The 121896-nt window shown below is 46.4% G+C and overlaps 9 protein-coding genes across 12 annotated transcripts in view; 3 read left to right on the forward strand and 6 right to left on the reverse strand.

Moving 5' to 3' along the window:
* The window catches only part of EEF1G (eukaryotic translation elongation factor 1 gamma), a 14409-nt gene extending 4543 nt beyond the window's left edge, over positions 1–9866 (reverse strand). The window contains exons 1-7 of the mRNA XM_053368597.1: positions 9741–9866; positions 7832–7990; positions 6496–6559; positions 5766–5908; positions 4548–4691; positions 2400–2529; positions 566–752 (exon numbers count right to left, since the gene is read on the reverse strand). Coding sequence (XP_053224572.1) covers positions 566–752; positions 2400–2529; positions 4548–4691; positions 5766–5908; positions 6496–6559; positions 7832–7990; positions 9741–9755 — 842 coding nt within the window. The 5' untranslated portion in view covers positions 9756–9866. The remainder of the gene's footprint in view (positions 1–565; positions 753–2399; positions 2530–4547; positions 4692–5765; positions 5909–6495; positions 6560–7831; positions 7991–9740) is intronic.
* A 1543-nt stretch (positions 9867–11409) lies between these two features.
* On the forward strand, positions 11410–33665 carry NAALADL1 (N-acetylated alpha-linked acidic dipeptidase like 1). Its single transcript, XM_053369182.1, has 19 exons — positions 11410–12056; positions 13555–13727; positions 14793–14914; positions 16102–16224; positions 16794–16983; positions 18198–18291; positions 19315–19422; positions 21073–21158; positions 22079–22198; positions 23661–23746; positions 24719–24782; positions 26089–26156; positions 26532–26626; positions 27226–27316; positions 28144–28225; positions 29327–29500; positions 30534–30624; positions 32251–32343; positions 33264–33665. Exons 1-19 carry the CDS (start codon positions 11842–11844, stop codon positions 33433–33435), a joined length of 2247 nt encoding a protein of 748 aa, XP_053225157.1. The 5' UTR covers positions 11410–11841; the 3' UTR covers positions 33436–33665.
* Positions 33666–39758: 6093 nt separating this feature from the next.
* Positions 39759–46128, reverse strand: LOC128404142 (uncharacterized). Its single transcript, XM_053369533.1, has 3 exons — positions 45759–46128; positions 43306–43488; positions 39759–40116 (listed from the first exon to the last, which is right to left on the reverse strand). Exons 1-3 carry the CDS (start codon positions 46083–46085, stop codon positions 40003–40005), a joined length of 624 nt encoding a protein of 207 aa, XP_053225508.1. The 5' UTR covers positions 46086–46128; the 3' UTR covers positions 39759–40002.
* Positions 46129–54342: 8214 nt separating this feature from the next.
* Positions 54343–60549, reverse strand: LOC128404110 (uncharacterized). Its single transcript, XM_053369436.1, has 3 exons — positions 60092–60549; positions 57755–57910; positions 54343–54758 (listed from the first exon to the last, which is right to left on the reverse strand). The coding sequence occupies exons 1-3, from the start codon at positions 60506–60508 to the stop codon at positions 54582–54584; spliced, it is 750 nt and encodes a 249-aa protein (XP_053225411.1). The 5' UTR covers positions 60509–60549; the 3' UTR covers positions 54343–54581.
* Positions 60550–73576: 13027 nt separating this feature from the next.
* Positions 73577–82270, reverse strand: LOC128403969 (cystatin-like). Its single transcript, XM_053369183.1, has 3 exons — positions 81986–82270; positions 79447–79575; positions 73577–73970 (listed from the first exon to the last, which is right to left on the reverse strand). The coding sequence occupies exons 1-3, from the start codon at positions 82253–82255 to the stop codon at positions 73881–73883; spliced, it is 489 nt and encodes a 162-aa protein (XP_053225158.1). The 5' UTR covers positions 82256–82270; the 3' UTR covers positions 73577–73880.
* A 1754-nt stretch (positions 82271–84024) lies between these two features.
* On the reverse strand, positions 84025–89973 carry SSR2 (signal sequence receptor subunit 2). 2 transcript variants are annotated; one of them, XM_053368923.1, is made up of 6 exons: positions 89907–89973; positions 88094–88248; positions 86846–86944; positions 86011–86119; positions 85589–85666; positions 84025–84543 (listed from the first exon to the last, which is right to left on the reverse strand). In XM_053368923.1, the coding sequence occupies exons 2-6, from the start codon at positions 88246–88248 to the stop codon at positions 84433–84435; spliced, it is 552 nt and encodes a 183-aa protein (XP_053224898.1). In that variant the 5' UTR covers positions 89907–89973; the 3' UTR covers positions 84025–84432. The 2 variants fall into 2 exon arrangements, with proteins under 2 accessions (XP_053224898.1, XP_053224897.1); XM_053368922.1 differs by having other exon boundaries at positions 88094–88283; positions 89907–89967.
* Positions 89974–91446: 1473 nt separating this feature from the next.
* TSACC (TSSK6 activating cochaperone) lies at positions 91447–98002 on the reverse strand. 3 transcript variants are annotated; one of them, XM_053368529.1, is made up of 6 exons: positions 97766–97991; positions 94578–94661; positions 94404–94471; positions 93343–93372; positions 92422–92580; positions 91447–92009 (listed from the first exon to the last, which is right to left on the reverse strand). In XM_053368529.1, the coding sequence occupies exons 1-6, from the start codon at positions 97837–97839 to the stop codon at positions 91783–91785; spliced, it is 642 nt and encodes a 213-aa protein (XP_053224504.1). In that variant the 5' UTR covers positions 97840–97991; the 3' UTR covers positions 91447–91782. The 3 variants fall into 3 exon arrangements, with proteins under 3 accessions (XP_053224504.1, XP_053224506.1, XP_053224505.1); XM_053368531.1 differs by lacking the exon at positions 92422–92580 and having other exon boundaries at positions 97766–98002; XM_053368530.1 differs by lacking the exon at positions 94578–94661 and having other exon boundaries at positions 94404–94472; positions 97766–97972.
* A 196-nt stretch (positions 98003–98198) lies between these two features.
* Positions 98199–110229, forward strand: CCT3 (chaperonin containing TCP1 subunit 3). Its single transcript, XM_053368528.1, has 14 exons — positions 98199–98328; positions 100916–100977; positions 101620–101670; positions 101799–101861; positions 102463–102559; positions 103327–103444; positions 104017–104203; positions 104727–104876; positions 105458–105590; positions 105687–105768; positions 106486–106666; positions 107532–107777; positions 108172–108303; positions 109834–110229. The coding sequence occupies exons 1-14, from the start codon at positions 98298–98300 to the stop codon at positions 109939–109941; spliced, it is 1641 nt and encodes a 546-aa protein (XP_053224503.1). The 5' UTR covers positions 98199–98297; the 3' UTR covers positions 109942–110229.
* A 2187-nt stretch (positions 110230–112416) lies between these two features.
* On the forward strand, positions 112417–121643 carry GLMP (glycosylated lysosomal membrane protein). The gene is made up of 7 exons (XM_053368888.1): positions 112417–112539; positions 116016–116273; positions 116509–116706; positions 117773–117991; positions 118974–119251; positions 119794–119943; positions 120893–121643. Exons 1-7 carry the CDS (start codon positions 112450–112452, stop codon positions 120966–120968), a joined length of 1269 nt encoding a protein of 422 aa, XP_053224863.1. The 5' UTR covers positions 112417–112449; the 3' UTR covers positions 120969–121643.
* Positions 121644–121896: the final 253 nt, after the last annotated feature.

Consider the following 121896-nt stretch of genomic DNA (forward strand, 5'->3'; position numbering starts at 1 on the left):
AAGTGGCCTCCAAGCTTGTACAACACACACACACCCCAATTCTCTGGCACTAGGGCTGAGCGATATATCAATATAGCATGCAAAAATGGTTTGAAGTACACATCATGAGAACTGTTTCATAATATTTCAGCTGGCAAAATATCACAAATCACAATGTGTGTAACGGCTAGGCGATATCTGGCTTTCAACATCAGGACAACTCACCAGCTAAACATTGCAATGTTATCACAAGCTAACCCTCTCAATATCACCTGCTAAACTTTGCAATAGGAGTCTAAAACAGATAAATGACAATATTATCAATCATTACACACCAGTAGTCAAGCCCCAAAGTAGTAGCAGTTGCCAGGACACTGTCCTGTTCGCCTCTGCATGGTTCCTTCCTTGTTTCAGATATTGTGATATATCAATATATAACAATGTTTAGCTGGTGATATATCGCAATACTGAAAACCAGTTATCGCCCAGTCCTATCTGGCACATGGACTTTTTCTAGCTATCCAGAAACAGAGGATTGTCCCAAGCCTTTCCCAATCCATCACTGCCACCCTGAGCAGGGCCTCACCTTTTGGGGAGGTGAGCAAAGGGGTCTTTGGATTTGGGCTCGGAGGCCAAGGCCTCATCACACTCGTCCATCTCCTCCTCGGGCTCGGGCTTCTTCTCCTCTTTCTTCTCCAACTTCTTGTCCTCCTTGGGCTGCTTCTCCTTCTTGGGCACCTCCTTCTTGGGCTGGTTCTCGGCAAACTTCTTGGCTGCACAGAGAGGGAATAAGGAGGAAAATGGTGTGTGGGTTGGGCAATGTCATATGTTGACCCCAGCCAATCTTCTGGGAGTATGGGAAATGCAGTCCCAACATTTGGAGAGCCACAGGTTGGCCACACCCACGCCAAGCTACTTACTTCAAGAAGGGACTACTGCATTGCGCTCAGTGTGGGGCTTCCCGCACACTTGATATGGAAAAGCTGCAGCTGGAATGCATGATTGCTGACAGGGGTGAGACCCTGTCTGCTTGCACCTGGGCTCAAGGGACCTGCACTCATTGCCAGTATGCTACTGGGCCAAGGTGTTACTATTAGTATATGAAGCCCTGAACAACTTGGGACCGGTTTACCTGCGAGAGCACCTTACCCATATATGCCCACTCAGCCACCTGGATCTGCAAAACTGACACTGTTACGGGGGACACATAATGCCCATTTTGCACCCACAATTTGGAACTCCCTGCCTATTAACATCAGTCAGGCTTCTTTGAACTTTTTTCGGAAAGCAGCTAAATGCAGTCATACCTTGGAAGTCTTGGCTCCCGAACAAATCAGCTCCCAAACGATCAAAACCTGGAAGTGAGTGTTCTGGTTTCTGAATGTTCTTCAAACCCTTCCCCTATCTGATGGGGCTTCCACAGCTTCCAATTGGCTGCAGGTCTGGTTTCCAAACGTTTTGGAAGTTGGACTTCCTGAATGGATTCCGTTCGATTTCCAAGGTACGACTGTACCTTTTTGCTTAGGCAAACCTGCCTAGATACTTAGGTATCTGATGTTTCACACTTACTGAAGATTTTAATTTTCAAATGCTTTAAATAGCTGTTTCTAACTGTTTCTACTGATAATTTTATTGCTTTATTATTTTCATGAACTGCTCTTTGGGGGGGGGGGTTTCCCTTAGCCATCAAGTGTTATAAAATTTTTAGGAAATAAATAAATAAAAATAAGCCAGCACATTGGTACGTACAAATGGCAACTCTGTTGTTAATTCCAAGCAATTTCTTTGGGTAGGCCGGTCATAAATTTGTGGCTGCCAAGCCAAACAGCACCAAGTTTTTCAAAAACACCTTCTAGTTTTCTACTCTGCTCAAGACTTATTTTAATCTATTTCAGCAAGCAGATTTCATTAATTCCTAAGGCCGCAGAGGTGCCAAGTCAGCAGATCTGAAAAAGCATAAGGATGGAAGGTGGATTAATGGTTTAAGAAGCCAAGCTGGGTTGATTCGTCTAAGATCAGGTAGCTGAATCTGTAGATAACACTGGTGAGCTTTTTAAGAACAGTCACTTGTGATTAAGCATATGCTGCTGCCAGCAGAGAAACACAGTAAGGCAGACCATGCCCCTTCCTTGGGAGCAGAGTAAAGAGGGTCTTAGTTTCTGAACCACCCCACTTTCCAGAAGGAGGACAGATGGTATAGGGGAGAGATGTCATCTTTCTGCACCTGTGTCTCATTTCTATAGCACAAGGAACAGAACCAGAGAGGGCGAGGACTGCTCAATACAGGGCACCAGTTCTCACAGAGCACATTTCTTTAAATTTATAAATCACCACTTTTTAGCAAGGACAATTCACAAACTATTTAAAGGCATTTTTAAAAACAAAATATGAATTTAAGTAGAGGCCTCTAGTTCCCTTACCATCAAACTGTGCCATCTTCTCGCACAGCTTCACCTCTCCCAAGACAGCCTTGAACTGAGGCTGGTTTATGCAGGTCACAAACCAGCGGTTGACGTTTTCGTACGGCTGGCGGAAGGACGGCTCCAAAACCTGAAGACAGCAAGGGGAACCAGATTGAGCGGCACATGCTCATCTCCCCCACTGTTTGGTCTGGGCTAGGCAGGTTGGCTAAGACCGTGACTTCTGGATTAAACACGAATGGTCTGCAGCTTGTGTGAATAAACCGTAGGCTTCACATGACAACAAGGAGGATCAGACATCACCCAGCCCAACCCTGTGTTCAATGAAAGATGCAACTACACGCAGCGGTTCTCAACCTGTGGGTCCCCAGATGTTGTTGGACTACAACTCCCATCATCCCTGAGCTCTGGCCCTGCTAGCTAGGGGTGATGGGAGTTGTAGTCCAACAACATCTGGGGACTCACAGGTTGAGAAAGGCTGAACTACAGCATCCCTTACTTGTGGCCTCAGCCTTAGCTTAAACACCTCCAACAGAGAGGCCCCCCCCCCGAGGCAGACTCTGTCCCACTGCTGTAGCTTTCCCCAACCTGCAGGTGACATCTGCTGCCCTGCCATTTCCCCCAACCTGTTCCAGTTCTGCCCTCTGGAGCAACAGAGAGACAGTTCTTCAGCTAAATGGAGATGGCTACCATGTCTCCCCTTCATTTCCATCAGTTTAAAGAAGGTTAAAAGCTTTCACTTTTAAACCAGGGTGGATAAAAATCAATGTTTTTTAAATTTAAAAAAAATCAGATGGTTAAAATTTAAATTGGATTTTTAAAATAAAATGCTTTTGGAGGAAAAATCTTTCTAAAGATAGCTTTCTATTTAAGTTACATTATAGTCCAAAGGCTATTCATCAGGAAATAAGGATTTGTTTTAAGTTTTTCATGTGTGCTAAAACTCAGTCTAAGTTTTTTTTAAAATTGTTTAACCACATCAGTTAACAAACATGGATACATATGCTATAATGTTATTGTTTTAGTTAAATAAATTATTTAAATTGTTATTAAGGAAATGATTTGTTTTCTCCTTCCAATAAAGTACAGCAGAAAAGTTGTTGAAATATAAACAGTTAACTTATTAAACCGCACAATAATTTCATAATTATCTATCTATGTATTTCTAATAGTATAACCAAATCAGTAATTTTTGATATAACTGTAAAGCTACTCTGAAAATTTATTTTTCCAAAAATGAAACCTTCATCTGGTTGTAAATATTAAGATTATACCAGCAAGAATGAGTCTTTCTGTTTAAAAAAAAATTATATTAAGTCTTACTGACTAGTGATTTAAATCAAATCCACTCTGTTTTATACTAACCAGTTGCCCACTGCAGCCAACCTTGGGGAATTTGGCAGTCTGAGCCATGGTTTGGTTCAACTCAATCATGGTCAAACCACTGGTTGTGATCCCAACTTGTTTGGACAAACCATTGTTTTGGATAAAACAGGGACTTCTTGACAGTTTAAATGTGGAAGTGAAAGCCCTCCCCCTCATGGCCATGCCAGAGAAAAGGGATGGTGGCAGAGAACGTGAGCCTCCCCACACCTAACAGAAGTAGGAGTATGAAGGGAGATGTTTTACATATTGCGTAAGGCTCTTCGAGCAACTCTGGAGCATAATCTGGGTTTTTCTTCTCTTGACATTTGAGTTCCATCACAGCAGACCCAACAGCCTGCTCCTTCCATGTTTTTCTACACTCTTTTCTATCCAAACTGCTCTTAACAGCCTCGTTTAAAGAACGCAACCTACCAAACGGTGAGGATAGGACACTTCACCCCCCGCAATCAGGTCTCGACCCGCCTCAGCTCTGCACTGCTTCTTCCGTGGTTACCCCTGGTTCAGAAGAGGTGCTGTTTCCAACCCTGCCGCCAGAGGACTCCTTGCCCTGGGCAACCCAGAGGGCAGAACTGCTAATCCGGCCCTCACAAGCTTCAATTACTCTCCGGAGTTGAAACTGGCCAGAGATGTGGAATCTTGCTGCCCCTCCCCAATACCTACTAGGAGCAAATAGCACATAGGTTTACCGTGCCAGGATATATGTTCACCACCATGCCCAGATGCTTCTGTCCCGTGCTCCTCAGCCAGCTCTCAGAAACTCACCTGCTTATAAAGCCAGAGAAGTGTGCAGACAATCGTGATGTCAGCCAGTGTGATACATTCCCCCACCAGGAACGTCCTGGTCTTCAAATGGGCATCGAGGAGGGCCAGAATCCGCTTCACTTCCTCCTTGGCATACTCTGTAGCCTGGAGAGAGAGGGGGATGCACAATTTAGAAAGAAATCCTGAAGGGACAGCAGAATCTGCTGCAGCCAAAACAACCCTGAATAAAAGATTGAGTTAGGGGACTCAGGAGACAGCAAAAAGGATAAAAACCCCAGGAAAATAAGACAGCCACCCCCGCTATACAAAAATCCACTGCAAAGTGCATTTAACATGAATCAATTAAATATGCAACTTTGAAATAAGATGGGGAGTGCATCTTCTATTTTTAAGTGCCTGTCTTGTCCCTCCAGCTCTACATGAACAAAGAACACCTGCCTAGTGTTCAAGGACATGCACAGCACATGTAAGACCCCCGAGTTCAATCCACAGCATCTCCAGTTTAAAAGACCTCTCAAGCAGAGGAGTCTAGCTTGCTACTATGCATGACAGCTAAATGGGGCCTCAGGATTCAGGGGCAGTTTACCACCACTGAGTACCAGTTGTCAAGGGGAGGAGAAACAGCAGCAGGCTACTTGTGGTATTCAAAGAAGCCATCTGGCCTGCAGAACGTGTTGTGGCTAGAGAAATGGATACGTCAACAGGGCCTGTTGAGACACAGCCAACCTTCTGTGGCCCATGTCAATGGGTAGGTGGGGCATGCTGCCTGCCAATCACATGACAGTGCAAACTGGGGTTGCAAAGCAAGAATCGAGGGCACAGTCTAAGTTGGCTCTGCTGTAAGAATTCAGCATTTTTTCTCCCCAATGTAGTACTTCTTCTTGTCACATCTGACACTTCCTTTGCAGCTGTGGCTTGAACTTTTTTGTTGCCTGACATAATATGACACCTGGCACAGGAAAGGTAGGGGTGGTCCAGGAGAACTACCCTTATAGCTGGGAAATAACTGGCCAGAAACCTCACAGAACTAGAGCAAGGGGAACCTGCAGGGGCCCTTGAGGTGCTGTTGGGATGCCAGTTTCCAGAAGCCCCAGCAGCCAGGGATGATGGGAGTTGTTGTCCAGCAAAACCTGCGGGGCCAGAGCCTTCCCAACGCAGCACCAGGTGAGCCAATGGCCTGACTGTGCACAGGCAGCTTCACCTACGTCCGGCACTCACCTGTTTGTTGTAATGCATGATGCCCAGCGTGGGGAAGACCCACGTGCTGGCAGGAGGGACAATGTCGCTGTCCGCAAAGCTCACCCACTGGATGACCTGGGCAGCTGCCTCCTTGGTGGCTCCTCGCAGCTCCTCGTTACTGACTGGAGGAGGAAAGCAACTGTTACTGCAAGGGCAAAGACCCGTCTCCCCACCCCACAGCTACCTCTATCTTATCCATCAGACTTCTGCCTTTCTGTGCATTTCCCCCAAGGCAAAGACTAAAACTACAAATAGTGATAAAAAAATGAAACTATAATAGCCAGGATAAAGTAAATCAGAAACAAAACAACCAGAGGAGTTTTAAACTCAGCTTCCGAAAGTCAACAAAAGAAGTTGACCTGTCTGCAAAAGGATGACCTGGGGGAAGGAGGGTAAGAGAGGAGGGTCATAATGGCCTCTAGGCTGCTGTATTCAGAATCTCATCTGTAGTTCTTAAGAAAGTAGGTGAGGCATTTGGAAGAGTGAGCAAGTGCAAAACTCAAGACAGCGAGGGAAGGTGGCATAACAAGAACTGGCAGTTGCCCCAGGCCACCCACAGCTCCCTTGCACCTGCCACTAGCAGTCAACCAACCGCAAACCTTCTGCCTTGCACAGGAGCCCCCAACCAAGGAATTTTTTGTTCAATGCCCACAAACCCTGCTCTCACTTTCTGTTAAGTTATCAGAAGCAGACAGAGGTGACAGGTTACCGTAGTGTGCAATGGCATTGCTCTCAAACACGCAGAATCCATCGTCCCCTTCAAAGGCTGGAACCTATGGAAGAAAAACAGCCTCTCTCAAGCCACTGGCTGGTCAAATGCAAAGGTCCCATTTGAAGCACCCACAACGCTAGGAAGACAGCTAGCACCCCCCTGCCAAGACCAATTCAACCCCACTCTTGGATGCTTGCAAAACAGCATAAAATTACAGCTTGAAATTTGACATCACTACTGCATGTAGAAATCAATGCACAGCACTCCAAAAGTGGTACAATGGCAATACCAAATTCGGATTGTACAAATGGCCCTGTCTGTAACCAAAAGTCAAGAGGTGGGGCTACCTTGCTGCAGGTGCGAGGCTGAATACTTTCCTATTACAAAAACACAACTCCTTGCATCTAAGAAAACAAGCATGTTTGGGAGAGTTCAGCCCAACCTTTTCAACACGCAGTTTCTCCCAGCCCCGTGAGACTTTCAGGATTGTGACTCCTCACCCAGAACGGAGTGGCAGTTCTTGAGGATCGGGCCAAACAAACATTTGGGTGTAACAATATGCTCTACACGACTATATAAACACTGTAGTAAATGTATTTACCATATTGGCCCGAATATAAGCTGCACCTAAATATAAGCCACACCTTTAAAATTTGGCGGCTTGGGGGAGGCAGACGGGCGGTGTTGGCCTGCACTCCCAACGGCCATCGTGGGCAGCTGTTTCAGCAGCGATATCGTATGGTCACGAATATAAGCTCCACTTTAACTTTTCAGTCAGAATTTGAAAAAAAAAGTGTTGCTTATATTCAGGCCAATACAGTATATAAATGCTACACTTGCCGAGTTGTCATACGTAAGGAGGAATTTCCTGCAGACCAAGTGCCCACAGGACACAATGTGTTTCTCAGGCCCACAGTAATTTGTAGTAACTTTTGCCAACTTATTTACAGAATATACATGTTAAGAACATAACGAAGAGCTTGTTGGGTCCATCTGGCCCAGCATCCTGTTCTTATAATGGCCAACCAGATGCCTCTTACGGGAAGCCCACAAGCAGTTCCTGAGTACAAGAGCCCTCCCCCCTCCTGTGGTTTCCTGCAACTGGTATTCAGAAGCATTGCTGTCTCTGATTGTGGAGGCAGTTCTGATGTGGGAATGCTGATGTTTTTACCAGGCATATCTAGAAAACCTTTTCCACTATGCAGTCATCTCCTGGCAAACTGGGAACAAGCCAAGGTGACCCCAGGCGGCTCATAGGCAGCTCCCCTTTCACCAACTCTCAGCAAGGAGAGGCAGCTGGAAGACATCAGCCCAAGTGGGGCCAGTCACTCACCTTCCCAGCTGGGAACTTTTTCAGGAACTCCGGGGTCTTGTTGGTCTGCCCAAAGTGGAACTGTGGTGGGGTGGAGAGGACCTTGATCTTGGCGCCACTGTACTGGGCAGCTATGAGGGCTTTGAACGCCCGCCAGTTCTCGGGGTAGGTGTAAAGAGTCTACAAAAGAAAGGATCAGTGTAAGACACAATGCAGAACAGAGCTTTGAAATGCAAGAGAAGATTCCTATCACAGTACACCAGCTCCTGCTCTCTGGAAACGCCTCCCCCCAATATATATTTTCAAGTGGTGCTATTTTAGAACCAGAGATTTAATGGCTTACAGTTGACCGTACGAGATCTTACGGTTGTAGTATCCTACACTGCCATCATACCTCATCATTTCCTGCCTTGAGTCACTGCAACTCTGACACTGCAGTACTGTAGGAAATCTTGAGCTTGCCACACCCGCAGCATAATGCTATCTCATCACTATGAACTAGAAACCTCAGCAGCCTTCTATTCTTGTATGCACCCTCCCCACTGCCCATATAAACTACTTCCTAGACACTCACTCCACCACAGAGCCACACCCACCAATGAGCAGCCTCCAGGGTCTCCAAAAGGTTGCACTGCAGCCTGCTTTTCCATCAGCCTAGTCTCCCCCTCACAAAAACCCACTCCAACTCTACACAAAGCAGCCTTACAAAGTCAAGTTACTGCTCTATCTAACTCTGCTACACTGACTGGCAGCTAATCCCCAGGATCTTATCCAGGGGTCTTTCCCAGCCATACCTGAAGGTGCTGAGGATTGAACCTGCAACTTTTTGTATGCAAAGATGCTCTACCCCTGAACTACGCCCCTTAACTCAGCGCCAAGCAGGCTACCCACCTTCTCCTGTATCCCGCTCTGCACTCAAGACTTCCGACCCACAAGCCCCCACTCCCATTTCACAAGCCATTTCCCACCGCTCCCCAGCAGTGCAGCAAGGCACCAGGCCCACCTCTCCTCTGACACACCTATTCAAGGCCTCAGACCAGATCTAGATTTAATCCAGCTTTCTTTTCCCACCACCAGACAGCCAGAAGCAACAGTCTCTCTTCTTCAGCATAGACTGCTGCTAATCATGGAGGTTTCACTGCTCCACTATGGCTAAGAATCACTGAGCTATTTCTCTTTAGGTTGTCTAAGAGTCCCACTAGTTTACATTTCTCAGCAGCAGCCAGGGATGATCCCAGGAAATGCCAGAAAACCAACAGTCCCCATCCTACTTGTTCACTCTCCAAATTGCCTGCTATTCTGCAGTAGACTGCCCCTACACAGAGAATCAATGGCATGCAGAACATGCCCCCACCATGATTCCAGCACACACCAAGTCCCTTTAATACTCCTGCACCCCATAAATAAGAAACAGCATGGGAACATTACTAATGCCTTTACAAACACAACAGGGGCATCAATTTATGGGGAAGGGCTGCAGCTTAGTGTAAGAGAATCTGCCTTGCATGCAGATCAATCCCCAGCATCTCCAGTTAGGGCTAGGAAAGACCAGACTGAAACGCTGGAGGGCCACTGCTGCCAGTCAGTGTAAGCAATACTGAGTTAGATAGACCAATGGCTTTCCCACGGCGAGGTTCATAAATCCCCCATGTGGCTCCCTGGCACAGTCTAGCCACCCCAATGAGGCAGCCTGAACCGAATGACATTAGAATTGGGGAGGGGAGGAAAGAAAGTATCCCTGACACTCCCACCTCGGCCCTTCCTGCCCCTCTCCTCCTACCCCAACCGCCTCTCCCCAGCAATAGCCCCCCCAAAACAACTGGCTAGGGTCATTTTTTTCTATGTGCCCCACTCCCGGCGCCCAAATGCTACCCCCAAAGTCGGATGCAAACGGATTGCGAGGGGCCCCCAGGTGTAAACGCGAGCTCACCCCGGCCGCCGCCATCTTAGCGAGGAAAGGAAAAGGAGGAGCGTCGCGCGAGGCGGCCGTAAAGCGAGTCGGAACGCGGCCTATCCAGCGAGCGCGACGACAAGGCCACGCACGCCCCGCCCCCTCTCTCTTATAGTGCGTCACTGGAGAGGGGCGGGGCCTCCTGGTGACAATGCTGGAGGGGGCGGACGGCGCCACGTGGGAGGGGGCGGCGACAGCTAGAGCACAGAGATAAGAAAAATGGAAGATACTTCACTGGTTGGATAGGTTATTTCGTGGTTCCCATTCTTGAAAGTGAGAGTTGCCTTATCGAAATTCATGTGGGGAAATCCAATATGTTGACGTGGTTGTGATTTAGTAATTGAGCATATCTGCACTCAAACGGACGGTATAATAATAATCAGTGTTTACTTAACAGAATGGAAGATGGCAGGGTGCCCAGGGATATGTTCTACAGGGAGCTGGCTTCAGGCACCCGGCCAGCTGACAGACCATCTCTGTATTACAAAGATGTCTGCAGATGTGACATGAAGGGTGGAAACATCAATCCCGCCATCTGGGAATCCCTTGCAGACGACCGCAGTGCCTGGAGATGGACATTCGTCGTGCATCTATAGCAGTGACCAGAGGAGGAATGATGGCTGGGAGGAGCGCAGAGAGAAGGAATTCCACAATGCATCTGCAGCAGCACAAGCGGACGCCTTCGTCTGCCCCAGCTGCAACAAAACATCTCTCTCCTTTATCAGTCTCTACATCCACAGCAGGCGCTGCAACCTTCCAATGGTTTGACTCCACCCACAAAGACACACTCCTCCATTGTCTCCCAGGACAGATGGATGCCAGCCACAAGGGTTGGTTAATGTTTCTAAATTTGCATCTATGCCTGTGCAAATATTTTGTACATCTTTGTCCTTCCTCCCCCCTTTTTAGTGATGCTGGAATGGCCACCCTAACAGGTAAGGGGAGCTGAACTCACATACCACCTTGTGCAGAAAGGAGGAATCTGCCTCCAGCATTCCTCTAAGTCAGACTTTTATATTTCTTTCTCCCCATCTCTTCAAATGCAAAAAAGAAAGAAAGAAAGGCTATTTAAGATGCTTACCTGGAGGACCTGAGCAACTGACTCTGGATCTTATTGGTCAGAAAGATGCAAGGGTCACTCTTCTCAGGAGAGGGGAGAGAGTCATTTAAAAACCTTTTAAAAGCTGAGCTGCCCTACACTAGAGCTGATCATCTTTGCTGCTTACTTGTGGGCAAACTGGAATGACTATAGCATGGGTAGGCAAACTAAGGCCCAGGGGCTGGATGCGGCCCAAACGCCTTCTAAATCCGGCCCATGGACCGTCCAGGAATCAGCATGTTTTTACATGAGTAGAATGTGTGCTTTTATTTAAAATGCATTTCTGGGTTATTTGTGGGGCATAGGAATTCATTCATTTTCCCCCCCTTCAGAATATAGTCTGCCCCCCCAAGGTCTGAGGTACAGTGGACCGACCCCCTGCTGAAAAAGTTTGCTGACCCCTGGACTATAGTGTCTAGGCTATGATTAGTCCAATTTTAGAGCCACAGAGCTCTACTTGTTTGAATTCTGTTTTTACCCACCTGCTTTTTCTCTACCTCTTTTTTTTAAAAATAAAGTTTATTAATTTGGCACGTGTGTGATTGCCAGCCTCAGGGTTTTAGAATCCTTATGTGCTTAGAGGCTTGGAGTTCATGCTTCTGGAAGTTAGGATCAGGATTGTTAGAGACCAGCAAGGTCTCTTGAGATGCGGATGAGAATCGGGGAGCTTAGGCTGCCTTTGCACTTTGAGTAAATAACTGGGAAACACAGGAAGTGTTGGTCTTAGAGTTCCTGGGTTTTAGGAAGTTTAGTGTGGGTTTGCCAGGGAACAATTCTTTATAACCCAGCTGTTCAAAGGGCGCTCTGGCTCGGAGAAAATACCCTATCGCCCCATCATCAAACAGGGACAAAGACCTAGCAGAGCACTGGCCAAAGTGTCAAGAGGCAGCTCAGGAGGAATGGAATTCTCAACAGGGGCTTGGCTCTGTCCTTGAGGCCACACAGCCGCCAGTTTCATTCCTCCACTGGTGCTGGGGAGGCATGGCTGGGTGTGGAATGCGCTGGCAGTACATTCTTGGGGCTGTGCTCTCCGGAGCCCTGCTGCTTACCGCTGGGATCTTGTTAGGGCACTATGCGATCTACAAAGAACCCCAAACCCCGGAGTGGCTTCACAGCCTCTCTAGAGACCTGGACCCAGCTCTGCTCGAAGACTTCATGAACCAGGTGGAAGCCGCACGCATTGGACAGAACCTCAAGTAAGGCTGGCGGAGGAAGAGGCAATGTTTTAAAGTTCTCTCTTTGTTCTGGGAGAAATGGGATTTCTTCCCAGGTCAAAGAGTCTAATGGAATGCCTGTACCTATGCATTCTCTCTAAAGATAGATAGATAGATAGATAGATAGATAGATAGATAGATAGATAGATGTATTATGGCTTCTGTGGATTAGAGTCCACTTCACCATCTGAGGGGTGAAGTGTGCCAGGGTGCCAGTCTTAAATGGGGCATTCTGGGATCCAAACAGAAAGATGTCCTACTTAAAACAGGACAGTTGCGGGGTATGGAATGGGAGCTAAAACAAATTAAGCTGAGGTGTGTACATGCTCACATAGCACATGGTTATAATCAGCTACTGAATAGGAGTTCAGAGGGCTTGCAAACATAGGGGAACATAGGGGAACATCAGGTGAAGGCATCCCCACATATGTCTGGATTTTCCCAGACATTACCAGGATTTCAAAGGCAGAAATGACATCCAGGGGTAATTTCTAAAATGTGGCGCTTTGTCCTGGATCTTAGGCAAGTCAATTGAAAAATCACAGGTGGTTTTTTTTTTTTTTTTGCGCTTTTGTGAAAAAAGCTCAACGATTTTGGGGGTTTCCTAAATAAAGCTCAACCATTTTGCTGGTTTCCTTTAGGAAAGCTCAAAAATTTGGAGGTCTTCCTAAAAAAACACTCAACAACTTTCAGGGTGTCCTGGTTTTTACTTTTTGAAATATGGCAGCCCTATCTAGGGTGTGTGCAGCAAGGGCAACTTGAAATATAGTAGGGGAAATGACCTTACTGTGTCACTTCAAACTGCTAATGTGTACATTCCCTGCCCTGATTGGCTCGCTGGAGGAGTCTTAGACCCCTTGGCAAACTACAGTTCCCAGGATTCGTTGGGGGAAATTAAATGCTTTCAAGGTGCTTCAAATGCACTTTGTGTAGATGGAGCTGGCAACTGTATTGTGTGACGTGAGTGAGCATAGAATCAAAAAATTGAGGAGCTGGAAGAGTCATCTAGTCCAACCCCCTTAAATGCAGGAATCACAGCTGAAGAATCCCTGACATATGGCCAATGATGCACAATCAGGAATAAAATAAGGAGAAACTTCTTGTTTCAAAAGCTGTGGGGGAAGGAAGCTGTGGTTTTGGGAAGGACAAATTACAGTGGTACCTCGGGTTAAGTACTTAATTCGTTCCTGAGGTCCATTCTTAACCTGAAACTGTTCTTAACCTGAAGCACCACTTTAGCTAATGGGGCCTCCCGCTGCCGCCATGCCGCTGAAGCACGATTTCTGTTCTTATCCTGAAGCAAAGTTCTTAACCTGAAGCACTATTCCTGGGTTAGCAGCGTCTGTAACCTGAAGCATATGTAACCTGAAGCGTATGTAACCCGAGGTACCACTGTATATGCCAGATTCCAAAATTTGCCCAAACTCCAAAGACCTACCCCACCGCCAAGTCTGTTCCCCATTACTCCCTCTTGCATTAGGGATCTGTCTTCCAAGCCCCACATGGCTACCACGAAGGGGGACGAAGAACTGGTGCAGCTGATTCTGAAAGCCTGGCGAGACCCCCAAACTGGCCTGGACAGCGCCACGGAGGGCCAGTACGAGGTGTTCCTCTCCTTCCCTGACCCTGAGAAACCCAACTCTGTGGCTGTGGGTGAGTGCTAGGTAACGTAGTGTCATGCGAAATTTATGTTAGGCCCATTATCAGCGAGGCCCGCGCCACGTACGCAAGGATGCAACCTGACCACCAAACTGGTAAGAACTGGTCAGAGAGGAACCAAACTGCTCACTGTCAAAGTGAACAGCAACTCCAGTTAAGGTACAAGGAGGGTTCCAATTTGTGCAGTTAAAAAAATGGGTTGGGTAAATGTTTTCAAGGGTTGTGGTTGGATAAGAGATGGTGGCAGGCTGGGGTGGCAGGAGGCAGTTGGGAAGAAAACAACCAGCTAAGATGATGTATATTTCCTGTATCGTGTGTGGCCTAATGGGAATGCTCTCTTGGACTAAGCAGGGTGTCAGGCTTCGGGAAATTGGGCTTCCTCCCCCATGGCAGTAAATAAGCAGATCAAATGAAGGGAAATTCATACCAGTTAGTTTCTTTAATAAACACGGCGACAGACAACAGAAAGCGTCTCCCTAGAATGGCGGTGCTCCCAATTAAGGCTCCCCCCCCCCGTCCCTATTAATCTGCGTCACTCCTATGTCTTGTAATCTGAGCTTGCACTTTCTGTTCTAACACTCTTTGAGCTCCCCATGTCTTTGGGGATGGGGGTGGGGGGAGGTGGATGCTGTCCAGAGACTGTGAATCTGTTAACCCTCTCTCTTCCAGTGTTTCTTCACCTAGCTGTCCCCCATCCAGTATTTCCCAGCTTCTGCCTTCTGAACTATGCCCTTCTGCAAACCACTGTTCCAAATCTATACTGTCCTCCTGCTCCTGGGAAGATTTAGGGTCAGGGGGAGGGGGCGGCTCCCACCATCTCTCCTCAGTGCAGTCCTCCTCAGCACGGTCCCTGACACAGGGTAAAAACCAAAGCCAGCCAATGAGTTTTCAGAGCTTATGTTTGGAATTGGGGAATGAAGACAAATTTGTGGGCCATAACCTGGACACCAGGAAAAGATGTGGGAATGAGGGAAGGTTGAGAGCGGAAACCACTGAAGGGAGAGGGTAGGGACACCTGCTACGGATGCTCTGATTAGACCCTCTTCTTCTTCATACCAGTGATGGAAAATGGCAGCCAAGCCTTTATCTCCCAGGAGACAGAGAAGAATCTGACTGCGGACCAGGCTGACAGAGACGTTGTGAAGCCTTATGCAGCTTACGCACCTCCAGGGAACCCCAAGGTGCAAAGCAAGGGCGTGGCCTTTTATCCTCCCTTATCTCTGATATCTTTATCTTATCTTCTGCTTGGAGTTTGCCCTCTCGATGGGCCAATCAAAGACACCACATGATCCTCAGGGGGCCTTGCCCTCCTAGGTGCGTTTTGTCTCCAACAGAAAGAGGCTTCACACAGACTAGATACCTTTGGAGCACATTCAAAGTACATTTTCCACCTCAAAGAATTCTGGGCCTTGTAGTTTGTTCAGGGTTGTTGGGAATTATGACTATGCGAGGGGGAAACTACAGCGCCCAGAATTCTTTGAGGGAAAGGACGTGCTTGGAATGTGCTTTATGGTGCCAGAGGGAGATCCCAAATCTTCAGTCACACTTTAAATGTCTGTGATGACAGTTCTGTCTCTTTGTGTAGCAGCATCAAAGGATGATTTCAAGGTGTAAACCCCTCATATCTCATATCCTCTCCTTTCCAGAGATGGAAAGTGTGAGTTGGCAGCTAAGATATCCACCTTTTTCAGTGTGTGAAATGTGTGTGACGCTGCCCAGACAATCTGGAGTAGCCGTGGTGTGGGGCATTGCCTTGTCTGAGCAAGCAGGGATTTGAAGAAGAATTACAAAATGAGACTATTGTGGTGTTGTATGGTCTCCATTTATGTGCTTCATTAAAAAAAAATTATGTGCTTCATTAAAAAAAAGCTTGCAGCATAGGCTCCTAACAGCACAGGCCTCTATGTGGTGAGGTCACCTTATTGATGATAATGATGATGATAATGACGACTTACCTGCCCTTCACCCTAAGATCCCAGGGCAGGTGACATCAATTTAAAAAACAGTATTAAAAACAATTTAAAACAACTTACAATCACAGAAGCAAGGTGCGTCCTAGAAATATGCACCTTAAGTGTCAAAGAAAGAGGCACATATTCAACATTTTCCGGAACCTTCCAGGCACACCTCTGTGGGGAGGGAGTTCATCACTTTAGGGACCACTACAGAGAAGTCCCTCTCTGTGACTCTTACTTCCAAAATGTCCTTTTGTGTAATCTATCTTGTTATGATGCCTGCAAAAGTATATTCCGCTTTCTGTCTTTGTTCTGTGATTCTTTATCGTTTTTCTTGTTCGCGTGGCATGTTTTTGAAAACTCAATAAGCACTTAAAAACAACAACCCTCTCTTTTTTAAAAAACCATTCCAGGGGAAACTGGTCTATGCCAATCAAGGAAAAATGAGTGACTACGAATACCTGGTCCAACAGGGCATTGATCTCAATGGCACCATAGCCATAACTCGCTACGGGGGTGCTGGCCGTGCAGACAAGGTAAACTGGGAGCTGTTCCTGTTCCCAACCTTCAGCTTTTGTGGGACATTTTGAAAGAGCAACCCTCAAATCCAAAGTAGGGCTATACCTTTCTTAGGTCAACCAAGATGCTGCAGAATAATTAGGAAGTTTTTGAGCTTCCCTTCCTCAGGCAAGATGTTCTGCAAAGTTGGGGATGGGGAGGGAAAATGCTGGAGGATGTTATTATTTATTCTTTTTTTAAAACAACAACAGCCCTGCCCTTCACCATCGGGTCTCCGAACATGCTGCAGCAATTTAAAATTCAGTATCTAAAACAGTTGAAAGCAAATTACAATCACAGTCCAACTCCTGGAATGTTGGAATCTCAGCTCAATAATCTCTGACATATGGCCAGCCAACCTCTCTTTTCAAGGCTTCCAGTGATGGAGAGTTTCTTGAACAGCTTTTACCACCAGAAAGTTATTCCAAATGCTTAGCTGGAATTTCCTTTCTGACCGTTTGAATCCATGGGTTGGGTCTTCTGCTGACATCTGGGCCTCTCGGGTCCCTGATGCCCAAACACATCTGTCTGGATCTTGCCTTGACAGGCCATCAACGGCGCCAAATTTGGCGTGGTTGGGGTGGTGGTGTACACCGATCCTGGGGACATCAATGACGGCAAGGCTTCAGCAACAGAGACGTACCCCTATTCGTGGTACCTGCCCCCCTCGGGCGTGGAGAGGGGTTCCTACAACAGCCACTTTGGAGACCTGCTAACTCCTTATTACCCAGCCAAAGGTGAGGAGGTTGGGGTGGAGCAGCAAACACGATTTTAATGTATACGCAAGAATCCGTGTTTGGGGTGGGGTGGGGGAGTGGAGAGAGAACCAAGAGCCCACATGACAAGCTGTTGCGTTCCAAAAGCAAGGAAGGATTGGACCCTGATTAATAGAATACATACGAGGCTTGACCAGCAAGACTCTGGGAGGAAGTGCCAATAATAATTTGTCCACCTCTTGGCCCAGGTCGTTTTATTCACAAAAGAACTTTTTACACAGTGTTCGTAAGAACCAATCAGATTTCCTCTGAGCATTTCAAAAAACCCCACGTGGGATCAGATCAGAAGAAATCCTTTTAACTACAAAAGACTACTTTGAGCATGCATACATATCTGAGAGTAAATAAAACAGGACTAAAGGAGGAATGCATTCAGCAAAACCCCGGAGGTCATAAACAGCCAGGAAAGGAAGGAAGGATGGCAAGGGAAGAGTATTTACCATCTCCTTGTGAACTCTCTTCCTGGCCCTTAAGATCTACCTAAAGTTTAACAAACTACATCAAAGCTACCTTCTATCTTTTTGACCCAGGATGCCTGGTGAAGCAACTGGCCTGTGTATTTAGAATGCTTATACGTGCCTGTCAGGCATAGAGAAAGCAAATGGCAGAGGTGCAGAGACTTGTGGGATTTGATCAGAAATTATTGTCAATGAATCAAGCCCAATCAACGCAATGCTTTCATTGCGGACACAATGGCTTGCTCCATATTTCATAATTCCTCATAGCATAGTAATCCAACCAGACCCAGCAGGGAAACAGCTTTTAAGCTCTCCGCCTTGCTTGGTGGGGCAAGGCCCTGCTCATCCGCAGGCTCTGTGAAGCTAGAGATGCTCGTGCGAAAGTTTGCAGGAACTTAGCCCCACAAGATATTGTGAGAACACCCCAGAGCCGACACACGGAGCAGGCTTTGCCCTACAAGCAAGCTTAAAAGTTATTTACATGCACTGGGTAACCCCAAGTAGACCCGTTGCAAAAAGAGCTTTTAAGCTCTCCTCCTTCCCTGAGCTAACTTGTGCAAGTAGAAATAATGGACGAGCCCTAAGATGCGGTTGATCGATCATGCTGTACATAGAAGGCTCCTGCCTGATGTCAACAGCCCCAGTGTGGAGTGTGGGAGGGTCCTAACATCGTTGGAAACAATCCCATCTTTCTTACCTTCTCCTCCCCGCTTGCAGGTTTCACCTACAGGATTCCAGAGGACCAGATCACAGGGATCCCTCCCATCCCCACCCAGCCCATTGGTTTTGAGGATGCCAAGACGCTTATCTGGTGGGTGGTAGCTGTGGAGGAGGAGGTGCATAAAGGAGAGCGATGATGGGAAAGGAAGGCCAGGGTGTGCAAGGGGAGGGGTGTGTGTGGAAGCTCAGACTTGGAGGGAAGAGCGTAAAATGAAATCCCACACAGATCAGAAGATGCTTAGAAATCTAGGTTTTGAGATTTTAAAATTCACACTTCAGAATTCAGTTTAGGGACAGTTTGGGAGGGAGGGGGGGCTATGAACCTCGAATCTTGTTGGCTGATCTTTAGGGAGGGAAAGGTTATGTTCCAGTATATCATCCCCCCCCTCCAAACCCCTCCTCTCATATTCAAGTAAGCTGCCATCTGCACATGTGCAATGGCTGTCTTGAATGTATACACCTCAACTTAACGGCAAAGTGAATGCAGCTTACGTTTTCAAATCAGATAGAAGCTGGTTTCGGGGGGAATGCATCCGACAGGAGCATTTCTTAAGAAATTGCGACTAACATAATTTGTTCCCCATATACACCCATCCGACCGCCTTGATCTGCGGAACTGGCACTGTTCAACATGCCACATAATACCCATTCTGCATTTGTAAGAAATTATTCTTTCAGTGTGGTAGCCCCTACACTTTGGAACTCCCTGCCTATTGATATTGGGCAGGTGCTTTCACTGTATTCTTTCTGGTGCCTGCTAAGAACATTTTTGTTTACACAAGCCTGCCCAGATGTTTAGAAAGCTGATGCGAGTTGTAATCTGTTTTCAGTCTATTGCCATTTTAACTTTTCGAAAGCCTTGAATTATTGTTACTTTTCTCATTGATAATTTTATTGTTTTAGCTTTTTTTCGTAAACCGCCTTGAGGTTTCTAAAGCAATGCAGTCAGTCAGTCAGTCAACACCAGCAGTGGGAGCACACTAGAACCAGAATAAGTGGAAAGGCACACCCAACCAACAAAATAGAACAGATGTGAGCTGAGGGCTAGGTCTTCTGGGATGGCAACGGAGAAAGGGCAGCACTCAGTCTTCACCATCCCCACTTGCACTTGCAGTAACCTGGCTGGCAACCCTGTGGCAGAGGCAGCTTGGCAGGGAGCACTGGGCTGTGTCTACCATCTTGGACCAGGATTCAGACAAGACGGGCTGTTCTCCAATGCCAGGTGAGGGATGAACAAATAGGCCAGTCTCAGTTTCTCTCTCCCCCACCCAGTATTCAGTTCAGCTTCTCCTATACGCAATTTTGAATGCAGTTTCACTTGACATCAGTAATTTTCACTAATATATGGATTTGATTGCACACGTTATCCTAGTGTACACAGTCTGCCCCCCCCCCCGTACATTTTTGGTTAGCCGGATAACTTCAGTGCAACATTCAGAGAAGAGCAGACTTCGAAGGAAAGCTGTGCTTTGGTTCCTGCATTGTTCTGAGACTGTGAATGAGGATAAAAGGTAAAGGGACCCCTGACCATTAGGTCCAGTCGTGACCGACTCTGGGGTTGCGGCGCTCATCTCGCTTTATTGGCCGAGGGAGCCGGCGTACAGCTTCCGGGTCATGTGGCCAGCATGACTAAGCCGCTTCTGGCAAAACCAGAGCAGTGCATGGAAACGCTGTTTACCTTCCCGTCAGAGCAGTACCTGTTTATCTACTTGCACTTTTTGGGGTGCTTTCAAACTGCTAGGTTGGCAGGAGCAGGGACCGAGCAATGGGAGCTCACCCCATCGCAGGGATTCGAACTGCCGACCTTCTGATCAACAAGTCCTGGGCTCTGTGGTTTAACCCACAGTGCCACCCGCGTTCCTGTGAATGAGGATAGGTTCCTATTAAAATGCAAACTGAACCACGTTATCCCCTGTACCTCCATGAAGTATCCATGGAGGGTTGTAGACAATGCAAGGGAGGTTCGTCATTCTATATCTTTATGCGGCAGGTGGAAATGTTCCTCTTCAACCAGGCCGATTAATATTATTCAGCCTTTTAAATGTGTTTGTGGGATGAAGGGGTTATTTGTTTTGTTTTTCTTTTAACTATTCATTTGTGCTTTTACCTTGCATTTTTATCTTGTCACTGCCCTGAGATCAGAGATTTAGAATTGTAGGGTTGGAAGGGATGCCAGGGGTCATATATTACAACCTGCTGCAGGTAAAAAGGTAAAAGGTAAAGGACCCCTGGACGCTTAAGTCCAGTCAAAGGCAACTATGGGGTTGTGGCGCTCATCTGGCTTTGAGGCTGAGGGAGCCGGTGTTTGTCCACAGACAGCTTTCCGGGTCATGTGGCCAGCATGACTAAACTGCTTCTGGTGCAATGGGACACCGTGAAGGATACCAGAGCGCACAGAAACACTGTTTACCTTCCTGCCACAGTGGTACCTATTTATCTACTTGCACTGGCATGCTTTCAAACTGCTAAGTTGATAAGTGCTGGGACAGAGCAACGGGAGCTCACCCCGTTGCAGGGATTCGAACCCCCGACCTTCTGGTCAGCAAGCCCAAGAGGCTCAGTGGTTTAGACCACAGTGCCACCTGCTGCAATGCAGGAATCTCAGCTAAAGCATCCATGACAGATGACCATCCAACCTCTGCTGAAAAACTCTCCAAGGAAGTCCACAACCTCCTAACTTAGGTCCATTAATTTCAATGGGTTTATTCTGAGTCGGACTTGGTTGGAGACAACCCAGGAGGCCTCTCCTCTCTATCCTGCTGCTGCAAAGCGGGAAGCTCCAGTGATGTGAGAAGCCCAGAGCCAAATCACCCATATAAATGATTTCATTGTGTAATTGGGCGATTGAACCTGTCTCTCTTTTGTTTCCTAGTGAGGTCCAGGTCAATGTCCATAACTATAGAAGGATCAACACGTCTTCTAATGTGATGGGACTGATAAGAGGAAGTGTGGAGCCTGGTGAGTTGCCCTGGGCAAACAGATGCCTGGGGGGGCATGGGGGCACAGAGGGAGGCAGGAGCATCCTTCTGGTGGTGATGGGTCACTCCTAGGGCAACCAAAAGGGGAAGGAGTGACTCACCTATGAGGAAACGTTGAGGCATTTGGGACTTTCCAGTGAAGAGGAAGAGGCAAGGTGATAGAAGTTTATAAAAACTACACAAGCCTTGGAGAAAGTGGGAAGAGAAAATGTGGTCTCCCTCTCAGAGCTCTAGAACTCACAGGCATCTAGTGAAGCTAGAAGACTCAGGGATAAATAAACGAAAGCCTTTCTCCATACAGAACGTGGTTAAACGCCGTGCTTTTCTTCTGGGGGTACTCACAGGCCCAAGTGTGTGGCACTGATAAAGATATAAGGTAAAGGTAAAGGGACCCCTGACCATTAGGTCCAGTCGTGACCGACTCTGGGGTTGCAGCGCTTATCTCGCTTTACTGGCCGAGGGAGCCGGCGTACAGCTTCCAGGTCATGTGGCCAGCATGACTAAGCCACTTCTGGCGAACCAGAGCAGCACACAGAAACGCCGTTTTACCTTCCCGCCGGAGTGGTACCTATTTATCTACTTGCACTTTGAGGTGCTTTCGAACTGCTAGATTGGCAGGAGCAGGGACCGAGCAACGGGAGCTCACCCCGTTGCGGGGATTCGAACCGCTGGCCTTCTGATCGGCAAATCCTAGGCTCTGTGGTTTAACCCACAGCGCCACCCGTGTCTCTGATAAAGATATACTCTAATCTAATATTCTTAGCTCCCACCTAGTTAGTCCCCCTGTCCCCTAGGGGGCACTCCTGCCCACTTTGGGAGCCGCAGATCCATCCCTTTTCAGGCTCCCGTCCAACATGTGCCCTTCCATTTTTGTCGAGTTCCTACTCTTTCCTCTGCTAGACCGATACGTCCTTTATGGTAACCACCGGGACAGCTGGGTGCATGGCGCTATCGACCCCAGCAGTGGAACAGCTGTCATGCTGGAGATCAGCCGAGTGCTGGGGAAGATGGTGAAAGAAGGTGAGCTTAGGGCGGGGGCTGGGATTTTATTTTCTTTGGTGGGATGTGAAACATGGCAACTCCAGGGGAAGGTCTGGTAGGTCCGGGCAGAGATGAAGATGCAATCCACATCAGCCAGTGAGTGGGCAGAAGTAGGTGGAGATTCCTATGTTTGCAAGCTAGGCAGCATCCCAGCTAGTCATTTTATTTATTCCATGTATATCCTACCTTTTTCTCCAAGGGGCTCCATGTGGCGCACATGATTCCCCGCTCCTCATTTAATCCTCACAACAACCCTGTGAGGTAGGTTAGGCTGGGAGGTGTGGGATGGGTTTTAATAGGTAGGAGAGGATATATTAACTGCTCTCTATCTCTCCAGGCACCCACGTGTGTGGGTTTCAAAATCCCATCCTTGGCAGCAAAATTTAAAGCGTAGGATTTAGGCTGTAAAACCTTGCTTTGAGCAAATCCAGCTATGAAGTAAGCTGGCTCTCCCTTTCTTACCCCACTTAAGATTCAGGCAACAACTTGGGAAGTAAGTTTAAAAATATAATTTACATATAGTCTTGCATTAGTTCACAGCAAAGGCAGCAGTAAAAACTATGCAGGCAAAATACTTACCGTATATTTACAGGGCCTAAACCTTGAGCAAATGGAGGGATGTTTGCATCCAATGCTGGTAAAAGGAAGAGAGTGAGAGAAACAGGAAATACCAATGTACTCCTTCCTCTCAAGGAGAGGAGGGGAAATGACATCACATGGAGCCCTCTCTGTCAATTCTATTTCTATGGTCTTGGGTATCTGCCTATCAGCAGTACAGCTCTGTGGTATTCACCTCTTCTCATGCTAACTAGCAAGAATGTTGTTAAGTTGTGGGCGAACATAGCAGACGACACAGCGATTTCTCCAGAGCAGCTCTTTACTTGTAAGCTGGACAGAACTGAACAGCAACAGCTCAGCCGGCCTGCTTTTATAGGCAGCTGGCTGTCAACATTGTAGCAACAACAACCCAGGGTTTTCCGCCTAAAATAACTGACGTGGACCTGAGTGAAAACTATCTACAGTATCCCCCTGCTGGCCCAGGGTGAGAACTTCAGTACATAACAAATGTGTGTATCTGTTAGGTTTGGCTGCTATCTCCCACAGGAGGCAGGAACTGGCCCAATGTCACTCAGTGGGCTTCATGGCCAAGTGGGGATTTGAACCCAGGTCCTAGCCTGACACTCTAGACACGACACCATGCAGACTCTCAGAAGGAGAAGCAGGCTCTGCAAAAGCAGCCAAGGAGAGCAAGGAGCAGGACTGGCCAGGGGTGTGTGTTTTGGAGAGAGTCTCAACTGAGAGCTAAAAAGAGAGACCCATAGGGCTGCATTCAGCCTGTGGGTCTGAGGTGCCTCACCTCTGCTCTAGAGGTGCTCCACCTGTCTCCGATTTGCGCATTCTCATTCAAGTGTCTAGGAATAATGTGTCTGTTTCTTCTCAGGGAAGTGGCGCCCACGAAGGTCCATTATTTTTGGTAGCTGGGGTGCTGAAGAGTTTGGTCTCATTGGTTCTACAGAGTATACAGAGGTAAGAGGAAAGGATGTTGAATGGATGGATGGAGTAGGTGAGAGAGAGACCGAAGAACAGGTGGTTCTGCACTGTGCATTTAATAAAAAGAATAATAATTTTATTATTTGTACCCCACCCATCTGGCTGGGTTGCCCTAGCCACATTCAAAACACAATCCTACCAATTTAAGCAGTCATGGTTTCTCCCAAAGAATCCTGGGAAATGTAGCTTGTTTATAGTGCTGATGTTAGGATACCATTGTTCCCTTACAGAGCCAGAGTTGCCAGAGTAGTTTAACAATCAACCCCTCTCCCTAAGTAACTCGGGAAACTGTAGCTCTCTGAGGGGAATACAGGTCTCCTTTCAGCAACCTTAACAAACTACACTTCCCAGGAGTCTTTGGGGGAAGCGGTATCTTCTTAAAGTGGCTTGATTCTGCTTTAAATATATAGTGCAGATGGGGCTGAGTAGAGGTTGGAAAGGGATCATAGCTTGGTTGGGTGTTTTGTTGTTTACATTTGTGTTCGGGGGCTTATGTACTTCAGTTCCCAAAACGTCTGACCTCAGAGTCAGGAATCGGGCTGATGCAAAGCAACCGCCTTTTATTCTTACTATAGGAATGGGGGAAAGGCAGACTGAAATCTGCCGGGTGACTTGTAGCTGACTCCCAATAGTTTAATGCCACTATAACAAAAAGAAAACAAACACCCACACATTTCCCGCAACTGCCCCTTCCCTCTGGCAAATTAGGCTGCTGAAAGGAAGCTTGGGGTTGAAACCAGGAGTGGATTTGGGGGTGAAAGGATCTGGTGCCGAAAACAAATCCCTGATAGGAGCAGAGAGCCTCTCTCTTTCGTAACTCCAAGCGCTCGTGACGACTTTGTGGTGCAGGGGTCCTCAACATGCACCATGGGGATTGTCAAGGGGTGGGCTGGAGACCTCACACTTCCGCAGAAGTTTCTTTGCTTATCACATCTCTCCGCTGCACAGGAATTTTATAGCAAGCTGCAACAGCGCAGCGTGGCCTACATCAATGTGGACATTGCAGTCTTTGGTAAGCTCACCTCACCTTTCCACACTTTCAAGCTGCACTTGACTGACTTATAAATTTGTTGTAGTTATAATGCCTGGGAGAGTGTGGTCTGAGAGGAGGGTCCTTGATGCAGCCCCCTGGCTGAAAAGAAGCAGGTTTGGGTCTTGTCAGTGCCTGGATGGGGGACCCTGGATGTGAAAATCCAACCTCATTTATTTTTTGAGGGATTTGGGTATGTTTAGCCTGGAGAAGAGAAAAGAGAAGAGTAGAGAGAAGAGTGAGAGGTGATATCAGAGCCATCTTCAAATACCTGAAGGGCTGTCCCATGGAAGATGGAACATCTGCTGCTCTGGAGGGGAGGGCCCAGACTGATGGATTCAAACAACAAGAAAGGAGATTCCAGCTAAACATTAGGAAGCGTTTTCTGAGGGTTAGAGCTGTTCAACAGAGACATGGACTCCCTTGGAAGGTGGTAGACTCCCCTTCACTGGAGGTTTCCTCATTTTTCCTCATTTTGTTCTCTCATTCCAGATACAATGGTTCTGGCAGATAACATTGATGTTCGTTCTAGTGTACTGATGTCAAGGAGTCTATAAAAAGACTTAAGAGGGAAAGAGAGAGGGCACTGGGGAGGAAATCAATGCAAAAATGTATATGCTAAACTGTTTGCAAGAGGCTCAGATAAGGGGCTGTAGATTATGCTTGTTTTCCAACACGATAATAAGAACATTTGGATCTTTTTTTTAATGGTGCTTCTGAAGGGAAAGAGTAAAACATGAACTCTGTTTTCACAGTGCATGACTGCGGTATGAAGGAGCAAAATGGCTCAACTTGATATCCAAACTGCATTTCTTAAGGATTTTAGGTTGAGATGCTGCTGATTTACCAACGGTTATATACTGAGATTGCCATCTCAGCAAATTCCATCATCTTCTTAAGCCAGTCTTAATTTGTTGCGACTTCTTCTTTCCATTTTCACTTGTAGGCTATTCTTGCCGCCGTCATAGAGTTTTAGGGCCACAAAAGCTCTGGTCCAACTATACCCAACAGAAAGGCCTGTGCTATCAGATTTTCAATGTCTGATAGTCGTTTACACCTCCATCATTCCCTGCCCGCCCTTGTCTCTTGGCCCCCTCCCAGGTATTCCCCCCCCCCCCGAGGACATCCTACCCACTTTGGGAACCAATGGTCTACACACTGGCAAAAAAACTGAACGTACCCCTATCACACAAGGCACAGGAGCCTTACCAGGCAACAAAGGGGGAACCCTCCATGTGCCCTGGGGTCAGGAGAGCTCCCCGTAATGCTTCTCTTTCTCCTTTGGCAGCCAACGCCACCTTGAGGGCTCAAGGGACGCCACCTGCGCAGAGTGTCATCTTTGCAGCTGCCCAGCAGGTACCGGTAACTTGAAGAGAATGGAAAGTCAACTCCAAAATAGCAGTCTCTGTGTAGGAGACACGTTCTCGGTTTATTTTTCAGGGAAACAAAGGCTATTGGGGGCCACTGGCCTTACATTTGCAAAACCGAAGGAACCATCATGAGCGCCACACTCATTTTATTAGGGGGAAAGGGACGGCAGCGGTCAGTCACACCTGAAGCAGCTTGCAAATCAAAATAATGAAGCCAATCCAGCTTTGCAGCCTGAAAGGGGTCTTGGGCTTCAGAGCATCCTTGCAAAAGTGGGACCCCTAAAGGCCACCCTCCTTCCTAAGATGGGTTGTCATGAAATCTGCTCTGCTTCTGATGGGGGGGGGGCTCGTTTCCCTCTAGGTGAAAACCGCAGCTGCAGATTCTTCCCTGTCAGTCTATGAGAACTGGAAGCAACACTTCAGCCGAAACAGTTCAGTCTATGGCGTCATCCCCAGGTAAAATGATGCTGTGAATGTTTCCCTTTCTTAACAGCCCGTGGACCCCCTCACATTCACAGAGTTCCTCTAACCGGTGCCTAGACCAGGTGTGTGGATGGGAACCCCTGGCTCTCCAGAAGTGGCTGAACTACAACTCCCATCATCCCTGCCCATTGGCCATGCTTGCTGGGAGCTGTACTTTTTCTCCTTTGTCAATCTAATGTATATATACTAATATTTATTTACAAAGGTGGTCCATTTTAGTGTATCATTTTCACACAAAAAATTACATGGGTTGTACCCAACTAAGTTCTACTCAGCTTACTGATATAATAGACTTAAATTCGTCAAGCCCATTGATTTTGAGTAGGACTTCACTGGGGACAACTCACGGTTAGGGTGTGTATATGATATATTCTCTGGTATTTTAAAAAAATGAATATATATATATATATATATATATATATATATATATATATATGCATTGCTGTTTATGCATATAAACCTGACCAACCTGCAGTGGGGAGGGATTTGTGGGTTTGTTTCTGAGGGTTCTGTGTTCGAGTCTCTGCTTCAAGAGATGCTTCCCCGACTTACTGTCTTCCTCCTCCATTCAGCTTAGGGTCTCTGGGTGCTGGAAGCGATTATGCCTCTTTCATTCATTACCTGGGCATCACATCCATGGATATTGCTTACACCTACGACCGGGTAAATTGTAGCCCTGCGCTAGTTGGAATGGCCAATGGTCAAGGGGCAAAGGGAGCTGGGAGATCCAGCAACAGCCCTAGGGGCACAGATTTCCCCTCTCGCTGATCAGTTTTTAAAATTTATTGATTCAAAGTATTTTTCTCCTGCTGTTCAAGAGGATCTTCTTGTAAAGCAGCAACTGCAGTTAATCAACTTAATCAACAAACAGTAACAATGCAAAAATAAATAAATCGCAATGGAACGCTTTACATTTTAAAACACCCCAAACCTTTTTTTAAAAAACCAGTGCATAAATAACAGCAGTCAGCTGGTACAATCTATAAACCAGAATAAACACTGTCCAATAAATACTTCTCATCTATCAGATTTGCCCAGTGAGGCTGCAGCAATGGACCCATTTATTTAATCAAAACATCAAACCTATTATATATTGTGGAAATTTGTTGGCTTGTCTGTTCGCTATGATTTTAGACACTTCTTAAGCTATCACAACCAAATTTTATGTGATTGTTTCCGAGATCAAGGAGCAGCTTTTCATCAATGTTTGGATGCCATTTTGAATCAAGATGGCGGACTGAAACTTTCAATACTGCTCTGATTTTATCCAAATTTTCTATGATGGTTCCTGAGATTAAGGAGCGGGATTTCCTCTATGGTTCGAAACCACTGGACGCCATCTTGGATCAAGAAGGCTAGCTAAGGCTTTCAAAACTGCCCTGACTTTAACCACAGATTTGAAAACTGAGCTGATTTCTCAGATTTCCTAATCAATGCTGGGGGCTCCTGCTAACCACATGACTTGACCTTCCCTTCTTTCCTTTGCCTAGAGCAAGACTTCGGCCCGCATCTATCCAGCTTATCACACAGCCTTTGACACTTTTCACTATGCAGAGAAATTCATTGACCCAGGTGAGGGGTGGAGCATAGAGAGTCAGCGAGAGAGTAAATCAGGGTGCTGGGAATTGTAGCTCGGGGTGGGGGCAAACCACAGTTCCCAGGATTCCTTGAGGAAAGTCCTGTGCTGTAAAGGTATGTTGTCTATGCAGCCTAGAACTTCTCAGGTTGCCTTTGCTTCTCTCTTGGACTGCTGGGGTAATGGTTGGCAGCCATGAGAGCTACTTCATGTTTATCTGTTGCCTTAGCTGAATTTAAAGTACAGTGGTACCTTGGTAGTCGAACTAATCCATTCCGGCAGTCTGTTTGACTCCCGAAACCATTCAGAAACCAAATCAGCTTTTGATTGGCTGCAGGAACTTCTGGCACTCAATCGGAAGCTGTGGAAGCCATATCAGACGTTTGGCTTCCGAAAAACGTTCGCAAACCGGAACACTCACTTCTGGGTTTGCAGCGTTCGGGAGCTGATTTGTTCCGTTCGATTACCAAGGCACCACTGTATTCAATTCCAACATGCTTAGGAGCATAATGTTTGCACCTTAATGGGTCAATAGCTGACCAGAATATACTATCTGTTTCTGTGGAGAGCAGGAGCCTGTCCTGCTTTTGCAAAACAGCATAAATGTTGTTTGACAGTGAGGAAGCAGGACCGAAGATTTGGAGATATGCTTCAGAAGTCCAGACGATGGGGAGCCCGGAAAAATTAATAATTAAAATTTGGATTACAATTTGGTCTTTTTTATTTTAGTTTTTTGTTTTTAATTAGATTATGATGTGGACATGTTGATTGGCTGTCTTTATTGGAAAATCAATAAAAATGATTTTTTAAAAGTTGTTTGATGGTGGAACGGTCTCCTTTGGGAGGTGGTGGACTCTCCTTCCTTGGAGAGGTTTCTAAGCAGAAGTTGGGTGGCCGTCTGTCATAGATGCTTTAGCTGAGATTCCTGCATTGCAAGGGGGTTGGACTAGATGATCCTTGGGGTCCCTTCCAACTCTAAGGTTTTATGAGAGAGAAATCCCTGGGACTGTACTAGCTAAATCCACTAAGGTTGGGCACAGGCCAGTTTGCGTTGCTGCTGCTGCTGCATCTGGGGAAATTCTCCTGCCCCTTCCCAGGGTTCACCAGCCACCAGACTGTGGCACGGACAGCTGGCAACGTGCTGATGCGCCTGGCGGATGCCTTGATCCTGCCGCTCAACGTGAGTGACTATGGCGAGACGCTGCAACAGATGTACAGTGTTACCAAAGAGGCGTTCCAGGCAGACCTGACCCATCACAACATCTCGCTTGGTGAGACGGGTGGGAATGTGTAGGACTGCAGGCTGGGTTAGTGGGTAGGTGGGCAGGTGGCCTCTGCAGGTAGGATCGCCAGGTGCAAAAGAGAATAAGGGGCCAGACAACCTTTCCTCCCCTTCATTAGGTGCTGGGTGTGTTGCAATTATGGGTCATTAATTCAGATAAGGACTGGGGTTTACCCATGTGGGGTAATTAATAAAAGAATTGGGTGGATCCCTAGATCAGGCATAGGCATACTTGGCCCTCCAGATGTTTTGGGACTACATCTCCCATCATCCCTAACTAACAGGACCAGTGGTCAGGGATGATAGGAATTGTAGTCTCAAAACATCTGGAGGGCCGAGTTTGCCTATGCCTCCCCTAGGTCCAAAGTGTGGGGCTAAGCGCACTCTTCAGCATGAGACTGATCCCCAGCAGCAGACTTTTAAGGCCATAAGTAAGCAGCAGTGTGAAGCATGAGGGATATAGGCTGTTAGTCCTTTTAGATATCTTGCTTAGTCCACTTACAGTGCTTCCCCTCTCTGCCCCTCTTGCAATGAACAGACCACACCATTAGTAAGTTGAAATGCTTTACTTACAAAGCTCCAAAGGGTCAGATTCATGTGTTGTTCCATCCAGCAGCATGAAGAACACAGGTAGAAATATTGAGATGTGAAATACCTCTAAGCACACAGTCTGAGCTTGTAAAGGACAAGCTCAGGCACATCCTGTCTCCTTGGTGAGTTCACATGGTGAAAGGAGAGCGAACAAAGGAGGAAACTTAACTCCCTTCCTTCCAGGTGAGGGCTTACAGTTCTGTGTTCTTAACCCCTTCATGCATTAACAAGCCTCAAGCTTGCTAGTTATATTTGACTGCAATTTCCCACAGTTTATAGGGCTGAAGTTTAGCCGCTAAACTGAACACCACTGCTTAGGAACAATAGACTGCAAATGGAACTATGGGCTTATCTACTCAGGGCAGAAGCTAAACTTGACCCTTAGCTAAATCCTTAAAGGCACTGATCTGTTTTGCTCTTTTGCCCTTCAGATCCACTCTGGGCCGCAATAGACCATTTCCAGGCCGCTGCTGCTGGTCTTAACCAGCGCATAGCAAACCTGAGGGAGGAAGCAAACCCCAGGTGAGAGTCTCCTCTTGTGGGGAACTTTGTACTATACATGCATATAGAAGTATTTGAATATGGCAGATTTCTATAGTAATCTAGAGTGTACAAGTTGTCTCAAAACCACCAATCTGAATAACCCAGTGATGCTGCCCTCTGGCCAGTCAGTGAGAGATGTTATGGGGCAGGGGCTTATTGGTAGTGTCTCCGCATTTGTGAAATTTGTGCTCCAGGAAATGTGATTCACCTTTTGAGATTTTTTTATGTGCGTTTGATTTAGTTGCTGTGATCCGATTACTCATTCTTAGGGGAATATTAATTTGGTGTTTCATATATTTTTGTAAACAAAACAAAACTAATGTTTGCAACAACTCTGTAAGGTAGGCTAGTATTGTTATTTTATTTGCATGTTTATGAAAATATTTATAGACTGTTATTTTATAAAGAATATAAAAGTGGTTTACAACAAAAATACACAAAACTATATAGTAAACACCATATGAAAAGTTTTTGAAGAGACATCAATTAACCATTGGGGATGGATGTCTTCTTAATTGTCTGCATAGGCCTGGCAGATTAGAAGAGTTTTCAGCAGGCATTTAAAAGTTGGTACAAAAGGTGCCTGCTGAATGTCTAGTGGCAGAGAGTTCCACAGGACTGAGCCAATGACACTAAAGGCTCAGTTTCTTGTTGTTGTCAAATGAGCCTCACCAACTTGGGGAATGACCAGCGACGCCCCTGCAGATGATCTCTGTGACTGAGCTGGGACAGAAGGATCAGGCGGTTGCTGAGGAACCCTTGACCTTAGTCACTCTGGGCTTTGTATTATTATTATTATTATTATTATTATTATTATTATTATTATTATTATTAATTTATTTATTCCCCGCCCATCTGGCTGGGTCTCCCCAGCCATGCTGGGTGGCTTCCAACAAAATATTAAAATACAGTGGTCTGTTAAATATTAAAAGCTTCCCTGAACAGGGCTGCCTTCAGATGTCTTCTAAAAGTCTGGTAGTTGTTGTTCTCTTTGACATCTGGTGGGAGGGCGTTCCACAGGGTGGGTGCCACTACCGAGAAGGCCCTCTGCCTGGTTCCCTGTAACATGGCTTCTCGCAGTGAGGGAACTGCCAGAAGGCCCTCGGCGCTGGACCTCAATGTCCGGGCAGAACAATGGGGGTGGAGACGCTCCTTCTGTAAGTCAATACAAGGACCTTTATCCTGGCTTGGTGGTAGGTGAGCAGCCAATGCAGCTGTTTTAACAAGGATGCCATGTGCTCCCATCAGGTCAGGGTCTTCCATCAGCAGTCTGGTTGCTGCATTCTGCACCATCTGGAACTTCCAAACCAGTCCCAAGGGCAGCCCCACACAGAGCACATTGCAGTAGTCCTGCCTCAATGGATGGATTACAGTGCATCAGGCTATCCCTGTCCAGGAACAGCTGTAGCTGGCAAACCAAACAAAGTTGGTAAACAGCACTCTGGGGTAGTGCTTGTTCCTGAGCAAACTTGGCTTTCACATAGCAAACCAGCTCTGTGAAATTTTGCTGTGGGGCTGACACATTCTACGGTTGGTCCCAAGACGGCTCTGAGCCCAGCCCTCTTTCTCCCTCCTCTTTCTCCCCCCCCCCCCATTTCCTGAAAGCCCCCTGGACGTGCGGATGGTGAATGACCAGCTGATGTTGTTAGAAAGGGCCTTCCTGAACCCCAGAGCCTTTCCGGAAAAGTATTACTACAGGTAAGCAATACCAATAGACCATCTTTCTGGCTTTTGATGTGCAATTCTCTTGTGGAATTCACTGCCACAAGATGGCAGTGATGCATAAGCATTGAGATTTTGTGTTTTTGCTTGCTTGCTTATTTTGTTTTAAAAAAGGATGGGCTAACTGGGGTCTCCAGTGTCAGATAAAGTGGACTTAACAATGTCAGGCAAGGACCAAAGAGCAGGAGAGGACTTGCTCATGGCTTCCTGGAGCAGTGGTGGGAAACTTGTAGCTCCCTGCACTTCAAAAGCCCTTTGCAAGCGCTCAGTTACTATCTGTGGCAAGAGCAGTCTGCCCTCACCCTCCTGGTCACCTGCTGGGTGGGTGGGGGAGAGAGAGAGAGAGAAGGGGCTGGCTCCAACCAGTTTTTGTCCCGCCTCCTATTGGCTGCAGTCCCACCCACCACCGGCATGCTACCTCTGATTGTTGCTCCCAAGGCGGTTTACATAAAGCCATGCAATAAAAACCATATTAAAATTAAATTCAGAAATCAGCTAACTTGTTATGGGAAAATGCATACCCGTCTGAGAAACCGTTTCTATCCAAATGCGATTTTGGTTTTAAACACAGTGTAAGGTGGTCTTTATGTGAGTATATTGTATTCAATTATGGGGTATCAGAGTTTTTAGGGGCTAACCAGGCTGGGATAGCAGGCTTGTGGGTTTTTGAATATCTGATGTAGATTTTTTCCAATTTCGTTGTTCTGTATGGGACAATGACAATAAAGATTACCGTATCATATCATATCGTAGACCTGGCAGGATAGAAGAGTTTTCAGCAGGTGTTTTAAAAGTTGGCACAGAAGGCGGCTGCTGAATGTCTAGTGGCAGAGAGTTCCACAGGGCTGGACCAATGACTCTAAAGCCTCAGTTTCTTGTTGCTTTTCCTCATCCAGCCACGTCATCATGGCCTCTCGGTCATCTTCTCTGGCCACCTTCCCAGGACTTGCTGATGCCTACGATAACGCCAAGGAGGACGGCCGGTGGGGTGAGGTTCACAAGCAGCTCACCATTGTAATCCAAGCGATAGAGAATGCCGCCTCCATCCTGGAGCCTGTGGCTGAATAACAGGGATGATAAAATACAAATAGTAAGAGAAGCAGTGTGATCTATTCCTCACTGACTTGCTTCTTCCACCCTGTTTTTAAAGTGGTTTTGTGGGTCATGGGTTTGTCTTATCATTGTTTTGTTTTTCTTCCATGCCTGTAAGCTACTCAGGGGATGTTGGGAATGGGGTAGCTTGAAAATTGTACCAATAAATAAAGAAATGCTTTGCATTTGCATAACACTTTGAACAATGTTGTAATTGGTTCACTTACATAGTCTCTGCAATCCTTACGACAGGGGGGGCTTTATAGCTCAAAAACAGCACTTTGAATTGGACCCGGAAACTAATTGGCAGCCAGTGCAGTTGGGCCCGGATCCATGTAATATGCTCAAACTGTCTTGCCCCGGTGAGCGATCTGGCCGCTGAATTCTGCACCAGCTGAAGTTTCAGAACTGTCTTCAGAGGCGGCCCCGTGTATATATAACATGTTACAGTAATCTAACCAGGGCTGGATTTAGGTTTGATGAGGCCCTAAGCTACTGAAGGTAATGGGGCCCTTTATATGTCCAGCTGTCCTTTGTCAACAACCAATTGTCGCTTTTTTGTCTTGAATATATGCTGTATAGTAATTTATGGACCTAATAGGTATCTCAAGCCATTTACACACACACACAAATGTATTTTATCAAAGTAATTGTTGAACTGAAATACAATTAAGAAGAAGTATATTAATAGTGAAACACAATTAAGAAGTATATATACTTTATCTCATATTTTGGAAATGTACATCCAGTTTTATTTCTTTTAAATTTTTTGGGCCCCCCCCAAGAGAGCTTAGGGGGGGTCCATCCAGGGGTCCTTTACGTGTTTTTTTTTTTGTGGTAAAGGCCTATTTATCAATCAGGGAAAGCCTGTCAGAACAAAATTGCTTTGGATTGTTTCTGGAAAGGGATGCTCTTCCACAGACCGGGGCAGCCACCCAGAAGGCCCTGCTCTGAATCATTACACTGGGGCGAACAGACAAAGCTGCAAATCACCCCTCTCCTCTCATCAGATCAATCATCTGATGAACACAGAGGAGGCGACAACCCTGCCACTCTGCTCCCCATTGCTGGATCTGTGGCTGGAGAGGGCAAAGTGCCCTCTGTGTATATAGAGTTTGTGGGGTACCCCCATCCACACACCTTTGACTGCACCCAGCACTGGCATGCAGCCCCTGGAGAGTTAACCAAAGGTGAGAAGGGTGGGGCAGATTGATTAGCTGCCTTTGCCTTACAATAAACCTGTGAGGTCGGCTTGAATTATTATCCTGCTGAGGAGGGAGAAAACAACAGCCTGCCTAACTTGGAGTTTTGCAGTGGATGGCTCATTCTTAGCCACTACGCATTAGCTGTAGGATTTGGGGGGAAATAGGAAGCCAGAAGTGTCCAGCATCCCCAACCGGAGGGCAGCTGTGTGCACACATCCAGAGACTGGGCAATGCTAGCAATAAATAAATAAATAAATAAATAAATAAATAAATAAATAAATACCCTGCCCTCCCCAGCCAGAGCCAGGCTCAGGGCAGCTAACGACAGTAAAATTACAGTAAAAACATAATGGGGGACGGGACCAATTTAAAATACAGGTTAAAATGCAATTTAAAATGCAGCCTCATCAAAACCATAAGGGGAGGGAAACATAAGGGTCAGACGGAGTCCGAACCGAAGGCCAGGCAGAACAGCTCTGTCTTGCGGGCCCTGCGGAAAGATGTCAAGTCCCACAGGGCCCTAGTCTCTTGTGACAGAGCGTTCCACCAAGTCGGGGCCAGTACTGAAAAGGCCCTGGCCCTAGTTGTGACCAATAGAATAGAATTGTAGAGGTGAAAAAGGGCCCAAAGCGTTGTCTAGTCCAACCCCCTGCAATGCAGGAATCTCAACTAGTCCCCAGAAGCTGGTGCTACTTGGAAGCTTTGATCTCGGGGTTTTCCCCCCCAACTCACCCTGCCCCTCATCCAGCAAGAGCTCCTCTCTGCTCCCCTCGCTTCATCCCCCAACCCTGTGTCCTCTTCCTAGCCAGCTCCCTGGCCCACCCAGTCCCCTGCCTCTGGCCACACAGCTCCTGCCAAGGTCAGTAACTGCCATAAGTGCAAAACACAGGGGAAGTCAAGTGCTATTAAAAATGATCATGGAAGAACATCAACATCCAAGTCACCGGAATGGAAATGAGGTTGATGATAACAATCTTGTTTTTATAGACTTTTAAACAATTGATAGAAAGGTCCCGTTCTGAAAGGGTCAGTTTATCAGGGTTTTAGTTGGCAAGGAATTTGTACAGGGTGTTATTCAAATACTTCAGAAGTACCTGCTTAGCAAACATCTCAGGGACCAGGTGAGAGCTCAGGTGATCTCGAGAGATGGGCCAGCTTTGTATTGTTATTTTTTAATGTCCCAATAAACTAATAATATTGGCACCTTTTGGTTTGTGAGCTCCTGAAAAGGTGATTGCTTTATTAAGTGGCAGCTTCGCTGAGATGGCAGATCTGTAACCTGGACCTCACCTTTCATCATCCAGCTGATTTCATCTCTCTGTGGGGCTTGGGGAAAGTGCGTCAAACTTCATTTTGAATCCTCACCAATTCTCAACCATGAAACTCACTGGTTGACCTTGGGCCAGTCACTTTCTCTAAGCCTAACCTGCTTGCAAGGTTGTCGTTGTGGAGATTAAATGAGGAGGGGGAGAATCATGCAACTCACCTGGAGATCTTTAGAGGAAAAGGTGTGATATAAACAATAGGTAAATAAAGTTGTGCAAATATGTTCTAACAGGCGTAACCACAGATTGCCAATAAGGCGAGATAACAGCTAGATAAGCTGATTTTTAAAAGGGCAAACCTGTTGCAATCTTCTTGCAACTTCCAGTCTCTTTGAGGGAAGGATCCATGGCCTTGCTGTGTGCCAACTTCTGTGTAAATATTTTGCACTTTGCGCAATGTTCAGACCACCCATGGCATTGATGGGCAACGTGACTCTCCTGATATGCGCATATCAGAAAATAAAGTGAGGTCGCTGGGATACGTTTCAGATGATGGCTTCCTTCCAAGTCTATGACTTCTTGTTCATCTTGTGGTCTGATACCCACAATAGGCATAAAAGGTAAAGGTAAAGGGACTCCTGACCATTAGGTCCAGTCGTGACTGACTCTGGGATTGTGGGGCTCATCTCACTTTATTGGCCGAGGGAGCCAGCATACAGCTTCCGGGTCATGTGGCCAGCATGACTAAGCCGCTTCTGGTGAAACCAGAGCAGCGCACGGAAACACTGTTTACCTTCCCGCCGGAGTGGTACCTATTTATCTACTTGCACTTTGATGTGCTTTCGAACTGCTAGGTGGGTAGGAGCTGGGACCAAGCAACAGGAGCTCACCCCGTCACGGAGATTCGAACCGCCGACCTTCTGATCAGCAAGTCCTAGGCTCTGTGGTTTAACCTACAGCGCCACCCGCGTCCCCTTCAATAGGCATGTCTACTTAAAAGAGATGGTTCATCTAGGAATCTCAGATAGACTACCTCTGGACCTGGAGGTTCCATAAGAAGATAAGAAGAGCCCTGCTGGATCAGGCCAATGGCCCTATTGCAGCATCACAGTGGCCGACCAGATGCTGGTGGGAAAACAGAAAGTAGGACCTGAACACAAGATCCCTCTCCCCTCCTGTGACTTCTAGAAACTGGTATTCAAAAGCATTGCTGCCTCTGAGGCAGAGCCGAGCCATCATGACTAGTTGCCATCAATAACCCTCTCCACCATGAATTTGTCCAGTCCTCCAAGTTGTGGCCATCACTGCCTCCTGTGGCAGTGAGTTCCATAGTTTAATTTCAGTGGGTCTTTGCTGGGGAAGCAGAAGTTGAATACAAGCCAAAGTGGGGCACCTGAAAGCTGCACCTTCTTTTTCTTGTTAGTCTTTCAAGCCGTTGTCTCACTTTTATGCACAAAGCCTCATGAGCTCACAATGAAATTAATTCTGTGTTGTGTGAAACAAGAGGCCTGAAGGAGGGATGGTGGAGAAATTTGGTTCAGTTCACATTTTAATGCAAACCTGCTTAATTCACACTTCCTGAAGCAGGACATAAAGCCCCCAAAAGACAACCATTTTGAAATTCATACTTCTCCAAATTTTGCAATGCAGCTTTCTAACAAAAAATATGTAAGAAAAGGTATGTGCTTAGAGGAAAGTGGGCATGATAAGGCATAAAGGTATAGGTAAAGGGACCCCTGACCATTAGGTCCAGTCGTGACCAACTCTGGGGTTGCGGTGCTCATCTCACTTTATTGGCCGAGGGAGCCGGCGTACAGATTCCAGGTCATGTGGCCAGCATGACTAAGCCGCTTCTGGTGAACCAGAGCAGCGCACAGAAACGCCATTTATCTTCCCTCCAGAGAGGTACCTATTTATCTACTTGCACTTTGATGTGCTTTCGAACTGCTAGGTTGGCAGGAGCAGGGACTGAGCAACGGGAGCTCACCCCGTCACGGGGATTCGAACCGCCGACCTTCTGATCGGCAAGTCCTAGGCTCTGTGGTTTAACCCACAGCGCCACCCACGTCTCAATATGATAAGGCATACATTAGTGAAAAGAACATACAAAAAAGCATGTTGCATTTAGGGAAATGAATTGCAAAAATATTTAAACAGGTGAAATGTGTACTTAATTGTGGATGAATTTCTGTGAGAACTTTTTTTTTTTTAGCACCTCAAATCCCAGGCAGGAATGTGGCAAAACGAACTGAAGATTTGTCAGGAAAATGAGAAACTCAGAAAAACCAAAATGGACAGGTTCATCCAACACTAAACATGAATTAGAAAGATCTGGTTTTCAAGGCTGCCTTTTCCTTTGGAGTAGACAGATAGGTGTGTCACCTGAGATTTTTGTCGAAATAGTGCCAATCATTGCTATGACTTAGTTTGTTGGCCTAAACTACTGAAAAGTGAGACCGTATTATTTCCTCATCAAACAAAGGAGCACAATAGTGACTGTATGGTTTGCTGCATATTCAGGTTCAAGTAGAGACTTGAAATCCACCCCCCCCAAGTATTTATGACTCTATCCATGTGATACCCCCTTCCTTCCTTCCTTCCTTCCTTCCTTCCTTCCTTCCTTCCTTCACAGCTGCTTAAAGCAGTTAATATTTCCTTCCTTCTGGCACATGGGGGTGGAGGAAGCTATTTTAAGATGCTCCCAGGAAGTGGCTGCAGGTCATAACAAGCTGCCCCTACCTGGGGAACAAGATGGCTGCCCCTGTCCAATGTCCTTGTAAGGATATGAGGGAGATTGTGAGAGATAAAGATGGCTGCCCCGTGCCCTGATACAGCCATCAGGCAGCCCTTCTTTTCTCTGTATGATTTCCCAGGAAGGGGCTGCACATTATAAAACAGCAGTATGTTGTTGTTGTTGTTGTTGTTCACCCATGAGGGAGGTATCAGCTGCTCTAAGCAGGCCGTAAAATGTGGGGGGAAAAGAGGCAGCCCTCAGCCAACCTTGTAAGTACAGAACAGATCCTGCATGGGTCAGTTTGCCAGTTACTCAGCTTAAGCCACAAATCCACATTCTGGGCGGTGCATGGGGTTGGTGTCTGTGTGTGAATGCAATGGGCACATTCACTCCAGACTGTGGACAAAACCAGACTCCTCCATACAGTGGATGCTTGCCCGCCCCACCCCACTTGTGTGGCATCCCATTGGGGAATCTAGTTGGTCCCTATGAGAACATGATGCTGCACTAGGTGTGCCCCCTTTGGCCTGATCCAGCAGGCTCTTCTTATGTCCTTATGCATCTCCCCCAGCTTCCCTTTCCTCCCTTCAGCTACACCGTCATGATGACTTTCAGTTCATCCACTGGGTCCAGGTCTGGTCAATGCCAAAAACAGGGCAGAGGCAGTGGAAGAACTTCCACAGCTGCTCATGTGGCAGAGCCAGGCTGCTCCACTTGTGACACCTTTGGCAGAATATTTCACCGTGTTGGGACTGTACTACTTCAGCATCCCACCCAGTGGTCCTGCCTCGGAAAAGTCCCCTGTGCCGACAGCCCCTTGCACATATGAAATCTATCATGTCAGGGAGGTGGAGTTGAGCAGGTGTTTTTTTTTCCTCTGCCCTCATCAGCTTCCTTCCTTTTAGAGGGGGAAATATTCAACAGTCCGATTTCTCCACACGGATTCTGCTGATTGTGTGGCAGGGCTCCTAGCTACAAGGCAGGGAGATTTCTTAGCTGTGATTATAGAGGGGCATCCCTTCCAACTCTATGATTCCATGAAGACACAGGTGTTTAAATTGGACAAACAGACAGAGCTGTCAAGTCACATGGCAATGCTTGTGCAAGTTAATTTTATTCTCCTATTTCAGAACAGTGGAAAACAGAGGCGGGGGGGGGGAGAGATCTATCAGAGTGTCTACGGGGAGTAGGGGACTGTGCTGGATTTGGACACCAGGTTTGCTTCTAAGTGATTATGTTGCAGCCGTGGAAGGAAAGGAGTGGACCAGTTGGGGGGGGATTTCTCCTTCCCCCACCCCACAATTGGCTGGCGGCAGCATCTGGGAAGGAGGCAGAGGCTTCAATCTTCACTTTCTTCAACAATTTTCACTTCTCTGCAGCGATGACCAACGACATGGTGTCGTTTCCCTTCGCCTTGTCCACCAACATACATTGAAAATGTGCATTTCTGGATCTGAAAGCAGAAGGAGAAGAAGTCAGAAACAAAAGGAAAAAAGATGTCAGTCCGGGAAGGCCTGTTTTTATTCATTTCAATATGCCTCCACTCTTCTCTTGAAGACAAGCCCTATCAGGGCTCTCCCTGAGAACATGGCAGAAAGGGTTGCCTAGATTTGGGCTCCCTTGGGAGATGAAGGACTCCCCTTCGTTGGAGTTTTGAAAGCAGAGGTCAGATGGCCACTTGTCAGGGATTCTTCAGTTGTGATTCCTGCATTGCAGGGAGTTGGACTAGATGACCCTTGGGGAACCCTTCCAACTCTATGATTCATGACTACACACAGCAAACACAGGCAGGGATCCTGGGTGCAGCATTTGGTACTTGGGAAATATGTACTCTGGTTTTTAAAAGAAATGTTCCGGATTATATATGTTTAAGAGTTGCAAAAAGCAAACAGATGAAACAAACCCAGCAGTGTGAATATTTGCAGAGCACTGGGCGGTCGAGTCCCAGGAATCAGAGGGAGGGGAGGAGATCATTCTCCAGCCATGTCTCAAGGGTCCTTAACCCTCTCAACAAATTGTCAGATCAATAAAGCTGACCTGGGCCAGCCTTAACATTAGGAAGAGGGAGCTGGGCTCCAGCAACAGCTGGTTTTTTCAGGGTAACCGTTGAGTAGCATTTGGTCAGTTATAATTCTGTATTAAGCAGAGCGTTTGCCACCAGGAAGAGGTGCTTTGGGTGAGTTTCCAGTCTCAGATTTTCAAAAAATTCTCAGCCTAACCTTCCTCTCAAGGTTGTTGTGAAGATAAAATGAGGAGCAGCAGAAACATGTGTGCCACTTTGAGCTGCTTGGAGGAAAAGGTGAGATAAAGAATGCAAGGAATGTAATATTTAAAAACCAAAAACAACATGGGGGGAGGAGTGGAAGACTGCCACATGCCAGACCATTTCAGCCTATATAAGGCTTCAGCTGGTTCATGGAGGAGAAGGCTACTGATAGCTACTAGCCAGAATGGCTCTGCTCTGCCTCTGTGGTGGGAGCAGCAATGCTTCTGAATACGAACTGCTGGAATTTGCTCTTGTCTTGCTTGTGGGTTTCCCTATTGGGGAATCTGGTTGGCCTCTGTGAGAACAGGATGCTGGACTAGGTGGGCCACTGGCTTGATTCAGCAGGCTCTACTGCATGGGTAGGCAAACTAAGGCCAAGGGGCCGGATCTGGCCCAATCGCCTTCTAAATCCGGCCCATGGACAGTCCAGGAATCAACGTGTTTTTACACGAGTAGAATGTGTCCTTTTATTTAAAATACATGTCTGGGTTATTTGTGGGGCCTGCCTGGTGTTTTTACATGAGTAGAATGTGTGCTTTTATTTAAAATGCATCTCTGGGTTATTTGTGGGGCATAGGAATTCATTCATTTTCCCCCCCAAAAAAATATATAGTCCAGCCCCCCACAAGGTCTGAGGGACAGTGGACTGGCCCCCTGCTGAAAAAGTTTGCTGACCCCTGCTCTACTGCCTGCAGAGGTTAACATCTTTATTGTCCTTCCCTTAGCCTCTTGGACCTGTCCAGGGTCCTGAATCATAGCTGATCTGTGACTGTACGCTGCTGGGCTTTCCTGGCAATCAACTGCCTGCAGAGGCAGAAAAAATAAGGGTCTCTGGGAACTCAAAAACCTGATGAAGAAGCCTCATCCCAAATTGGTAGCCATTAGCTACAATGGCTGTTTTCCCTCCTCTGAACATCAGCTGCTAGGAATCATGGGACAGTGCTGTGGTGCTCAGGTCTTCCTGCCTTGTTGGCTCCCCAGAAGAAACATCCAGTTGGCCACTGTAGGAATAGGCTGCTGGCCTAGATGGGGCCCCTTTGGCAGAGCATAACCACTGTGACTTGTAGCCACTGACAGCCTGTTCCTCCACAAATTCGTCTAATCCTCTTTTAGAGCCTTCCAAGTTGGTGGCCATCATCGAGACTAATGTGGGAGGGAGTTCCCCAGTTTAACAAGTGTTTTCTTCTCTCTGTCCCAAATCTTTCAACATTCAGCTTCATGGTGATTTCCATGAGTTCTAGTGTTAGGAGAGAGGGAGAGAAGCTTTTTTCTCTATCCACTCTCTTCCCCCAGAGAATTCTGGGAATTGTAGTTTCCTTTTCACAGAGGCACCCATTTCCAGCACCCTTAATGAACTACAGTTCCTGTGACACTTGGGGGAGGGGAAGGCAAGTTGTGCTCTTTCAATGCGCATCAAATACACTTCGAATATACAGTGGTACCTCGGGTTAAGAACTTCCGGAGGTCCGGTCTTAACCTGAAACTGTTCTTAACCTGAGGTACCACTTTAGCTAATGGGGCCTCCTGCTGACACCGCTGCGTAATTTCTGTTCTCATCCTGAGGTAAAATTCTTAACCCGAGGTACTATTTCTGGGTTAGCGTCTGTAACCTGAAGCGTCTGTAACCCGAGGTACCACTGTACAGAGTGCATCTGCCCAAAATCGAGTCAAAGTCTCATAATAACTTCAATGAAACATAGAACACGGCAACAGACTCTGTGTTTTGAAGTTCGCAAGCAATTATGGTCCACCTCCCCTGACTTTGCGGGCTGGTTTCATTGGCATTGTTTGTAGGAGAATGCTTCCTGTTTAGAGCTTGCCAGATGGTTGTCCTTCAAAACCATGGATGGTGGAGTGGAAACGCTGTGGTGGAAATGGGAACTTATACAACAATGCAGTCTGGACAGGGAATGGATATGGTGAAAGGGGAACAACGGTGGGAAGGATAGATCCAGATTTTACACACATGCAAGATGAAGAGAAAGAAATAATACAGAGACAACAAGTAATGATTTAAGGTGGGGAGGCAAAGGGTTGGGTAACCTCATTTGTTTTTTGTTTTTAAGGGAATAAGAAAATATACAAGCCAGAATTGATAAATAGACAGCTGAGAGGAAGGGGGGAAATTAAATTTTAAAATGTGGAATTTAAGGTTAAATATAAGTAATGGAATGTGAATTGGAAAGAAATATGCAATATAAAGCAGTAAATAGGGGAAAGAAGCGAGACATCTACAAAGAAGAGTGGGAAGGCAATGGGAAAATTACATTTGATGTAATTTAACACTGACATGTTAAAAACTTGGAAAACTAATAAAAATCATTCGAAGATAAGAAAAGAAAAAGAAATGTGGAACAAAACTGGTTGTTCTCTCACCTCCTCATCTTCATCGGACAGAGGATGGCAGTCTGACAGATCTTCTGCTGACGACTCCTCACCCATGTAGTCATAATGCCTGATGCGGCCGCGTGGCAACGGTCTAAGAAGCTCCTCGTCATCCCTCGTGCAATTGGTCTTCACCATATACACTGTGAATTCCATTATGAACCCAGGGGCGTCCTGAAGCCAAGAAGGAGAGACATTTCATTATTACTTTTTTAAAAATTCTTCTTTATTGATTTAAAATATCATCTTACATATATATTACAGACAGTTACATCAAAATTAAACATATAATAGAATTAAAAATATAATAGAAAAAAGATGAATAAAATAAAAATAAAAAGCAAAAAAGAGTTAACAATCAGAAATAAATATTGGTTACAACATCCTGTCTTTTCTAATAAAGTCTTCTGAAAGAAACTTCCAGTCGTTCTCGTTGTACTTTTTTCTATTGTCTTAATTTTATCGCACAGTTTGTTTTATAACTTTTCCTGCATATTCATCTAGTACATTTATTCCATTTGTTTATTATATACAAGTATCATTCAGTTCTGCTAGCATAACGTCATTATTACAATATAATTTTATCTATTCTTTGAATAGTCTCCATTCTCTGAATATTTTTTGATTTGGGGCTCCTCTGACTTTTCCGGTCAACTTTGCTAATTGAAAGTACTCTAGCACGAGTGATTGCCAATCTATTATTGTAGGTGTTGTTTCACATTTCCAACTTCCAAGAAGGAGAGACGTTTCAAGCCTTCCTGTTCTCAATGTGAAATGTTGCGTTAAGCCAGGGCTAGTTCAACCGAATCCCAGTAGCTGCTTCAAAGGTGAGGGCCCAAGCCTGAGAACATACATAAGTGAGGAAGGGCTCCTCAAAGCACATGCAAAGCTTTTCTTTTGCCTTAATGTTGTCTCACCAGGCTCTTCACAACAGCCTTCACCTTTCAGCCTGTGGCTTATGGGGGCCAGGTAAGAAGATGTAGGTTCTCAGGCACGGTCCCCTCAAGAGGCCCTTCCCTTTTAGAAACTCAGAGCAAGGCCTTCCCCCTCCCCATCCCACCCCCAGTTCCTGGGCCTGTTCCTCTGTGGCCCACCAGCCTAGTGGGTAGAGGCAGGAGAGATTTTTGCACAAGTTCCTCAAATCCTATGGAGAGAAAACCAAATCTGAAGGTTGCAATTAAGAAAAACAAAACAAAAAACTCACCTGATGTTCTCAGATGGCGGGGGGATGGGGAACGATTCCTGGAGCTGCCCCATCATGGTTCTCCATTATTAAGCCCACCCATGAAATTGCAGTTCCCTTTCCACAGAACTGGGACCATTGCATCATCATCTATCTATCTATCTATCTATCTATCTATCTATCTATCTATCTATCATCTATCTATCTATCATCTATCTATCTATCTATCTATCTATCATCTACCATATCTATCTATGATCTGATATGTCATTTGCACAAAAGTAATATATATTTTTTAAATCACTCCAAATACCTGTAAAAATATTTCTAAAACTAATGTTGTTGTTTTCTTTTTTGTTAATTGGTATTTGAGCAAGCAGAAGGAGGAGACCAGGGCAGGGCAGGTGCATCAGAACTAGAGAGAGACCTACCAAGGAATCAAAAAAGAGGAGCGGTGAATTTCGGTGGCCCTCGAGATGTTTTTGGACACCAGCAGATTCAGTAGCCAGAATGGCTAATGGTCATCAATGCTGGGCATTTAGCAACATCTGCAGATGTTCTGGGACTGGGAGCTGAAGGGAACCCCATGAACCCCAGAACATACACAAGTCAGACCAGCTATATTCCCAGCTGAAGGTAGCCTCAGTGGCCGGAATTGCCTTTTACCAGCTGTGACTGTGGTCCAGCTACAACCATTTCTGGACCAGGAAGGCCTGACAGTAGTTCATGCACTGGTGACTTTGAGACTGGATTACTGCAATGCACTCTGTGTGGGGCACCTCTTCCGCTTGATCCAGAAGTTAGTGCAGAATACTGCAGCACGATTGCTGACAGGAGTGAGGCCCTGTCACCACGACGCTGGTGCTCAGATATTTGCACTAGTTGCTGATTTTTCAACTGTTAATGGTGTGAATGGGGTCGGTTTACTGGCGAGATCGCCTTACCCCATATGTGCCCACTTGGCTGCTTCAGTTGGTGCCACATAGTGCTCATTCCCCATCTGTAAGAAATTGATATTTTAGAGTGGCAGCACCTACACTATGGAACTCCCTGCCTCTTGATCTCAAGCTGCATTCTCTTTGCTGCATTCTTTCCGGCGCATGCTAAAAGCATTTTTTGTTTAGGCAAGCCTGTCCAGATATAGAACATTGAAGTGTATTTTAATTTGGACAAACTTTTTTTTTTTTGCGGGAAGGGGAGCAAGAAAAAAGAGCGACACCCCCCCCCTCCCTGGGGCATCCCAGCCACCTGCTCCTCTTACCTTGATTTTAAACTCTGCATCCTCGTATAGCTTATAGAAATGTTTGGGGTTCTGTGCATTAAAGTAATCTGTAATTTTTCTCTTGAAGTAATCCCTGAGAAATTGAGAATGCTCTTCATCTTTCAAGCTAAGCCGATCGTGTTTTGCCCTTTCCTCGTACTCTTCCTCCGATGTGAGCGGCCGTGCTGCTGCCCCTCGACAACAGTGCCACTGTCCTCCATCCCCTGATTCCGGCTGATTCTCTTCTTCCTGTGCCCCCCATGCCGGCTGACCCAAGAGCAGGACTCCCAAGAGGAGCAGCGGCAAACACAGCCAGGATCTGGTCATTGTGGCAAGGAAAGGCTGGGAACTCAGAGGCTACCCGGCTGAAGGCAAGGAGCCTACAGATATAAGGATGGAGGAGGCTCCGCCCCCTAGTGGCTCCGCCCACCCCAACTGGATGGACCCCACCTCCTCCAAGACACATTGCCAGATCAGAGAGAAGAAAAGTGAGTTGAGTCTGAGAACCCAACACAGGCTTCTGACCTCAGCCCCAGCCTCTGCGAGGTCCCTTTCGCTCCTCTGATGCAAATATCTCTCATAACAAGCTACTGTCTACTAATCAAAACAGGCACTAGGAGATTTATTTCTTTGGCCCTCTGTTCTCCCCAGTGAGGCCTCCAGGATGCTACAGTCTACTTCCCTGGGATGCCGTGAGGCGAGGGGGCGTCCCGAGGATGAACACCCAGAAGAGGGTCTTGAAGCTGGATTTTTATTTTATTTTATTTCGAATATTTCATTCTTTTCACCAGTGCTTTTTTTCTGTGGAGGACGCAGGGGTAAACATTTTGTGAATCTTTGTAATTTTGTCCATTTACTGTATTTATTTTTCCTGATTTGTACTATAAAATAGTGATTTTCTGGAGTCAAAATGAGAGCAACCCTAAACATTTTTTTAAAAGAAAAAAAGCACTGGTTTTCACTGACTTCTACAAGAAGGAACAGTCAATACTCAACAATAGACAACAGATGTCTATTTAATTACATTTAACTTTTAAGTCATTTCTGTTTTTAAACTAAGGTGCCATTTCACAAATCGCCGTGTGTCCTCAGAGGCCTATAACAATGCTCTATCAAGGTTGCATAGGCTATAAAACCATGCCAGGTAGATCAAAAAGCAGTGGGGGTTTTTCCCTCTTGGTCAGTTGTTGTCAATTTGTCCATTAACATCAAATGCCAGAGTTGTGATATCCAGATCTCAGACAGCTGTCTTCAATCTTAAATTCACTTTTTGCAGCAATTTGTGTGTGTTTTTTAAGCCCTCATGAAAATTCTTCAGTATTTTTGCATGAATTTCTCATAATAAATGCATTTTTGTCTGCAATCGGGGCCAGGGAATAGGGAGAAATGGGATGGGCTGTGCATTTAAAAGCCAGACTGATCAAACCCACAAATATAATATCAGCCTTCAAATCTTTTGCCTTTGTCTCTGATATCTTTCAGCCTGAAGTTTTGGAAACCTCTGATTCCAGTGATGCCCAAGTGCCTTTTGCCAACAACTGCAGGGACCACCAAATGAGCAGCAAAACACGGGCATTGACCCCCTCTGTCTTCAAGGAAACTGACATAGAATCAAACAATTGTAGAGTTAGAAGGGAACCCAAAGATTCATATGGCCCAGCCCCTTGCAATGCAACTGTTAGGAACAACACCGGATGGCAGAGCATTCTTTTTCCTGAGGAAAGAGGGCCCCAGCTCCCTAAGGTCGGGGAACTCAGAGGTGCAAATCTGAGTTAAGGCTTAGCTTCCTAAAGTCAGGGAACCCAGAGGTGCAAATCTGAGTTGAGGCTTAGCTTGAAAATCAGTGCCCAGCAATGTGGCTCAAGCGTGAAGTATTAGCGAGCACTGTGGAGCTTGTGCTTATTCTTTCAGACAGCCTTGGCATTTACAAGAAGGCTCAAAACTCACCGGTGTTCCTCCTTATTCAAGGAAATGATTTGGGGCCGTGTTGGCGGGATCTGGACACACAAAGGTCTCCTTCTCCCCTCTTCCCACCCTTACCAAGATTAGGGCGAAGACCTCTTGGGTCGTCCTCAAACTGACACCCTCCACACAGCATCAGACACCCTCCCACAAACTGGTTACCCTCACTGTCATTTATAGAGTGACCATTTTGTTGCAAGTGATAAAACCTGGTAGCAGAAACTGAGGTGATTTTGAAGTGGTGGTCCTTGTTGTGGTTTATTGAAATTATATACCGCCCAATACCCGGGAGTCTCAGGACGGTTCACAGAATAAAATCAAGATATAAAATCACAAAATACATAATACATATAAAAACAACAACCCAATAGCCCTCCCCCCAAAACAACACATTTTAAAAGGGCATAGGATGTAAATCCAATCAACCAAAGTCCTGGTTTAAAAGGAACGTTTTTGCCTGGCACCTAAAGGTGTGTAATGAAGGCACCAGACGAACTTCCCTGGGGAGAGCATTCTACAGACGGGCAGCGGCGGAGCAAACCGATCGGGCGCCTCGGGTGGCGCATGTGCCCTGCGCCCAGGGGCAGGGCCAGCTGGGGCAGGACACTCTATGGGGCCTCCAGAGTCTGCCTGCCTCCTCCCACTCAGTCGCCCTACAGCTGCCGTTTGGCAGACCATTTGGGCAGCGCGGAGCCTGCAGGTGCCCAAGCCACTGCGTCACTCCCAGGAGAGACGTGTGGCTCAGGTGCGCTGCAGGCCCCGCTGTGAGTGCCGCCTAGCATTTTGTCAGCCCCTTCAGTGGTGACACCTGGGGCGGCCCGCTCCCACTGCACCCCCCTTCATCTGCCCCTGCAGATGGGGAGCCACTGCAGAGAAGGCCCTTTCTCGTGTTGCCACCCTCCGGACCTCTCAAGGAGGTGGCACATGAAGGAGGGCCTCAGAAGGTGATCTCAGGATCTGGGTAGGTTCATATGGGAAGAGGTGGTCCTTGAGGTATTGCGGTCCTGAGCCATTTAGGGATGTGTAGATCAGTTGTGGGTGGGACAAGCCAAGAAGATCTGAGTAGTTAAACTTTTGTACAGTGATACCTTGGGTTACAAACACTTCAGGTTACAGACTCTGCTAACCCGGAAGTAGTACCTCGGGTTAAGAACTTGACCTCAGGATGAGAACAGAAATCGTGCAGCAGCAGTGGGAGGCCTCATTAGCTAAAGTGGTACCTCAGGTTAAGAACGGTTTCAGGTTAAGAACGGACCTTCGGAACGAATTAAATTCGTAACCAGAGGTACCACTGTATACAGCCTTGTAGCTGCTGCCTACTGCTAAGTAAAGTTTGTTCCTTCTAATGCAGCCTGTGTGGGCATTGCAAATGCCACATGGTGAGAGCAGTGGGATAGCTGTAGTTCAAAGTGCCACCAAGACGCCAGAGAAGATTTTGGACTCTGATTCGCCTGCGACTATATCACAGGAGGCAGAGTAACCTGGTACTCTGGATCATTGTAATCTTGTAGATGCTACCATAATTGCAAATCCTGCATCTAGGTCAGGATAGACTCCAAATCTCATCCCCACCATGTCCTGCCGGCTGAGTAGATGGGAGTCCAACAACCTCAAAGGGGCGGGCATCACAGCTTCCTTATCCCTTCTCTGAGGACTCCCCCAAACCTCTTATTCCCCTCTCTGTACACATAGAATTGTAGAGTTGGGACCTCCAAGGCTCATCTAGTCCAACCCCCTCCAGCGCAGGAATGGCAGCTCAGTTTTTTCTTTAACTTGCCCCTCTGGCCCCACTGCCTGTCCTGCTTCAGGCAGCAACCCCCTCTTCTCCTCTCACTTCACCCCCTCTTCCTAACCAGCTGCCTGGCCAACCCAGTTCCCTGCCTCTGCCCTCACTGCCAAGGTCAGAAAAAGAGAAAACAGCATACGAAGCACAGGGGAAATAAAGCGCTATTAAAAAATGAACAAGGGCATCCAATTGCCATTCACCTGGATGCAATTATGTCATCAGTAACTGTATTATTTCATTGTGCTTCTGGACATCTTACAAGGAACTGCAATTCTGAAAGAGCTCACTCACCAGGGTTTTCTTTGGCAGGGTCCAGCCGGGAGCATTATCCACGTGGAATGATGGTACCCAGTTCTCAAACACCCCATGGGCCAAGAAAAATGTCAGGTGATGTCTGAAAAGAGGCGAGCTTTGGATTGTTGTCACAATAAGCCTGACATTTCCGTCGCTTTGATGGAAACGGTTCTAAATGTCACTGAGCAGTGTGACACGGCGCTCCTTGAGCCTTAATTGCAAGATTAGAATGTGATTTGGCTAGGACACACGCTTGGCTTGCAGAACGCCTCACTTTCAGGCATCTCCAGGTGAAAGCAAAGCAGACTTTCCTGAGGCTGATTTGGGAAATGGAATCAACATGTTGCGTTAAGATCCTGGGCGCTTGCGGCCAGAGCGCGCAAATGGGGACAAGAATTGCTGGAGGAGACTGAAAGAGCAAGCTTGTGGCTTTTGGAGCCCGAGGGTGTGTGTGACTGATTGCTCTGTGGGGACACAGGATCTGAGGGGGAGGAGATAAAGCTGAGAAGAAGCCAGGCTGAGGGATGTCAGGGACTGGACTGAAGACGAGGGCTGGGGGTCGCCCCCTCCTTCTCCTCTGCTTTCCTAGGAGGAGGAGGGGAAGGGGGGAATCGCCCCACCTTCTCCAGCAGTTTCAAGAGAAAAGGGAGACAGGTTTGAATTACAGCAGAACTCAGAATATTATTGGCACAAAAATGGAAGCAAGAAGAATTACCAACGAAAGAAGAATGGCAGATGAAATTGATGGACTATGCAGAATTAGTTAAACTAACAGGAAGGATTCAAAATGTACAGGGCCAGAGATTCTTAGAAGACTATATGAACTATTTGAAAAGTAACTGTAATGAACGGATTACGCTAGTAGGACTGTAATAAGTTTTGTAAGGAGGACTATTTGAAATATTGCAAGAAAGGCTATGGGGAGAATTATTAGTTAATGATAATGAAGAGTAATAGAGAAATTAAGAAATGCCGAATAAGTGATAAAGAATGGGAAATCATCAGAGGTGTTGACGGAAGTCTAAAATATTGTATAAGATAAGAAGTTATGTTATATGATTGTTGGAAATGATATGTTAAAAAAAACAATAAAAATGTGTGTGTGTGTGTGTGTGTGTGTGTGTGTGTGTGTGTGTGTGTATTTACAGCAGAACTCAGGGCTGCCAAGTTATGAGGTGTTAGGAGAAGGACGGGGTGGGGGAGAACTGCCGGCAGAGACATCCTTGGAAAGCATGGAAGAGCCACCATCCCTGCGTACACGCCGCTCAATTAGAATTCAAGAGCAAAGGGCTCAACGACATTTGACTCCTGAACACACACACCCTAGAGCCATGGGCTGTTGCTGGGGAAAGAAGGGAATGAGTTCAGAGTGAGCAACGTCACTATGGAGTTAGGGACTGAATTCTTTGTCTTGCACCACAATGACTGAATGAAACCATAAATACGAACTTTCTTGTTTCTTCCTTGATCCTTGATGCTACTGGGGGAGGAGAGAATTCTCCCAAGCCTGACAAGGGAGGAGTTAGCAGGGGGAGACCCAGAATTCTGTCTCTTGGTATGCATAGGACCAGAGACATGGAAGGCAAGGGAGTTGGTGCAGTGACCTATAACACCTGTGCCATGTTTGTCATTCTGCCAGAGAACAAGCAACAGTACACTTGTAGCAATGGCAAGCTGGTGGAGGCCCGCCTAGCCACACCTCAAGCAACAGGGCAACATTGCAGAGTTTCTTGATAGAGCCGAGTTGACTGAGACTGAGCACTAAGATAGATGGGGTGCCTCCAGGGTGGAGAAAGATTGCCCGTTGCAAGAGTCTAACCCCTGGAGGAATGTGGTGCACAGACGTAGGACAGTCACAAACCACACTTTGTCATTGGAGTTGCAAAATTGCTTCCCTGCCCTCACCTTAGACACTGATTCTGGGTCAGAGGAGCTAGGACAGCAGTTGCCAACCTCAGAAGACACAAAGGCAGCTGTGAAAGGAACAGTGCACAAAATGATTATTACCACCCTCCAGAGGCGAAAGAGGCAGGAGGAGATGGATTTAGAAGGGTCTTTTTCCATTCTTGATCTAACCCCATCAAATCCGTGGATGAGTATGCTGATAGCGTCCTTGCTGCCTTCCGTGGAGACGATGTTGGAGAAAGGGAATTTCAGCCTAGAGATGACAAGCTGGGAGGAAGAGGATGGGGGGTGCGTCCCGCAGGGGTGGGGTGAGCGTTCTGGGAGTGGGGTGCCCAGCGGGGGAGGGGAGGCAGCCGCGATGGAAATAAGGGAGATTCCCTTATTCCGAATAGGATTCCTCGCAAGAAAAGGGAAAAGTTGACAGCTGTTCATTCTACTCATGTAAAAACACGCTGATTCCTGGACCATTCGCAGGCCAGACTGAGAAGGCGATTGGGCCGGATCCGGCCCCCGGGCCTTAGTTTGCCTACCCATGGGCTAGAAGATGAAAGCTGAAAGTTTTGGGACAAAGGAAAGGACTTCTTCACCGAGTGCGTCATTTATACAAGTATATCATCCCATTTTAGGCTGTACCTCCATGGTGAGAAGCTGAGGCACACAAGTGGAGCACTCAAGTTCTCCTTTGGGCTTCTCAGAGAGTCAGAGGGGTTAGAGTATTGGACTAGGACTTGGGAGACCAGGGTTCAAATCCCCGCTTGGCCGTGAAGCTCCTGGGGTTTCATTGGGCCAGAGCTTGGGCATGTTTCCTGCCTCAGATATCGCAAATCTCAGCCTAAATGACCTCACAGGGTTGTTGTGGGAATTAAATGAGGAGGCAAAAATCCATGTATGTCTTGAAGGAAAAGGTGGGATAAAAATGCAATAGATAGATCAATAGATTGATAGATTCTATAGGAGGAAGTTTCCTGAAACTGTCAGGCAAGTTCCTTTGTCAAGCTAATGACCTATCATCTGCCATGCATATCTTAAGGAGTGAGTTCTGTTGCCATAGAAACAAACGGGTGAGCCTTTCCTGCCTCATTGGGCTGGATGCGTCATCCTAGCCATAGTTCAGGGGTCAGCAACCTTTTTCAGCAGGGGCTGGTCCACCGTCCCTCAGACCATGTGGTGGGCTGAACTATATTTTGGGGGGGGAAATGAATGAATTCCTATGTCCCACAAATAACCCAGAGATGCATTTTAAATAAAATCACACATTCTACTCATGTAAAAACACGCTGATTCCTGGAATGTCTGTGGGCCAGATTGAGAAGGCGATTGGGCCGCATCTGGCCCACGGGCCTTAGGTTGCCTACCCCTGCCATAGTCCAAAAAAAATAAATGTGTGTGAGAGAGAGAGAATTTTTGGATGATACTGAATGCTGGCTACACAGAGGCTTGGTTCACTCTGTGCTAGACCCAAAGCTGTGACCTGGGGCTCCCCTGGAAACCTAATGGGGAAGTAACATCTGTTGAGGTGTTGTGAGCCCCTCCGTCCTATGCTCAGGCTGAATATATGTGTAAACTAAACCATATATCCAAAAGACACCCGTCTCTTTCAACCTTCATTCCATAGAAACCAAACCCTGGGTAAAGCATCGCTGGAGTCTCTCACTGCCGGACAATTGGGTTGAGCACAATATTTATTGCAGGGATGAAAGAGAGGTTGCTAAGAGGGGCACCTTCTGCTTCAAGGTCAAATAAAGTCAGGAGGAGGCCGAAAAAGACCCCAACTCATCATTGAATGTGTGTTACTCAGACAACACGGCAGTCAAGTGGTGCAGCTCCTAGAGGACCATACCATGAATGCAATGGGGGGAGTGGAGAATTGAGATTGGACCTTTCCATTTCCCCTTATCTAAAAAATATCCTTGCACTTAGAAAACTAGCCTGTTGAAGAAGATGGGCTCTGGCAGCCCTCACATTCTGTGTGTTGTATTCAAGCATGCATATCGTTCACCCGAAGTTGAGCGAGGGTTGCGCTATCCATTTCTGATTATCGTGTTTCTCTATCCAGCTCACACTCCAGAGCGGCCATGATGGCTTAAGGGGACACTCAGGAGAAAAGCCTGATGAGGAATGGTTGAGGGAGTTGGTGGTACGAGAGCCACCTTCAAGTATCTGAAGGGCTGTCGAACAGAATATGGAGCAAGCTTGTTTTCTTCTTCTCCAGCGGGGAGGATCTGAAGCAATGGATTTGATTTACAAGAACAGACAACTAAACATTGGAAAGAATTTTCTGATAGTAAGAGCTGTTCGACAACGGAGTGGACTCCCTCAGAAGGTGGTGGACTCTCCTTTCTTGCATCTTTTTAAGCAGAGGTTGCGTGGCCAACAGTCAGGGATTCTTTAGCTGTGATTATTATTATTATTTTGGCCAAATAATACTTATTTGTTTTCCAAATTTTTAACAAATCAGTAACAAATTACATCAAATTTAATATATTTTACCTCAAATTTAATACATTTTCTCTCAAATTTTATACATTTTTTTCCTTAATTTTTTGTTTAGCCATGATTTCTGCATCGCGGGGGTTGGGCTTGATGACCCTTGGGGGAACGTTCTGACTCTTTTGTTTCTATGAAAACACACAGTAATGCTTGTGCAAGTCAATTTTATTATCCTACTTTGGAACAGTGGGAAGAGAGTGATTCTGGGGTGCGGAGGGGACTGCGGTGGATTCCAACGCCTCCTTTTATTGGGAGAGTTTTCTGGCTTGTATCTAAGTGATTACATTGCAAGTGCGGAAGGAAGAAAGGGGTAAATCAAGCGGGGGCTTCTCTCCCACCGCTGCCAGCAAAAGTGGGCATCAGCAGTCAGAGAGGAGGCCAAATCTTCAATACTCTTCAAGGGAGGGTTCAAACATTTCTTCCTCCTCCTCCTGCTCCTCCTCCACCTCCGCCTCTTCAGAGATTCCTTCCGTTCTTCCAGGAACATGTTCGCAATACTCATCAATCACAGTTGCCCCTCCATATTCCTCATCTAGAAATATTTTAAACGTGCAGTCGTATTTCTAAAAATGGAGGTAAGATGGGGGGGGAGAACAAGAGACACATGCAAATTAAGAAAACAAAAAATGAGAAATCCCATGTATTGAAGACAATCTGGCAACACACTTATTAGGAAAGAAGGAAAGAAGGAAGGGGCTCTTTGGTTCCAATGGTTTGCCTCGGGTTAGACACAGCCATGGACTCAGGCTGCAGCATTCAGCATCCTGAAAAGGCCAGCTCTTTATGTTGGGGAAACAGTCAGAGACAGACGGCAACTGCTTGGTTGTCCAGGGAATACAAGCAAAGGAAGGCTGAGCTGGATCTAACATAAGGAGAGGCTGCTGGATCAGGCCAGTGGCTCATCTAGTCCAGCAACCGGTTCTCACAGGGGACAACCAGATACCTGTGGGGAGCCAGCAAACATGACCTGAGCACAAGAGCATCTCTCCCCTCCTGCGGTTTCTTCCAGCATTATTTCCTCTGAGCGTGCAGGGACAGCACAGTCACCATGGCTAGGAGCCATCAATAGCCTTCTCCCCCATGAATTTGTCTAATCCTCCTTTAAAGCCACCGTGGTTGGTGGCAATCACTGCCTCCTGCAGGGGCGAGTTCCAAAGATTAACGCTGCTTAACTATTATCCTTTCCCGCCCTGCTGAACTCCACAAGGGCAACCCAGAGGCTGAGGGTGGGAGAAGCCGATAGGCAGGCCCACCCCTTGTAAGAAAATGGGACTGTGGACTTCCGGATTAGCGCCATCGGCAATGGCGGAATTCCTCTGATCCAGAGGAACCCGCTCCACGAAAATCGGGTCTTGCCGCTGCGGCGAAGGCGGAGACCCTTTAAAAATCCCAGGCAGAGGAAGCCTGGGAATGTGGGATTCGGCTGACACCAGGAGCGCCCCTCCTACACACAAGGAAACCCCTTTTTGGGGATCCGAAGCAATGTGGGGTGAGCGGTGCGGTGTTTTGAATCGACCGCTATTTTTATGGAGTGAAGCCGCACAGCCATTGCTGGAGAGCGCTGACTTTTTCCTGTGGACTCTAAACAAGTACCCGTGAGTAGAACGGAAAATTGGGCTAAGAAACACTTTAATTTGGCACTCAAGCGGGAAGGTCCTAAACAGGAAGTCCGCCTTCCGCTTTTGTAAATAGTCTGAAGCAAAAATTGTGCAAGCTAAAGTCTGGAAAGTTGTACATAAAGGTTTAAAATTCCTCCTGTTTTAACCATCTAAACCCCTCTTGGAAGCAGGAGTAAAGAGGGGGAATTTTGACTGTTCAAGCCTGCAGGAGAGAGAGTAAAGAAAGATAAATTTCCATCGTCTCAAACCTGGGAACGGGGTGTCAGAGACAGAGATTTTTGGTGAAGTTCATTGACTGTGAATGGAACATATTTGACAGATAGTTAAAGAAGAGAAACAAATTGATTCCAATGTTGCCTTTTGCATTTAAAAGAAACAAAAAAATCTGAAAAATGAAAGTAGGTAATTTTCTTTTGTTGGACCTGCTTTCAAAAGATAGATACAAATAGAAATTGTCTCCTCTAGAGGGAGCTTGTTAAATTGTTGCTGGAGTCGATCTGGTGACTTTACAGCTGTGGAGATTAGGATCGTGGGACCAGACTGTGACCTTGAATAAAAATGTGTTTGGAAGAAGTTTTGGTGCTTGCTTTTTGCAAGACAAGCACTTTGTTGGAGCAGATGCATGAGAAGATGGATTTGATGACTGCTGCAGTCAAAAATTTTGGACAAACAGTGAATATTTATACAGAAAACATTCAGGAGCCAACCCAGGAACCTGTTTTGATAGAGCAAGTGCAAACGCAGAAGATAATGGAGGAGGCTGCTGTTGAACCTCAAGTAACACAAATGGAGAGGCCCGAGGCCCTACAGGAGCATAAGCCGTTGTTGTTGAAGGCTGAATTTGGAGTGGGCCAGGTGGGGTCTGGAGTTGTGGGGGCCCTTAAGCTTGGAGGGGCTTTGAAACATGCCTTTAAATATTTTCTGGATTACACTGTTGACTGTGGGGAATGGAACTGGGGGGAATGGGCCGATCTGCTGAGGAGAGACGGAGATATTTTCGAGTTGGAACATCCCCGAGACCTACTCCTCAATGAGAAAGGAAAGCAATTAAGAAAGAGATCAACAAAAGACAAGGTAAAGTGCAAGTACAAACAAGAAGAAGATCTGCAGAAGGGACATGGAAAAGACTTAAGAGCCTCGGACATAGGATTACCAGGTTGATGGACTAGATGGAATGGACAGTAAGGACTGACATAACCCGAGACCAGGAAGAAGAGACGCTGGAGGAAGATTGGAAGAAAATTATTAAAAAATTATTTTGGGAATTAGTGTAAAATTAATGAGTATTAGGAAAAATGTTGGAATGAAAATATTTGGCTTTAGTAGAAATGATATAAGGAATTATGTACAAACAAATATTAAGTTTTAAGCTTTAAGGTACTTTATGGTAAGATAAGGTTAAAATAAACTAAGGTACACTGAATGACAGAATATAGTGAAAGATGGAAAGGTTTTGCTGAGTTAATTAATAGGTTAGACTGTTAAGATAAACTACTCAATAAAAATTGAGAAAGATGGAAAGAATTTGCTGAAATAAATAACTAAACTAGAATACAAAAAGGGAGGTGTGAGGAGGTCGATGAAACAAGTAAATGAAAGATAAAGATATGGAATATTGGATGTGTGTTTTTATTGCTATTGTTGTATTGGCTTTTATGTTTTTTCTCTCTTTTTTATGTATTGTTATGTAGGTTTTGAAAAAAAATTGTTTTCTTCTTTTTTCTTTCTCTGTAATTTTTGAAAATTTCTAATAAATATCATTTAAAAAAAGAAAAAAAGAAAATGGGACTGTGGGCGGGGGCGGGGCAGGCTGAGGTTGGTAGGGCAGCGCCCCATTCCCCCTAAAGGGCCAGCCTCCCTGTTGCTCCCAGGACATGTTAAGACATCTGACATCATCTGGCAGTCCGGACTGAAAAACAACACCGATTCTGTTATCTTACCTCCTGTTCGGATTCAGGTAGTAGCACACAACCCTGGCTCGCCAAGTACAGATCGGAGTACCGCGGGACGGAATCCTCATGGTTGCTCACGTCATCCTTTGTGCAGTTGGTTTTCGCCAAAGTCATCTCAAAGGTGAGTATTATCCCTTGCGCCTTCTGGAAGCAGAGAACGAGAAAGACTTTCGAGCTGAAGCTGACGCATGGCTTGGCTTGGCCAAGTCGTCTCCAGAGGTGTAGGTTTGCATTAAGGCAGGGCTTAGCTTGGAATGTGCTAAGTGCGTAAAATGCAAAAAAAGGGTATCGAAGCATGTGCAGAGTGCCTTTCGCTTGCCACCAGGGAATTGCTCCCAGCCCTTAGAACGCTTGGCATGTCAGGCCAAGTCAGGCTGTTGTCGTTCTTGCATTTGTATCTCAACTTTTCTTCAAGAAGCTCAAGGTGAAGAACATGCTTCTGCGCACTCCCACCCTCTGTTCTATCCTCACAAGAAGCCTGCGAGGTAGACTAGGCTAGGAGAGAGTGACTGGCCCAAGGTCACCCTATGGGCTTCATAGGTGAGTGGGAATTCAAACCCTTGTCCCCCAGGTCCTATTCCAGCGCTCTAACCACTACACCATGCTGGCTCTCTGAGTCCCTCCAGTCTAGGGTTGCTTTGTGTCTGGAATTTTGAAAATTCAGCAAAATGCCTGGGTTTTTGCAAGCAGAACCAGGAAGTGACTTTTTAAAGGGGTTGGTGGGGAGATTCTTGCTCTTGGATTCCAAACACGCCCCCCCCCCCGGTGTTCTCTGACTACAAAACCAAACTTCATACTGTTGCAGATTAAGGAACCTAACCCTTGCCATTTACAGAAATCATCATCATCATTGTTTTTGATAGGTAATTGGGATTTGGAGAAATGTAGAAAAGAGGGAAAGGGGTTTGTGTATGATTTATTAGTTAATTGTTTTATGTAGCCTCTACTCCATATATTAAAAGCACTCTTAAACCTCTTTAAACATTCATAGTTCTCCCCGCTACTGCAAGAAAAACAATAGTCAGAAATGTAGTTTCTTAAGGGTGCTGACTTCACAGAGTTCCAAGCTTTCCTAACAAGCTACAGTGCAGTTTTCCAACCAACCAATGTTTACAAAAATGCATGTACTGGGGCGAAAGTGTGCCTAAGAATGTAAGTAACATGCAGAAATGCATTGTTTTTGGGAAAAGATGCCTGCAAAAAATGTGAGACAAAACTGCATGCAAAAAATTTTGTTTATTAGGAGAAATCTGCACTCAGGTGGTAAGGGATTTTCATGAGGATTTTTAAAAAGAAATAAATCTGTGGATTGCTGGGATAGCTCAACTGGTAGAGCATGATAATATTAATCTCTGGGATGTGGATTCGAGTCCTATGTTGGGTGAAGGATTTCTACATTGCAGGGAGTTGGACTGGATGACCTTTGTGGTTCCTTCCAACACTACAGTTCTATGATTCTAAGCTGGATTACTGAATTTCAGACTGGGAAAATGAGGGACCATCAGGTTGGGAAGTCCTGGTGCAGAGGGAGGGCAGGGGGCTCAGTTGCACCCATAAGCCGCACCACCTGAATGCTAGAGGACCCTCCACCCTATACAAGGGGAATCTCAACAGAACAGTATTTTCTACTTCCCCACTTTATGTGCCTTTTCTCAGCCTCAGGAGAGAGGATGGGCCTTCTCTGTGGTGGCTCCCCGTTTGTGGAATGCTCTCCCCAGGGAGGTTCGCCAGGCGCCTTCATTATATATATTTTAGGCACCAGGCAAAAAACGTTCCTTTTCAACCAGGCCTTTGGCTGATTAATATCCAACAGCCTTTTAAATATATCTGCAAGAAAGGTGGGGGTTATTATTTTACTGCTTTGTTTTCACTATTGGCTTGTTTTTAATCCTGTATTGTATTCTGTGAACTGCCCTGAGAGCTTATGATGAAGGGTGGTTTTTAAATCTAATAAACAATAGTAATGAAGGTCCCCAGGTGTCTTACACCCGAAGGGTAGGAACCGTACCAATGGATTCAAGTGCCAAGAATGGAGATTCCGACTAAACATTAGGAAGGACTTTCTGAGGGCAAGAGCTGTTCAACAGTGGAACAAACAGTCCCTCAGAAAATGGCGGGCTCTCCTTCGCTGGAGGTTTTCGCACAGAGGTTGAATGACTATCTGAAAGGCATTCAGCAGTGATTCCTGCATCGAAGGGGATTCTGCTGGATGACCCTTGAGGTGCCTGCCAATTCTACAATTCTAGGATTCTATGGTCCCATAGTCCACACCCACACCCACACCCACACACTTGGGGAACCTTTCACAACCTCTGCTTTGCTCACCTCGACATCCATATGGCTGCTCTCATAGTGCTTGTAGTAATTGCCATATCTGCTTTGCCAATCATATTTGTTATAGTGAGCCACCGCCATATGCTTCATGAAGTCATGCACTGGCCGTGCGCTGTATGCTGCCTCCTCCTCCATAAACCTTCTACGCGCTTGAGCCATCATCCTCTCATGGTCCTCAACGCTGCGTGGCCTCCAGTAGTCTGAATCTTCCAGGCTTTCCTCCTCTTCCCAATCCCCCTCTTCTTCTTCGGCCAAAGGTGGCACCATCTGCTCCTCAGGCTCCTCTGGGACAGGCTCATTGGACTCTCCCCAGGACGGCTGCTCTTCTTCTTCTTGCCCCCATGCCGGCTGCCCCAGGAGCAGGGCTCCCATGAGGAGCAACGATAAACACAGCCAGGATCTGGTCATTGTGGCAAGGAAAGGCTGGGAACTCAGAGGCTGTCCGGCTGGAGGCGAAAGCTCTGCAGATATAGGGATGGAGGAGGCTCCGCCCCTGGTGGCTCCGCCCACCCCAACTGGAAGGACCCCGCCTCTTCCAAGACATGTCCACATCACAGAGGAGAAAAGTGAGCTGAATCTGACAAGCCAGCACAGACTCATGGCTCCAGGCTCAGCCTTTGGGAGATCCCTTTTGCTCCTGCAGTTCAATTACCTCTCATGAAAAGCTATTGTTTACTAAGGTGCTCGGACAGAGGTTTCCCAAATTGTGGTCCATGAACTTCATGCTAGTGGTCCATGGCATGCCTGCATTAAATAGTCGTCATTATTATTATTATTATTATTATTATTATTATTATTATTATTGGATTTCTTTAATAAGATCTGCAAATGCAATGGGCAAAAACAAAACATCAAGCTAGAAATAATAATTAAACAGTTGTAAGAGTAAGAGGAATAAGAATACAATAGAAGAAGAAGAAGGAGGAGGAGGAGGAGGAGGAGGAGGAGAAGGAGAAGAAGTGTCACAAAATATATTCCATAGTGGAATGTAAGGTTCATATTTATGCAAAACTTATCAAATAATCATGAATCCATTATTGATTTCTAATTGCATTTTTACTACAGTGGTACCTCGGGTTACATACGTTTCAGGTTACAGACGCTTCAGGTTACAGACTCCGCTAACCCAGAAATAGTACCTCGGGTTAAGAACTTTGCTTCAGGATGAGAACAGAAATCGTGCCCCGGCGGTGCAGCGGCAGCAGGAGGCCCCATTAGCTAAAGTGGTGCTTCAGGTTAAGAACAGTTTCAGGTTAAGAACAGACCTCCGGAATGAATTAAGTACTTAACCCGAGGTACCACTGTACTTATTTTATTCCATATACTGTGTTTTCTTTCATAACCCTTTGAATTCCAGGGAATCCATACCAAATTCTATGGAATTTGTACCAAAACACCATCACAAGCTATTCCTCGCAGAAATCTTTAGCAACAGAAGTGGTGAGGTTGCATTGCATCGGCGCTTACAGCCCTTGCTTTATCGCACTCCCGGCTGTGTGGCAGTTCCAGCTGCCACATGCAATCTATAGCACCATACTGTACAATTTTGTAAAGTGCCAAAGGTTCTCACCTTCTCCTCTTTTGCACTGCGCATAGTAAAACTGCTCCAATCAAACAAGAACACCTCTTTTTGTTTAATCCCCCCTGCTTAATTTAGCTTAGTGCTTAATTTTCCTATCGGCGCTAATCAGCAGGCTTTCTTATACCGTGTGGTCAATGTTTCACCCTCTAAGAATTCTGAAAGTCTGGCTATTACGGGTCGGTAAGATGCTTAAAATGCAGCTTTATATTGTTCTCTAGGTCAAGATTAAGCAAGGCCAACTCTGAGCCTTTGACTACATTTTCTGCAGTTCTCTCTCTGATTACTTGGAAGATTTCCTTGCAGAATGTGGCCACCTTGTCACAGGTCCACCACATGTGGAGATGTGGAACCCAACATTGCACATCTGCCCCCAAGTTGTGGGTGGCTGTGAGCACCACTAATGTGGGGCAGGTGGATTGGAGTGAGGTGCCACTTCTGCAGAATTTCCCATGCCATTTCTTTGGGATTTTCCCTTTGTTAATATTTTTTTAAGCAATGGCAAGAAACCTAAGAGCATAAGAAGAGCCTGCTGGATCAGCCAATGGCCTATGTAGTCCAGCATCTTGTCCTCACAGTGGCCAACCAGATACCTGTGGGAAACCTGCAACCAGGACTCAAGCACAAGAGCAATGATGCCTCCAGTTTTCCAGCAGTGCTGCCTCCAGCTGCCTCCATCTATTTTCTTGTTGACATGCTCAAAGGCATCTAATAGGTTCATGAGACTGGACCATGCTGGTGCTTCTTCATTAACAACAACAACAACAACAACAACAACATATTTATACCCCACCCATCTGGCAGGGTTTCCCCAGCCACTCTGGGCGGCTCCCAACCGAATATTAAAAACACAATACAGCATTAAACATTAAAAACTTCCCTAAACAGGGCTGCCTTCAGATGTCTTTTAAAAATAAGATAGTTGCTTATTGCCTTGACATCTGATGAGAGGGTGTTCCAAGGGCAGGTGCCACTACCAAGAAGACCCCGTAACCTCGCTTCTCACAGTGAGGGAGCTGCCAGAAGGCCCTCAGCGCTGGACCTCAGTGTCCGGGCTGAACACTGGGGCTGGAGACGCTCCTTCAGGTATACAGGACCGAGGCCATTTAGGGCTTTAACAGTCAGCACCAACACTTTGAATTGTGCTCGGAAATGTACTGAGAGCTTGTTCTTCTGTATGCTTGGTCATTTTATCTTTAACAATACTTCCCACCGCTTTTCCAGGAGAAAGCGAACCGCTCTGTGATTTCCAGGATCTCCCCTGGATCCCTTTTAAACATGTATAATCTGAGGGAAAATCAGGTGACACAAAGATTCTCATTCCCAACCTTCTGCACTATAGAATCATAGAACTGTAGAGTCGGAAGGGAGCATGAGAGTCATCTAGTCCAGCCCCCTGCAAAGCAGGAATCTTTTTGCCCAATGAGGGACTTGAACCCGCAACCCTGAGATTAAGCTCATGCTCTACTGACAGAGATCTCTCTCTCCACACATCTATGATTACAGTGGTACCTCGGGTTAAGTACTTAATTCGTTCCGGAGGTCCGTTCTTAACTTGAAACTGTTTTTAACCTGAAGCACCACTTTAGCTAATGGGGCCTCCTGCTGCCGCTGTGCCGCCGCTGCACGATTTCTGTTCTCATCCTGAAGCAAAGTTCTTAACCCGAGGTACTATTTCTGGGTTAGCGAAGTCTGTAACCTGAAGCGTATGTAACCTGAAGTGTATGTAACCCGAGGTACCACTGTACTGGGGAAAGCTTTCAATAATAAAACTGGGCTGTTGCAAATCCAAGGAACATTCATAGATGCATTATATGCTGAGTCAGGCCATGGGGCCATCGAGCTCAGCATTGCTGACATCCAGGAGATAGCCAAGCAAATGCTTTCCAGATGGTGCAGGATTCCAGCTCCCATCATCCCTCCCCATGCTGGCTGCAGGGGCTGCTGGGAGCATCTCGAAGGACACAGGTCCTACTCCCTGGTTTAATCTAAACTTACTGGCGACAGCTCTCCAAGCTTTCAGAGAAGACACAGACCTCATTTGTCCATAGGCTTGCTTTGCTTTGACAGTGTGTGCAGAATCAGGAGCTCCTTCTGCCCTCCCCAGTCCAACCAGTCACCCTCACTGGGCCCTCTTCCTGCCCCCGAGCACCACCTGTCCCTGCCAAGGTCAGCAATGGAGATAACGGAATATAAAGCACAGGGGAGATGAAGTGTTATTATTTTTAAAAAATGACCAAGGAAGGATATCAAAATGCAACCGAGCTGAACGGAAATGGCATCGATGATAACGATGATCTTTTTGTATGCTTTTCACACAATGAACAGGGAGCTCGTGTTCTGAAAGGGGCAATTCAGCAGGGTTTTCGTTGGCAAGAACTTGGTCCAGGGCGCTATTCAAATATTTGGGAGGTACATGATTAACCAACACTCCAAGTGAAGCCTCAGGTGACCACAAGAGATGGGCCAACTTTGGGTTTGTTTTAATGTCCCAATAAACTAATAATCCTCGCACCTTTTGCTTTGATTTGAGTCCCTGAAAAGATCACTGCCAATGCATCAAGAATCTTTATCAGATGTCCTTATCAATATATCTGACAAGAAGGGCTTTTGGGGTTTGCTTGTCTGTTTGTTCTACATTTTAAACCTCTTAATCTCCCTTTGCCTCATTTCACCTCATTTGGGGGCCTGAAGAAAGTTTGTTCAGCTTCATTTCTCTTTGCATTCATCCAGAATTAAAAGCGTAACTGTAAAAGATTTCTTTGGTGAAGCAGAATACTACCTTTCTGTGGCAGGATCAGGTGGGGGGGGGGAGAGATGCTGCATTTCAAAATGTAGCCAGGATGGGCCTGGTTTTGATACAAACACCCTTTTGGAAAACATTTTGGGCACAAAATAGTCCAGAATGCCTGTTTCTGAGGCATCCCAAACCATCTGATCTGGGCACTCCTTAAATCTAGGCAGAAATACTTTGGGGTCAGCTGGATGGGGGGAAATACTCAATTCAGTTCCCATTTAAAGTCAGATCTATTCATTTCACACTTTTGAAAACAGTTTGAGAACTGGAACACAGCCCTCTTAAGAAATTTACACTTGTCTGAAATTTGCAACAGAGTTCTCCCTCCAATGATTTTTCTTTTTTAAAAAATGCCTTTCATAAGTCAAAAACGTAGAAAAATTGATATGATGAAGAAATACAATAAATACAATACATATTAGAAGCTGTTTGCAAAACTGTGTATACTGGTGACTATCAATTGCACCTGTCCTTTGTCAGTTCACTCAGTACCTCATTTTCCTAGTCTTAAATTCAGTCCCCCACATTTTTGCAGCAACTCATGACAATTCTTCAGTCTTATAGCACAAATTTCTCTGAAGCAGCACATGTTTGTTGCAGTTCTGACTAGTGTACCCATTTCTGCAAGAAATTCCCCTAATTTTGGGAAACATCATTAGTTGGAGGGTAGCACTGCAAAATTCAGATAAACACAAATTTCAAAGAACGGCTGTGTTTTGCTTCTCATAAAGTATGGATCTGAGTGATTCCTTTTTAAATGCAAACTGAATCATATTTCTCACCATTTCCTGGCCAGAACTGCATACACAAAAAAATATGTTTATTTATGGAAAAACACTGAAGAATTCTCATGAGGACTTAAAAAAAAAAAACTGAAGCTGAATTTAAGATTGAAAAGAAGAGAGGGAACCGGTATTGACACATTCTTCCATTCCCAGGTGGAAGTGAAAAATCCAGCTTCTGGGCATTTGTACCAGCTTGGGATGCCCCCTCGCCTCACGGCATCCCAGAGAACTGAACTGTAGCATCCTGGAGGGCTCACTGGGGAGAAAAGAGGGCTGAAGAAATAAATCTCCTAGCGCCTGTTTTGATGAGAGGTATCTGAATCACAGGAGCGAAAGGGACCTCCCAGAGCCTGAGCGTGAAGTCACAAGTCTGTGCTGGGTTCTCGGACTGGACTCACTTTTCTTCTCTCTGATCTGGTTGCCTTGTGGACGTGTCTTGGAGGAGGTGGGGTCCCTCCCGTTGGGGTGGGCAGAGACACCAGGGGGCGGAGCTTCCTCCATCCCTATATCTGCAGGGCTCTCGCCTCTAGCCAGGCAGCCTCTGAGTTCCCAGCCTTTCCTTGCCACAATGACCGGATCCTGGCTGTGTTTGCCACTGCTCCTCGTGGGAGCCCTGCTCCTGGGGCAGCCGGCATGGGGGCAAGAAGAAGAAGAAGAGCAGCCCTCCTGGGAAGAGTTAGGAGAGCCACTTGCCCCAGAAGCGTCTGAGGAGCAGATGGAGCCGACTTCATATGAAGAACGGGAGGCAATAGAAAGCTTTGAAGAAGGAGAACGGCTGGATTTTGGGTCCCTGGCTGTGGACTATTTTAACAAGCTTCCATATTATGATGGTATTTACAGCAGCGTGGAGGCCAAACCTCCAACATTCAAGGTAAAGGAAACAGGCACCCCAAGGGCTCCCGGGTGGTGGAATGTCCCCCATTTGGAGCCCCCTCTCTCTTTTGCCCCTAGGCAGACACCCAAAAGCCATCAGACCTCCATAGCGGTGGTTGAGGGCAGGGATAAGAGCCACTCAGCACTGCTCCCCTCCTCTTGTGGTTCTGGAGCATATCCCCCCTCCCTTTGTAAGTTGTCCACAAGATGACATGGAAGTGGGTGGGTGAAGATTTGGAAGAGTAAGAATAAGGTTCCTAGTCCTTGTGATGTTAAAGAAGAAGAAGGCAGTCTTAGTGTGTGCTTTCCCATGTCTTGTGGGGCTTTTGCAGGCAAGGACTTCCCCCTAGCTGGCTCCCTTCTCCTGCCCTGACAACTGTTCTTTCTTTTCTTCTCTCCTTCTTATGCTTGTCCAAATACCTATTATTTCCATCAGTTAATAGCCTATAGCAGAGGTTTTCAAACATTTTGAGTCCAGGGCTCTCTCGAAAAGCTACATTCTTTCTGCGGCTCCCCGGTGGGGCTCAGGAGCCCAGTTCTGTCACCCCTTGCCTGTGGAGCCTGCAGGCCCTCACCCCTTTTTGAACACCCATTTGGAGCGTTCCCTCAGCCTCCTCTCCTTTCCCCTCTCCTTGGGAGTCCTCCGGGCAGCCACCACTGCCCCTGTCTCTGAGCCGCCACTTCCTCCCCCCCCCGCCACCCCAAAGAGAGGTGCCTGCTCACGCCTCCCCACAGGGGCCTGGGAAGAGGAGGCCCCCCAGAGACTGGCCAAAGGTGAATGTGAGGCCAGCACCTTGCGAGACAGAAGTTGCAGCAGTGGGCGCTGCTGGGCCTGCATGGTGGAAAGGTTCTCCTTCAGCTCCCAGCCAGGCATTGCACACAACAAGCCTGCCTGGCCGGCCTCCCACTTATATGTCCATTCCCAACAGCAAGGGCTGACAGACTGGCTGGCTGGGCTCCCTCACCCGCTGGATTGCTTACTCCGAGGCCACCTCAGCTCCTGGCAACCAGCACCCCCTGGCCAGCGCCAGAGGCACCATTCGCCTGGGGAGCTTTGTAGCCAGGGCTGCTGCAACAAACAGCTGTGCAAGCCTTAGGGAGGCAGAGACGCAATAGGGCATCAGAGGGAGGGAGGGAAAGAAAGAAGGACAGAGGCCAGTGTTGCCCGCGGCACCCCACTGAAAACCACTGCCCTCAATTCCATAGTTTGGTTTTATGGCTGCACAGCACTGGCACCTCAGGTGGACAAAATGGTGCCTCCTTTACCACCAGGGAAAAAGGGGTGGGGGAAGATCTACATGAGGGGAAAAGTGGGGGGGGAGAAAGAGAAACATCGGGCTCTGCTGGTCCTGTGGAACCTGCCGGCTGAGGCAGGGGTGGGTGGGCAGGCCCTGTTGCTGTAGACAAGGGTGCCAACTTGTCTTCGCTTGTCCCAACCCCCTCCCAGCTCCCACGTGGGGGCTGGAGTGCCCAGAGGGCGCCCAGGAGTGATGGGGGTTGTCGGCCCCCTCAGTATTGGGGGGGCAACTGGGACCCCGACTGAAAATGTTGAGGGTTCTGGAGCCCCTAGCACCCTCTATACCTGGCGCCAATGGCTGTAGAATTCTGGGGTTGCATGAGAACTAAGAGCAAAAATGTCCTCTCTCTTCCGCCAGCTGGTGCTGGAGAAGAAAAAGTGTGGAGGGAGGAGCCAGAGATCGCACGAAGGGAGGGGTGTGTGCAAAGTGCTTAATTTCAAAGAAGAAAAGGGGGTGGGAGAGATTTCACCCTCACATCTCTGAATTTGCCCTATAAGCCACACATTGTAAGGGCTGGGTGTGATTCCCTAATAGCCATGAAAAGGCACTCTGCACATGCTTTGACACCCTTTCTTACACCTTTCACACTTAGGGCAGATCGGCACCGTACATATAATGCACATTCGATACACATTTAAAGCACATGTCTCCCACCCCACCCCCGAGAATCCTGGGAACTGTAGCTTGTTAAGTCTATTGGGAACTGCAGCTAGATGTGGCACCAAGGAAACAAATGTGGTAGTTAGGCGGGCACAGAGGGGTAAAGTATATTTCTAGGTGGGTGAGTTGCATCCCACACGTCAATATTTCTCAAAGAAAAATAGCAATATGTGGTGATAACAGAGTCTAGCCATGGAGCAGGGAGTAAAGGGGGTGGGCTCTTTGGGGTGGGCACTTGCCCCTCTGTCCCTCCCCCTTTGGTGTCTGTAACTATGATGGGGGGGTCACCAGGCTTAAATGTGCTTTAACTGAGCAGTGTAGACATTTGAAAGCTTGAGCCTTGTCCCTGAAATCAGATTTCAGGGCTGAAATTAAGACTGACTTGATGCAAAACCCTTATTCCCTGAAAAATTGCCTCTGGGGACATACATGCACAATGCCAGGCCAGGAGCTGGTTGGCAGCACAGAAGCTGTGAGCTTCTTATTCTCTGCTTCCAGGATGCCATCGGAACAATGGTGCACATGAAGATGTTACTGGCGAAGACCGACTGCAGAAAGGAGGACCTGAGGGAGCGTCGTGACATGTTCGAACATTTAGTGCATTTTATGCCTTTTTCAAAGAAGGAGCCATTGCCGGAGCTGAAAGGTTGCAACCTGCCACCTCCAGACGAACAGGAGGTGAGCTAACAGCGTCCATTTAGTCACAGCATCATAGCATTGTAAGGTTGGAAGGGACACCCCAAAGGACATCTAGGGCAAGCCCCTGCAGAATAGAATTTTATTATTACGGTCACAGACCAGTTCCGGCTCACTTACAATATCGGGAAAATCATAAAACGCAACAGGAATACATTGAATTGCAATTGGGTATAACAGAGACAATTCAGATATAGTGGCAGTTAAAAAAATATGTTAAATCTTGATCACTAAAATATAACCTAAAATTATCATTTAAAACTTTAATCATTTTGGTAGTACAGTGGTACCTCGGGTTAAGTACTTAATTCGTTCTGGAGGTCTGTTCTTAACCTGAAACTGTTTTTAACCTGAAGCACCACTTTAGCTAATGGGTTCTCCTGCTGCTGCTGCTGCACCGCTGGAGCCCGATTTCTGTTCTTATCCTGAAGCAAAGTTCTTAACCTGAAGCATTATTTCTGGGTTAGTGGAGTGTGTAACCTGAAGCGTATGTAACCCGAGGTACCATACCGAGGTACCATACCGAGGTATGTAACCTGAGGTCCAGTATACCTGAAGGAGCGTCTCCACCCCCATCATTCTGCCCGGACGCTGAGGTCCAGCGCCGAGGGCCTTCTGGCGGTTCCCTCATTGCGAGAAGCAAAGCTACAGAGAACCAGGCAGAGGGCCTTCTCGGTAGTGGCGCCCGCCCTGTGGAATGCCCTCCCATCAGATGTCAAAGAGAACAACAACTACCTGACATTCAGAAGACATCTTAAGGCAGCCCTGTTCAGGGAAGTTTTTAACGTGTGATATTTTACTGTATTTTTGGTTTCTGTGGAAGCCACCCAGAGTGGCTGGGGAGGCCCAGCCAGATGGGCGGGGTATAAATAATAAATTATTATTATTATTATTATTATTATTATTACCACTTTACAGCTTGTCCCCTAAGTTTTATGGCACTCACACGGAATTTGGCCACCCTTAGTGTGATCTCTATATCCATGTCCTCTACCAGGAGTTTTAGACATTGAAGTTCAGACCCATTTGGAGATTTTTGTATAATAGGAGTGATAAATACCGAGCGTATATCCCCATAGAAATGGCCACATAACAAGACATAAGAGACAGTTTCTACCTCCATCAAGCCGCAGAGGCAGACTCGTTCCATGTATGGTTTACTCTCGAATCTGCCCTGCAATAAGGCAGATGGCAGCACGTTGAATCTATGGATGCCCATATGGAGGGCACGAGAGAGCAGCAGTCCGTACAGTTGCCATGCAAGAGGCACCCATACTGACTGCACCTTCGGCCTCTCTACACCTGGGGGGCAGGGGCCATCTTGTCAACCGCCCCCCCAGAGTGTCACCCAGGGTGGACCGCCCCCTCTGCCCCTGAAGGGAATGGCAGGGGGGGTGGGGACCCCTTGCTGCAGGCAGAGGAGAGAGAAAGGTGGAAAACCTTGCCAGCTACATCCAGTTCCGCCAAGGCAGGATGGGGAAGAGCAAGGCGGCTTGGCAGTGTGGTGTCTTAACTCACGACTCACTTCTGCTGTTGAGATAAGGGAGGCGAGGCCAGACTGCAGGGTTGGAAACAGTGGACTGGGGAGAATCAAAGGAGGCCAGAACAAAATCAGTAAGACAGGAGTGTCAAGCAGCAGTTATCTAGCAGGAGGAGAAGCAGACAGTCCACTACAAATTGACCCTGAAAGTGTAAATGCTTTTGGGGGCGTAGGGCAGCTGTCTGGTGGCACCCCAAGAGATGGTCACGAGACCCAAATTATTGCCCCATGGTTTCTAGGTTTTTGAGGGGAAACGTTTGCCTCGCTGAGAGAGGGCTTTCCATAGTACTGTGCTGTCTTTATTATTTTTATTTTAACCAATTCAGTTTTTCTTTTCGTTCTGCTGAATTCCATTAGAGTTCAATAACTTTTCAGTGGCCGTTTTACATGTTTTTAGCTTTTTAAAATTTAATCTGCATTGTTTAAAGCTATCTGAACAATGCAGCAATACATAATAATGAAGAAAACTAATTTATTGAAAGGCGGGCTTTGTTTTTACATTTCTGGAATGGCAATGGAAATGATATTTTTAAATTTTATTCATGGTACAATAGAGTTTTTGTTATGTTCTGTGGGTGTCTCCCCCCCCCTTTCATATGTCATTTTCTTTTTTCTTCCTTTCCCCTCCTCTCCCCCCCCTCATTTTTTTCATTTTCTGCATGAGAAGCAAAGCTGCTGGATGCATAATGGCTTTGGCTACATTCTGTTTAAATATATAATATTATCTGTAAGCCGCCTCGAGTCCTGTCAGAGGAAAAGGCAGAGTATAAATATGCAATAAAAATAATTGATTTTTTTTAAAAAAGTTTAAAACAACTTAGCATCGCAGAAATAATGTGGGTGCTGAACATATACTCCTCAAAAGCCAGAACAAAGAGGTGAGGCTCAGCTATACAGCTGCAAATATAACGTTTTAAGTGTGTTTTAGGTGCATTATACAAATGTGGCACTAGATGGTGCTAGTGAGCTAATGGCAAACGCCAAATATTTTTAAAACTTTTTTTTAAAAAAAGGATTTGCACAATGTTTTTCAAATATGTCTTGATTCAGCCATGCTCTTCCATTGAAAAAAGGTTCTTTCTTAATGAGAGCGGATCTGCTCATGAGGCAGAAAGTTGAAGGCAGGATCCAACCCTGCTCTTACTCAAGGCCTCCACAGAATCCACTGGGAAACTTTCCATTTGCTATTAAGGAGAATTGCTGTGGCCACAGTTTTTCATCGTCATATTTGATGGCATGGACAAACCCCCACATTTCTAACTTGTTTCTTTCATCTTCCCCCCCTCTTCCCCCCCCCCACCCCTGCCACACTTGTTCACAGAATCTGAACTGCAACTTCAGAATATATATGGATGCAAGAGAAGGCTCGGTATCTGTGGTTCACCACAAATGCAAACCGCTGCATGTTCGAGAGTTGTGGTGAAGACCCTGCCTAACCACTGGATGCTGCCGCCAGTCAACTGCGGTGGGGGAAGGAGAAGGAGAAGCCCCCACCTTGGTCTGTTCCTCTTCCTCCACAGCTGCAAAATAATCACGTAGATGCAAGCCTAGAAACTCTCCCACTAAAAGGGGGTGTCTGAATCCACTGTGCCCCCTCCTCATCCTAGACGCTCTGGTCGCTCTCCATCTCTGTCTCTTTTTGTTCCGAAATAGGGGTAATAAAATTAACTCGCACAAGCATTGCCATGAAGTTGAATGGCTTTGTAAACTTTGTGTGTGTGTCTTGTCCACCCTCTCTGCCAGTGGTGACTAGTGCTTATTGGGATAGGTAGGGGGCAAGGCAGGGAGCTGAACAGCAGGTGGCGTAGAGTGGTATCTTCGTTCTCAAACTTAATCCGTTCTGGAAGTCCATTCCAAAACCAAGACATACTTTCCCATAGAAAGTAATGCATAATGGATTAATCCATTCCAGGCTTTTAAAAACAACCCCTAAAACATGAATTTAACATGAATTTTACTACTTAATGAGACCACTGATTTATAAAATGAAAGCAATAAACAATGTACTACAGCATGGGTAGGCAAACTAAGGCCCGGGGGCCGGATGCGGCCCAATCGCCTTCTCAATCCGGCCCGTAGATGCTCCGGGAATCAGCGTGTTTTTACATGAGCAGAATGTGTGCTTTTATTTAAAATGCATCTCTGGGTTATTTGTGGGGCATAGGAATTAGCTCATTTCCCCCCCCAAAGTATAGTCTGGCCCCCCACATGGTCTGAGGGACAGTGGACTGGCCCCCTGCTGAAAAAGTTTGCTGACCCCTGTACTACAGTCACACAATCAATCAATCAGTAGCTGAACTGGGTTCCACACAGTCACAAAAACAAAACAAAAAGAGCCACAAAAACAAAAAGGCAAAATAAACAGCAAAAACAGACAGAACTCAGCGTAACACTCAAAATGGAAGTGTGGCACTCAAATCGGAAATCTAACACTCAAAACAGAGCATGTTTGGCTTCCAAAAAAAAGTTCACAAACTGGAACACTTACTTCCGGGTTTGCAGTGTTTGGGTTCCAAGTTGTTTTGAGTACCAAGGCGTTTGAGAACCAAGGTACCACTGTACTAGGACTTCCCTTGAACTAGACACTCTGCTTCTGTTGATGCAGCCTTGAATTCCATTACTGTTGTTTTGTTTTGCTGCAACATAGCACTGTTGACTCATGTTCAGCAGTGGTTAGGCAGCATTTCTCAACTTTGGGACTCCTGACTGTTGTTAAGACTACAACGCCAAACATGGCCAGTGGTCAGGGATGATGGGAGATTTAATTCCAACAACCTCTGGGGACCCAAGTTTGAAAAAGGCTGGGTTCCGGCATCCGATGAGGACCTGGGAAAGACCAGGGTTCAAATCCCCACTCAACCATGATGCTTACTAGGTGCCCATAGGCCAGTCATTGCCTCTGAGCCTAACCTACTTCACAGGGTTGTAGTGGGACGGGGAAGAACTATGTTTGGCACCATCAGTTCCTTGGATCAAAAAGTGGAAGCAAATGAACTAAAACAAACAAACAGGACTGGGGAGGGGGAGAGCTCATACACCGCCAATGTTCAACCTTGGCATGTGCTGCAAACCCAGAACACTGCCTGGTGACCCACGTCCAAGAATTTAATTTCATTCCCATCGAGGTAGATAACAGAAGCAAGGTGGAATTATTTCAATACAATGGATGGAGTCCTTTAGGTGGTGGAATTCTGTGCAGGAAAGTGAGAATGAGCTCGTTAAAAGGAAAAAAAGCAATAACACCCGAACACTGACAAAGTGATACCTTTATTGGGATGAATCAGCAAGTTACAAAGAAAAAAAGAGGTTTGCAGGACCATCAAAACAAAGAGAGGGAGTATATTTGGAGGCATGGTAGAAAAGCCCCAGTGCAATTTTAGAAATGTGGGAAATGTGATTTCAGAATTCAAATAGTGATTTCCCATTCTTGAGACAGGAGTGGGGTAGATAGTTTCAAGCTTGCACTGGCCCCCCAGGAATGATGCTTTGGCCTGAGTTCATTCAGGCAGCAGGGAAGCTGAGGTCCATCCGAGTCACCCCCAGGCGTGACGTTCAGGAACTGGCTGCTCTGCAGCTCATGTGTGTCAGTCGCGTGTCACTGAGCCATGGACGGGACCAGACGTGGAACTCACAGATTTGTTTCTGGAAAGAGGGAAAAGGAGAGACAGAGAAAAATATCCAGACAATTAGAGCTAAGTGTGTGGGGGGGGGGATTATTATAATTGATTCATTAATCACCTTCTAAACCACCTTCAAGGCAATTTGCATTATAAAAAACAGTTAAAAACACATTTAGCAAAACAGCTAACACATTTAATGCAAAATTAAAACCCCAACAAATGAACACACGTGGCAAAGATCCTTTATCCAGCTGGGAAAGCCTGGCAGAGCAAAAATATCTCCAGCTATTTCCGGAAAGTGCAGATCGTGGGTGCCCTGTTATATCTGTGGATGCTATTCCACAGAACAGGGGCAGGGCAGCCACCCTAAAAGCCCTGCACTCTGAGTTACAATGGCACAGGCTTCCAATAGATTAAGAACTTGCAGGAGAAACTCTCCCACAGAGGCAGCCCAGTCACAATTGTCGAACATTTCTGGTGGGGGAATAGGAGAGAGGCCTGGAACAGGAGCAGTCTATCTGAAATATGGAAGCATCGACATTCAACAGCCTAGGCCTCAAAGAGAGCAAGGAAGGCATTATTGCGAACTCGCTTTGGGCCAGGAGCAGGAGAGTGGCATAGAATTGGGAACCAGCCCCGGTGTGGAAATAGCTCGTCATGGGAACGTGGATTCTAGACAACCTTGTTCTAGCAAGAGCCTCATGAATAAAGAGAACAGTTTTTTTAAAAAGTTGATCAAGGAAGGCAGAAGCACTGGAGGGTTTTTGTGCAATGACGTGTCCTCACTAAACAGGAATGCAATGCGCAAGGCTGCTTCCTCCCTGCTCTCAGGAAGAAGCTTCCCTGGAGAGGTCACAGGGATTTCTTCTGAAGTCTCAGAAACTGCACAGGCAACATTTCCAAGACAAGCAGAACCTGTTTCAGGATAGACCTGCCAGGGCCTTCAGTGCATCTTGAGACATGCCACGTTCCACTCCCATGTTTTTTCCAGGTCAGAGAACGTGAGGAGGAGACAGGAAAGAGGTCAGTGCAAGACTCTCATCCCTGGGTGCCTCAAACCCCAATGATGCCGTAGTCAGCTGGGCCTGCTCAGTGGTGAGTCAAATGAACTTCATACACACTCACAAGATTCGCATCTCTGTTGCTTCATCAATAAATACACGGGGTTAAGGCAGAGGGAGCCTCGGCTCAGATTAAACACAGCACCAACATGACACATTTTGCACCAATACAACTATAGCTGGGGACCCTGCTTCCATCTGGGGTTAACTGGAGTCAACCTTAGAGCACCTGCCCCTTTGCCTGGCCTGCACACATTCAAGCTGCCACTCATCAGTGGCACAGTTGTGGGGGGAAAAGACACCAAACTGTCCTTGTTGCCTCCCGTAGTGCAGCAGGCTTGGAGAGTCCATCTCATTGCCCCATTGCAGATTTTCATACCAACCAAGAACATTTCCCCGAACATTCCAGCTGCTTACACAGGTGATTCTCAGGCACAACAATGAGAAACTCCAAACTGGGAAACTCCAAACTGAAAATGATTCCTAATTGTGCCAATTTGCATCAGAACGGTTTCTGACGCCCTGGAGCATGATCTAATTTAGCAATGTTTCTTTTCCTTGTATCGAATAAGCAAAGCTGGTTCCCTAATCTTGCACCTGTAATTAATTGCATCCATTAATTGTCCCTCTTGAGCCAACGAAATGTCAAATTTTCCATGGAAAAATTAAGCACTGCCATTTAATGCTGTATTGTTTTTAACACTTGATTGGAAGCCGCCCAGAGTGGCTGGGGAAACTCAGCCAGATGGGCGGGGTATAAATAATAAATTATTATTATATTATTATTATTATTTGGGGGCGGAAGTGGAATTCTGATGGTATGGGGGCAAGAGGCTTTGGGAACCATTAGGGGACACAGATCTGGAGACAGCACTCCTTCACAAATGAACAGAAGCTTATTCAAGGACAACACAGCAGCGTTGTTGTGAAGGAGAACTTGCTGGTGACTTGACTTGGGCCCTGGGCTTTATTAGCAGAAAGTGATGTAGGGTTGCAATTTGCTAATACAGCTCCCAGAACATCTTCAGTCAGCCCAGCTGGTGAACTATTTACCAGACCATATTTGGGGGCAGGGGTCACCCAAAAACATGTACCAAGACCCTTTTTTTTTTTTACAGGCATTTGAGCTGCTGGCCTTGTAAAATCCTCATCTCCCCCTTGTCTGAGCTATATTTGCCAGCCATTATGTGTTTAGCTCATTACGATAAAAATATAAATGACAAAATAGATTACAGTGGTACCTCGGGTTACATACGCTTCAGGTTACAGACTCCGCTAAGCCAGAAATAGTGCTTCAGGTTAAGAACTTCAGGATGAGAACAGAAATCATGCTCCGTTAGCGGGAGGCACCATTAGCAAAAGTGGTGCTTCAGGTTAAGAACGGTTTCAGGTTAAGAACGGACCTCCGGAACGAATTAAGTACTTAACCCGATTTACCACTGTATATTACAAAACATAATATTCTACTATGTTAGCCGCTGAATTTTTTTTTATAAACTGAAAGGTAAAATACAATGCTTTTTATTGCTAAATTACAACACAAAAACGATTTCATCTATAAACTGTAAAATTATTGAACATAACCAAAACAGCAAACTCTGATTTACTTCTTTAAATTTTCAAGAAGCATGGCTTTGTTGCCCATTAGGCATAATTGGCCACTTTTATGATTTAAATGCAAAATGTCAGACTGTAAGAGTGAATTTGTATTGGAATTCAAAATTCCAGTAACAAGCAAGCTCCATTTTTTTTAAAAAAATAAACATATTTCACACACATCCTTCAGTGTCTCATTGGCAACAGGAAAGGTTTGTATACAAAGCTACATCCTCACACTTCCTTGTGCCATTGCAATATGCCAAGTGAAATGTCAGACTTCCAATTATTTGCTATTACTAGTCTAGCCACCATTAGCTGTCACAAATTTCAGATCACCCTTGGGACGTGAAATATAAAGGTATAACACTTTATCCAGACATAATGTTTGGACAGTTAAAATAATCTTCAGGTTGTATCCCGTATTAATCATACTCTGAGTAAACCCATTGAAGTAGACAGACATGACTAACTTGACACCATTAATCACAATGGGCTCATATGACTAATGTCCACTGAGATTAATGTCCTATGAGCCCATTGAAATTAATGGTGTCAAGCATCACAAGATATACAAGATGTGGTAATAGCCACTGGCCTGGATAGCTTTCCTAAAGGAATTGTGTGGGGGAGATATGTCAACTAACGGATATTCAGCTAACAGCAAAACAAACCCTCCTTATACAGAAGCAGTCTACCCAGTGTGTGAACAAAAGAACAACCAGCACATTCATGTCCCATCTGTAAGTGTCCACAGGTGGTCAGCTGGTTACTGATGAGCAAAACTACTATTGCTTTCTTTAAATAAATAAAACCCATGCCAAACCCTAGCAAATTGAGAATGAGGAAGCCCCATGGAAATCCCATTTTTCCTCGGGTTTCCATCTGTGGTCCTCCAGATGTTGCTGGACTGACACCAGCCAGAGACTACTGAGGTGGGAAGTCCATCAACACCTGGAGAGCCACAATTGGTTTTCATCCACAAAGGCTTCTCTGATTTACTTCTGTGCAACAATGACAGGTCAACGAGGAGGTGGTGGTAGGAAATACCCACTGGCCAAGAGACTACACATTTCAAGGGTTTGTGGCTTTCCACAGCTGAAGTCCAAGCTTTTCTGAAAAACCACACTCTCTCATACAAACCTGCTCAGGTTTTGAGGTCTTTTGGGAAGGCCCTTCTCTCGGTCCCACAACCCTTACAGACCCACTTGGTGGGAAGTGAGAGAGGGCCTTCTCAGTGATGGCTCCGAAAGTTTGGAGCTCCTTCCCTAGAGAAGTTCGACTGGCTCCCTCCTTCACTTAGTTCCTCTGGCAAGCAAAAACTTTCTGGTTCCAACAGGCTTTGAGAAACAGACCGCTTTTAATGAAAGGGTTGGTGCCATGCTCTTCTTGTTGTAATTGTCTGGCTTTAATAGATTTTATATATGGTCATGGTTTTCATTCCACCAATGTTTACTTTTTTAATGATTGCTTTTTCTATATTCTTAAGAGGTTCTTATTTTTATCTGTAAGCTGCCTTGAGTTCCATCAGGGGAAAAGGCAGGGAGTGAACAAATATAGTAACTGTGGAAATGATAAGAAGATTAAACGGCTGGCTGGCTGCCAGTTTCAACAAGAGAAGCTGCCTCTTGCTTATTTACAATGATTAGTCATTAAACACAGGAAGGAGTTCCTCACAACATTCTTAGGACATGATAAACACTACTTATATAATGCTCTAATCCGACACCAACCAGGCAGGTGAAATAGGCCTAAGGTTACATTCTGCGCAAGGAAGGCTGCAGCTGAGTGCCAGGACATCTGCACTGCATGCAGAATGTTCCCTGGTTAGATTATTCAGCATTCCCAGGCAGGACTAGGAAATACCCCCTCCCATCTGAAAAACCTGGAGAGCTGTTGCCAGTCAGCATTGACAACAGTGGGCACCTGGACCAAGGGTCTGATTCTGCTTAAGGCAGATTCCCATGTGCTTGCTGGCAGTGGGGAATGCTAGGCACAGACTGGCTGCAATGTGGGGCTTCCCTTACGCTTGAACCAGAAGCTGCAGTTAGTGCAGAATGCTGCAGCACAATTTCTAACAGGAGTTGACCCTGTCAGCTTATTAACACCTATGCTCAGAGACCCACACTGCTTGCCGATTTGCTACCAGACCAGGTTCAAGGTGTTACTAGGAGTATATAAAGCCCTGAACAGCTTAGGACCAGTTTACCTATGAGATTGCTTCACCCCATATATGCCCAGTCAACTACTTTGATCTGTGGAACTGGCACTGTTACAGGTGACACAGAATACTCATTTTGCTTTCCTAACACATCAGTCTTTTAGTGTGGTAGCGTAACACTTTAGAAATCCCTGCCCAATGGCATCAGCAGAGGCCATCACCATATCCCTTTGGGTGCCTGCTAAAAACAGCTTTGTTCAGGCAGGCTTACCCAGTTAGGTAGAATATTGTCTTTTAACTGTTGTAACCCACCCTGGGAACTAAGGGTGAAAGGTGGGCAATTAATAGTAATTATAACAATAACAATTATTATGCTCTCATCAGCTCTAGCATCCCACAGCTGGCTGTGGCTGATGTAAGCTGTAGTCCAGATCACCAGATGAGCACCAGGCTGTTCAGAGAATTATTACTGTATCTTGGAATTACTCAACAAAACTGAGGATATTCACAAATTCCTAAGGCTGTTTGCATGAAGGGCTGGAAAGTCGCATCATCAAAGCTGCTCCATCTACGGCAGTTTTAAACTGTGTTGTACAGGGAGGACCCAGCCTTTCTTATTACTGAATAAACACCAAGAAGCTGTGAGGTCCCCGATAAACACATCTGGTTCCTAGTCTCACCTGCTGTTCTCCTTCCAAGGGCAGGCTGCAACGCTGGAGGTCCTCGGCACTCAGGTTTGACCCTCCCTTCTTCTCACACAGGGTATTCACCAACTCGACAGTCAAGTAATATTTCACACCCTCCACCACCTGGAAAACAAATGAGGCATTTGACATTTAGCAGAGTAATGCAAGATATATATATATATCTTGAGAAAGAGATACGGAGGCAGGAAATAGATTGATGTAAACAGATGCAATTAAAGGTTAGTGTCATTTAATGAACCATGTGCTCAATTCTACATGAAAAAAGTCCTGCTGGATCAGGCCGATGGCCCATGCAATCCAGCATCCTGTTCTCACAGGGGTCAGCCAGATAACCCAGATGCAAGCAAGGACCCAAGTACAAGAGCACTCTCCCTTCGTGAAGTTTCCAGCAAACAGTGTCCAGAAGTATTACAGTGGTACCTCGGGTTACATACGCTTCAGGTTACATACACTTCAGGTTATAGACTCCACTAACCCAGAAATGGGACGCGGGTGGCACTGTGGGTTATACCACAGCGCCTAGGACTTGCCGATCAGAAGGTTGGCGGTTCGAATCCCCGCAATGGGGTGAGCTCCCATTGCTTGGTCCCTGCTCCTGCCAACCTAGCAGTTCGAAAGCATATCAAAGTGCAAGTAGATAAATAGGTACCGCTCCGGCGGGAAGGTAAACAGGCGTTTCCGTGAGTTGCTCTGGTTTGCCAGAAGCGGCTTAGTCATGCTGGCCACATGACCCGGAAGCTGCACGCCGGCTCCCTCGGCCAATAAAGCGAGATGAACACCACAACCCCAGAGTCAGTCACGACCGGACCTAACGGTCAGGGGTCCCTTTACCTTTACCCCAGAAATAGTACCTCGGGTTAAGAACTTTGCTTCAGGATGAGAACAGAAATCACGTGGCAGCGGCGCAGCAGGCCCCATTAGCTAAAGTGGTGCTTCAGGTTAAGAACAGTTTCAGGTTAAGAACGGACCCCCAGAACAAATTAAGTATGTAACCAGAGGTACCATCGTATTGCCTTTGACTGCAGAGAATAGCCATCATGACAAATAGCCATTGATAGCCTTCTCCCTCTGTGAATTGGTCCAATCCTCTTTCAAAGCCATCAAAATGGGTGGCCATCACTTCCTTTTCTATCACCAACTCGGAACCCGATGGCTTTTTAATATGCTAATATGAGTTTGTATTCTCTGGGAATACACCTTGGGGGGAGGGGTGTATCCTGAAAGGCAGGACAAGAGTTGCCATAAATAAGTAATGTTACCTCTGAATCTTTTTCAGTACCTCTTACTTCCTGCTTTGCAAACACACACTGCACCTCAACAATCGTCACCCTCAATGAGGACTACCTTGTTCCTTTTTGTCTCAGGACCCTAGACTTCTACATCCCAGTGCCATTTTCCCCCAGGGATGATGGGGGAAAGAAAGCCCAGACTACCTACCTAGATATTTTAGCCTTTCTAGCTGGGGGGGGGGGAGCTGAGTGTTTAACCTTTTGCTTGACTTAGGTTCACACTGAAGCATTTAAGAAAACTGAATTTAAAATGAGCGTTTGTATGTACACATCATTAGTCTACAGCAGTTGCCAGAACATCACGCATTTATTCAGCTTGCCACTTGGCCTGGGGGCATTTTAGCAGTCCGTGACAGTTCATAAGGAGCCATGATTTCCAATCCTGTCCTTTTCTTGGGACTCCTCCCCCCTACAAAAAAATCATCACACACACACTCTCTCTCCTACTGTGTCAACCCATCTCAATTCTCTTCCCTCCACCCCCAGCTTCCAGGAACTTAAGAAGTTGCCTTTAAACCGACAGACCGTTCATCCATCTTGCCCATTATTGTCTACACTGACTGGCAGAAATGACTCTCCAGCATTTCAGGCGGGGGGTGTGTGTGTCTCTCCCATCCCTACCTAGGGATGCCAGGGACTGAACCTGGGATCTTCTGCATTCAAGGCAGATAGATGACAACTTGCACACTGCTTTTCAATCTGGGACATAGCTGTCAACTTTCAGATTTGAAAATAAGGGATCAGCAGCCTCGAAAATAAGGGATCAGCAGCCTCGAAAATAAGGGATCAGCAGCCTCACCTGTCCCGGGGACAGTCTACGGGATATCTAACAATCCGGGATAGCAGCGGGAAACGGCGCTGGAATAAGGGAATTTCCCGCAAAAAAAAGCAAGGTTGACAGCTATGATCTGGGACCTTCTACACACAAGACAGATGCTCTACGGCTGAGTTACAGCCCTTCCATTCCCCTCTCCACCCCCCGAGGCCCTCCTTCCTTCAACGACTAGGCTACTTCTCTATGTCAGCCTGCACCCTTTCGGATGCTTTGGGCTGTGGGCTGGAGGCTAATGACAGGTCAAGACAGCAGGAGGGCACCAGGCTGGGGAAGGCTGGTGTGAAGAGAGAAGTTAAGTGGTTTTTTTAAAAAAAATAGTTTTAGGGATGGAGAGTGGAAAAGGGGCCCAATAATTTCTTGCAAGCCCCCCCCCCCCCCGCGTCCTTACCTGGCTCTCCGCCTTGAGGATGCTCAGCTGCCGGCAATAGAACATGTTGTTGCTGGCCTGGTTGTAGGCGGACACGGCGAAGGCAGCGGCCTTCTGCACGTCGGGATCCGAGACGGAGCGAGGCGTCAGGCCTCCGGGCATCCCGATGCTTCCCGCAAACAGCGCCGGGAGGAAAAGCAGCAGCAGCCCAAGGCAAGAGGAGATGCGCATCGCGACAGGAGAACACAACTGCGCCATTGCTGAGAATGAGCTGGAAGTGAGCGCGGCCATAGGCTGATATAAAGGCCGAGGCCACGCCCACGCCGCAGAGCCGGCCAATCAACGACGCGGGAGGCGGAAGCCTGAAAGGACAGGTAAGGCGCGGAGCCACGCCCACTCCTGGGGAGGGCTGCTCCCGCTGGAGGGAAGACGCAGGCGCGTCCTGGGAATGTTCGTGCCTTTACCTGGGAGTAAATCCCACTACGCAGCGTGGGGCTTCCTTTTGCGTAGGCGCTGCAGAGGACGGCGTGGATCTTTCGCTGGTGGGTCACCTCTGGGTTGCAGCCTTACCGGAGGTGACCGATTCAGATTCAAAGCAGCGCAAATATAAAGGATCCTTCCTCAACCATGTGCCCTCCAGATATTTGGACTCTGGTGGGACGTAGTCCACTAGAGGGCACCAGGTTTGGGAAAGGCAGCTGTTTCTGGAAGATCCTGTGCTGTGCATGCACACCAGACATGTAAAACACATCCAATGCGCATGGTGGCGCTGTGGGTTAAACCACAGAGCCTAGGACTTGCCAATCAGGTCGGCGGTTCGAATCCCAGCAACAGAGTGAGCTCCTGTTGCTCGGTCCCTGCTCCTGCCAAACTAGCAGTTCGAAAGCACGGCAAAGTGCAAGTAGATAAATAGGTACTGCTCCGGCGGGAAGGTAAACGGCGTTTCCGTGCGCTGCTCTGGTTTGCCAGAAGTGGCTTAGTCATGCTAGCCACATGACCTGGAAGCTGTACGCCGGCTCCCTCGGCCAATAAAGCGAGATGAGCGCCGCAACCCCAGAGTTGGTCAAGACTGGACCCAATGGTCAGGGGTCCCTTTACCTTTTACCTCCCCCAAAATCCTGGCAACTGTAGTTTCGCACTCAGATTGTTCCCAAGCAGCCTGAACAAGCTATTATTCCCAATATTCTGTGTTTTAAATGTGTATTGCGTGTGCTTTAAACCTTCCACTTGGATCTGACCTGTGTCACTACAGCAGCACTCAGACCAGGCAAATATTGAGCGGAACAGATTTGCAGAAAAGACTCTACAACCTGAAATTAGAGACAATGCATGTACTTTTGTAACCCAATAAAATCTTCAATAAAAATTATTTTAAAAAATTGAGAAGTGTGTCCTAAAATGCCTATTTAGGAAAATGGTAGGATCCTGCTCTGAAAAGATTGGAGACTCACTGCTCTAAGGCACTTAAAAATAAGTATTGTTTTTCATTCCTTTTAAATTTGTTAGCAATGTTATTACCTTATAATTTAAATACCTTATTTTTCCGTGTATAAGACAATGTTTTTGCTAAACACCAGAAAAATACGGTATTTCCTTGATCTTCCAGCGGCTGCTTCCGCCACCAGACAAGTGTTGCCTCCTTCTCCTTCCCCTGCTGCATGTGCCGCTCTTTCTCGTGCGTGCACACACGGGTGCAAGGCGCCGCAAACTGCGCAAGGTTAAGGGCACCAACAGAGCACTCCGAGTAAAAGTGCATCCGGGGCCTTCTTCATTTCTCTGTTTTGGGTTCAAATAAACAGGGGTCGTCTTATACATGGAAAAATGCAGTAATATCCTTTTGGACTGGGCCTGCACATATTTTACAGAACCTGACGCAGTTAAAACAATACCATTTGTTTCTGTTCAGTACCCCCATTTCAAAACATGCTGGTGCCAATGCCTTTCCACCCATCTGGTGCCCTACAGATGTTCTGAACGACAACTCCTCCCTTCCCACTGGGACCAGAGGTAGGAGAAGGCCTGCTTTTGTGCTAAGGGAAGAGAAAAGAAATCACAGCAGATTCAAAGTTTGTGTTTTATTTTTTCATGATAAAAAAACACACACGCACACCATTCTGAGGCACAACAGATTTCTCTGACAGATTATCTAATTCTTCACGCTTAGGGCTCTGATATTTCCCCTTCCTTCCAGTGCCCTCCTGTGGCCAAGAAGAGCAGATTTGACGCAGAGAAGGAAGAGGGGTGGGACCTCCGTCACTGAGGCTGGACGGATCCCTCATTAGAATGGCTAGGAGGGCTGGCAGAAAATGTGGGGCCTGTTTTAATTCACTGATGGGTTGGTTTTTCTTTTTACGGCAGCTGTATCTTGAAGAGCAACACCCCAATTTGTTTGGAAACGCTGGCTGCTCTGCTGTCGCTCCCGAGTACCCCTAGAACCGCAGAGGGGAACACAATCCACCTGGCGCAGCTCAGTTCTTCTTGCTCTTGGGGGTGTCGTACTTCCTTTTGCTCGAGTACCAGAGGAGCAGAGGGATGCCGATGGAGGGGAGCGTCATGACCCCAAAGGCTGCCCAATCCAGCTTCATAAAAGAAAAGGAGGTGAAAGGGAAATCATTAGTCGTTTCAATTCAACAAGTTCATTGTGCTAGTCCAGTGGTTTCCAAAGGGTGGGGGGGAGGCAGCACCCCCTGGGAAGCAGTGGCATTACAGAGGTAAGGAGAGCAGCTGGAGGTGTAAATGGCTATAGACTTTGAAAAGCTGGCATCACATGATCAAGTTCATCAACTCTGTTGAGGTCATTAAACTAAATAGTTTAAACTTGATTTTGAACAGATGTGCAACAACTAGCTGTTAGTCACACATCTTCCTTAGTGGATTGTGCACACCACTATTCTGAATAATGCTTTTTATAGAGTAGAGTGGTGGACACTGGGGATTAGTTTATGGAACCAAGGGGATGGTGGCCTGAAAATGTCTGGGAACCGCTGTGCTAGTCAAAAGCCGTGACTGTGATGATTATATTATAGTGTTCCAAAACACAAGCATAGTGATAATATAACAAACATAAATAATACAGTGGTACCTCCGGTTACAAACAGGATCCGTTCCGGAGGCCGAGCCGCATCCTGAAAACTTCGTAACTGGAGGAACCTTTCTGCACATGCGCGCAATGTGATTGATATTGAGCGCTTCTCTGCATGCGGTGAAACCCAGAAGTATATACTTCTGAAAAAGTGTGCATGCACATGAAAGCTGATACCAATAACAAACTTAGTTGGTCTCTAAGGTGCTACTGGAAGGATTTTTAAAATATTGTTTCAACTATGGCAGACCAACACGGCTACCTACCTGTTCTTAATGGCTGCTAGCCATAATGGCTAAGCTCTGCCACCACCGTCAGAGGCAGCAATGCTTCTGAATGGAAGCTGCTGGAATCCAAAGGCGGGGGAAGTGCCCTTGTGCTCCGGTCCTGCTTACAAGTTTCCCACTTGGGCACCTGGTTGGCCACTGTGAGATCAGGATGTGGACTAAATGAGCCATTGGCCTGACCCATCAGGCTCTTATGTTTTTAATGCCCCCAATGCTGTATTGGAGCAGGTTGACAGCACTGCTTTATTTACTTACAAAGTGTGGCGAAAACCTCCGGTCAAATTCTCGCTGGGCGAGGATCCCCCCTTGCCCTGGAGCGCTGGTGAAGCCCACCTGAAAAGAAAGAAAATTGAGGGGGTTTGTGTTTGTTATTATTCTTATTATATATTTAACCCCACCTTTTCCCCTGAAGGGCCATGGTGCTTGCGGTCATGCGAGGTCTCCTTGTTAAACAACCACCACAAAACTCTAACCCAGGGTTTCCCAGACTTGGGTCTCTAGCTGCTTTTGGACTTCAATTCCCATCACACAACCCCTCCCCAAATTTCCCTGCACAAGTCATAGGACTCAAGAAAGGGAGGGGTCAGTGGTAACTACAAAGAATGCCTTTGTGAGCTGAGCCAAAGCCTGTGGGCCCCCGCAGATCCCAGGCTCCACCCAAGGCGCTTGCTACTTACCACCACCTGGGCCCCCTCCTGTGCCAGGTAAGTGATGGTGGCCGAGGTGAAGTTGAAGTAGCCGGCTTTCAGGGGTCTCAGGACCACGGTGTGGGACACGTTGCTGGCGCTGAGCGACAGTGGCTAAGGAAGCAGACTGTGTCGTGGAAAAGGAAAGAAAGAGAGGGGGTTTTGGGGAGAAGAGACCAGGGGGTGGTTTGGGTCTTACTGCTCATGTGTGTAACACTGAATACTTGCTCAGTGCTCCAAGATAAATAAGGGACAATCCCGAGGGTTTGTTGAGGCTTAAGATCTAAACCCAAATGTTTTTCGGGGGCCCTGCCCCAATAGTTCCATAAACTTATTCCCAATGTGCCTGCTCTGCCCTAGAAAAAGCATTACAGGCGACTCAATTTATGCAGGGGTTGTGTTCCAGTGATTACACAAGAAAGTCAAAGTTCCATCTAGTCCAAACAGCTTGAGTGCAATGGTGGGTGGGAATGACAAAGTCGTCGTCCCCCCCCCCCCGATGCCTGCCCCCTTTTTATTTTTGTCAAATGCATAAAGCTGAATGCACACAAGTTAAAGGTGATTTAAGTTGTGAGTTACCTGCATTCAGAATAGCGGTTTGCACAACCCAGTAAGAAAGGTAATAACACAACAAAACTCAACACAGTAACATTTAACTGCACATTTATTCTAAATCCAATTAAAACTATTGAGTTTGATTAATTGGTCATTGGTCTGATCCAGCAGGCTGCTCTACTGTTCTTACGACTCTAAAGAATCTAAAAAGAGCCACTGTCACCCCTACACACACACACACCTGCCACACTCTGTGCAAAAAAAAGGATACGGTGCGATCCTGTCCCACTTGACATTGAGCATCCCAGAAACAATGCCGAAGTCTTCAGGAGGAAACGAGTCGTCCGACAACTCCACCTCTAAGGCAGCGCTTTACGCCAGCAGATAAAAGGATTGGGATAACAGTATTAGGAACAAGACACCGTTTGAAGGCAGGGTGTGTGGGGTGGTGGGAGCCTTACCTAGATCCCTTCCAATCTGGCTTCCAACTTGAGTTTGGAACTAAAACTACCTTGATCACCCTGGCAGATGATTTGTATTGTGAGATGGAAAGGGTGAGTGAAATCTTATGGATTCTCCAGGATTTCTTAGCAGCCATTGACCATGGTGTCCTGTCCTTCCCAGAGGGTAGGTCCCTGAAGTCTGGTGTGTAGGTGCCATAGCAATCCATCTTATTCCCAAATGCTATTCTTTAACACCTACATCATGGACCAATGGCAGGAGGCACCTGGAGATAAGGGCTAGGGTGCCATCAATATGCAGCTGACAGTGGCTTAATTTTTGATTAGACAAGTAACCTTAATGATTACCAGTATTTTTTTAAAAAATGAAAGTAACTTTTAAAAAAAAAAGTTATATGATGGTAAAGAAATATTGATGATTTAATGAATTTGTACTCAATTTTTCTTCCAAATTGGAATTCAAGACAGCTTCCAACATTTAAAAAACATTATAAAATACAATGTAATAAAGACAAACTAAAATCAATAATTAAAAATACAACAAAACACATTTAGAACTAGCAATTAAAAGTACAGTTTGCCCTGATAGCAGCCCAGTGGTCAGCGTTGTCTGTGCCTTAGTTTCCAAAGGTCTGACTGAACAGGAAGGTCATAGCCTGCCGGCCAAAGGATAACAAAAAGGAAACCAGTCTAACCTTTCTTGAGATGGAATTACACAATCTGGGAGCAGCCACACAGAAGCCTCTCTCTTGGGTCACCACCAGCCATGCATCTGATGTTGAAGGTGCACTCCCAAGGTTCATATAGGGAGATAGACTCTTTCAGGTGGCCTGGGCCGAAGCCCTAGAGGGCTTTATACGTTATAACCAACACTTTGAATTTTGCCCGGAAACAGACTAGTAGTCAGTGACAAGAGAATAACATGCTTCCTGCAACCCGCTCCAGTCTGCAGGCTGGTCATAGCATTCTGCACCAGCTGCAGCTTCTAAAAACTTTTCAAATGCATCTCCATGGAAAGAGCATTAAGATACCATCAGCCTTTCCTAAAAGGGATTTACCTAGAGCCAACATTGTAGATGTTGTACTGCAAAGTGAGATCCCGGCCCTCGACGGCATATCTGTTCAACAGGGACTTGGAGGCCAAGAGCCTGGCCCCTTCCTCACAGTAGACTGAGGAGGTGGCAACCAGCACGGCAAGAATCAACAGCTTCATCTGGAATGGAGAAGAGGATGGATTTGTAGTTGCACCTGAAGAAGAATATCATTTGGTAGAGAAAAACTGAAATACATAATGGTAAATCTGTTTAAAGTGTGAGGAAGGGAAACAGTATCAGCACAGCAATTAAATGTGTGTTTATTTTTAAAAACCTGCTGCCAAATTAATCAAATTGAAATTTTGTTTTAATTGGTTAGCTTAACTGATTCACCAATTAAAACACTGCCATCTTACTAAACAGAGATTAGAACCCCTACTTTGCCTCTAAACGAATATGGTTTTCGGATGGCTAAAGAGTGTATAACCCTAATCCATGATAAATGATCTTTGAGCATCCATGCTCAAACATGAATGAAATATGGCCATGCCTCCAAAGTGAAACAGGTGATTTAAAATAAATCAGTAACAATACAATTAAGAACCATACAAAATCTTAGCACAGTGAATTACGATTGCTACAACAGGCAGAAAGCTGATTTACATGGTTTGCCACGACCCTCGGCAATTTTAATCTGGCCCATGGGGGGAAATGTTTGGAACCTGCTGAGCCATAGAAGAGAATGCTGGGCAAAGTGAATTTTATTTATTAACTTTGTCCATATAATGCTGTTTCCTGTAATCCAACACCACAGGCTTATCCTATAGTTGAGATCCCCTCAACTGAATGCCAAATACTCTGATTTTTTCCTCTACTGTGATCTCGTCCTCTTTTTCTTCTGTCAGGACCCTTCCCCAATTGCTCAGAAATTGCCCCATAATAAGATTCCATCAAGAGCCAGTGTGATGTAGTGGTTAGAGCATCAGTCTAGTAGGATCTGGGACAGACCAGGGTTCAAATACCCACTTGGCCATCATGATGCTCAGTGGGTGACCTTGGGCCAGTCAACATCCCTCTCAGCCTAGCCTACCTCACAGGATTGTCGTGGGGATTATATTAGGAGAGGGACAACGGTGTGCGCCACCTTGAACACCACAGAGCAAAAGGTGGGATAAAAACGCAACGAACAGTAGTGGTAACAGCAGTAGTTCATCTCGCCAAGTGGTCGTTCTGACTGCCGGCAGCTCTCCAGAATCTCACTCCATGAAAAGAGACAATATTGTGTAGCAGAGTGTTCGACCCGAGAGAGACCAGGGTTCAAATCCCCCCCCGGCCCGGAAGCTCACTAAGGGGATGACCCTGAGCTTAGTCCCTGCCTCTCAGCCTAACCGACCTAACACGGTTGTGGTGGGGATTAAATATGGACTAGGATTTAGGAGACCAGGGTTCAAAATCTCCACTTGGCCATGAAACTACTGGGGGTGGGGGACCTCACTGTCCTCTCAGCCTAACCAACCTCAAAGGGTTGTTGTGGGGATAAAACGGGGGGGGGGACCCACGTGCACCACCTCGAGCTTCTTGGAGGAAAGAAGATGGGACACAACTGCTGTGAATGAATGAATTAATGAAACTTTCTCTGCCAAGCCTCCTTGCACCCAGTTCCATTCGTCCTCCTTTTTCCCTGGCAGAATAGACCCCCCCTCCTCCAACCAACCTGCATTTCCCCGACTAAAAACCCCTCTCCTCCTTTTCTCATCCAAAGCTGTCCTCCGATCAGACCCCCAAACCCGGTTTTGCCTGCCAAGACCACCTGCCCTCCCCTCCTGCGCTCGCCCACCTCGGCTCCTGCAGCTGCCAGCAGAACGGAAAGGAGAGTCAGCACTCCCAGCGGCCGGAACCCCGCCTCTCTCTTTCATGCGCGCGCGCATTACGTACCTTCCTCGAGTTGCCGCTGAGCTCGCTGGGAAATGTAGTCCTCAGGCCCTGCTTAAGAACCTATGTGGAGACAAGCTGGAGGATGCCAGTGGCCCTTTTGGCTCAGTATCCTGTTCTCCCAGATGAACCAGAGAGATGCCCACAGGAAGGTCTCTAGCACAACAGTAAACCTCCTCTCTTGTGGCTGCCAGCGACCGGCACCTGATCCTGGATTTACCGCCTGCTTTCTGGTTATTTTGGTGTTAGAAGAAACATGAAAGATCATTAGGAGAGCTCTGCTAGATCAGACCAGTGGCCCATCAAGTCCTTTCATAGTTTTATAAGCTTCTATCATGCCACCTCTTTCTTGCCTTTTCTCTAAACTAGCCATTCCCAAAAGCTGCAATCTTTCCTCCATCCTTCTCCTGACCCTATTCTGAACCTTTTCCAAGTCTACAATATCCATTTTGAGAGGAGGTGACCAAAACAGTATTCCAAATGTGGTCTTAGATATGTATAGCAGCATTTTGATAGTGGCAGTTTTGTTTTCAATTCCTCTAATGATCCCTAGCATGGAATTTTCCTTTTTCATGTCTTCCACACGCTGGGTTGACATTTTCATTGAGCTATCCATTAAGGCTCCAAGGTGTTACTCCTTTTCTGCCATCACCAGTTCATCCCCCATGAGAAATTAATATTTTTTTGCCCCCACATGCATCACTACACACTTGTTTACATTGAATTGAATTTGCCATTTTACTGCCCATTCACTCAGTTTAGAGAAGTCCTTTTGGAGCTCTTTGCAATCTTTTTAACAACCCTGAAAAATCTAGTATCACCAGCAAACTTTCCCACTTCACTGCTAAGTCCTAACTCTAAATTGTTTATGAACAAGTTAAAAAGCACAGGACTCAATACCAATCATTGGAGGACACTACCTTTTACCTCTTTTTGTTTGGAGAACTGTTCATTTGGACAGTTAACTATCCAATTAGTCACTGTAACTATTTTGTATTCAGATAAATCACAGGTTCCTCTGCCTATTTTGCATTTCATTGCTCACTGAACTCATTTTTCCACACCCACCCAGTGTGATGTATGCCAGCCAATTCAAGATTTCACTCTGTGCATCTGATTGGCAGCACGGGCAAAGCCCTGTGGAAATCTTCACCCACAGCACTTTGCAAATGGGCAAAAAAGGGGTTGCCTGATGTCACTGTGACATCAGGGGATCGACACGTGGCTTGCCCCACTCTCCTGTCAAATCTGGCCTGCAGGAGGTGGGGGAGATAGCCAGTTCCCCAACCCTGCTTTAACCCAAAGAACACCCTCATTCCTAGCTGCCACTTTTTATTTAGAGCAAAATGTTTTTGTTTTTTTTAATTGCATTGGGTGAGCAAGCTGGCCTGGCTTGTCTTACTCATCATGCACCTTTCCCGAAAAGATCACACTGCAGAACCATGTTTATAACAACCATGTTTATTTTGAATCACTGTCTCTTCCCACACCACATAATACTGCCAGCCAGCGCAGAAAAAGAAATCAAATTTTACAAGCATTGCTAATCTACGGAAATCGTATATTGTCGCAGTGTGTGGTAGGAATAGGTACACAGTTGCTCTAGGGTAGCTTTTACCTACCTGGCAGCCCTCCAGATGTGTTTGACCACAATGCCCATCCACCCCAGCCAACGTGATGGGAATTGTCACCCAAAATATCTGGAGGACATGAGGTTTGCTACCGTGGCTCTAGGGAGACTGAGAGCTTTGAGTTGGACAGGAGGGCACGTGCCAAGGCTGCTAGCTGGTGGGGTTGGGAGAGGAGGCTGAGCTCTTCGTGGTGCGTTGATCTGACTGCCCCAGGCGCTCCTGGTTTTGCTTCTCCTGCCTGGCAAGGAGGATGTTCATGGATTCTCGCATGTCTTCGAGGAGGGAGAGCTGTGCCTGCGCGATCTGCGTCTGTGTCTGGATGTTGTTGTGCATGCACTCCAGCAGGCCAAAACACTCCTGGGGCTGATGTTCAGGGGCTGGGGAGAGAGGAGGAGGGAAGGGAACAGGCAGTGGTTGGCTGAATCATCCACATTTTCTGCAAAGAGAGGGAGCCAAGGTGTTTGGTTTCCAAGGTATGACTGTATTTGGAAAAGACAACCTGTGTACCACTCCTCTATTTTGTAAACTTGCTTATGTTTTTGTTTGTTTGTACTTTTGATTCCATTTTAATAAAAACTTAAAAAGCGGGGGATAGGGAACAAGATAAAGAACCCTAGAGGGAAAGGGAGGGATCAGTGAGTCACTCAAAGCAGACTTTATATGTACCTCTACATATAAAGATGTGTATGCAATGTTTGCACAAATTGGTGTCCACTTTTTTGGCCATGGGGCTACTCTAAGATGATGGCCCACATGCATATAAAGCATGAGAGGGTTCCCCTAACTTACAGAAATGTCTCTTTCCCTTCCCGATCCGAGCTGTCTGGGTATATGGCAGGCCTGGGCTGGGCCTCCACTGAGTTGACGGGAGTTCCAGGAAACTGGGGGAGGGCTTGGCTGGACACAGAGGCTTAAAAGAAGGAGGTGGAGGACCATCAAAGTCTTCTCCTGTTGAGAAAGAAAGAGTGGATCAGGTTGCATGGCCAAGATCTCTAGAATCCTGGGATCAACTCTCACATCGTTAAAAGTCATCTTAGTTTATTAATCGTATGAGCTGGGTTAGTCGCTGAAATTTGATTAAGCAATTAAATTTGCATGCATTTGCATTTGGATATAAAAATTGTTTTGTGCAAGAAGCGTAATTTATTATGAGTAGCGGGCATTATCTTGGAAATTACATTCCCTCCTGTGTTAGGGAAAACAGGGAAAGTACTTAAGATGCTGATATCACAGACAGAAAGAGGAATTGAATGGGTGGCAGCTGATTTCAGCATCAACTTTCAGCCAGGTCTTTGGCTGATTGTCTTTGTCGTTTTAAATGAGTTTGAAGGAGGGTGGGGGTTGTTCTTTGGTTTTGTTGTTTTTAATATGTACTTTGGTTTTATTCTGTATATTTATGCTGTGAAACGCCCTGAGATCTTCACATGAAGGACAGTATTTAAATATAATAAATTAATAACTTTTAAACTGCTCCTGCTGCTGTACCATTACCAATAAAAGCAGCAGATTGCAACAAGAGAGCAATTGCTTTTATCTGTGTACCAGGAAAAGCTTCACTGTTAATTCTTGCATCTCAAACTGCTGTTGAAAGATGCAGCAATAAGCGGTTGACTGAAAAAACCCAAATCACTGGAAATCTAGATGAAAGTGACTGAGTTTGGCTGGGTCACCCCCCCCCCAAGGCAAAGATGTCTAAATAAAAACACTTACGTGGGACTTGTGAAGATCTTCTTGGTGTACCTGAAAAATATAAAATTATAGTTATTATGGATCTTTTTGGGGGTGAATGGGTTGCTCTTTTTGTTTAGTACATATTCATTTTATTCCTCTGTAAATATAGAGTCCATACTTTTGCTGTCTCTTTCGTCTAGGGAGAAAAGTTGCTAAGTACTTTTATCTGACCCTCCAAACTCAGCTCTGGGACTTTTAATAAATCTGCATAACTTATTCTACCTCCACCTCATTAGCTTTCTCTATGGCTTGTTGTGGCCACCATTGCCTCGGGTGTAGCCGCCACGTTTTTCTCACCATAAGGCACATAAGAATGCAGGGAATTTAGGACTGGTGCCATGGCTGCCAACACAACTTAAGAGGTACATGCTATAAGTGACATCCATAAGATACTAAAGGGTCTCAAACTGAGACTGTAGAGGGGCCATGCAGCTCACTTCTGGCACCAATGTTGCAGCTTGCCACAGGAGGGAACTTTGGGCTGCTCTTTGGGCTGCTGATGGTCAGGAAGTGGTACTTAGGGTTCCCATTTCCCCAAAAGCATGGCAGCCCTAGTGGTACTGCAGTTACCAAAACAGCAAGTGCTAATACAGGGTTGCCAAGTCTCTTTACCCCAGTGTGTGCGTGTGTGTACATGTACTTGTGTGTAGAGCACAAAGACTGAGGGGTGCAGCTGGGGGACAGCACACGGAGGTATTGCAGCACATTGCTTGATGCCGCACATTGGGCAATGTTGGCCCCCTTAACAGCGTAGGCAAGTCGGTGCCTCTGACTGTGATAATATATCTTGCTCACTTGGGTGAAAGAGAGAGGTGTTTTTACAGACCTCTAACTTTTGTGTGGTTGTACCACACAAAAGGTAAGAGTCACAGTAGATGCCCTGCCTGCTTTTTGGCCTCTGGCCTTGCCCACCGGGGATATGTGACTCCCACAAGTTTATCCATGAGGGAATGCAGCTCCCAGGCTGGAAAAATAGTTCCTTATCCCTGGTTTAAAACATTAGCTGGAGAGGGAAAAAGTCTGATGTGGGTCTAACCTACTTTTCCGATGCTGCTTCTCATCCTGGGGGTTGACATCTGGCTCCATCCGAACAGGACTGGAACTCTTACCTGGAATGGGAGGAGAGGAAGAAAATAGTTATTAGTATCACAAGCAAGAGTTTCCAGGTTGGGGAGGGTTAAAGAAAAGGAGGTGCAGGACTGGAAAGCAACTCCCCTTTCATATGGACTGGAGGGAGAGCCTTATGTTTCTTATTTAAGGCCAAGATGGTCTTCCGGTGTCTTTCTGGTTTCATACTGCTGCGGTTGGAAAAAAATGATAGATTAGAGCATACTCAACAGGGTGCACTCGCTTTCCTGGGCTGGCAGCCACTTCAAACCTCAGAAGACAAACCCTAGGTAGGCCTTTTCAGCTTGTCGCAACACGTCCCGCTGCATCCTGCTGTCCTTGGCCAAAGGGAACACCTCCTCCTCATTAGTCAGAGGGGCCTTCTTGGTGGCTGCTCCCAGGATTTGGTCCCTAAAGAAGCCAGACTCCCTCTCTCCTTGCTGTCTTTCTGCCTGCAGGTGAAGTCTTTTACTGTATTGCAAAAGGCCTTGGGAAACGGACTATTTTTTAAAGGAAATGGCTTTTGATAGGGCGGTGCTGTTTTTATGATCTGTGTTTTAATCGGTTGGTTTCTTGTATTGTTGTAATTCTATTAGAGTTTAATTACTTTAGAAATAAGTATAATAATAGCAATAATAACAACAATCAATGACTGTCCTTCATTGTGCTCTGTTTTTACGTTCTGGGCAAGACTGGGAATGTGTTTGTGAGGAGTTGCAAACTCTACCAACTGCTGACCAGCCACTCTTCCTCTTCTCCCAGGTATAAAAAGATGGAGAAGTCCAATACAGCACCTTGGCTAAATGCAAAGCTGGGTGGTAGGCATGCATCGGCACTGCACAAAACATTGCATGGGTGACCATGGGAGAACATCATCCCTGGGGTGATCTTGAGCCAGTCACTCACTGCCTCTCGGCCCAACCTACCTCACAGGGTTATTGTGGGTATTAAATGAGGAGTGGGAGAACCATGTACACCACTTTGAGCTCCTTGGAGAAAAAGGTGGGATATAAATGTGATAAACAAATAAATGAAGTTACTGTTAAACCAGGTTCATCCTTTTTTATTTTATTTTCAGACAATTAAAAATGCAAGAATCATAGAATTGGAAGGGACCAAAAGGGCCATCTAGTCCAGCCCCCAGCAATGCAGGAAGGGGAGGATCTTTTTAATTATGAGAAAGTGGGAATGCAAGAGGCACAGCTCACACTCTAAACTGGGGAGGTTGGATTCCCCCCCCCCCACACACACACCTGTCAGACCCACGCGGCCTCTTCTCTCCCTCTCTCAGTCAATTGCTTTCTGGGGTGAATTGCTTATCTTGTCACTCTCCCAGCTGGAGGTGATTCTGAGAAAGTGCTCTCTCTGTGCACCCATACAGGCAGCAAGATTGAGAAGAAAGTTCTCGTCACAAAATGGATTGCAACTGTTCCTGCTTTATGTGCCTTAGATCGATCGGCAAATAGAATCATAGAATCATAGAATCATAGAGTTGGAAGAGACCACAAGGGCCATCGAGTCCAACCCCCTGCCAAGCAGGAAACACCATCAGAGCACTCCTGACATATGGTTGTCAAGCCTCTGCTTAAAGACCTCCAAAGAAGGAGACTCCACCACACTCCTTGGCAGCAAATTCCACTGTCGAATAGCTCTTACTGTCAGGAAGTTCTTCCTAATGTTTAGGTGGAATCTTCTTTCTTGTAGTTTGGATCCATTGCTCCGTGTCCACTTCTCTGGAGCAGCAGAAAACAACCTTTCTCCCTCCTCTATGTGACATCCTTTTATATATTTGAACATGGCTATCATATCACCCCTTAACCTCCTCTTCTCCAGGCTAAACATGCCCAGCTCCCTTAGCCGTTCCTCATAAGGCATCGTTTCCAGGCCTTTGACCATTTTGGTTGCCCTCCTCTGGACACGTTCCAGTTTGTCAGTGTCCTTCTTGAACTGTGGTGCCCAGAACTGGACACAGTACTCCAGGTGAGGTCTGACCAGAGCAGAATACAGTGGCACTATTACTTCCCTTGATCTAGATGCTATACTCCTATTGATGCAGCCCAGAATTGCATTGGCTTTTTTAGCTGCCGCGTCACACTGTTGGCTCATGTCAAGTTTGTGGTCAACCAAGACTCCTAGATCCTTTTCACATGTACTGCTCTCAAGCCAGGTGTCACCCATCTTGTATTTGTGCCTCTCATTTTTTTTTTTGAGAAATAGCATGTGACAAGAGACGAAATGGGGATGACATGATATTCAGATGAAGTGCAGTATGTAAATTTAATAAAATAAAAGATAAGGCATGTATAGCACCTCCCAAAGGTGCCTGCATTTAGCAATGAATGCACATTATCATGCAGTATGTGCACAAGCCATGATACTTGATACATTGAAGGAGGAGAAGAGTGTGGCTATTAGACTTTTCATTTTGTTTTCACTTATAACCACTGTGTGGCTGTACTAGGATTTGTAAGATTAGGTATCATCCATATGTTCAATAAAACAAATGTGGTTCATTATTTTTGCTCTATAATGGACAGTTTCCAATATCTTTTGCGATCTATTGTGTGTGTGTGTGTGTGTGTTGCTTAATTTTAATAACGGGGTGTGTGAAAATATTCCAATAACTTTTAACCTGGCACTTACCTAACTTCCAATTTATGCACTGTTATTAGGGATTAATTTTAATTTTATTTATTTTGGCCTTGCATCCTGTCTCTGCCACAAACTCACCAGGTGTCCTAACCATTACATTTTCAGCCTTAAATCTTTTTATAGAGTGCCTGCAGCTGGCCCCGTGCTGCATGTAAAACTTGTTACTAAGAATCTGAAACTGAGTTTGCTTATTTCTTTCTCCCACCTGATTTATTTTCCTTTTATGTCGTATATTTTAAAAGCAGATCTTATTTGTATTGTTCTCTGTAATGATGTTTTCTCAGCTGAAAAGTGGCCTATTTTCCTTTTTCTTTAAATAAAATGATCCAGAGGATGCAGCAAAATCCAACCCTATAACCCGTCTCCCAGGATATCTCACCCTGGAGAAAGCTCAATATCTAACTAGGTGCACTTTGGCAGCTCAAAAGGCATCTTCGTCAGGGAAAATACTACAGCTCCCATCATGCTCAGCGGTGAGGATGGGCGAGGGTTGGCTTGGGAGTGAATGGGGCCCGGATTGAAACTTCAACTCCCATGATGCTCCTCTGACCAGAACTTAAAACGAGACCACAAATCCCATCATGCCTAGGCTCAGGCCAGTCAGGACTCCGGAGCTCCTTTTTGTGGTTTCCCAAAAACTCGCCTCTGGGGTGCGACTGGTCGGGGTCGGAGCGCGGCAAGTGCTGCAGCGACCGCCGGTGTGAAGACTCCATCCATCTAACCGCTGACTGGAGCCCGTGCGCGTGCGCACTTCCGCCTTCCTCAGAACTGTGCGCAGGCGTAGTTGGCGTCCTGCAGCTTTCGTTCTGCGCAGGCGCGTCCAGCGGGGGCAGAGTGAATAAGGTGGGAAGACGACGCGCAAGCGCATTGCTTTTTCCGTTTTGTAGAGAAGCGCCGCACGCGCTACGCGAAGGGCGGGGCGGGGGGGAGAGCGTAAGTAGTCCGTTGTCCTATCAACCGATCTTGGTGGAAGAGGGGTGGGCGGGGCCATGGTGACAGAGCCCGCTTCCTCATTGGTGGCGGCTGAGGCGCCTCCAACCCTGATTGGCTGTGCAGCCGCAGCAGTCAATTAAGGCTGTTCGGGCGCGGTGAAACGGCATTTCCCCCTCCCTTTCCTTTCCTTTCTCCTCCTCCAGAAGGTTCCGCGCCGGCTTCCCTCACGAGTCGTCGTGAAGATGATGGGCCAGCGCCCCGTCCTCGTGCTCAGTGAGTCTGAGGGAAAGAGGGGTGGGTGAGAGGAGCCCCGCCATGGACCCCGCCCCTCCTCTGCCACCTCACGAAGACCCCCCCTCAGAAAACCCCCTTAATTCGGTTACCTCACCCTTCCCCAATTCCCTCCCATAATATCTCTTTTCAGATATGCACAGAAAGTATATGTTGGAGACCACTCCTTATTATTGCCCCCTCGTACTAAATTCCCCATATAATGCTCTGCCTCCTTTAGCTCCCCCCCCCAGTATAAACTGAACCCCAACATTCCTGGTTGCTCCTGTCTCGCCTCCCCGACTGTATAATAAATATGCCCCATAATTTAAATATATCCCGCCTCTTTTATCTCTGGACACCCTCCCTAGAAAGTATGTTATGGAGACCCCCTTCCCCCCTTAACCACCTACATTCCTTGATACTCCTGTTTTGTCCCCCTCCCACAAAAAACCAAGTGTGTAATAGGAACCTTTCCTGTTCCCCTTCAAATTCTCCTCAACAACGTTCTCCTTCATTTATACCCTCCCCCCTCCCAAAAAAGTGCCTATTAAGAGGCCTTTTTGTTGCCCCTCAAATAATTTTTCTCCTGCTGTATTAAAACACTTCTTGCTCCGGCCCACCTATGTTTCACTGAATTCTGCCCTGTTTCACATTCTTCCAAAATTTCCTAAATTCTGTATCTTCCCCATCCCCCCGAAAGTATGTGTTGGGCATTTCTCCTGATCATTCCAAACCCCTCCCAGAATGCTCCATTTCATTTAACACCCTCCTCCATACTCAAAAAGTGTATATGGGGGGCTTCTACTAAATCTTCCCCATAATTTCCTGCTTCTTACATGCTGCCTCCTGCCTTCCCAGTTAATAATAATGTATTAGGTTGAGCTACTATGAGCCTTAATAGGGTTTAGGGTCCTGATCTGCTGTACCCCATTGTGTTTCAAGCTGGGCGTATACTGTGGATGTGCCTTCTCTTGTCAGTAAGCTGTTTGCGTGGAGGGTGCTCCCTTCATTAGTCTCCTCAAATATACCCCCCCAATAATTCTTCTCCCGCTGTTTTAAACACCTCTTCTTCCTACCCACCTTTGTTTCACTGAATTCTGCCTTGCTTCACATTTTATCACTGTCCGTTCCCTCACACTTTACACATATTATTCTCCATTTTAAGATGCCTAAGGCATCACACAGAACTAGGAATGAATGTTGGTGGCCCTGCCTCCTTTAAAAAAATATCCTCAGTAGACTAGTTTTGCTATTTTGTTCTGATTACTAGTTTCTTGGCTCCAGTATTGGATTGCTCTTGTTGGATCCTCCTTCCATTCATAAAAGGAGAATCAAAGTGAGATTTGACACACTATCAGAGTGGATAGAGAGAGTTTCCAAATATGGGTGTGGATTTCTGGTGCAGAACGCGCCACATGTGTGCAGCAAATAGCAGGGTTGTGGAGATGGCAGGAGTAAATATCCTAAATGGGGATACGCTTAAAGTGTGTGTGTTGAGAGAGTTCCCTAAATCAGCTTTCTGTTGCAGGCTCAAATATCATACAATACATTCCCATGTCATTGACAACAGGAGTTAGGTTTCCCTTGGTCTCTCCCTAGAGTCAAATGAATGTAGTTGAAAATTGAATAAGCCAGTGATAGCCCTTTCCTTGCTCCTCATTGTTATTGGATGTTTTAATATACCTTCCTGTCTTTGTTGGGGTGTGGGGAATGGAGATTGTAGCTGTCTGACTGCAAACTGTTTCTTAAAGGGCCCTTCTCTTAAAGAGATAGATAGAAAGAAAGAAAAGAGCATTGCTATGTAGAGAGAGAAAGTAGATACTTAGCAATTAGCAATGTGTGTTTATTCTACACATTTAACAATTTATATACTGTATTGCTTAACTACAAATTGTTTCAACTGCATGTTTAGTCAGAAGGACTCATGGGAAAGAACTCATAAATGAAATAAATAATAATAAGTAACTACCTCCAATTGGTAACTGTTTTTTACTGTGGTATGCCAATTGTAGAGTTGTTGCAGTAAAGATGTTCTGTCATTAGCATTTGAACATTCTAGACCATTGTTGGGGGGAAATAATGTACCATGTAGCCCTTAAGACAAAAATGGGTATTCCAGAAGCCTTGCTAGTGCAGGAACATCACAAGCAACTATATTGCCATTTAGGGTTGGTTGGTTATAATTTGATTTGGCTACTAGAGAAGTGATTTCCTACATTGCCTGCTACAAATTGTGTAATATTCCATTTCTTTTCCTTTAAGACATGCTTTATTTACCTATGCTGTGCTGTTATGCATTCTTACCTGAGAATACTTCTCATTGAATATGGTGGGATTAATGTCTGATTAAGCATGCATAGGAATGTGCTATATGTAGCAGAAGTCACAGATTATTATTGCACTGGGCCCATTCTAAAATCCCATGGAGGGGAGGGAATAGGAAAATAAGGAGGAATGAATGTGAACCAAAGAAGTAGTTAGGGTGAAAATGGGAGGTCTACAAAATAAATTTTAAGAAAGAGAGCCTGCATTTTTATGAACGAGTTGTATTAGATGATTTTTGTAATTGTTTTTCTGTTTGCTTTAGGCCAGAACACAAAGCGAGAGACTGGCAGAAAAGTCCAGACCGGAAATATTAATGCTGCTAAGGTATATTTTTCTGTAAAATGCATTAGGGATGTGGTGACCAGATAAAAAGAGGGTAATACTTTTTTACTTTTAACCATTGCCTAATAAAGAAAATTTCATCAAGGACACAAAGCTCTCCTGCCAGCATTCCTTCTTCTGTATTTGTTTAGTCTAAAAAGAGACGACGGGCAGACACACAAACACAAAGAAATAGAAGTCATTCCTCATTGAAGTTTTGGGTTAAAGTTGGCTCCTGGGTCTGAAAAGACTGAAGGCTGCTGATTTAATATTTGATGCAACAAACTGTCAAGCCTTTGCATAATAATATCTAATTACCTTTCCCCCATGGTCTCCAGAGTTCACTGTCTTTTCACTTCCTTTCAGTAGCCCACAGTTCTCCTGTCTCCTAGCCAAACAGATCTTTTTCCTCCCTGCACAGAAGATGACCTGTTTTTAAGTGTTCTGTTGGCAACAGCTTGCTCTTCAGATGTTGGAATGTTTATGAATATTCCATAGTATCACAGCATGTTTAGGCTTACAGTTGACAGGCAGTAGCTAATTTTGTGTCTCATAATGTTTCTGAAATTCAGCGCATAAGTATCAAGGATGTACCTAAGCTTTTCTTTTAAAATCATGTTGCCTTATCAATTCCTTCCATTTCAGACCATTGCTGATATCATCAGAACATGCTTAGGACCAAGGGCCATGATGAAGGTGAGAATACTTTTTCCCATCATTGCTCCATTAATTCACAGTAAAGAGAGAATCTGAATACACATCTTCTTTTGTTGATATTGCATTCCATGTAATCTGACATAAGTGTTTCTAAATCTCCAATGCAGATGCTGTTGGACCCAATGGGTGGCATAGTTATGACCAATGATGGCAACGCTATTCTTAGAGAAGTAAGTCTCCTTGGTGCTCACAGGAGCTGTAGTTTCTTAGGGCTTAGCCAAAAGGCAGGCACAGCCTAAGAAATAACTATATAGTCTGTCTTGCCACATATGATTTGAAGAATTGTGAAATTGAACAGTGGGAAGTGCCTCTTAATGGGAATGCCCCAAAATTAACTTTAACAGCCAAAATGGCTTTTGAGAAGCACTTTAGGGCAGCCTTCATGCTCTTATTCCACCTGAAACAGGAGTATAGGGGCTGCCTTACCTTGTTTTTCAAAAGCACTGTTTGAAGCAACTTGCACGCTTCTCTTGTCCACTCGAAGGAAAAGTGCGCAATCTGCTTCAAACAGTGCTTTTGGGAAGTGCTTTAAACTCTGCTCACCAGATGAAATAGGGATTAATCCTGCTGCCTTGGCTGTATGATCCTGTTCCCTTCTGGGAACAGGATGCACGGCCAATATAGTGAAGCATTAAACCCTGTCCTGTAATCCCATTCCATCTCTATGTAGGTCTAATTCAAGACCCCCTGGTGTTTCAGGAGGTTTCAATAAGGGAGCAGGAGTGCTCTAGAATGCAAGGTTTGTTCATGAGTCCTTCCTTGCCTTTACAGATTCAGGTCCAGCACCCAGCTGCCAAGTCCATGATTGAAATCAGCCGCACTCAGGATGAAGAGGTGGGCGATGGGACCACATCTGTGATTATACTTGGTAAGATCACTCTGTGTATGCTCTTGTATGCCTGCCTGCACAAAAGAAACCGTAAATCAGAGAAGCATGTTGGTGTGTTAAATGGCCACAAATGATTCACCTCTATTGAGGTGTTGTGGGTATCATTGTGTTGGAGACAATAGAAATATTGAACACTGGACGCCACCTGTTATTTGAATGAATGGGATCTGGACACAAGAGCATTGTGATTCTGTTTCACAGATCCCTTTCATTTCAATGGGACATGCAGGAGAATCTCTCTGGCTTTGACCCTGTGTTAAATGGTGGGGGGTACTATTTGGATTTGCCAGCTCTTTGTAAAAAAAACCAACATGTTCATAGGTGCTTGCATATTAATGAAGCCAATTTAACATGAAAAGGTGTTGGCTCTCCCCAATATGATCCATTCTCAAGAGAGCAAACCTAGATAGAGCTTGTAACATGAAAGAATCAGATAGTCTAGCATTATTAGCAGCAGTCTAGCCCAATACTTCTGTCTTGGTCCACTGTGAGTCACTTGCTGTCAAAAGGAACTATTTCTCCTCCATGCCTGGAATTGACGACACTTCTGGTTTTTGCCTCTATTTTGTACCAGCTGGCAGAGCGATCATTGGGGGAGACCTGGGGATAAAGGTCTTGAGAGGCTCTGACTAATTTGTGTCACTGGCCATAACTTGTGCTAACTGTAGTTCATTACTGTGTGCAATTCAGAAGCATTGCAGTTGGTTGCAGAAATCCTCATTAACTGCTCTCTGTTTGCTGTTTAGCTGGTGAGATGTTGTCAGTTGCAGAGCACTTCCTTGAGCAGCAGATGCACCCAACAGTGATCATTAGTGCATACCGAAAAGCTCTGGATGACATGATCACTGCTCTGAAAAAGATCAGGTGAGCAGGGAAGCTGAAAAGTAGAAGGGAATATGGTGGGTGGGCAGGTGATCTGATGACCCATCTCTGGACACCCGACGGATGTGACAGAAAAGCAAATGAAAAGCCCAGAGCTAAGTAGAAGTGATGCAAGAGTAGTTGTGATCATCACTTTGCCCAAATGTTTGTGCATCAAGGTGCAAATTCACATTTGTTCCCTGTCTATTCCTTTCTGAGGAGGGACCCTTATTTACATGATATACTAAATTATTTGCATGTGGAAGGTCCCAGGGTTCTCTGCCTGAGATCTTGAAGTTCTGTTGTCAGAATGGACAGTATTGGAGTAGATGAAATACTTGACTTGGTTTAAGCATCTTTGATAAGAGCAAAGCATTACAAATCAAAATAAAGTTGAAACATGTAGCTGGGGCAGTTGCAGAGAACTTCATGACCATCCAATCTGCTTCAAGTATGCTTTGATTTGGTCTTTGGTTGTCCCCAAAGTCTACTAGCACGCTCAGCCAGCAGTGAACTGCGTAAAGTTCTATTCTGTTTGTCTTCTGGATGACATGCTTTATGCTTGGTTTTTGCAGCACTCCAGTCGACATTGGCAACCGAGAAGCCATGCTTAAAATAATCAACAGTGCCATCAGCACAAAGGCTATCAGTCGCTGGTCAGATCTGGCCTGCACCATTGCCCTCGATGCAGTCAGGACAGTGGAGTTTGAAGAGAATGGCAGGAAGGAAATCGACATCAAGAAATATGCCAAAGTAGAAAAGGTACAAAGGGAAAAAATGTACTGCTTTTTGAAGGCCTGGAAGAAAAGTATTTGAAGCCCCTTAGGAATCACTGACACCATCTTACATTTGTGAAATAAACAAACCAAAATACAGAGAATGAATATAGATTGATCCTTCTGAGGTCATATTTGCTTTCAAGTGTGGAAGAGCCTTGCTCTCAGAGTCAGAATATTGTTTAAAGCATAGTTTATAATATACCAAAACATAAAAGGTAAAGGACTCCTGGACAGTTAAGTCCAGTCAAAGGCGACTATGGGATTGCAGCGCTCGTCTCGCTTTCAGGCCAAGGGAGCCGGCGTTTGTCCACAGTTAGTTTTCCAGGTCATGTGGCCAGCATGACTAAACCGCATATATACAATCAAAACAAAGGGAAGGTTATAATAAAACACATCCACAAGCATTACCACCTACATGCCTTCGTAGCCACAAATACAAAAGAGATTGCCTTTCCCCCACTTTTCTCTTGTTCCTGACTTGTGGGTGTCCTCTTTGCCTCATCCAGATTCCCGGTGGCTTTATTGAGGATTCATGTGTCCTGCGTGGGGTCATGATCAATAAAGACATCACTCACCCCCGGATGCGTCGCACCATCAAGAACCCCCGCATCATCTTGCTGGATTGCTCATTGGAGTACAAGAAAGGCGAGAGTCAGGTATGTTGGGCTGCAAGTCTCATCTGCTCTTTAGTGCTGAGGGCTGGAATGAGTTGAACCCAAGCACTTCTCACATCTTTTTAAACATTGTATTCTTATTGTTATCAGTTCAGATACAAAAGATACAATTCAAGATACAAGAAAGGAAAGAAAGAGCTAGCCATCTAAACAATAATTGAGATTATAATTTGTGATCAAATGATACAGGCTCATCATGCCCTCGGCAGTCTCCATTGATGGATTTATGTTTTCTTGTACCTTAGAAGGTAAAGCTAACTCTCAGTGTGCTGGCTGAAGCTGATGGAAGTCATAGTCCAAAACATCAGGAGGGTATCAGGTTGGGAAAAGTTGACCCACCATTTTATGTACCTCTTATTCTTTTAAGAGAATTATAAGCATTATATATTGTCAAAGTGGTCAGGAGATACACTTTCCAGTTAGTAGAGGATGCATATTTAACTTTCCAGTTAGTGGAGGATGCTTCGGCCTAAAAGGCAGCAAATAACGAAATAAGCAAAAGTTTATGAAAGAACCAAGTATGCCCAGTGGAGTATAAATCTCACTTGTCTTCTTTTATGCAGACTGACATTGAAATAACTCGTGAGGAGGACTTTGCTCGCATTCTGCAGATGGAGGAGGAGTTTATTCATCAGATGTGCGAGCACTTGATCAAGGTCAAACCAGATCTCATCATCACAGAGAAGGGAATCTCAGGTAAACACCAAAGTGTTTCTGTGGGTAAACATCTGGTTATTAAAATCTTCTCACCTCCCTGCCTTTGCATTGTACTTAATATTTTTTTGTTTTCAGACCTGGCACAACATTTCCTAATGAGAGCCAATATCACAGCCATACGCCGGGTGAGGAAAACTGACAATAACCGGATTGCAAGGTGATTGCAACACTGATTTTTGGTTTTGATTTTTTTATCAATACAAGCTGGTAATGTTGAAGTGAATGAACATGTTTTTGATGGCATGCCAAGGGTGCTTTCTCTTCTTCTGCATTCCATCAGTTTGTTTTTAATCTTTAGGGTAGCAGCTATCTTAGCCCAGGGCAGAGCATAGTGGTGAGGAGCCAGATATTCTTCTACTTTCCCTCCTTGTTACTACATGCTGGCTGAGGATGAAAGCTCTGATGTTCTGTCTGTTTAGTCAGGATTGTATATATCTTTTGGGGAAAATTTGGAAGCGTGGGAGAATGCTTAAGTTCTGGAAACTTCCTTTTATGCCTTAAGCCAGCTGTGGGGGGGAGTAAGGGATTAGAAGCTTCCTGATATCACTAGTAGGAAACACGGATGGTTGGGGGAGGAAACTTCACTGCCTGGCCTTCAAAACTGCAAACTTATCTGAAACCAGGCAGAGAGGCTAGGCATGCAGCTGATTAGATGCCAGCTTGATTTGTGTCCTGAAGGAAGGGTTGCCAATCCTCTGAAGAGCAGATGAGGACACAATTTCCCAGCGGTTCCGAGACCCAGTTTTCCCCTCTTCAGAATTATCCACTAGCAAGAAAACGAAACTGTTGGTAATGCCTGTCCTCCAAGGAAGAGTCTTGGGTGCAGGTGTGGAGCTACAGCATTGGAGTTGTGTCTTTTGCTCTTTTTCTGCAGGACCTGCGGGGCTCGTATTGTCAGCCGCCCAGATGAACTGCGTGAGGAGGATGTTGGGACTGGGGCAGGACTTTTTGAAGTGAAGAAAATTGGGGACGAGTACTTTACATTCATCACTGAGTGCAAGGAGCCCAAGGCCTGCACCATTATGCTCCGGGGCGCTAGCAAAGAGATTCTGGCGGTAAGCACCCAGTCATTAATAGGAGACAGATAGGCAACAACTTTTGTTCAGGGCTTTTTTTTTTCTGGGGAGACAGGAGAGATGTGGCTTTGGAATTGAATCACTTAAAGATGATCCAAATCTATGTCAACCTGTTTTGAATGTCAAGAGTTTAAAAGAACCCTCTGGAACATCTAGTCCAGCCTTCCTCAACATGGTGCCCTTCAGATATTTTGGATAGCTCCTGTTATTCCCAGCCAGCATGGCCAACGGTCAAGGATGATTGGAGTTGTAGTCGAAAACATCTTGAGAGCAGCAGATTGAGGATGGCTAGTCTAGATCACTTCCAAGAAGCTCTCTGAAACTTAATATCTTTCAAACTCCTGATGGCTCTATGTGCACTGTTTGTTTTCAGAATTAAAGTTGGCACTTGCTTTGAGTGTAGTCCTAAAACTTTTTTGTTTTTGAAATGTTGGTGTGTTTGCTGCCCCGAGATCCTTCAGGAAGGGCAGGAGAAAAATTCAGTTAAGAATAAAAAGGTTTATCTTTTAGAGTAATGAGTGTGAATAGCCTGTCCTTGGGTAAGTTAGTCCCTCTGGGTGTTCTGTGTGTATTTCTGCATCAGGAATAGTTGGCGCATTCTGTTGCTCCTTATAGAGAAATGCCTTGGAATTGCCTGTGCTCGGTGGATTTTGTCTAAGGCAAGGTGAAAACAGTGACGCCTGCACCAAGCAGCCTCCCCTGTGGGTGCTTCACGAGAGGCTTTCTGTATTTCATTAGTTATTGTATCCACAGCCATCTCCCCTTTGAAATGTTCACCAGTTTGCTAAGCATTGTGGCATGAAATGTGAACCTTTGCACTCTCTCCTCTTCCCCTTTCTTGCAGGAGGTGGAGCGCAACCTCCAGGATGCCATGCAGGTCTGTCGGAATGTCCTGATTGATGCTCAACTGGTGCCGGGAGGTGGTGCTTCTGAGATGGCCGTTGCTCATTCCTTGACAGAGAGGTCGAAGGTCATGACTGGGGTGGAGCAGTGGCCCTACCGTGCAGTTGCCCAGGCCCTAGAAGTCATTCCCAGGACCCTGATTCAGAACTGTGGCGCTAGTACCATCCGCACACTCACTTCACTACGGGTAAGGGATGTGTTTGCTGTTGCTGCTGTTCTGCTCTGATTCCTCTCCTTTTGTCCTTGCCGCTAATAGCTGAAGATTGTCAAAAGCAAGAATTGTGCTAGGTGCTCTGTGCAGAGTAGAAATGATACTGTCTGCTCAGAGGCCCCTAGAAATCATTCCAGAAAAGATTGTGAGTTTTGAACCTCAAATGTTAAATCAGCTGGGAGTGAGCATGAGCTGAGTAGATGGGAGTCCTTTAGGAATGGTCACAGGGCTGCTTCATGACCTTTGGAACTTTCTTTACAGAAGCGTGGTATTGGTGGGGTGGCAACTGGATTGTTCAGTTGAATCAATAAGTAGAAATCGGGCATTTCTGATATTGCATTGCATCAGGACTTTCTATTGTTGCTTACAGGCCAAGCACACCCAGGAAGGCAGTCAGACCTGGGGAGTAAATGGGGAGACTGGAGCCTTGGCAGACATGAAGGAGCTGGGTATATGGGAGCCTTTGTCTGTCAAGCTGCAGACCTACAAGACAGCTGTAGAGGTAAGAGAGAAACCACATGCCTGATTACACAGAAGCCAAAGTTTTCACTACCCTGCCAAAAGAGGTCTGTGGCAAGAAGTGGGTGTAAAGTCTGCCTTGTTCATTGCAAGTGAAATTTTTATTCCAAAATTCTCTTCTGGGAGAATGCTTTCTTCCCTCTGCAGTCTGCTGCTATGTGCCATGTTCATACAAGAGCACTGAAAGAATTCTTACTGGCTGCCCCACGACTTTGCTTCTCTAAGCCTGTTGATCAGGCACAGGGAACCTGTAGCCCTTCAGACTACATACATCTCACATAATGCCTGAGTGTTGGCCATGCTAGCTGTTGTGAGCTGGAGGCCAACAATATCTGGAGGCCAACAAGTTATTCAGTCACGTTGAACATCTTTGGAAAACCCTTTTATATATTTTGGGTTAAGTTTGATAATGAGAGTGAAAAGACGGCCTAATTTGCTAGTCTGACTTTCTTGGATGCATTATATTTTTAGTTTAGTTGCCCATCTTTTTAATCTCATGTCCCCACCTGTCTTAGGACATGCTGTAATCTATAAAATATACCATATTGGCACAAATATAAGACACACCCGCAAATAAGCCGCACCTTTAAAATTGAAGGGGGAGGAGAAAAAATATATATAACCAGGCTACTTCCTGTGGGGGGGGGGAGCTGGACTGCTTTGCTGGCGGCCTTTCCACCTTCCCCCTTCCTTAGGCAGCTCAGGGAAGGCTTGGGAGCAGCGGGCAGGTTGAGCGTGGCTGCTCCATGCTCCCAGCTGTTCTCTGGAGGGGGGGATCTGCATCACTTTGCCGGCGGTCTCCCCCCCCTCCCCTAGCGGAGGCTTGGGAGTGGCGGGCGGGCTGCACGCCATTGCCCCATGCTCCTGGCTGCTCTCTGGGGGATGAGAGCCCTGTCACTTTGCCGGCAGCCTCCCCCCCCCCCCGACTGCCAGGGAAGGTTTGGGAGCAGCGGGCGGTACACCGCATAAGGTCACAAATACAAGCCACACTTATATTCCGCATTGGCGGAATTGGGGTGTGTGGCTTATATTCAGGCCAATGTGGTAAAAACAGTGCTCTAATTGATGCTTGTGAAGTGGGTGAAAAAAATGAATGGTGATCATCCAGTTCTATGTTGGTGTTGGGCACACCAAGGAGAAAGTCTAGGATCATGCAAGATTAAATTGGGCATTTGGATAGAATCTGAGCTTCGATGCAATTCCTGGAGCCAACATTGTACTAGGTTTAAAGTTCTATGTCTCAGATTCCGCAAACGTATTTAAAGTACAGACACACACAAAACCTGGGGGCTGTAGTTTTCCCCTCAGAGCTACAATTCCCAGTGCCCCTTGTCAAGCTACAGTTCACAGGATTCTTTGGGGGCAGTGCTTTAAATGTATGGTGTGTATACAGCCATAGTATAAAGACCAGTTGGCAACTTGTGTTATCTTACAAATCACAGGAGTATAGGATGGGAATTCTGCCTCTCCCAAGATTATTGTTCTTACTGACAAAAAGTTTTCTCCACCTTAGACTGCTGTCCTCCTCCTGCGTATTGATGACATTGTTTCGGGCCATAAGAAGAAAGGAGATGATCAAAGCCAGCAGCAGCCTGGAGCCCCAGATGGACCCCAAGAGTAACTTTGTGGAGTTTGGAAAGAGCTATAGGGAAAGCCATGCGCTGGGATAGCTGGACATGGAAACCACCTGGATTGATTTTGAGTGCTGCTTTTCTTCTCTCTCCCCTCCCCCACCTGGGTTCAAGGGCAGTCAGTGTCCAAATACCAATTTGTTTCAAGCGGAGAGAAAAAAGGAAGGCCAATGATGCGTTGGTTACCCCCATTCTGTTAAGGAGACACTGACGCTTTATTTAAACGTATACTGTAGCTTCTTTGTGGCTTTATTAATAAAAATGTCACCACATTCATAGATCAATTTTCTTTGTCACTTCTTCCTGTCCATAGCTGTAATGAGACTTCTTTCTGTGGTGTGGTCTCAAATCCAGCTGCTTTGGAGCAGTTTCACACTTTGTGCACCAGCATAGCCAGGCTTGCCTTGGGCAAGGGCTACAGCCATACTCGTCTGTCTTGTGCATGTATCTTAAGCACCTGATTGATACAGTCAAATATTTTTGAAAATGTCCATTTTTTCCTCCCCTAAGGGAATTCCAAACAGTTAACATCAAGCAATATTAATAATTGATGCCATATCAAAGGTATGATGAAACCATTACAGAACTGGTAAGCAGAACAGAGTGCCAGTTTAGTTTTCCCCAGTGTAGCACAACTTAAACAAGCCAGATCTTCACCAGCCACCAGAAGGCATATAGTGAGGTGGCCATATGAGAGGGCACTCCACAGTGCTGGCCCCACAATCATAGAGTCCCTGTTGTTCATGCAACATACAACTACTGAACATAAAAATGTTAGCAAATGCGTTTTGACCCTCAAGTCTTCCTTAGTGGTGCTAATTGCATATATATACCTGCAGATCACTGCAGATGGTGACAGAAGTCATGAAATTAAAAGACGCCTGCTCCTTGGGAGAAAGGCGATGGCAAACCTAGAAAGCATCTTAAAAAGCAGAGACATCACCTTGCCAACAAAGGTCCGTATAGTTAAAGCTATGGTTTTCCCAGTAGTGATGTATGGAAGTGAGAGCTGGACCATAAAGAAGGCTGATCGCCGAAGAATTGATGCTTTTGAATTATGGTGCTGGAGGAGACTCTTGAGAGTCCCATGGACTGCAAGAAGATCAAACTTATCCATTCTGAAGGAAATCAGCCCTGAGTGCTCACTGGAAGGACAGATCCTGAAGCTGAGGCTCCAATACTTTGGCCACCTCATGAGAAGAGAAGACTCCCTGGAAAAGACCCTGATGTTGGGAAAGATGGAGGGCACAAGGAGAAGGGGACGACAGAGGACGAGAAGCTACAAACGAGTTTGACCAAATTGCGGGAGGCAGTGGAAGACAGGAGTGCCTGGCGTGCTCTGGTCCATGGGGTCACGAAGAGTCGGACACGACTAAATTACTAAACAACAACAACCTACATCCAGTTTGACGTGACCTGCAGATGTTGGAGAACGATTTACAAACATCCCAGAAACGAATTGGTAGCCAGTACAGTCAGCCCAGGATCGGTATAATATGCTCAAACTGTCTTGCCCCGGAGAGCAACCTGGCACTGGCTGAAGTTTCCAAACTGTCTTCAGAGGCACACCATGTAAAAACCATATAAACAAGTTTAAAACACATCATGTACTCTTAATTACCTGCATAGGCCTGGTGAAATAGAAAACTTCAAAGGCATTTAAAAGTTGAAGCAGAAGGTACCTGCTGCGTCTTTATTAACAAGAGTATCCCACAATACTAGGCTGATAAAATTAAAGGCTGTTTCTTGTTTGCAAATGAGCCTCACCAACTTAGGGAATGGCCAATGATGCTTCTGCTGATGATCTCTGATGGAGCTGGGGTATATATAAGGTAACCTGGACCTAAGTTCAGAACTTTGTAAACTAATCTGGCTTGGAAGAAGATAGGCAGCCAAACAAAGATATCCCATGTTCTTGGCCAGATGCCCCCACCAGCATTCTGACTGACAGATTCTGCACCAGCTGCAGCTTCTGAACTAGACCCAAGGGCAGCCCCACATCAAGCCTTGAAGTTACCAATGCATGGCATACAGTGATCAAACTATCCCTGCCCAGGAACAGCTGTAGCTGAGAACCAGACAAAGCCATCCAAGTTGGTGGCCATCATTGCCTCCAGTGGGAGCAACTTCCATAGTTTATGAGCTGTGTGAAGCACTTTACAGTATTTTACATATACAGGGTAAAGTGTTGCTTCCTGCAGAATACAGAAAAGAGCAAAAAAACAGGGGTTTTGGGGAGGCATTTGGTTAGCCACTGTGAGGCCAGGATGTGGGACATGCAGCATGACACTGTTATTCTGGTCCACAAGCCTCCGTGCTTTTCCTTCTGCTGCAAGAATCCGGGTTCCGTTCCATTCTCTCCCAAGAAAAGAAACCCAGCAAGCCGACTCCTCCACGCAGCGGCCCCTTTAAGAGCCTCCTCCCTTTTTAAGAATGAACCGGAATGATCAGCTGCAGGCGTCACGTGGTCTTGCAGCCCTGGCAGTTGGAGGAGCAACATGCTGGCAGGCGGCGGCGGCTGGGTCTGGCTGCCCCTCCTGTGGCTGGTGGGGAGCCGGGCAGGGGATCCCGCCGGGTATAAGAGGAAGGTAGGACGGCCCAGGGGCCGGTGGGTGGATGCCCTCCTTGGAGGAGATTTATTTCTAAGGGATGTTTGAGGGCTGGGTGAGGTCAGCCGCTGCCAGCCTGGGCTGGCTCATGGTGGCTGGGGCTGATGGGAGCTGTAGTCCAAAACATCTGGTGGACGGGCAGGTTGGCAAAGGCTAGGAGCCTCGGGAGCTGCCTTATGCAGAGTCAGAGCATTGGTCTATCTAGCTCAGTGTTGCCGGCACTGACTGGCAGCAGCCGCTCTCCTGGGTTCTGGCCAGGGGACATTCCCAGCCCTACCTGCCTTATACTGACTCAGACCATGCTCCATCTAGCTCAGTATTGTCTACACTGACTGGCAGCCGTGGTTCTCCAGGATTTGGGGCAGGAAGTCTATTCCAACCCTACCTGGAGATGATGTTGGGGATTGAACTTTGGAGCTTTTAACATACAACCCAGGTGCTCTCCCTCTGAGCTCTGGCTCCTTCTAGTGTCATGGGAAGTTGCCTTATACCAAGTCCGACCATTCGTCCATCTAGCTCAGTATTGCCTGCACCGGTTGGCAGTGGCATTCCGGGGTTTCAGGCAGGGATTCTATTCCAACCCTACCTGGACATGCTACTGGAGATCGCACCTGGGATCTTCTGCATGCAAAGCAAATGCTCTCCAGCTTTTCTCAACCTGTGGGTCCCCAGATGTTGTTGAACTACAACTCCCATCACCCCTAGCTAGCAAGGCCAGAGCTCAGGGATTATGGGAGTTGTAGTCCAACAACATCTGGGGACCCACAGGTTGAGAACCGCTGCGAGTCTACCCACTGAGCTGCAGCTGACGCTGATCAATGTTGTGTACCCCAGGAATGGGATGCCCCTCTGGTCCTCCAGGTGTTGGGCTCCATTGCCCATCCACCTGGCAATATAGTTCAGCAACACCTGAAGCTTTATTTTTACATGCTAATTTACACTTATTATGTTTTATTTTCTCTGTTACGCCTGTTGAAGGAAAGAAAAGTGGGGGGCGGGAGAGAGAACGACCTGTGAAAATGAGAAAAACAGGAAGAGAGAGGAAAACTGTGCTGTGTTGTGGGTGGATTTTAGGACTAGGGGATTTCCATGTGGGCTCCAACCATTTCAAAGACCCAACTTTGAATCTTGTTCTCCCAAATGGGAGCCAGTTGTTGCTTTTAACCACTGTGTGTTTTTATGAGTTCCAAATCCTTGCTCCGTCATAAAGCCCTGCAAGATTCCTCTTGGGGCTAGTCAGCATTTCTGTTTTATATTTTAATCCTCCTTCCTCTCTGTTGCTCCGGAAGGCATGGTTTTCCCTCTGTGTTATCCTCACAGCATCCGTGTAAGGTAGGGCAAGGCAGAATAGAAGTGCCTGGGCCACAGAGGTCACCCAGTGAGTTTCATGGCTCAGTGGGGATTTGAACCCCTAGCCTGACACTCAGTCCACTGAACAATGCCAGCTCTCCACCTCTGAGCCTGGCCCACCACGTAAGCTTGTTGTGAGGGTGAGATGGAAGCAGAGCCAAACATACACCACCTTCAGCTTCCTGGAAGGAAGTGTGGGGTTAAAATACAAAAAAAAGGATGCATGTGCATGTTTTTAAAATGGCAGATCCAATCTTGTAAGCTGCGATTCACAACTAGAACCAAGACTCTGAGCTTTTCGAAGACAGTGTGTTCCTGCATTGTCTGATTTTTGCCTCCCGAAAATCTTGCGCCAGGGCCAAATCTGACTCCTGGGAATCACCACTTGTTCCTCTGATCTCTGGATGGGACACCAGTGTGTTAGACTTCTCTGGTGCCCTGTTTTTTATACTGAGGGTGAGGAGATCAACAGGGGTCCCAAGCAGGAGTTTCAGACTCTCAAATCCTGCCTTTGGCCTGTGAAAAATATGTATGTGTGCATTGGTATTCCCTGCTTAGAAGCCAGATCAGGAGTCTGTAGGGACTTAATTTTTCTCCTGGTGAAACACTACCACCAAGGTGCAAAGTTAGGGAATCAAATCCATTCATTTCCTGTCAGTGTTCGGGGTGTAATAAAACCCACATTCCAACCTCATTGCCTGCTTTCCCACTCTAAGCTGCTTGGGCTGAGGCAAATTACAGGTTTGTTTGTGTTTAAAAAAATACTTTTTTCTTGACGTTTTTAAAACCAAGGCCCAAAATGCACTGCAGTAAAAATACAAGGAAGGAAAATGGTGATCTTCCCTTAGTTCCGCAATCACTTTTGGTTTCACAGTACATTAATATTTTTTTAAAATGGAGACTTGTCCTTATTTGCTGGACTAACATCAGAAAGAAGAGTAATAAACACAGTCCTGGACTGCCTTTCTCAATATGGTTAGAAATTCTTTTCTTTAACTTCTAAAAGTTGTCAACCCTAGAAGAAGTTCTTAGTGAGCTGATATGTAAGGCAAGTATTCCTTGCTTTTCAGTTATGTAATACTTTCAGTCCATTCTTTTTTTTACAGTGGGAATTAGATATGCTGATCTGGTCATATTTCAGTGTTTTGAAATGGCCATTGACAAAGGCAGGAGGGATTTGCAATTCAAAACTGCTAGATCCCAAGTTGGCTTTGGATTGTAGTTTTCTTTGAAAATAAACTAAATGAAGCTCGAAGCACTCTCTTCTCTGACAGTTCTCTACACCACGGGAGGGATTTTTGCATGCCCCCTGTCCCCACCCAGCACTGGCTTGAGTCTCCCAGAAGATTGCCCAGATGTGGGAATGTGACTCTTGAGCTGTGTGTTGAGTGTTGGGCTAAAACCCGGGCAAGACCAGGATTCGAATCCGCACTCAGCTACGAAACTCATTAGGTGACCTTGGGCCAGTCACTGCTTCTCCCAACCTAACCTACCTCACAGGGTTGTTGTGAGGATAAAAATGGGGAGGAGAGGAGGACAATGTATGCCATTTCCTATTCCTTGGAAGAAAGAAGGTGGGATGCAATAAATAAATAAGTGAAACACTCTTAGGCCACAGGTAATGAAAAGCCCATAAGGGACGCGGATGGCGCTGTGGGTTAAACCACAGAGCCTAGGGCTTGCTGATCAGAAGGTTGGCGGTTCGAATCCCCGTGACGGGGTGAGCTCCCGTTGCTCGGTCCCAGCTCCTGCCAACCTAGCAGTTCGAAAGCACGTCAAAGTGCAAGAAGATAAATAGGTACCACTGTGGCGGGAAGGTAAACGGCGTTTCCGTGCGCTGCTCTGGTTCGCCAGAAGCAGCTTAGTCATGCTGGCCACATGTACGCCGGCTCCCTCGGCCAGTAAAGCAAGATGAGCGCCGCAACCCCAGAGTCGTCCGCAACTGGACCTAACGGTCAGGGGTCCCTTTACCCTTTACCTAATGAAAAGCCCAAGGCCTGGCAAAAAAGAAGTGTTTATGCCTGGTGCCTAAAGATACGTAATAATGACTTTGCCCGGCGTTTGTGAAGCAGATTTAACACCCTGGTGGGGACGCCCATTTCCAGGTCTCCCTGGAGTATAACCCTGGCTGGAACAGCTCTGCCGTGAACCTCCTGCACGTCCGGGCGGTGGGTCTCAACGACACCATCCATTATGTCTGGAGTACCATCGGGGCACCCACTGTGTTGCTGGTCTACACAAGAAGCCAGAGCAGTGGTCTCCACGTCAACTGGACCCGGCTCCTCTCCCCCTCGCCCTCCGGAGCCATCCAGGTCGAGCCAGCTGGAAGCGTTTTGTATTCCATGGCTGTCATCTTTTCCAAGGTAAGCTTGGGGGCCTGCGGAGTCTGAAATGAAGGCAGGAGGTGGTGTGTGGGGTCATCCAAGTGGAGTGGAACGAGAATGGCAGCAGTGGGGAGAAAAGGGGTGTGAACATAACTGCTCCAGGACATTGGGCATCATCTGGCTAGCCACTATGAGAACACGGTGCTGGGCTAGATGGGGCCTACTTTGGCCTAATCCAGCTGGGCTCGTCCTACATTAACACGGATGTTTCTAGGTGTTTGAGTACAACGGCACAAAGACCTCAGATCTCTCCAAAGCTAATGCAAGCAGCTTCTACCCTACCTATGATTTGGCCAACTTCACCTGGGACAGCCTTGATGGCCGGCTGAACGAGACTACTTTGACAGCAACGTTTCAGGGGGTTGGCCCCGACTCTGGAGGAACCTTCCGGAACGGAAGCATCTCCTTCCAGGTAAAAAAGGGCGTGGCTTCCCCTCCGACAGGTCAGAGAGCCAGTTGCTGCGTGTTGTCATGACGGGCTGTTGTAGATCATTCCGTATATCTAATCAGTGATGCAAGGTGGAATTTTTCTCTCTTCGACAATGGATGGGTGTCAGTTGCAAATAAATACAGTGGTACCTCGGGTTAAGTTCTGGAGGTCCATTCTTAACCTGAAACTGTTCTTAATCTGAAGCACCACTTTAGCTAATGGGGCCTCCTGCTGCTGCTGCGCTGCCGGAGCATGATTTCTGTTCTCATCCTGAAGCAAAGTACTTAACCCGAGGTAATATTTCTGGGTTAGTGGAGTCTGTAACCTGAAGCGTATGTAACCCGAAGTACCACTGTATAAGGCAGCTTTGTTTTTTCCAAACTTGGTTCGCTAGATGAAAGTCAAATAAACATGCTAAATTAGATCACTTTTTCGGGAGGGCATGGGGAACATCTGTGGCTGCGCATAGTTAAACTATGGAACTCGCTGCCACAGGAGGCTGGGATGGCCACCAATTTGGATGGCTTTGAAAGAGGATTCAACAGATTCATGGAGGAGAAAGCTATCAATGGCTACTAGCCGTAATGACTATGCTCCGTCTCCATACTTGGAGGCAGCAAAGCTTATGAATACCAGCTATGGAAACCACAGGAGTGGAGAAGGTTCTTGTGCTCAGGTGCTGCTTGCGGGTTTCCCATAATGGGCATCTGGTTGGCCACTGTGGGAACAGGATGCTGGACTAGATGGGCCACTGGAATTGAAATGGAATTGAAATATAAGGAATTGAAGGAGGAGGGCTGGGGAACCTTTGGCCCTACATATGTAGCTTGATCCAGCCCCCATTGTCTCCACTGGCCATACTGTTTGGGGCTCATGAGAGTTGGCAGTCCAATGATACACCTGGACAGCCGTGGCTTCTCCACCCTGGGCTGTTTTTATCCAGCTATGCCACAGCACGTCTCTTGCAACTGCAGGGCACGCACTGTGAGACTCTCTTGCCTAACCAGCCAACTTTCCACCGTTGGCGGTCCCCGTCGCTGCTCCCCAGGTGACGGCGTATGAAGAGACCGGCCGCGACGGCCTGCTCCCGCGTCTCCTGCACACAGCCAACAGCTCCAAGGTGGACTTTGTCATGCGCGGGGTCGCTCCTCGGGGCAACCGCTCTCGCTTTGCACTGGAGATCGTCACCGTGGAGGAGAGAGGCGGGCAGAAGCAGTTGGAATCCACCCGCTCGATTGACGACGAGTATACGCCGACCATATTCGAGGTAATCCCGCTGCTGGGGTACGAAACGTGCAGAAAGGTGCCTCTGAAACGTGTGCAGAGTGTCATTTCCCTGCTATCTAGCCACGCTTAGCTCCAAGTATTGAGGTTAGGAAAAGGGGCTTCTGGCTTAGGAGGGTACCAGAGAGGTAGGCATTAGCCCTAAAATCCCAAACTGAGGCTGGATGGCCATCGGCCAGGGATTCCTTAGCTGTGATTCCTGCATCGTAGGGTGTTAGGACTAGAGGGCTCTTGGTTCCCCTTCCAACTCTATGATTCCTCTTGCCTGGAAATTATTTACCGTATTTTTCCATGTATAACATGCCCCCGTGTATAAGACGACCCCTATTTTTTGGGACTCCAAATTGAGGAAATGGGAGATTGCCCACAGTTGGTGAGCTTTGGGGGGGTTTGCCAACAATCGCTCACCTGCCTGACTGCCACTGCCAATCCCACGCATCGGTGAAGCCACCAGCAGCCGCCAATCACCCGCCCAAATGCCACAGCAGCAAATCGCCGGCAGACCTTGCCGCAGCCACCAATCACCAGACCAAACCAGACCAGTTCTGTGAGGTAGGTTAGAGAGAGACAGACAGACAGACACAAACAGAGAGAGCAGTTGCCTCAAGTTGACTTATTATTAATAGTAGTAGTAATAGGCCAGTGGGATCATTACGCTTTAAATCAGGGGTAGGCAGCCTAATTGCCTTCTAAATCCGGCCCACGGATGGTCCTGGAATCAGCGTGTTTTTACATGAGTAGAATGTGTCCTTTTATTTAAAATGCATCTCTGGGTTATTTGTGGGGCATAGGAATTCGTTCAATTTTTTATTTTTTATTTTCAAAATATAGTCCGGCTCCCCACATGGTCTGAGGGACGGTGGACCGGCCCACAGCTGAAAAAGGTTGCTGACCCCTGCTTTAAATGTATGGTGTGAATGTGATCCTAATTTCATGAATGCCCTCTTTTCCTTTCCTTGGAGCAGATGGCCCAGCTGGTTTCTGTCCCCCGCAACGACAGCGCTGGGTTCAGCTTCCTCCAATGGAAGACGGCAGCGTACAGCGCCTTGCAGCCCAAGCGGGAAGACACCGTCCACTGCGAGTATTACCACCTGGAGACAGAGAATCGCACCGTTCCTCGGCCTAGCATAGCCCACGCCTACTTTGGGGAGGAGCTGGAGGTCCACAATGGCGTGGCCGCCATCAACATCTCCTTCGGCAGCGAGGACAGCGAGGCCTACCAAGAAAAGAGCTACCTGAGCTGGTGAGAAGCGGTCTTGGGGGGCTAGGTTTCTTTTCTCTGTGTAAAAAACAGGTGGGGAAAAGGAGGCCCCTCTTAAACCCCTACGCCACACGGACAGTGGATGGAGAGGAGGGAGAAGCAAGTCTATAAGTTGAGGTAAAGGTACCCCTGACCATTAGGTCCAGTCGTGGCCGACTCTGGGGTTGCGGCACTCATCTCGCTTTATTGGCTGAGGGAGCCGGCGTACAGCTTCTGGGTCATGTGGCCAGCATGACTAAGCCGCTTCTGGCAAACCAGAGCAGCGCATGGAAACGCTGTTTACCTTCCCGCCAGAGCGGTACCTATTTATCTACTTTGACGTGCTTTCAAACTGCTAGGTTGGCAGGAGCAGGGACCGAGCAAAGGAGCTCACCCCGTCACGGGCATTCGAACCGCCAACCTTCTGATCGGCAAGCCCTAGGCTCTGTGGTTTAACCCACAGCGCCCCCCACGTCCCATATAAGTTGAGGTATTGGCTAACAATTTCTCTTCTCTCCCCCCACCCCACCTGTCACCCCTTCCAGGTCTGCGCTGATTGGCTTCGGCGAGCCCCCCAAGGACGGGTTCTCCCCCCTAGTGATCGCAATCCTCGCAGTGGGGCTGGGGACTCCAGTGCTGCTGCTGGTGGGGGGCAGCATCACCGTCCTCGTCTCTCGGAAGAAGCCCTATACAGAGTACGAACCCATCAACTGAGTGTTGTCAGTGGACTGTTGCCCTCAGTGGCTTGGCCAAACTGGCTTCTGGTAGCTTAACTCCAGAGGCATTTCATGCAGCTGTTTCTGGGGAATGTTTCTTCTGTTTCCTTCAGGGGGACGTCTCAGTGGCTTAATTTATCTCCTGGTGAAGATGCTCTGGTCTGCTTACTATGTTTGGGTACCCTCGGTAGATGGATGGTGCTACCTGGTGGGGCCACTTGTCCCCCACCTGTATTCTCTTGAGGGAGGAGGGATGTGTGTTTCAATAGTCCGGCTGCTTATCAGGATCACTCCCCAGAAGTTTCCCTTTCTACCACTTGAAATTATTGTCACTTGGAAGAATCTACCGTGATATGAGCAGTTCTCAATATTCCAGGAGCACAGGGGTGTTTACAATGGGACAGGGAATGTGTGGACCATTAGACATACTTGGACTCCAGCTGCTGTTGTCATCCCTGATCAAGGGCTTCTGGGAGTCGGAGTCTGTCAGCATCTTGAGGGCTGCAAGTTCCCGGTCCCTGGTTTACGGTGCCCATTTCCCAAAGAGGATTCTGTGGTTTTTCTTTCGCTGGGGGACACTGGAGAGGCTGAATTGTCTTTTCATTTCCCCCCCCCCAACACCCTGCGATAAGCTTTGGGGAGGGGTAGTATTTTGGGTCCTCCGTTCCCTCAGACATTCACTTTCTTACCCTCTCAAAAGATAACGGTGTCTTTGCACTGCATTGCTTCATCAACAATCTCTTGACCAGACATCTTTCCAAAGATACGTTCTGCCTTTCATTTTTTTTAAAAAAAGCATTGTCTTGTTTTCAACGGGTGACATTTACAAAGTACTGTTTTTTTAAAAAAACAAAAATATTGCTGAAATGCCTCCTACAGTTGCAAACTTCTTTTCCAATTGAGGCTCCTCTGTATTATTTTTTTTAAGGGAACAAAGCTTTCCCCTGGTGGAGCCCTTCCGAGATGGTGGAGGCTGCAGCTGTTTCTCTTGCTGTGCAATATAATGATGATGGTGATGATGATTTGAACAGCTATATCCTCTGGTTCTCTCTCTCCGTGATACAGCTGTCAAATGTGGGAAGGGAAGCTGGCAACCCGTTTTGTCTTTTCCCCCCACAAAAAGGGTAAGCCACTGTTGTTGTGTTTACAGGCTAACGGCCATGAAACAAAGGACAAATTGCACTATTGACTGTTAAGTAAAGCACCTTTTTGTTATTCTGGAAGTTAGGGTCAGAAAACCAGGACACCCCAAAATTGTTGAGCTTTTTTTAAAAAGGAAATCTCCGAAATAGTTGAGGTCAATTGTCAGAGGGCCGCTTGAAGAGCCAGTTCGGAAGCTCTCGTTTGAAGCGAGAAGGGCTTCCATTTGGGCTGTGTGGACATCTTTTGGGGTTGGTAAGGGGAAGCCAGTTCTGATTCCTTCGTTGGTGTGAAGCACCACAGCACAGCCTAAGGCAAATCTCCCCAACCTGGTGCCTTCTGGATGTTGTTCAACCCAGCCAGCACGGCCAATACTCAGGGATGATGGGAAGTGTAGTTCAGCAATATCTGAAGGGCAGCAGGTTGGGGAAGGGAGGTCATGGGGAGGGTTCATTTGCAGAGGTTGTCGGGGAGTTTATGTGCATTTCCAGCTGCCACTTGTCTCTTGTGGACCAATTAAAGATTATTTTGTTTTGGAATTTGTTTTGTGTGGTTTCTGCAGGCTAATGCCTCTTTCTTTCAGAGCTAAATTTAGGGAGGTGAAGAATCGTTTCTTAATTTTCAATATTGGTATGTGGTCATTTTTTAAACCCTTTCTGTTTAAGGAAAGGTCAAAGGTCAGCTGCCCATTCATCTTTTGTTGCGTTTCCATACTCTGTGAAACAGTGGAATCTACATGTTTTTCACTTCTGCCATTACTGTTCCTGGTTTTGCAATCCTCTGGCTGGCTTC

Source organism: Podarcis raffonei, chromosome 16 (genome assembly GCF_027172205.1).
Source record: "Podarcis raffonei isolate rPodRaf1 chromosome 16, rPodRaf1.pri, whole genome shotgun sequence".
In the NCBI taxonomy this organism is placed as follows: Eukaryota; Metazoa; Chordata; class Lepidosauria; order Squamata; family Lacertidae; genus Podarcis; species Podarcis raffonei.

What these genes read in the sequence shown, in the direction of transcription:
- NAALADL1 (XM_053369182.1), top strand. Translation starts at nt 11,842, where the DNA reads ATGGCTGGGTGTGGAATGCGCTGGCAGTACATTCTTGGGGCTGTGCTC. An exon ending in TCCTTATTACCCAGCCAAAG is followed by an intron (nt 16,984 to 18,197) that starts GTGAGGAGGTTG and finishes CCCCGCTTGCAG; the next exon opens with GTTTCACCTACAGGATTCCA. An exon ending in CCGGAAAAGTATTACTACAG is followed by an intron (nt 32,344 to 33,263) that starts GTAAGCAATACC and finishes TTCCTCATCCAG; the next exon opens with CCACGTCATCATGGCCTCTC.
- LOC128404142 (XM_053369533.1), bottom strand. Translation starts at nt 46,085, where the DNA reads ATGACCAGATCCTGGCTGTGTTTGCCGCTGCTCCTCTTGGGAGTCCTG. An exon ending in ATGCAGAGTTTAAAATCAAG is followed by an intron (nt 43,489 to 45,758) that starts GTAAGAGGAGCA and finishes TCTTGGCTTCAG; the next exon opens with GACGCCCCTGGGTTCATAAT. An exon ending in TGTCCGATGAAGATGAGGAG is followed by an intron (nt 40,117 to 43,305) that starts GTGAGAGAACAA and finishes TTCTGCTTTCAG; the next exon opens with ATCCAGAAATGCACATTTTC.
- LOC128404110 (XM_053369436.1), bottom strand. Translation starts at nt 60,508, where the DNA reads ATGACCAGATCCTGGCTGTGTTTATCGTTGCTCCTCATGGGAGCCCTG. An exon ending in GCAGCCATATGGATGTCGAG is followed by an intron (nt 57,911 to 60,091) that starts GTGAGCAAAGCA and finishes CTCTGCTTCCAG; the next exon opens with AAGGCGCAAGGGATAATACT. An exon ending in TACCTGAATCCGAACAGGAG is followed by an intron (nt 54,759 to 57,754) that starts GTAAGATAACAG and finishes CTCCATTTTTAG; the next exon opens with AAATACGACTGCACGTTTAA.
- LOC128403969 (XM_053369183.1), bottom strand. Translation starts at nt 82,255, where the DNA reads ATGGCCGCGCTCACTTCCAGCTCATTCTCAGCAATGGCGCAGTTGTGT. An exon ending in TCCTCAAGGCGGAGAGCCAG is followed by an intron (nt 79,576 to 81,985) that starts GTAAGGACGCGG and finishes TTTGTTTTCCAG; the next exon opens with GTGGTGGAGGGTGTGAAATA. An exon ending in CCTTGGAAGGAGAACAGCAG is followed by an intron (nt 73,971 to 79,446) that starts GTGAGACTAGGA and finishes CCCTCTTTCCAG; the next exon opens with AAACAAATCTGTGAGTTCCA.
- SSR2 (XM_053368923.1), bottom strand. Translation starts at nt 88,248, where the DNA reads ATGAAGCTGTTGATTCTTGCCGTGCTGGTTGCCACCTCCTCAGTCTAC. An exon ending in AGGAGGGGGCCCAGGTGGTG is followed by an intron (nt 85,667 to 86,010) that starts GTAAGTAGCAAG and finishes CTTTCTTTTCAG; the next exon opens with GTGGGCTTCACCAGCGCTCC. An exon ending in GGAGGTTTTCGCCACACTTT is followed by an intron (nt 84,544 to 85,588) that starts GTAAGTAAATAA and finishes TCTTTTATGAAG; the next exon opens with CTGGATTGGGCAGCCTTTGG.
- TSACC (XM_053368529.1), bottom strand. Translation starts at nt 97,839, where the DNA reads ATGGATGGAGTCTTCACACCGGCGGTCGCTGCAGCACTTGCCGCGCTC. An exon ending in CGACCAGTCGCACCCCAGAG is followed by an intron (nt 94,662 to 97,765) that starts GCGAGTTTTTGG and finishes TTCCAACCGCAG; the next exon opens with CAGTATGAAACCAGAAAGAC. An exon ending in AAGATCTTCACAAGTCCCAC is followed by an intron (nt 92,581 to 93,342) that starts GTAAGTGTTTTT and finishes CTTTCTCAACAG; the next exon opens with GAGAAGACTTTGATGGTCCT.
- CCT3 (XM_053368528.1), top strand. Translation starts at nt 98,298, where the DNA reads ATGATGGGCCAGCGCCCCGTCCTCGTGCTCA. An exon ending in GCGCCCCGTCCTCGTGCTCA is followed by an intron (nt 98,329 to 100,915) that starts GTGAGTCTGAGG and finishes TGTTTGCTTTAG; the next exon opens with GCCAGAACACAAAGCGAGAG. An exon ending in AATATGCCAAAGTAGAAAAG is followed by an intron (nt 104,204 to 104,726) that starts GTACAAAGGGAA and finishes TGCCTCATCCAG; the next exon opens with ATTCCCGGTGGCTTTATTGA.
- GLMP (XM_053368888.1), top strand. Translation starts at nt 112,450, where the DNA reads ATGCTGGCAGGCGGCGGCGGCTGGGTCTGGCTGCCCCTCCTGTGGCTG. An exon ending in ATACGCCGACCATATTCGAG is followed by an intron (nt 117,992 to 118,973) that starts GTAATCCCGCTG and finishes TCCTTGGAGCAG; the next exon opens with ATGGCCCAGCTGGTTTCTGT. An exon ending in GAAAAGAGCTACCTGAGCTG is followed by an intron (nt 119,252 to 119,793) that starts GTGAGAAGCGGT and finishes CACCCCTTCCAG; the next exon opens with GTCTGCGCTGATTGGCTTCG.